Genomic DNA, 144,179 nt, shown 5'->3' on the forward strand with positions numbered 1-144,179 from the left:
TAACAGTTCTCGTCCAGATCATAAGCCAAGAAGAAGAATAGTAATGACAAAAGAGGTCAGAGTTCAAACACAGAATCTTAATTCCAAGGAATAGGCATACATTGTATCATAATATATTGTTCCTTGGTAAAATTCGTAAGTGACTCATACAATAGTTATCGTAAAAACATCTAATCTATACATTTCATATTCAAGTCCACCCAGGAGAAACAGTACAGTCTCCCGAAGTCAAGGAAAATGGCATCTATAGCATCTACCTGGGCACCTGTATCTATTGCTGTCTGGGTCTCACGCATGAACAGAGCGAGCTGGGTTTCACGCGACTGTTGTTTTCAGAACACTTGTTGGTTCCCACAGAGGAGATTTTCGGTATATAGAAACGTTATAATACGCGAGCATAAAACATACTCCAAAATTGTTCCAAAGGCCGATGCCATATATATAAACCTGAGTTGGGCCGAATAAGTGAGTGAGATTGCGCAGTAAGGAGTGGATGGGCATGAGATAATTACAGGGACAGTTTTGCGCGTCCGTTCAACGACCCTTCTTGGAAACAGGAATAATCTGTACTTTTCTCCAATCATTTAGAGCACTTCGCTCCTTTAGACACCTACGGTATACGGCTGCTAGAAGACGAGGAAGTTCTTTCGCGTAAGCAGTAAGTTCTTGGTATAAACGTATTGTATGTGTGTGTGTGTGTGTGTGTGTGTGTGTGTGTGTGTGTGTGTGTGTGTGTGTTGTGCTGAGGTATTTTAGACTTTAAAATACTGCAACATACACCCTTTACGTAACTATTTGCATAAATACTTTCGAACACTGTGCAAAAATTTAGATCTTTTGCATACTTTCGAGAACGGCCAAAATACTACACCGTAATGGGTTATTCCTCTTTAATGGTAACTAAAATACTAAGCTCTATGTTTGGAGAGGGAAGGAAGAGGAGAGGTAGACCAGGGTTTTGCAAGTGATAATAAGGACATCATGGCATTCCACACGATAGAAGAACTGTGGATCGTAACGAGATAGATAAGGGATGTGAGCTTGTGACATCCTGCCATTGCCTCTGCCATTGCCCCTCGTGGTACTAAACCTCCGTAAATATTTCTTAGTTTAGCCCCAACTCCACAGAAATTGGTGACGTATAGTATCCTTCCCACTCGAGACTGCATCTTTTCCTGGATTACCTTAATGAATCGACGCCCAGGATTTTTTCCTACACTACTGTCCATTAAAATTGCTACAGCACGAAGATGACGTACTACAGACGCGAAATTTAACCAACGGGAAGAAGAACCTGTGATATGCAAATGATTAGCTTTTCAGAGCATTCACACAAGGTTGACGCCGGTGGCGACACCTACAACGTGCTGACATGAGGAAAGTTTCCAACCGATTTCTCATACACAAACAGCAGTTGACTGGCGTTGCCTGGTGAAACGTTGTGATGCCTCGTGTAAGGAGGAGAAATGCGTACCATCACGTTTCCGACTTTGATAAAGGTCGGATTGTAGCCTATCGCGATTGCGGTTTATCGTATCGCGACATTGCTGCTCGCGTTGGTCGAGACCCAAAGACTGTTAGCGGAATATGGAATCGGTTGGTTCAGGAGGGTAATACGGAACGCCGTGCTGGGTCCCAAAGGCCTCGTATCACTAGCAGTCGAGATGACAGGCATCTTATCCGCATGGCTGTAACGGATCGTGCAGCCACGTCTCGATCCCTGAGTCAACAGATGGGGACGTTTGCAAGACAACAACCATCTGCACGAACAGTTCGACGACGTTTGCAGCAGGATGGGCAATCAGCTCGGAGACCACGGTTGCGGTTACCCTTGACGCTGCATCACAGACAGAAGCGCCTGCGATGGTGTACTAAGCGCCGAACCTGGGTGCACGAATGGCAAAACGTGATTTTTTCGGATGAATACAGGTTCTGTTTTAGCATCATAACGGTCGCATCCGTGTTTAGTGACATCGCGGTGAACGCACTTTGCAAGCGTGTATTCGTCATCGCCATACTGGCATATCATCCGGCGTGATAGTATGTGGTGCCATTGGTTACACGTCTCGGTAACCTCTTGTTCGCATTAACGGCACTTTGAAGAATGGACCTTACAATTCAGATGTGTTACGACCCGTGGCTCTACCCTTCATTCGATCCCTGCGAAACGCTACATTTGAACAGGATAATGCACGACCGCATGTTGCAGGTCCTGTACGGGCCTTTCTAGATACAGAAAATGTTCGACTGCTGCCCTGGCCTGCACATTCTCCAGATCTCTCACCAATTGAAAACGTCTGGTCAATGGTGGCCGAGCAACTGGCTCGTCATAGTACGCCAGTCACTACTCTTGATGAACTGTGGTACTGTGTTGAAGCTGCGTGAGCAGCTGTACCAGTACACGCCATCCAAGCTCTGTTTGACTAAATGTCCAGGCGTATCAAGGCCCACTGCAGACTACTGACGAAGGTCCGAGCATACGGATTGGGCTCCTAGATATTTGGCTCAAAGACTTTTTAAGCGATGAAAATGGAAATGAGCGTTTGGCGTCATTGGCCGGGAGGCCCCTGGCGGGGCAGGTCCGGCCGCCTTCTTATTACATTCGACGCCACATTGGGCGACCTGCGCCCCGGATGGGTATGAAATGATGATGAAGACAACACAACACCCAGTTCCTGAGCGGAGAAAAATCCCCGACCCAGCCGGGAATCGAACCCGGGCGCGTAGAACGGCAATCTGTCACGCTGACCACTTTTTTTTTTTTTTCGACGTAGACTCGAACTCGGGACCTTTGCCTTTCGCGGGCAAGTGCTCTACCATCATTTTTTTATTTAACAAATATAAACTGCTTCTAGCTTTTTTAAAAATATATAAGACTATGACTTTTATAAAATAAAATTTTTCTGGAAAACGTAAATAAGTGGACTTTTTTTACGTAATAGTGAAAAAAAATCCTGCTTCTGTCTTTTGGGCGTGTACCTCGCTAATCCCGTTATACCTCGCGTTGGTGTCGGGTACGTCTTCACGTGTGGTTGTGGATCCTCTCCACTGTCCTGGTCCTTTCTTGTTCTGATACTTATAGGCAATAATTACATTCTCCTACCCGGGAAACCCCAACTGGGTGGGGCATCAAGCAAGGCACTCCCTAAAAAATTTGCGTAATATGTTCGATATCTCGGATGTCTCATAAGCTGTGAGTGATGTTCTTGTAGTAAGGCCCAAAAGTTGAGCACATTCTTACTGCCGTCTCGGAAAAGATAACGCACAGTCAAACCTCGAATCCAAGTCACTGCGTTTGTCTTTGTTCGGGAATAATATGTCCTATCTGGGAGAAGTAGTATCCGTGGTGCTATTGTTTGCGGCCCCACCCGAAGGAGGAAGGCGATCATTTATTTGACCAAACACCATACGTCCGCCGAAGGACCGCATATCAGGCGATGCTCCTCTGTGTCTATAACATTGCACTGCGGACACAGTGGCTCGTCCGCCATATGAAATGCATGCAACCTGGATCGAGTCACGTATTTCCCATTTACCACCTGATACCACAGTGCGCGCGTTCCCGTATCAAGGTGTGGGTGGTGCACTGTACGCCATACCACTGACCACGTAACTGTTGGTTGGCGGCGCTCTACGGCATTATTCGGCCGTCGTCGAGTCAAGATGTGATATATATCTCGTGCCGTTGCCGTCCTGGTAGTCGGTAGTTCCATATGTACATAACTGTGTTCCACAAAAAAGGTGCCCATATGGGCAAGCGATGGTGAGATGTGAGACACCGCTACCGGAGCCGAACGAGAAGGTGGAGCGAGTTCGTCTATCAAGGTGCCCGTCAGACTTGTCTGGTGGTGTGTCCACATCTTTATCATTGTGGTTACATAAATAGCCACCGCTCGGTCGCGTACGTGGACTAGTCCAAAACCTCCACGACTACGAGGAAGGGTGAGGGTTTCGTATCCTACCTTAAAAAGCAGACCTGTGCTCACAAAATATCCTAGTGCCGCCAGGATTCGGCGGGCCAACACCACCGGCATAGGAAGAACTTGTGCCAGGTGGGGGATGCGAGAAGCTAGATAAGTGTTGGCACAGGTGACCCGTTGTATCATATCCAGTGCCCTTAACCTGTGACTTCGGACATTCGCACGAATTGTTTGCAGAAGATGTCTGTAACTCAGTGCCGCCGTGCGTCGAATGTCTGTAGTGAAGATAATTCCTAGGCATTTCATCTTGTTGATCGGCTGTAATGGTGCTACACTTCCTGTCTGGAGTCCGCTCCCGATGCTCATCGCTCCCGACTTTGGCATGTTCAGACGACTTCCCGTAGCCGTACAATACAAATTAATCCAATGCAAGGCCGCTCTTGCCCCGTCGCCTGACCGTGCTAAAAACACTAGGTCATCCGCGTATGTTCTGCATATAAACTTGTTGTGCCTTATGGTGAATCCTTGGAGTCGATTCCGGAGCCCGCAGAGCAGCGGCTCGACAGCGATGGCATACAATATCGTTGACAGCGGGCACACTTATCTGACCGATCGTGAGATGGTGATGGGCCCCACCAAGCGTCCATTGATGAGCACTTTGGATGCGACTCCGTCTAGTAGTCTCATGACGACGGTGACAAAACTTTCCGGAAACTTCATTTGCATCATCACGTCCGTGAGATAAGCATGGCTCAGCCTGTCAAATGCGCGATCGAAATCTATCGATACCAATGCACGCCGGAGACGACATGTTGATGCCAGTGCGATAACATCGCGGTAGTCGCTGAGTGCCGTTTGTATATTGCTATCTCCTCCTAGCTGGGTTTGGTCGAGTGATATCACTTGGCGTATTATGCGTTTAAAGCGTGCTGCAAGTATCGTGGTGTAGATCTTGTAGTCGCAATTAAGAAGGGTCAGTGACCGGTAGGCCTGTATCCCTGTGCCACCAGATGGTTTGTGGATGGGGATGAACATTCCTTCCACGAAGGAGGGTGGAAGGGGCACGTTTGGAGACATCAATTCGCAGTACATGGCAGTCCATCGTGGAGTCATGAGATATTTAAACGTACGATAAAACTCTAACGGAAACCCGTCGGGCCCCGGTGATTTGTGCGACGCTCCCTTATCAATCGCTTCCATTACGTCGTCAACTGTGACTTCACCTGTTAATTCCAGGTTGGCCGTCTCGTCGAGACACGCGGAGAGCACTCGTCGGACCTCATGAAAGGCTGCCTGATCGTGTTCCGCTTCTTCGTAGAGATGACCGTAGTGTTCCACAAAAGCGTTGGCAATGTCTTTTTGCGTTGTCATACGGCGACCATCTGGCAGTACGACCGTCTGTATTAAGGTTCTGTGGCTACGTTGTTTTTCTCTGATAAGGTGATACATCGACGGTGATTCTCCACGGACTCGTTCAAAGGCCCTTGCACGGATTGCGACACCCTCCAGACGGCGGCGCGTTATGGAAAGTATTTGGGCCTGTGCTCGTTTTATACAGGCACGACGCTCCTGTGAAGGTGCTTGTACAGAAAGTTCGCGGAGCATCGTGAAATAAAATTCAGTCGTGTGTCGCCTCCACATCATCTGCTCTCTTCCGTATGCAATTAACGCTCGGCGCAATGCAGGCTTAACGCATTCCAGCCACCACTGCAACGTCATCGGATATGTCGGGAGACGTCGTTCACACACGCGCCAAGTGTCTTCGATTAAGCGTCTGCACTCAGGTTCCCTGAGGTGTGCTGTATTCAGTTTCCAAACACTGTGACTCCTCCACACTTGTTGACGACTCAGGGAGACCGTGCATATATATGCTATGTGATCTGAAAAGGCGACAGGCCACAATTCCGCATCGAGGATCGCAGGTTCGAGACGACGTGTTACGTAAATGCGATCGAGACGTAGGTGTATCCACGTCTGTCGCCATGTATCGTCTCCCATGTATCAATGAGATTCATGTCCTGTATGAGGTGCCGCAGCTCCGAGCATGAAGTATAACGTGGGTGTTGATCTCTTGGTGCGAGCACGCAGTTGAAGTCGCCTCCAAATAAGACATGTTCATACCGACATAAGAATAATGTTGCAATCTCCTCTGCGTAATATCTGGATCGGTCGCGCCGTCTGTCGGACCCCGACGGTGCGTAAATGTTAACGACCCGTGCTCCCAGCACTGTGAGCGCCAGTCCTATCGCTGACGGCAGGTACACCACGTCCTCGGCTACTGTGCCGCTACGTAGAAGAATCGCTGTTCCGCTGCCGCCGTCGGTAGTAGGTGTAATGTACGTATCGTACTCATAGAGGTCGGGGAAGCTCTCAACACATACTTCCTGCAGCAGAACGATGTCGACGTCTGACGCATGCAACGTGTCTCGTAATAATTGCAATTTGACAGGCGTTCTGATCGTATTAATATTAATAGAGGCTGTTCGATATGCCTGCCGCTGTTCCTCAGTGCGTAAAGCGCACATGAACGCTTATGTTAATTTGCGTGCTGCTGCTCGGCGACCTGCTGTCTGTGCGGCAGTCTGCATCTTCTGCGTGGTTAACATCCGGTGGACGCAGCACTCGCCATTGCGGGTGCGTCGTCGGTGTGTGGGTCAGTATCGCAGTCGTCGGCCAGTTCCTGTGCTGGAGGTCCAGCTCCCGTCGTGTTTCTGCGCCCTGGCTGACCGAAGGCGGTGGGTGGAGGGACTCCTTCCGTCGGCTTTCCGTCCGGTGTGTCTGTATTCAACCCCTGTCTAGCATGATTCGCGTCGTACTGGTGTGTGGGAGGTAGAACCTCCCGTTGCGCATCCGGATGCACTGTATCGACGTTACACCCAAGTCCGTCTGACGTGGACTGCAGTAAGCAGGTATCCGACGGCGCTAGCCGTCGTATATTGTGGCGCTTCGGCGATCGTTGTTTGCGCGTGTGCGCCTCCGTATCCGAGTGCGGAAGTGACTCCCGGTGCTCAGGGACGAAAGCAGCTGTCGGCACAACCGCAGGATCAATTTCCATACCTCTTACCGATCCTTTCCGCTCGGTTAAGGGCGTCGTCGGCGCCGGAGCGACAGAAGTGTGCGTCGTTTCGTCACTGGAGGCGGTCTCTGCTGCAGTCGGTTGCCGTAACCTGTCAGGATTCTGTAGCTGGTCATTCTTCGGGATGGGATCTGTTCGAAATGCTTCCGCATACGTTAGTGTCAGCGGCGTCAACGTGGACGGAGGCTCGGGTTCGCCGTTTGGAACTTGCACTATCCTCCGCTGCATACATTCGGAACGGACGTGGCCCTCTCTTCCGCAGCCTGAGCATGTTTTGGGTTGTCCATCGTAGATGACTATAGCTCTACATCCGCCGATGAACAAGTACGAGAGTACATGTTGTGTCAGTTCTATTCTGATGGAAATTTTGAAGTTCGACCTACAAAAATTGATATTTTGTTTCTCGATTACAAATTATGAAATATGTATGTTAACATTTTTAGAAATTTAACCCTTATTGGGATGGATAGTGCGTGAAAGTTCTTTAAAGAAATCATTATTAAGGAATTACTAAAGTGTTTTTAAAGCTGCATTTATGAAAACAGTATCAGTTCTCGATTACAAGTAAATAAATATGTGTTGAATGGAAAAAATCATTGTGAAAACATTTTTAAAGCTAAATATATAAAAATTTGAATTTGGCATGTTGGTTGCAAATACAAAAATATGTGTTGCGCTGTTTTTGGAAATTCAACCCCTATGGGAGTGAAATAGAGGATAAAAGTTTTTATGGATATATTTTGAAGCTCTATCTATGAAAATTTATATTTGGCACCTCTGTTACAAATAAAAAAATAAACATTCCACTTTTTTGAAAATTCAACTCCTAAAGGGTTGAAATAGGGGGTGAAATATTTCGTGGAAATATTTTATTGTGAAAGCATTTTTAAAGATAAATCTTTGACGACTGGTATTTGGCTTATCGGTCAGGAACGAAAAAATCTGTGTTTCGCTTCCTAAGGGAATGAAATGGGGCTGGAAAGTTTTGTGAAAGCATTTTTGAAGCTAAATCTATGATTATTTGAATCTGACTTCTCAACTGGGAATAAAGAAATATTTGTTTCACTGTTTTCTGAAATGAAACTCCTAAGGAGGTGAAGCACAGGATAAGGGTTCTTATTGAAATATTTCATTATGCGAGCATTTTTGAACCCAAATCTACGAAAATTTGTATTTGGCTTCTCTGTTAGAAATTTAAAAAAATACGTATTTCACTGTTATTGAAATTCATCCCCGAAGGGGGTAAAATGGGAGATGAAAATTTTTAGTAAATATTTCGTTATCTTAAAAAAAAATTTGAAGCTAAATGTATGACAACTGGTGTTTCACTTCTCGGTTAGAGACAAAGAAATGTGTGCTGGGGTGAAAACTTCTAGGAAAATGTCACCACAAGAGCTCAGAACGCATGATTACCAAAAACTTTCAAATCCAGCTACCAGAATAGCTTTCTGATCAGAGTTACATTCGGAGAAGTCCATTTTTATATGGCCTCAATCAGCGTGAAGTGTTTAGAAGGTGTTGCTATTTGTGAACAACATAAAAATTTGATTAAAGAAAAACAAAACAGAAAACCTGTGCAGACCATACAATCTACCAGAGCAAAGCAGCGGGTGCTAAGCTAATATAGACATAAATGATCTGGCGGACAGGGGTGGACGGATGTATAGTGATGACGGTGCGGTGGTAAGGTTCAAATGGCTCTGAGCACTATGCGACTTAACTTCTGAGGTCATCAGTCGCCTAGAACTTAGAACTAATTAACCTAACTAACCTAAGGACATCACACACATCCATGCCCGAGGCAGGATTCGAACCTGCGACCGTAGCGGTCGCTCGGCTCCAGACTGTAGCGCCTAGAACCACACGGCCACTCCGGCCGGCGGTGTGGTGGTAAGGGAAGGTATCCTCCTTGAATGACGGTAGAGGTATGCAAGTTGAGTTAGACAGAGTTTCTAGCTGGTATGATGAAATGCAGAGTGTCTGACAATGTAGAAAACTAAAAGTTCATCTAGATGAGTAGGAAAAACTGTTGTGTCGGCTGCTGTGGGAGTCAGCACTGACAGCACATACACTTGCAGGTTAATAGAACTCTTTATTTCTAAAAAAGGAAAGAAACATAGCCGACCGCGGTGGTCTAGCGGTTCTAGGCGCTCAGTCCGGAACCGCGCGACCGCTACGGTCGCAGGTTCGAATCCTGCCTCGGGCATGGATGTATGTGATGTCCTTAGGTTAGTTAGGTTTAAGTAGTTCTAAGTTCTAGGGGACTCATGACCTCAGATGTTAAGTCCCATAGTGCTCAGAGCCATTTTTGAAAGAAACATAACTTCTCGTTATGAGGTGCCTTGACGTGCATCCTGTGCCTCCTACATGCAATAACATTTACGCTCTATTACTACTGGCAGAACGCAGCATAAATACCGTCGTCCTATTACTCACTGCTATGCTCTCGAAGTCTGTGACCAAAATGGCCCGACCAGCGATGGGCCGCTGGTTAAGTCAGTGTTGATGTGGGGCGCTGAACTCTGTCTTCCTGAACGTGCGCCGCTGCCCGCCCTTTCCATTGGCACACGGGTCACCACCTTCTTGATGCCGTTTCGTGGCGCTGCGCCGGTGGGTGTGCAGTCGATGCTTTAGGACCGCACAGAAACAGTCCTGTAACTTTCCAATGCAGCATTAGTAATGTGCTGTCCGACACAGTCACATTGATTAAACATCCAAGCGCGACAAGCCAGGAAGTTTCATATCAGCGCACACTCCGCTGCAGAGTGAAAATCTCATTCTGGATCCAAGCGTATTGTTGCAAAGCGATATGAAATGGTATAAGCAAGTCAGGTAGCTGGGATGGCGAATGCTCGACTTCCTTTTATTAGGAGAATTTTAGGAAACTGAGGTTCACCTGTAAAGGTGACCGTGTATAGGAGACTAGTGCAAGCCATTCTTGGGTACTACTCGTGTCTTTGGGTTCCGCACCAGGTTGTATTAAAGGAAAGCATCGAAGAACTCCTGGAGGGAACGGATGTCTGAGGCCGACTGCAGAGCTATTTTATTGCTACCAAAGTGCATTTCACCTAAAGACCATAAAGATGAGATAAATCTTGGGTCGCTCGGAGATTTACAGACATTCGTTTCTACCTTGCTCTATTTGTGAGTGGAACAGAAAAAGAGATGACTAGCAATGGTTCGTAGCACTCTCGGTCATGCGCTGTATTGTTGCTTGCGGAGTATATGTGTAGATGCAGAAAGGCAATCATTAATGCCCCTTGGTAACCAAACAACATTTGTTTGGTACATTTATCTATTTTACTCTGTTTCTGTGATAAAAGTGATATCTATACGAATATTTAACCCAGCTTTGATATTTACTTATAGTGTATCGAAATCGCACAGATCCTGGAAAGCGACGGAGATTCTGCGTAACGTCAGAACACCGTAACGCATATCCTCTAGAGGCGTAGATTTCTTGTCCAGCTAGAACCCATCAACATAACACGTACTAGGGAGCTCTTGGACCTTTCCGTAGAACAGGAAGGTGGAAGTATGAAAACAGCCAATCTACCTTTGCCGAACACCTGATAAAACATGAACATGATCCATCCAACATGGAACATGACACTACAATTATTTTTAGAGTGAACGATCGCAACAAAAAACTCTTGCCATCACAAGAAAACTTTCACATATAAAGAGCCCTTTGCCATGAAATGAAAGCAATTAATGACCAAATCAATATACGCAATAACTCCCAGATCATGTCAGCTACAAAAAGAATAACAAACAGAAATCTGAAACATAACCAGAGTATATAATTAATGAACCTTCCTTCTCCCATCTTTTTTTCTCGCTCTCTCTCTGCCTCTCTGCCCCCCCCCCCCCCCCCCCTCTCTCTCTCTCTCTCTCTGTCCCCCTCTCTTACACACACTCACACACACACACACACACACACGCACACACACACAGACACACACAAAACAAACGAAAAATATCAAACCACACACACACACACAACGCAAACAAAAGACTGAAGGTAATCACACAGCGACAGTTGGCAACTTACTCTCTGTAAACACAAAAATATAGATCACAACGCCGGAAATCGGCCAGCTGGAGCATGAGGACCGAATGAATACATCTCTAGACTATACACACGTATCGATATGGACTAAAACTCCAAAAGATAATTTAACATCACGATATTAGTGTTATAAAAGTTGTTTGTAGTCTTAAAAACAAGAGAAAAACATGACAAAATGTAACATAGTAACATATTGTAACTACTACATAATGCATTTATTACATCTATAAAAAGAAACGTGTATTACAGGCCACTGAAGATGCGTCACAAATAAAAAAATCCAAACGCATATGGCAAAAATCAAACTGCATTTCATTTAGTTGCATAGACGGAACACGCCTCCACGAATTTTGAAACAACTAAGGAACGAGGACAAACGAAAAGATGACGGGAATGGGAACACTTTGGCACTTACGTATTGACTTCGTAATTATAAAAGAATTTTGTTTGCTTCTTCCGTAGGCTATTTGCCTTACAAACAGATCCTAATAATTTTGAACTGACAGTTCTTTCTTCTCTCATGGGCTGAGACGCTATAGCGGCAATTGCCGTAAATTGTTTGATTGTAAAGGTTGGGGTTTGTTGGTGTACACCATCTGTCCAAAACGTCCGAAGACTGATTTCATTCCTGGATTAATAGCGATATCATTACAATAACTACGGTTCAGCCTGATCTACCAGCTGAAAACAATAGATGGGCATTCGACCTGTCAGTTGCGAGCAGTCACTGTTAAGTAGTGGACATAAAGCCGTTGCGTCAACGTTGTTGTGTCACAAATGGCATGGAACAACATCTCTAAATCAAGTATTCAATACATTCTCCAGCATCTCCTCAAGAACTGAAAAGTGTGTGCAACGTTTGTCGTACACACCTTGACTACGAACAAGAACAACGACTCGTGGACTCCTGCCGTGACTTGGTTGAAATGCAGACCAGCGCACAGTTCTTTTCTGGAAAAAAAAATCATGATGGGTGACTACACTTGGTGTTATAAATACGAAACAACCACAAAACGACAAAGTGCAGAAATTCACTCTTACGAAAGCTTACGCTAACTGAGCCGTGCTGCGGTTCACGTTCGTGCCGTGTAGGTTTCTACCATACCGTATCGTTTAGTTGGCATGGTTGCATTGTTTGTCTTCTCGTGTTCATTGGCGCCACACGGTTTCGTAAGCGTTCCCTGTCCGCTAGTGGCAGCAACGGTGCGTATCGATATGTAGTTCTGCTGCCCTATCTTTGGGGCGACCTCGTCCTTCTTCTGTGTGGTGTGAGAGGCGAGTTTGGTTGGGCATCCAGGAGCAGTGAGGTCCGCACAGAGCGACAACACGCCGGGAGCGCTGGCGGCGTGTATGGACTGCCGGATCGAAGGGCAGTGGTCACGAGGGTGCACGACCTCGTCGAAACCGGATGTGTTTAAGTTGAGTGCATTGCAATTGGCGTAGAGAAACCTCCACCATCTCGCGATTCTCCAGTGACTTGGGTTCGTGTTGCTGCTCGTAGTGTCGCCGAGGCAAAAAGCAGCGAGTAGAGTACCTAGGGAAGCCGGATCTGTTTAGCCTTCCTGAGCTTTTAATTACTATTTACTATTTTCAGCTTCTTATACTGTTAAGTTCAACCAGTGGTATTTTTCTGTCTTGTGGCCGCTAACGCTCCAGTTGCCTGCCCTGGGAGTTAGTATATGTAACGGCAGTGCACATTTCCTCGCCGCTGCTGTCCGGTGGGGCGTGTAAGTTTGACAGCTTCTTGATTGTAGGTCGGGTGGCTTCTTCTACCTTACAAGGGAACCTCCCCATCGCACCCCCCTCAGATTTACTTATAATTTGGCACAGTGGATAGGCCTTGAAAAACTGAACACCGATCAATCAAGAAAACAGGAAGAAGTTGTGTGGAACTATGAAAAAATAAGCAAAATATACAAACTGAGTAGTCCATGCGCAATATAGGCAACATCAAGGAGAGTACAAGCTGAAGAGCGCCGTGGTCCCGTGGTTAGCGTGAGCAAGTGCGGAGCGAGAGATCCTTGGTTCAAATCTTCTTTCGAGTGAAAAATTAATTGTCTTTATTTTCGCAAAGTTATGATCTGTCCGTTCGTTCATTGACGTCTCTGTTCACTGTAATAAGTTTAGTGTCTGTGTTTTGCAATCGCACCGCAAAACCGTGCGATTAGTAGACGAAAGGACGTGCCTCTCTAATGGGAACCGAAAACATTTGGTCGCATGGTCGTAGGTCAACAGATTCGTCCACAGGAAAACACGTCTGATATATTCTATACGACACTGGTGACGGCATGTGCGCCACATGACAGGAATATGTTATCGACCCACCTACCTTGTACGCTTGGCGGATGGGTAAAAAGATTCTTCTACCTTGCCCTATTTAGGTTTTCTTGTGGATGTGATAATCACTCCCAAAAAAGTGATGAAAATATAAGAGTTTGTCACATAAACTGCAACAAATGAATGCAATAGTTTCACAGTCGCACAGTTTTCCCTGTGCTCTGTCAAAACATATGTTTTTAACGTTTTCAAATTTTTCGTGTGTATACCGTCAAATCCTGCATATGTCCAAGCAAATCTGAGCATGTCCTGGAATTTTGGAGAGCGAAGTTGATGTGTGAGTGCCTGAACTTTGATAATTGTCTGAAAATAAAAAATTAAACTTATCGCTCGAGGGAATACTTGAACCAAGGACCTCTCGTTCCGCAGCTGCTCACGCTAACCACGGGACCACGGCACTGCTGTGCTCAAGCGGTCCTTGATGTTGCCTATCTTCCACATGGAATACTCAGTTTGTATATTTTGCTTTTTTTTTTCATAGTTCCACACAACTTCTTCCTGTTTTCTCGATTGATCTGTGTTCAGTTTTTCAAGGCCTATCCACTGTGCCAACTTATAACTAAATCTGAGGGGGGTGCGATGGGGAGGTTCCCCTGTTAGTGGTAATTATTCCTTCTTGTTACGGGCTCTCTAAGCACAGTATTTTGCGGGCGGAGCCCAGACCGAAGCTTCCGGCTTTGGTGTAATTTTACATCTTGCATTTGTTTTGTTGGATGTCAGATAGCCTCACCAAGATTATCATTAGTCGTTCGTTAGACTGCCACTAGTCCGAGTACCATCTTGTGATCTGAATGCAACTCTTGGCTGCCTTTGTCTTCGCTCGCGAAGGTGTTATTGATGTGACCTACTCAGAGGTCGATTCCTGGAGCACCGTCCGTCACTGGCCCTTGTGTTTTATTTTATTACTGTATTATTAAGTTACCATAATTTGTCTCACCTGTTTGGTGATCTGTTGTTTGTTTTTTTAATTAACTTTCGCTATGCCATTCGCCGTTTGACAGTATATTTGTTAAAAAAAATTTATAATTGCCATTTTGGGGTTAAAGGCCTTCAGTCGTGATTGTGGTTACTTGCTTTAAAATTCTAATTGCGACCACATTGGCTTGTTTTCAAAAATTATTTATTAAAATAAATGAGTGAAATTGAAAAGCAAACCAATAGTAATTGATTCGGGCCCCGTCCACAATCGTAACCCAAGCCTGCCTTCCTTAATTCCCAGGTTTCACTAACATTAACGCTTTGATGCCAGACAGACAATTAAGCCAATGTGAAGGCGCGAATTGAAAAACATCCCACAGAAGGACTTCTGACAGCTGTTCATGGATGCATAGATGTTCTGTGCGTTGTACTCAAGTGGTGGAAGACTATATAGATCACATCACGCATTAAAACCACCTTCTTAACATTTATTAGTTTTTGATTAACACAGTCTCGGAAGTTTTTGGACTGACGGGGTGGAAATGTTGTTCACCATGAGTCTCATGATGGAAGTGTAAGAGATTCACAAAGAAATGTTCTGGTGCACTTAAACAGAAATAACTTGTATTTACGCTCAATTTGTGGCTTCATCCTATCCATGACACTCAGACTGCTGTATTTCATAAATACCTGTTTCGGGTATACATTTAGTACTTTCCACTCTTCTCGTTATTCATTATGTTATGAACATATGGTTCGCACAGATTCGGAGGTATCTCAAGGCTATCTTTACTCGAGGGGTATCTGTTATGAACTCTGGAATCACTTCTCTCCCACGGCTTATTTGAGCCTAAATGACTGTTGTAGGTTCTGTTACAGTGGATACCCAATATTTTCGGGAAAGTAGTTGACACTAATTCTTGTCATCATATTAGCAACTGAGGTGACAACTCTTTATTGCAAATATGGAATCTTTGCAGTAACAACGATTTGTTTCTTTTTTAAAGAATAAAAAGAAAGTGTTTTGTTGGTTTATGTGACTCAGAATCTCGAGTGAAGCTACACGAAAGGAATTTTCACTGGCGCACTAATTTGTAAAATCCGTTCACTCTGTCAAAAATTTGACCGGTAGCGGGAAAAGGACGGTATGTTCTCGTTCTGTCGCATCACAGTTGCAAATAGTGATTGAGGTTTCATATTTTCCTCTGTATGTTGCATTACATCATCGTACCTAGTACTCTAGGAGCTTTTAACAATTTAAGGTACTTCAATATGTATAACGGATCATCGATGATAGCACTAGAAGTAGTTAACATAATTGTTTCTATGGATGTGTTTTTGAGTGTTTGATTAGTGAACATGATTTTTATATTAACTTGACACATTTCCCGAATCTAAAAAAGGAAAAGAACCGTGGAAGGCAGACTCAGTTAATCTTCACAATCTATTATAGAGCCTTTCATATCGGCGAAAGGCTAAGAAATTATTTGAACAATAAGCGATCAATGACATTTACCAGAAGACATTTAACTGATAACTAAATTCTTAATGTTCTCTCTCCATTCACAAGATCTATTCTCTTAATGCTCTTTGAGCAAGACCAAATTACAAAATCCATTGTAACTCTCCGTTAGTTTCATCTCTACCTCTGCTTCTTGCTGAACTATACACAACATCCTACATAATATAGTGTTATATTCCAAGCGCGCTATTTACCTACAATTTTCCACTCTAGCGCTCCCTTAGTTCCCAGATTGATTGGCCTATCAATTAATTAATCACACCAATTATGCTAAATGGACGCACTATGCCTCAAGTCAATTATACAATAACAGCAGTAGGTATTGCTTGGTGCCGAATGATCCTTTATAAAGTATCAGAGAGAAATGGACACCTCTAATCGATCGAAAATATGCATCGGATTTTTAAATTTTAAGAATTTATAAGAAGATATGGATATTTGAAGGTGCTTTAAGAATTCAGCATGGTCTCAGTTCTTGGACTTCGCAGAGTGATAGTATGCGGACGACGATGTAAGGACTATGTTTTGAGAACTCAGTGCATCGTTGATTAGTTTATCGGCTGTAAAAGATGCATGAAATTGTGCAACACATCATTAAGTGCCGAAGGATGTCAGTTGAGAACTGACCACATGTCTATCAATGGGGATCATTGGTCGGACACGTGAGTGACGCATCGTAAACAGCATTCGTAAGGAGCGTAATGTCAAAGCAGGGACCTGCTCGTGGAACGGGCGAGGACCGTATTACGGACGGAATGTGACGTCAACACCGAAAAACGCTATCAATATCCGCAAAGAAGTGCATGTGTTTGCCGCCATCATCGTACAAAGCAGGAAGCAAGCATGCATGCAGTGGAAAACCAAGAAAAAATAAACTTCCCGATAAAAAAAAATGGCTTGAATAATTTGCGATACCTCACGAAAATTCTCAAAGTAGCTCTTAGATCGAAAAACGATTTGCTTGTAAAATACAATGTTTTCGCGTGAAACAGGAAGAAAATAATTTTTTCAGCTCTCCTGGGGCCTCGTTTCCAGGTTCGTTGCGCAGTTTTCTCAGTATCTTTAAGTTGGCATTTCATTTTCAGTTGTGTGTTTTCATAATATAGGCATTGATTCAACACTTGTGCGTAGGTTAACTGAAGAGTTAAACTTCTAGTTCTATTCTTTAGAAATATAAAGCGTTTAAATTGTACAATTTAGAGACCATATTCACCGCAATTTTTCTCTTGTCTTGGTCCATACTGCCTCCTCCCGAAATATGGAAATCAAAACGTTTGTAGCGGAATAGATGTATTTGACAGTATCGAGGATCAAGAAGTGCTCGTAGATCTTAAGGTATACATTTTAGAATCCAGGTTTAAATGAATTATTTTGTTGTTTTGTCCCCCCCTCCCTCCCCCTCCCCACCACCTCTGATAGTTGCCTACACTAAAATTTCAGCAATAACGGTAGCGCTACATCTATACAACTGCCAGAGTTATCAAAGATTTTCGCTGGTAAATTTCGATTCGGTCGTTTCCGGACTAGGGTCCTTTAACTCAGATTGAAACATTTACGCTTCACTATCATCCCTAAAGGTGGTAACACCATCACTGAATTACCTTGTACCTTCTCTTAGCTGGAAGAAAGGTTTGCAGCTTAATTTTTTTTTTTTTTTTTTTTTTGGAAATGTGTGATATAGACAACAATCTAACACAGTACCTCTTTTTCAAGAGTGTCAGTTTATGTCCTCCATGCAAACCATGTAACATAATTTGCTTTCTGTATCTGAATAGTGATATCTTTTTTGCATCTCTCATCATAGAATGTTACACGTGAATTTTCCAGTACATGCGAACAGTAACTGTGTAACTAGCTCACCGAACAAAATAGTTATAAGCCCCTGAAAAGAGAACACTGGCAGCGCTTGAGATGGTTTAAAACTGTTGCCACTTGGTAATGTGACCCTCCACCGAAGACGTAAGTACTGTCAGTGAAGTGTCAGTGAATCCCACTCGATTGTAGAGAATCAACACACTAAGATAGGCAGACGTGGAGGCATGACAGAATGGCAGAAAGGAGTGGCATTTGGAAGCGCGCGTACAAACATTGTGAATTATGCAGTGGTGTCACTGTGTGTTGGTCAACGTGTCTACAAGAGATGACGTATCATACGCAGTGATCGTTGAATGGCATTAATTGCAAGGACAGGAGGCGAGTGTCCTTGTAAATTACGAACACTGTAAGAATTGCTGCTGCAAACGTTTTCCACTTGTTTTCCAGCGAATGTTGCGAAGAAGACCCCATACAATGGACGTTTCGAGTATCTCACAAAAATTCCTTACTCGCAGATGTACATAAACGTGCACGTCTTGAATGCGTTAAACAACACAGATACATGACAGCAGCCACATGCAGCCACGTAATTTGATCGTATGTTGTCTCATCACTAATTACGAAAGGCATCCACGTAATCCACTGAGAGGTTCAAACCACACTGTGTGGAAGATGTAGTTCAGAGTGGAGGTGGTTCTGTGACTTGGACCCACATAGCACCAGGGCGATTATTTCAACACTCGGTGACCAATTGTTGCCCTCTCTGTCATTTTCGCTATTAGTATGGCGTGGACACTCGCGTTGTACAAGAAAACAACCGTGTTCACACTGAAGCAAGTATTCATCCTGGTTTGACGAACACTCAGGCACTTTGTCACACATCGACTGCACCACTAAACCAAATGATATTAATCCCGTAGGAAACGTTTGGTACTATTGGGAACAAAGGCTGAAACAGCGACCAACGTGACAACAATTTGGTAGCTCTAAGGGATCTATTCAACAGTAAGAGGCTTCAGCTGGGCATGTCTTAGCTGAAGAAATTTGTGGACTCTCTTCCTTGCCGAATTGAAGCCATTAGAAAGGCTGCAGGTACGCGGTGTCAGCGTGGTATCTCCTGGAGTTGGTCAGTTTTTTGCTCTGCGTGTTTACTTGGTTACAGTCTGCACCCACTATTCACAGGAGGCCCCATGATTCACCAGCTACCTGGCCCTCAGCAGCTCGAGCATTCAGTTTCAGTGTCTACCACTGACCAAGATGTTTGACAGACAGTAAACAATGCACTGCAGTTCTGATAAAAAGCGAAGGATATTCAATACTTGAAGAGAGAAACTGATGAAGGAAAAATACGTATTTTTGCAAAATGTGACTTTTACTACTTCTCAATATAATCCCCACCAATATTAAAATACTTGTTCCAACTATAGACTAGTTTTTTATACTTGATGAAAAAAAACTCATTGGCTTGTTGTTTGAGCCTCCTCGTTGTTACTGAATCATTTTTCACGTATTGATTCCATGAGTGGACCAATCAATTGAAAATCCAAGTGAGACCTCTTTATTCGCACGAAGATGAGTAAAAGTTTAATTATTTACTACATATTTAGTGTAATTCTCAAGTATTGGTCATAGGCCCGTAGAGTATTCCCAAGCCATTGCTCAGCGCTTTGCGCTGCATGGCACAAGTTGAGAACTTGACAACAGCGTTGCTACTGCTGCTTCACAATGCTTTCGCAGTTATTTTATTCAGTGTTGTCATTTTATAAAATTTGTACTCACAGTATTATAAACAGTTTTACAGGATTTTTTAATATGCCAAGATTAATACTGCGTACCCCTTGCACCCCACACCCTCCGTCTTTAATTTGAGACATGACGTTCTATATTGTTTGTTATTCACCGCAAACAGTTTTATGGTCATACAACCACAGAAGATCTTATGTAAGTTACCTTAAGTCTACCAACCTTAACCAATTCCCTTCCAACCGCAGTAATCTCTATATTTTTTATTTTTATTATATATTTATGAACTTGTACTGATGATAGTAATTTATCTGCTATAAGTTGTTAAAAAAATTTATTTGTTAACAGACTATTGGCCACCGCCCCCCGCCCAAAAAAAAAAGATATAGCACACATTGTTTTTTAAAGTAATGCCTTTTGTGAAACGTTGTAAAGTTATTCCATGTTTACTGATGAAATTGTTTTATACGGCGTAACGATGAAAATTGTGGTTGTAAACAAAAACAAACTGCAGCTTGTACCATGCACCCAGCGCCGCCAGGCGGTTTAGTCCACTTGGCTTCCAGAATTTTACCTTGGTAGCAGTTTGCACTTGTCTTGTTATTGAGAATATTAACGTGATACAATGTATCTAGCGAACAATTTTACATCACTGACATAGCACTGGTGAGCTAGGAAGCAATATTCTAGTCATTGTACTATGTCACTTATCAATGGTGAAATGTATCATATTTTCGTATCTTCTGATACCAGTTTTGTGACGTATTTTGTAGCCTTTGAAAATGACGGAAAGTCGAAACGCGTGAGGTTGTTGGAAAAATAAAATTGTGGTCAAGACATAAGAGAAGATATTAAAAGTTCATCCAATGGACGCGTCGTCTCACAGCATTTTCATGCAAATCGCAGAGTGCTATCGACAGGGGATCTCAAAGTGATTCCACATTTCTAGTTTTCCAGAAGGCCTTTGTCAACGTTCCTCAAAAGAGACAGCTAAAGAAACTGAGTGCCTGTGGGGGAGTAACGGTCAGGTTGTGCGACTGTCAGAAAGGTTACATTACGTAGTGACAGATGGAAAATCATCGAGAAAAACAGAAGTGATATCTGGCGTTCCCCAAGGAAGTGTAATAGGTCGTCTTCTGTTCCTGATCTATGTAAACGATTTAGGAGATAATCTGAGGAGCCCTCCTACTTTGTTTTCACGTGATGCTGCCATTTACCGCCTGGTAAAGTGATCAGAAGATCCGAACGAACTGCAAATTGAGTTAGGCACAATATCTCTAGGGTGAGAAAAGTGGCAATTGTCTCTGAAAAAGGAAAATTGTGAGGCCATCGGCACGAGTACGAAAATAAATCAGTTAAATTTCAGTTACACGACAAGTCACACTAATTTAAAGGAATTACAATTTCGAACAAGTCAAAATGGAGGAATCATATAGATACTGCTGTGGGGAAGGCAAACCTAAGAATACGTTTTATTGGCAGAACACTTAGAGGATGCAACGGGCCTACTAAAGAGACTGCCTACATTACGCTTGTTCTTCCTCCGCTGGAGTACTGTTGTGCGGTATGGCATTCTCACCAGATAGGATTGACGGAGGAAATCGAAAAATTCCAAAGGAGGCAGTTCATTTTGTATTATCGTAAAATAGGAGAGAGAGAGTCGTAGATATGATAAACGTGTTAAGATTGCAATCACTAAAACACGGACGATTTTCGTTGCACGGAAATCTTTTCACGATATTTCAATCACCAATTTTCTCCTGACGGTGAAAAGATTTCATTGTCAACCTCCGTTAGGGAGGAATAATCATAGTAATAAAATAAGAGAAATCAGAGATCTTACAGGAAGATTTAAGTATTCGTTTTTCCCACGCACTGTTAGACAGATGAACGGTAGAGTATTCATCAGCATACATTAAAATATTCTTTGGAAAAGGGTCAGGTATTGTGTTAACTCTTCCGGGACACAGCTTGCACCTGTTTTGCTGTGATTGAGCTTGTGACTAATAACGGTATGAACTGTGCCCAAACTTACTGCAGCTGTTTTTACTGTTTGGTCAATTATAACACGCCGTATCCACGACAGACGTCGTCAGTGCAGGTTTCAAGGGAAGGAGTTGACTCTTCATCTGGCCGGTCAGTATACCGATCGTCAGTCACTGAGATTCGACAGCCTTTCTAAATGTTCTACCCGTTTATAAAATTTTCCGTGGTTCGTACAACTTTCATTATACAGTAAAAGCATTCGAGAAAAGATTTTAGCCGATTTTTGACCTTCAGAGAGAGAAAAAAAACGGATCACCGAACTAAAGTGAAAACCTCAAACGGACACACCATCTTTATATGTAATATTGAGGTTATAAACATGTGGAGTGCAGACTTTAGCCCACTAACAAAGATAGAGCACAGATTAAATTAAATCAATGATTTTGACTTCAAATTCGAGTTGCTCGTTAAATTACATTTCATTTGATATGTCGCTCGATCTGATAAAATAATTATCTCAGAAAGTTCATAATTAATATTTAATTATACAGGCTCAAATTAATTTCACCCGACGATTTGAGACAACCGTCGGCTTTCCTATCCAGCGGACTAGGGGCTCGTGGGGGTGGACGAATTTTCAGGGCCCAAATTCAATTAATTCTACAATACCGCAAGAAGGCGAATATCGGCAGGGGCTAGCCAGCCATTAGCTTCAAATTCAGGCCACAGCCACTCGCCGCAGGACACACGAGAGCTCGCCTTTTTTGCGGGATTTCCGCCACAGTAAAAGCACTACCAGCCACTGAGCTGGCGGGGTCTGACCACTACACAGGGGTGCCACGCTGGTTAAGTTGGCTAGACGCTCCTCTTCTCGTCGGCGGAAGCATACTGTGGTGTTTGCATTGTGAGGCGCTCAACTGCGCGGTTATCAGCGCCCGTACTAATTCCCAACCTTTGCTCAGTCCAGTCTCGCCACTTTCATGAATGATGATGAAATGATGAGGACAACACAAACACTCAGTCATCGCGAGTCAAGTGAAAATCCCTGATCCCCCCCGGCAGTCGAACCCAGGGAAGCGAGAACGCGACCGCGAGACCACGAACTGCGAACGAAGCATTCTGAGCTGAGGGCTCATCTGTCAACAAGAGTGACGAGAGGCGGCAAGAAAAGGCAGTTGTTACCAGTGGACTGAGTGGATCGGATGTGAACAGCTACGACGGTCGTCAGTTCGGAGCCAATTGCCATCTTGGCATCGGTCATCGAGTTTAGTAAACCGCTTTCCATTGTGGCAGTTCCACCGCGAGATGATAGTTCTATCAGTAACTGGAGTTAAAGATGTTTGCTGTTGCACTGGTTACCGTTCGGCACGCTATCGACTGACCGCTATTTAAGATGATTACTGAATAATCAACGGTCTCCGTACTTTCTCTACACGCACTCTCACATAGCTCAGGAGCTGGACCATGGTAATACAAGGCCTTACTATCGATTGAATGTAGTATTCTTAAACTGTAGCAAGAAGTGCTATGTATAAATGTAGCGTCATACTTGTAAATCAGGCTACCTCACTTTCATTTTTTGTGGTACTGGAAGTACAATATACTATGATTTTTACCGGAACAGACACATTTTCTCTGGTCTGTAGCTTCCCCTGTTGTCCTGTTCATTATTTCAATTAAAAATGAACTGAAGCCCTGCTAGAAGGAAAGAAGTTCGGTGCCAATCACAGTCGGGACAGCAGCTGACAGGTCGGTGGATGACATATCTCACCGCTTAAGGGGAAAGGGGAATTCGTCTGGTCCAGTTATCACCTGAATTAAAGTCATCAGTTATGAAGCCACAATCTCTGTCAGAGCACTCATGGCTACAAAAGAAATATTCTTTTTTTTCCGTCAGCTGTTCTCAGCTCATCCCAGTGATACCAACCTAGTCACTCCTACTACAAACTGTTTCATTCCTACATCCTTTAATGTCTTTAATTATTGAGTGTCCCACTGTGGCGGTTTTTGCGTATCATCAACATGGACAAACGCGATGAATGTGGATGATATGATACTCTACGGTATTCTGCGGTTTGAATTCACTCTGTTATTTAGCAGTTGCATTGATTTGATTTTGTAAACGATACTGACAATATTATACACATGTATAATGTATTATTCATACTACAAATTCTCCCGGATAATTATTTTGTTCAAATTGCACAAGAATTCCATCTGACGTAGTGTAAAAATGTTGACTGTAAGTTGTGTTCATATCACTAAAATTACAGATCGTACATCAGAGCTTTTATAATTTTTGTCTTCGATGGATTTAATTATTCTTAGCAAATTGATCATGAAAAGGAACCACAGAATACCAACCGCACACAAAACTGACGTATGCTACCAGAAATAATTTTCTCGGCGATTCATGCGTAGTTTAATTTTGGCCTCATACATCAGCAATCAAATCCTGTTCAACAATAAATACCATCAGCATTGTTCTTAGAAGATGCAGTCTGATTCGATTAATTTTTTGTTTTATAAATAGAGTTCAGTACCACCGGTGCACATTTATTTCTTACACATCGGAATACTGTTTGCAGTTTCAAGTAATTTAAATTTGCCGCTGTGATAAAAGTTAAGATGGCGACCAACAAAAGATAGAGGAATTCTTTTTTAATTAAGATTTTCCTTTGTTTGATAAATAATTTATCATTTAAATTGATGCCACCAATAAAAAAAATTCTTAAATTGTTTTGCAACTTAGTTTAACAAATGGTTCAAATGGCTCTGAGCACTATGGTCATCAGTCCCCTAGAACTTAGAACTACTTAAACCTAACTAACCTAAGGACATCACACACATCCATGCCCGAGGCAGGATTCGAACCTGCGACCGTAGTAGTCGCGCGGCTCCGGACTGAGCGCCTAGAACCGCTAGACCACCGTTAGTTTAACACAAAACCATGCTATTTTCAACTAGAAGTACAGACGAAGTTGCTATATAATCGCAACTAACAATGGCTGCGCTTCTTGCAGCTATGGTAAAACAATTAATACAAAATTATAATTAAAAGAGGAAGTGATTTTTCAATAATTAATCATAAATAGTGTTAACGCATTTGGCTCTATTGTTTTTTACCAGCAAATGAACATAAAAGTACAATAATTTTACATTAAATGTTTTTCATTCAACATACCTCAAATCGATTCGCGTCTTGCGTCAGCGACGTACATCAGAAGAAGACGACAAAAGGGTACAAAACAAAAGAAAAGAATGACATAGATTAACAAAGAATGTGAGACAAATATTGTCTCTGTTTAACATAATTATCATCTTTTTAAGAAATAATTACATAATTTAATGAATATTATTGAGTTACGCAATTTTCCACACGTTCATATTCCACTCGTAATAAAAAAATATGTGTCGTGGATGTTATATGTACAATATGTATACACACTACAGCAAGAAAATGATGTTTCGATCTATAAAAAAACTATTTATATACTTTGTGGTAGTCCTTAAACGTCGACTGCACACCGACCAGCGGAGCCCCGCGAAACGGCATCTAGAAGACGCTGACCCGTGCGCCAATGGGCAGAGCGGGCAGCGCAGCACTTAACTGGAAGACAGAGTTCAGCGCCCCCTGTCAACGCTGATTTAACCAGCCGCCCATTGTTGGTCGGTCCCAGCTCGTCCGCAGACTCTGAGAGCATTGGTACTGAGTAATAGGAAGACATTACTTAGCCTGCGTTCTGCGAGTAGTAATAGTGTGTAAAAATAAATGCGTGTAGGTGGCAAAGCAGGCGTAAGAAGCAAGTTACGTTATGGCTCACTTCTTTTCAGAAATAACGTGTTATATTAATCAGCACGTGGTATGTACAGATCATTTTGGACTCCTGCTACTGGGTTGGGTTGTTTTTGGGGAAGGAGACCAGACAGTGAGGTCATCGGTCTCATCGGATTAGGGAGGGAAGTCGGCCGTGCCCTTTCAGAGGAACCATCCCGGCATTTGCCTGGAGTGATTGAGGGAAATCATGGAAAACCTAAATCAGGATGGCCGGACGCGGGATTGAACCGTCGTCCTCCCGAATGCGAGTCCACCTGCTACAGGCCATCGCAACTTTTCTCGATCCTTGATTGTGTTGGTGCTGACTCCCACAGTAGCCGTTACAACACACTTACTACAGAAAAAGGCCACATCGAAAGACTTGTTGTCGTTAAGTTAGTTCACTTACTACGTTTCACCTATTAATGCCGCTGGGACACTTTTCTGCGACATTTCCACATACAGGCACAAAATATTCATTGTACAGAAACGAGTCATTGGGACAATATATAGACTACACTCTCCGGCATCATCTAAGCAACTGCTTATTAAACTAGGCGTACTAAATAAAATCTCACAATACATTCTTTCTCTTAAAAGCCTGCTGTGAAGAAAAAGTGACAATTTGAAAACTAGGCATTTTAAATAGAATTTCGTTGTACACTCATTCTCTAAAAAGTTTGCTGTGAAGATAAAGTCACAATTTGAAAATTTTTGTAACATTCATAAATATAAAACTAGGAAAAAATATTCTGCACTATGGATAGATTAGCCACACGTGGACAGAAAGAAGCAACAAATGCAATCATAAACATTTCATTCGCCAATGACACTGTAACTCTGTCAGAGATAGCAAAGGACTTGTAAGAGCAGTTGAACGGAATGGATAGTGTCTTGAAGGGAGGATATAACATGAACAGCAACAAAAGCAAAACGAGGATAGTGGAATATAGTCGAATTAAGTCGGGTGATGCTGAGGGAATTACATTAGGAAATGAGACACTTAAAGTAGTAAAGGAGTTTTCCTATTTGGGGAGCAAAATAACTGATGATGGTCGAAGTAGAGAGGATATAAAATGTAGACTGGCAATGGCAAGGAAAGCATTTCTGAAGAAGAGAAATTTGTTAACATCGAGTATAGATTTAAATGTCAGGAAGTCGTTTCTGAAAGTATTTGTATGGAGTTTAGCCATGTATGGAAGTGAAACGTGGACGATAAATAGTTTGACAAGAAGAGAATAGAAGCTTTCGAAATGTGGTGCTACGGAAGAATGCTGAAGATTAGATGGGTAGATCACGTAACTAATGAGGAAGTATTGAATAGGATTGGTGAGAAGAGAAGTTTGTGGCACAACTTGACTAGAAGAAGGGATCGGTCGGTAGGACATGTTCTGAGGCATCAAGGGATCACCTATTTAGTATTGGAGGGCAGCTTGGAGGGTAAAAATCGTAGAGGGAGACCAAGAGATGAATACACTAAGCAGATTCAGAAGGATGTAGGTTGCAGTACGTACTGGGAGATGACGAATCTTGCACAGGATAGAGTAGCATGGAGAGGTGCATCAAACCAGTCTCACGACTGAAGACCACAACAACAACAAACATTTCATCATATCTTTTAAAATAAAAGTACTAGCAGAAAATGAAAGTCTTAAAGAGGCCAGACAAACGTGTGGTTCCTGAAGAGGGGCAGCAGCCTTTTCTGTAGTCGCAGGGGCAACAGTCTCAATGATTGACTGATCTGGCCTTGTAACACTAACCAAAACGGCCTTCCTGTGCTGGTACTTCGAACGACTAAAGCAAGGGGAAACTACAGTCGTAATATTTCCCGAGGGCATGCAGCTTTACTGTATGGTTAAATGTTGATGGCGTCCTCTTGGGTAAAATGTTCCGGAGGTAAAATAGTCCCTCATTCGGATCTCCGGCCGGGGACTATTCAGGAGGAAATTGTTATCAGGAGAAATAAAACTGGCGTTCTACGGATCGGACTGTGGAATGTCAGATCCCTTTATCGGGCAGGCAGGCTAGAAAATTTAAAAAGTGAAATGGATAGGTTAAAGTTAAATATAGTGGGAATTAGTGAAGTTCGATGGCAGGAGGAACAAAACTTCCGGTCAAGTGAATACATGGTTATAAATACAAAATCAAATAGGGGTAATGCAGGAGTAGGTTTAGTAATGAATAGGAAAATAGGAATGCGGGTAAGCTACTAAAAACATCATAGTGAACGCATTATCGTGGCAAAGATAGATATGAAGCCCACGCCTACCACAGTAGTACAAGCTTATATGCCAACTAGCTCCGCAGATGACGAAGAGATTGATGAAATGCATGATGAGATAAAAGAAATTATTCAGATAGTGAATGGAGATGAAAATTTAATAGTCATGGGTGACTGGGATACGATAGTAGGAAAAGGAAGAGAAGGAAACGTAGTAGGTTGATTATGGAATGGGAGTAAGGAATGAAAAAGGAAGCCACCTAGTAGAATTTTGCACAGAGCATAACTTTACAACCTACTTGGTTCAAGAACCATAAAAGAAGGTTGTATACATGGAAGAAGCTTGGAGATACTGGAATGTCTCAGATAGATTATATAGTGGTAAGACAGAGATTCAGGAACGAGGTTTTAAACTGTAAGACTTTTCCAGGGGCAGATGTGGACTCTGACCACAATCCGTAGGTTATGAAACGAGATTAAAACTGAAGAAACTGCAAAAAGGTGGGAAATTGAGGAGCTAGGACCTGGAAAACTGAAAGAACCAGAGGATGTAGAGAGCTACAGGGAGAGCATTAGGGAACGATTGACAAGAATGGGGGAAAGAAATACGGTAGAAGAAGAATGGGTAGCTTTGAGAGGTGAAATAGTGAAGGTAGCACAGGATCAAATAGGTAAAAAGACGAGGGCTAATAAAAATCCTTGGGTAACAGAAGAGATATTGAATTTAATTGATGAAAGGAGAAAATATAAAAATGCAGTAAATGAAGCAGGCAGAAAGGAATACAAACGTCTCAAAAATGAGATAGACAGGAAGTGCAAAATGGCGAAGTAGGGATGGCTAGAGGACAAATGTAAGGGTGTAGAGGTGCATATCACTAGGGGTAAGATAGATACTGCACACAGGAAAATTAATGAGACCTTTGGAGACAAGAGAACCACTTGCATGAACATCAAGAGCTCAGATGGAAACCCAGTTCTAAGCAAAGAAGGGAAAGCAGAAAGGTGCAAGGAGTATGTAGAGGGTTTATACAAGGGCGATGTACTTGAGGACAATATTATGGAAATGGAAGAGGATGTAGATGAAGACGAAATGGGAGATACGATACTGCGTGAAGAGTTTGACAGAGCACTGAAAGACCTGAGCCGAAACAACGTCCCAGGAGTAGACAACATTCCGTTAGAACTACTGACAGCCTTGGGAGAGCCAGTCATAACAAAACTCTACCATCTGGTGAGCAAGATGTATGAGACAGGTGAAATAGCCTCAGACATCAAGAAGAGTATAATAATTCCAATCCCAAAGAAAGCAGGTGTTGACAGATGTGAAAATTACCGAACTATCAGTTTAATAAGTCACGGCTGCAAAATACTAACGCGAATTCTTTACAGACGAATGGAAAAACTGGTAGAAACCGACCTCGGGGAAGATCAGTTTCGATTCCGTAGAAATGTTGGAACACGTGAGGCAATACTGACGCTACGACTTCTCTTAGAAAGTAGATTACGGAAAGTCAAACCGACATTTCTAGCATTTGTAGCCTTAGAGAAAGCTTTTGACAATGTTGACTGGTATACTGTCTTTCAAATTCTGTAGTTGGCAGGAGTAAAATACAGGGAGCGCAAGGCTATTTACAATTTGTACAGAAACCAGATGGCAGTTATAAGAGTCGAGGGGCATGAAAGGGAAGCAATTTTTGGGAAGGGAGTGAGACAGGGTTGTAGCCTATCCCTGATGTTATTCAATCTGTATATTGAGCATCAGTAAAGGAAACGAAAGAAAAATTTGGAGTAGGAATTAAAATCCATGGAGAAGAAATAAAAACTTTGACGTTCGCCGATGACACTGTAATTCTGTCAGAGACAGCAAAGGATCTGGAAAGGAAGTGAACGGAATGGACAGTGTCTTGAAAGGAGGATATAAGATGAACATCAACAAAAGCAAAACGAGGTTAATGGAATGTAGTCGAATTAAATCAGGTGGTGCTGTGGGAATTAGCTGAGGAAATGAGACGCTTGAAGTATTAAATGAGTTTTGCTATTTGGGGAGAAAAATAACTGTTGATGTTCGAAGTAGAGAAGATATAAAAAGTAGACTGGCGATGGCAAGGAAAGTGTTTGTGAAGAACAGAAATTTTTTAACATCGAGTATAGATTTAAATGTCGGGAAGTCGTCTGAAAGTATTTGTATGGAGTGTAGCCATGTATGGAAGTGAAACGTGGACGATAAATAGTTTAGACAGGAAGAGGATAGAAGCTTTCGAAATGTGGTGCTACAGAAGAATGCTAAAGATTAGATGGGTGGATCACATATCTAATGAGGAGGTATTGAATAGAATTGGAGAGAAGAGAAATTTGTGGCAGAGCTTGGGTAGAAGAAGGGATCGGTTGGTAGGGAATATTCTGAGCCATGAAGGGATCACCAGTTTAGTATTGGAGGGCAGCGTGGAGGGTAAAAATCGTAGAGGGAGACCAAGAGATGAATACACTAAACAGATTCAGAAGGACGTAGGTTGCAGTAGGTAGTGGGAGATGAAGAATCTTGCACAGGACAGAGTAGCATGGAGAGCTGCATCAAACTAGTCTCTTGACTGAAGAGCACAACAACAATGTCTGTACGTGATTGGGTGAACTTATACCACTTTTTTATTAATGTGAAATTAAAAATACAGTTACGTAAAAGGGTAATATTTAGCCACGTTCTCACAGAGAAAGAGGTACTTTATTTGTAAGTCCACTGACATGGTCTATATTATACCACGTGTAGCGGTTGTGAGCTATGGAACTCTGACGTTTGACGAAGACGTCTTGTTATAAATTATAACATTCAAGATATATTATAATGACGAAATCATTGACATGAACTAACGGTACCCTTCTAGAGAAACACATTAATACCAGTTCCTGTAACGTTTTGTTTCATCGTGGCCTTAGACTAGACTAGAATGTCTCACGTAACGTGAGGCCTCACTGCGTTTTTCTCTTTCTCAGTTTACTTGTGCACATTTCCGTTAAAACAGCAATGACGAGTTTCTGTAGAGTCCAACTAAATGGATACCCAGTGCCTGAGAGTTGAACCAAGCCAACGACTTTGATAATGAAAGCCTGTACCTTAATCTACGCACAGACGCCATTACAGTCTGATTCTTCCTTTTTTACGTTGCGTACTGAGTGTTTAAGATGCCTCCGATGATCGTGAGTCATGCCGACTGTGAAGTACGGGCTGTAATAAGATTTCTTAGTGCTAAAAGCCTAAAAGCGATCGATATTCATCGTGAGATCTGTGCAGTTTACGGAGAAAACATTACGAGTGATGGAATGGTAAGAAAGTGGGTGAGAGCATTTAAAGATGGCCGCACAAATGTGCATGATGAACAAGGGAGTGGGCGTCCTTCCATCATTAATGAAAGTTTGGTGCAGTAAGTGGACAATAAGGTGAGAGAAAACAGACGCTTTACGATTTCCTCCTTGCGGGATGACTTTCCTAATGTTTCTCGTAGTGTTTTGTATGGCATTGTGACTGAGCACTTGAATTACCGAAAATTGTGTGCACGTTGGGTACCGAAAATGTTGACGAATGTGCACAAAACCCAACGTTTAACCATTTCATTGACTTTCGTTGAGCGGTACCACAACGACGGTGACAATTTCTTAAGCCAAATTGTTACGCGCGATGAAACATGGGTGGCCTACGTCACACCAGAATCAAAGCTACAGTCCACGGAAGTTGAGCAAGGCCATCGTTTTGCTGCAAGACAATGCCCATCCGCATGTGGCGAATCATACCAAAGATCTCAACACATCTTTTCGATGGGAAACTCTAGATCATCCTCCGTACAGCCCCGATCTTGCCCCCAGTAACTACCATCTATTCCTGCACTTGAAGAAACAACTGGGCGGTCAGTGTCCTCAAGACGATGACGAAGTCAAAACATTGGTGATGCAGTGGTTAACAAGTCAGGCGGCAGACTTCTATGTGGAGGGTATTCAAAAACTGGTACAACGTTATGACAAGTGCCTCAATATTTGACGGAAATTATGTAGAAAAGTAGATTAAGGTACAGGCTTTCATGTAAAAATAAAATTAATGAGATATCTTAGCACGTCTTTTTTATAAATTTCAAAACGGTACTTACTTAAAAAACTCGCCTCATAGATGTCCAGTACTTTCCACCCGACACTTCATTACACATTGTTCGAGTTATAACACTCACAATCTCAGTATACGCTAGTATATGAACAATTAGCTACAATAGTAAACAGTATCTTCACCATAAACAGTCTCTGTTTCAAATTATTCCATATTGTTAAAATTTCGCTTCGTCGCAAAATACGTATATACTGCCTTATCTTGCTATAGGTACCCAATGCACAGCTCACTAACCTGGAGTTCTGCCCTCTGCTTCTATGAAGAAGGTATTCAAAAACTGGTACAACATTGTGGCAAGTGCCTCAATATTGACTGATATTATGTAGAAAAGTAGATTAAGGTACAGGCTTTCATGTAAAAATAAAATTAATGAGATATCTTAGCACGTCTTTTTTTAATTTCAAAACGGTACTTACTTAAAAAACACGCCTCGTAGGTGTCCAGTACTTTCCACCCGACACTTCATTACACATTGTTCGAGTTATAACACTCACAATCTCAGTATACGCTAGTATATGAACAATTAGCTACAACAGTAAACAGTATCTTCACCATAAACAGTCTCCGTTTCAAATTATTCCATATTGTTAAAATTTCGCTTCGTCGCAAAATACGTATATGCTGCCCTATGTTGCTATAGGTACCCAATGCACAGCTCACTAACCTGGAGTTCTGGCCTCTGCAACTGAGAGCGAAAGCTTAAACAACACAAAACAATTTTATAACATGGCCAAAAGCCCAGAAAATTCCTCTGCATAATCATTCACGATGAGGCCGCAGCGCTCATCCAAGAAGCCTAACGAGCTGTGTACTTCATTTACGAGCTCGTCATAACGAATCGCAATTACAGCGTTCCGGCCAGTATTGTTAATGAACACGTACAGGCGATGTACCAACAGCGCAGCTATTAGTAGTATCGAATTCAAATCATTTTTGCATCATCGTGATTTTTGTATGAACGAATAGATTGAATTACCGTAACCCGGTGGAATTAACGCGTTATGGTGAACCCAAGCGGATTTTAAACTGATGATGAAGCGTATTAATACTTCCTAAACCGGAAATTAAAGCTCGTAAACGTTTGAAATCGTATCACATTACGCGGGCCCATATTTTTCCTCGCATTCCAGCCACGCGAATTACAAATTTACTGTCACATTTCTCATCTTGTTAGTACCTGCAGTCGAAAATGCACACTTGCTCAAGCTACAGAGTCTAGGTAAGGCTTTTTATACTTCTTATAGTCGTGCATTTCCATTCCATTTCATTCATTCACTCGCAAGTTGACTAGAAAATTGTGCTGATTTAATGATTAAGGGGATGACCACAAATCTGCATCAGTAACCAAACAAAGCATAAATACATATTCTGAAGGCTGAAGCTTTGTCGATGCAACCCATCTCTCCTGCCATTGGCTGTTCGTGTCAGTTCCACATAACTGTCACATCCTATTCACGATACCTTCCAAATCCCTCATCCTCTTCCTTTCTTTCCCTGTACTTTTCCTTCAAGAATTTTGTTGATCAAGATGTTGTGTCTGATAACATGTCCAATAAATTTTAATTTTCTGTTTTCCATTTGCTTTAATAATTTCTCTTCGTTGGCTTCACTCAAGACTTCCAAGTTGGTTTTTCTTTCTATCCAGCTCGTTCGCGTCATTTTCTGCCATATGCACATTTCAACGGCTTCAAGCCGATTCCTTTCCAGTCCATCCACAATTTAAATTTCTCTTCAGTTGAACAATGTATCCCATACAACCGAGTTTGCAAAAAATTCTCTGACATCTGCATTCTTATGTTTGCTAGTTAAAATGTTTTTCTTCGTTGCAGATGCCTGCTTTGCCAATGGTACCCTTCTCCTCACTTACATTAAGCATGTATTGTCCTCTGTGATTATGCTACAGAGATAACAAAATTGTTTCACCTGCTCAAATTCGACGTTGACAGTTTTAATAATAGTTTTAATTTTTCCCATATTTTTCAGCACTACCATTATTTTTGTTTTCTGTTTGTTCAGTTTAATTTACTTAGTTTCGTATCTGGTAGGTCTTGCAACATTCTATTCGTTTCTTATTCGGAGTCTATAAATACCACGATATCATCAGCAGATCTAATACAATGTGTTCTTTCACCATTGGTTTTTATTCCCTTTGTCTTCCCTTTCATGATCTGAACAGCTTCCTCAATGAACACTTTAAATAAAATTGGGATAGGGAATAGCCTTGTCTAACTCCTTTTCTAGTTTTGGCCTCTCCCTTTGATACTGAAACTTATTTTTTTGCTTTGGTTCTGATGTAGTTGAATAATCATTCCTCTGTTCTTCGAGAGAAGTTCTATTTTTTCATAGTTCTAAAGAATAGCTCCCAGTTCATATTGTCGAAAGCTTTTTTTTCAAAGTCAATAAAGGTAAGATACGCTCTTCTATTCATATGCATCCTTCTCTCCAAAAGCAAGCACAAAGCCAAAATAGCTTTTCTTGTTTCTTCGCCTTTTCTAAATACAAACTAATCGTCTTCAAGATATCTATTTTTCCTTTTATCCTGCTCTTCACTACATTAATGAGTCTTCTGGAGGCATAAAATAACATTGATATCGTGCTGTAATTGGTGAAATCAGCTTCCTTTCCTATTTGAAATACGGTAATAGTTCTGATTTGTGCGAAGTCTTCGCATAATTCCTATTTCGTAGCAGCCATTTAGTATTCTGAATAATTGCTCTTCCATGTTAATACCCAGATTTTTCAGTAATTCTAAAAGGAATATCATCAACACCAGTTGCTTTCCCTTCTTAGGAGCTCCAAAGGGCATGTTAAAATTGATGTCTCGTTATTATAGGATTTTGCATTTCTCTTTCACACTCACTGATGTCTCCAATTAGATTACTTTCACTCTTGAAGTCTTTTTCATAATACAGTTCATCTATGAATTATTCCCAAAGATCACGTATCTCATAACTGTCTGGCATTAAAAGTCCCTCTTTATTTTTAACTACAAGTGATTTCGTTCTAGGTTTGTACTGAAAAGTCTTCATTTTCCAATAAATCTGGCATTGTTTCCCTTTTTTTGTCTCTTCAGTCACGCTTGGGTCCATTTCTCTTTTTCTTCTCTACATTTGGTTATAACGTGATTTTTAATTCTTTTGTAGTCATTCACATTTTTTTTTCTTTCCTGGGCTTGTTCCTTCCCTTGATTGGGCTTAGTATTTCTTCTGCCACACAAATTTTTCTGGTTTCCTGTTTCTTTTTCCCTCAAACCTAATCTTTCGCTTCGGTTGTTATTCCCCTGCTCTCGTTCATCTCTTCCATTAGCTATTTTATTGGTTATTTCCCTAGAAGCCATATTTATTGCTTCTTCTTTCAGTGCTTCGATACCCATTTCGTTTCGAAAGATCTCTTGGTTCTTTTAAAAGTAATTTTGCATTTGTCTAACGCAACTGTATGGTCACTACTACGTCTGGAACTGGAAACCTGTAACATGATTTTATCTGATTCCTGTACCTTTGCTTCGTTAGTATATAATCTAACTGAAATCGTTTTTATTTGGTGCCGGTACCTTATAAGGAGAACTTCTTGTAATGTGTTTGTAATTACTATATCATTTCGACTGCAGAAATCAACGAAATTTTCACCTCTTTTATTTGTATCCGCCAAGACTAAATTTCCTACTAAACAATAAAAATACGAATTGCACATATCATCACTCAAGTAATCTCAGCGAAAACTGTTAATAAAACGAAAACTGAAATGTCTAGGCACTTGGGGGAGTGTCTTTGAATAGTAATGAAAACGTCAAAGATCCTACATTCGACACTAGTCATTTCTTAACTTTTCAATAAAAATCATCAGCAATGGGAGCCGAAGACTTCCAGCATAAGAAGTCACCCTCATTCAGCCAACGGCCTTGTCAAAGACCGTGGAGGATCGGAGAGAGATTCAGAGTATCCTTTTGTCCTTGGGATGGGAAACTGCCCCAAAAAGTGCCTGAGGATGCAAAAGTCAATGGAAACACATAATCATGTGGCCTGTAGCTGAAAACAATGTTACGATCTCTCTACGTGCAAAAGATTTCGGGTTAGTCCCCCATTCGCATCTCCGGGAGGGAACTGTCTAGGGGAGGTGATAATGACGGAAATATAGAATAACTAATGACGGAATAACATTATACGAGTCGACGCTTGAAACATTAGAAGTAAAACGTAGTAGGAAAGCTACAACATCTGAAAAGAGAAATGCTTAGCTCAATCTAGATGTAGTGCGTATCAGTGAGGTGAAATGGAAAAAAGATAAATATTTCTGGTCAGACGGATATAGGGTAATATCAACAGCAGTAGAAAATGGTATAATGGGAGTAGGATTCCTTATGAATGAGGAAGTGAGGCAGAAAGTGAGCTACTGGGAACAGTTTAGTGATGGGGTTGTTCTCATCAGATTCCACAACAAACCAACGCCAACAACGATTGTAAGGTAAACATGCCGACGTCGCAAGGAGAGGATTAAGTGACTGAGAAAGAATGAGGATGGTGGCACTGTCCTTGTATAACGGGAGCAAAGAGAGGATGTTGTTTGGTGGCCGGTACGTTCTTTCTATAATGAAAACTGCACGCAAGTATTAACTGGGTTCCTTATTAATAAGAATAAGAAAGCTACTTAACATAGTTCAGGTGTTGTGGTACAAGCTCTCTGTAATAGTCCACATTAACCACACTGGTGCTGAAGTAAAAGTCTGCTGTGTAAACTATTCCGGTCGCTATGTTCTGCCTGACTCTGAGCTAGAGGCTGAGCTAAATGCTGCTGCTACTGGTACTCCCACTGTGCTTCGACTGGATGACAGACGAACTGACTGGGTACTCTGGTCTGCGATGGCGATCTAAAGATTGGCGGCTGAGAGGGCGTTGGCGGCACGTTACTTGCGAGTGTGTATTTGCCCTCTATCGATCTTCTTGCAACATCTTTGCTGCATATGCCACGTGGAGTGACCACGCGGATTGATGCGCAATGTCATGGATTGCGCAGCCTCTCCTGCTGGAGGTTCGAGTCCTCCCTCAGACATGGGTGTGTGTGTCGTTCTTAGCATAAGTGTAAGTCTAGGGACTGACGATCTCAGCAGTATGGTTCCTTAGGAACCACATTTCAACACTTTGCCACGTGGTGTGCTGCCAACAACTTACACCAGCACAGATACGGAACAGCTAATTCAGATACTGAGTAGTAACAAGTACGCCTATAGTAATGATGAAGAGTAGACTGTACTTTAAGGGAATTTTACAGAGGAGTCTGTGTGGAAAGAAATGGGGTGTGGAAGTAACGGGCAATGATGAGATACGTTTCAAGTTCGCTAAGGATTTGGATACCACGATAATGAGTACCACACGAGACAGTTTAGTTGAAGAGTAGTGGACATACCTAAGAAGGGAAATCATAGACATTGTAGAGTCAGACATAGGTCTAAGAAAGATAACAGTGAAGAAACCCTAGGTAACAGAAGAAATACTCCATCTGGTCGACAAAAGACGTAAATACAAAAATGTTACAAAAATGGATGTATGTACGCATGTATGTATGTCCCACATCTCCTCCTAAGCCACTGGACTGAATTCAACCAGACTTGGCATTTTTTTTTTTTTTTTTGTCATGAGTCTTCTGACTGGTTTGATGCGGCCCGCCACGATTTCCTTTCCTATGCTAACCTCTTCATCTCAGAGTAGCACTTGCAACCTACGTCCTCAATTATTTGCTTGACGTATTCCAATCAATGTCTTCCTCTACAGTTTTTGCCCTCTGCAGCTCCCTCTAGTACCATGGAAGTCATTCCCTCATGTCTTAGCAGATGTCCTATCATCCTCTCCCTTCTCCTTATCAGTGTTTTCCACATATTCCTTTCCTCTCCGATTCTGCGTAGAACTTCCTCATTCCTTACCCTATCAGTCCACCTAATTTCCAACATTCGTCTATAGCACCACATCTCAAATGCTTCGATTCTCTTCTGTTCCGGTTCTCCCACAGTCCATGTTTCACTACCATACAATCCTGTACTCCAGATGTACATCCTCAGAAATTTCTTCTTCAAATTAAGGCCGGTGTTTGATATTAGTAGACTTAGCTTGGCCAGAAATGCCTTTTTTGCCATAGCGACTCTGCTTTTGATGTCCTCCTTGCTCCGTCCGTCATTGGTTATTTTACTACCTAGGTAGCAGACTTGGCGTACGTATCATTTATTGTCTGAGAATAATCTCTGTGAGGGGGGCGGGAGGTGGAGGGACAACCACCTGTATGTTCCACATCTCCTCCTAAACCACTGCTGGACCGATTTCAATCAAACTTATTACACATATCACTTACTCCCTAGAAATCATCTTGGGGGGGGGGGGGGAGGGAGGGCGGTTGGGTTAAAAGTCACTTACCTATCAAAATAGTGAGGCTATGGGTGAGAAAGCAACTTCCTGGCAGATTAAAATGTGTGCTGGACCGAGACTCGAACTCGGGGCTTTTGCCTTTCGCGCGCAGTGCTCTACCATCTGAGCTACCCAAGCACGACTCACGCCTGTCTTCACAGATTCACTTCTGCAGTATCACGTCTCCTACCTTCCAAACTTTACAAAAGCTCTCCTGTAAACCTTGCAGAACTAGCACTCCTGAAAGAAAGGATATTACAGAGACATGGCTTAGCAACAGCCTGGGGGATGTTTCCAGAATGAGATTTTCACTCTGCAGCGGAGTGTGCGCTGATATGAAACTTCCTGGCAGATTAAAACTGTGTGCCGGACCGAGACTCGAACTCGGGTCCCGAGTTCGAGTCTCGGTCTGGCAAACAGTTTTAATCTGCCAGGAAGTTTCATATCAATGCACACTCCACTGCCGTGTGAAAATCTCATTCTGGACCCATACTTGAGTTTGAGAGTGGGAGCAATTAGATATTTGCAACAAACTTTACACATAATTTCAAACCCTTACGAAACTTTTTCTCACTGACAACCTCCACAAAACGATGACAGGAAAAATGTTTGATGCTTACTATATTTTCGCTGCTTGTGCAGTACAGCGGCCACATGAAGCATGAAAATTTAATAATTCTTTACTACTAGCTGTATTCGCAACACCTTTTGCAGACGGTATTCACAATCCCATTGTCTATACTAGAAAAATTATCTCATTGTACAACACTTACCTCGTTCTACTAACTCTATACCCAACACTTTTCGCACACACTATCAACATCTGCCATTGAATGTACTTACAAAAACATATCATTGTACGTTATATAGTTCAGGAGATAGACGTAAATAGACATGCGTGAAAAACTGCCGCATTATGTATGATGTTTTAATTTATTACTTTTTTACCACTACCTCTATTTGCAACACATGTCGCAGGCAGTATGCACATACGAACGTACCTGAGCCGTGTCGGCTTGTTATATGTTCTCACATTTTTGCCTACTGGCTCGATCCATCCCTGTCTACTCATTGTGTGGCGTTTCAGTCGCCTGTTGGTTGATTCTTTGGATGTAGCATCTTGGAGCGGGTTGTTGATCACATGTGGCAGGCAGTCGGTAGCTATCAGTGAGAGAGAAATAAAAGGCACATGTGAAATACGGTGAGCTGTGTACGAAGCTCACGGGCGCACGATTGTCTAAGCGGCCGGTGGTCGGTAGAGTTGTGTTGGTTAGCGAAACTTGGGCCTAGTGTCGACGCAGCCGGTTTACCCTGGATTGAGGAGGCATGCTTGCTGATGTGGGTGTTGGAGTGCTGCTCATTTTCTGGTGTCGTCTGTTCAGCCCTTAGGACGTAAAGTACTCATTACTTGATTGACACGCGTGCTCGCGCGTTGAAGTTGCTACGGTAGACTGCCTGTGGTTCTCGATCACTCTGTCTCAAGTGTTACATTTACCTTTTGTGCCTCTGTTCGAAATTATCTGAGTCCATATCTAATGTGTTTTAAAATTTCTTTTAACTGCAATTTGTTCAGTGTCTGCTTGTCTTGTCATTCGGGCCTGAAATTAATTGTCTAATATGTTCTAGGCCACCACGTGTATCAATGGCCACTGAGATCGAAGCTGAGTCTTATTTATGTTCCTTTCCTGAGAAGTTGTTGCTTTCCTGACTGACGTACCGACTATGATTTTTTTTAAAGATATAACCACCATATGACTGTAGAACAGTTTTTATTTCTCACTCTAGATTTAGCCCTCAGGCCATTATGTAGCGTTACAAATGCAGCAGATTAAAGCACAATGAAATTACAAGTATCATACAAAGTATCAGAAAAATAGTACGGCAAGTTAAATCAATATATGGGCTGCATGATTCGTTCTCTTACTTATGTGTTATAAATCATTAGATTTGAATAGCATTGAAGTCCTCGTCAAAACATGTATCTTCAGTTACATAAGCCAAGTTTGTCAAAAATAAGTGCGAGAACTTTTGTGTAATATGCTAATTTACTGGCAATTAGAATGATTCAGTTGATATCGAAGTGGAGAAATAAATGACCAAATCACAGGTTTTTTAGCTTTGCTACATTGCGCTTAATCAGCCACTGGCATAGTTAGTTAGATAGTTACTTTCATGTTCCATGGATCATCGTCATGATGTGGGACGAGTCATTCTATATTCAAATTGCAAATTAATTTGTACTCTAAACACCATCATATATTTTTTTTCCGAAATGACAGCAAGATATAGAGATTGAGTTAGCAGTTCCTACCCACCACCTTTTATACATTACAGACATAGTAATTCTTGTATGTAATAGATGGCGCTGTCAGGGAGAAATTTTTTCAATTTATTTTCAAAATTTACCTTGCCGTCTGATAGACATTTTATACCACTGCGTAAGTGGTCAAAAATTTTTATTGCAGTGTTGTGCACCCCTTTCTGTGCTAAAGACAACCTTAATGTTGAGTAATGAATGTCATATTTCCTTCTAGTATTGTAATTATGTTCCACATTGTTCCTTTTGAACTGTAGTGGATATTTACAACATGCTTCATGAGGGAATAAATATAATGTGAAGCAGTAGTCAGAAGGCCAAACTCCTTGAACAGATGTCTACAAGATGATCGCGGGTGAGCACCACATATTATTCTTACAGTACATTTTTGAGCAATGGAGACCTTCTTTCTTAAAGATGAGTTACCCCAGAACATTATTCCATTTGATATTACTGAATGAAAATAAGCAAAATATGTCAACTTACTGATTTCTAGAAATAATTCAAAAGCCAAGATCGTTTAAATACTGTTTACTGAATAACTGGTTTCAACACACTAAAGGTGCCGTTACCGAATCTGTGAAGATATAACATGACATGTTCGAGGGCGGGATTACATGAGTTACACTGTATACATTACTATTAGTGCAGTACCACATACCTGGATGTAGATTAACATCTATAAACCATTTGGATATAACGATACTTGAGGCAGACCAGCTGATATAAAATCATTGTCACAAAAAATAAAATAAAAATAAAAAACAACTACTCTCATGGTCATTCTATTCCATAAAATATGCAAAACAGCAGCCACAAGATAAAACTATTTGGTACATGACCGCTGCTCGACTAACAACGGTCGGCATCACACTGCCCTATTCCGCACAGGTATACCTGCTGCGATTCTAGTGGTTCACAACTGGCCACTACACAGCGCTGTCCCAGCAGTACACACACAGTCCCACGGTATTTTTTATTGGTTTTTATTTTTTGTGACAATGATTTTATATCAGCTGGTCTGCCTCATGTATCATTATATCCAAATGGTTTACAAATGTTAATCTACATTCAGGTACGTGGTACTGTACTAATAGTAATGTATACAATGTAACTTATGTAAGCCCACCCTCAAACCTGTCATGTTATATCTTCATATATCCGATGATGGCACCTTAAGTGTGTTGAAACCGGTTATCCAGTAAACAGTATTTAAGCGAGCTTGGCTTTTGAATTATTTCTACAAAAGTGTGATCGCCCCACTACGCATTATGTGTTCACTGCAAAATTACTGATTTCTCTCTTCCCAAAAATTTCTATGAGTCTAAGTGCAAATGTGGCTGAACTAAGTTGTTTTAGGAGTTCAAAAAAGTCTAATCAATATGGGCACCTCAGAATTTTGAAGTCTCCACCCTATGTATTATTTCATCGCCATTTGTTACACGTATCACTGGTGCAGTACCCCTAGAGGTGCAGAACTGAATATGACGTGTCTTCGTGAAATTCAGGGTGGAACCATTTGCAAAAAACCAGCCACTGATACGTTTGAGAACTTTGTTCACCATTTCTTACATTTCTGTATGTATAGTGGAAGTGATTACAACGCTGGTGTCAACTGCAGAAAGAACTCATTCTCCTTGTTGTACATTAGATGGTAGATCATGTACATACATGAGAAATAGTAGTGGACCTAAGATTGAGCCTTGGGGAATCCCAAACGAGAGTTCTTCCCAATCATAATTATGTTCCTGGATTCTGTTGGTTGAATTACTGTTAAGTACAACTTTCTGCATTCTTTTGGTTAGATTTGAGATGATCCATTGGTTGGCTATACCATTAATCCATAAAGCTTCAGTTTATCTACGAGTGTACTACTCTGTATGATTCACACACTCAAATGCCTTCGATACGTCACAGAAAATACCTATTTTGTTATTTAATGCTTGTAATATATGGTGTGTGAACACGCAAATGGCATTCTCAGTAGAGCAACCCTTCTGAACCCAAACTGTGATTTGCCAAGGTGAGGTACTATTCTAGAATACATCACCTTCTCAAAGATCGTCATAAAGGCATCCACGTTTGCACCATGCGATCTGTGGTACGTCATGGGAAACAGTGGGACTCTTTCTTATACAAGCCGGTTACATTATCTTTGAAGTGGGCAGAGGACGCCAATGTTTACATAATATGGCGTGAAGAGCCAGCTTTGCAATGTGCATATAAGAAATGCGACTTACAACATCGTAATTAAGGCTACATAAAAGTGCAATCTTGCAAGAGAAACATTTGGTACATCGTGAATAATATTGCCTACAGCAATGGTAAGCTAACGCTAGTGGCCCAGTGTATCTTGACTCAGTTGGGCAATTAAGTTCCATAACTCCGCTGAGATTTTGCCCCTTTCAAAAAAATTTGTATTTATTGTTCTCAACATGATTACTATTGGAGTTGTTTCAGTGTTCGTTCAAGATTTGCTTGTTACCTTTTAAGACAATTAATGTGTTTGAGTAACACTGTGATTTCTTGGTTGTTACATTAACTTTTTGTTATATTTTATTGTAACGTTAACTGGTCAATCCTCATAGTAATTTTTATTGTAATATTCTTGTTGTAATACGTAAGGATGGTTGGGGCTTGAGGCCACCCTCACATTGAGTTCCTTGCCTTTGGTTCAGCATTTTCATATGTTCTATTATTATAAATGAATTATCCGTCTGCTTGTTTGCTCTCGGCTTTCCGAGCTGTCCGTAGCGTTTGGAGGCGCTGCCCCGGGGTGTTTCATGATACCCACCGGTTCATCGGCCGTAGCCTGTCCACGTCGGCTGTGTACTTGAGCGCGAGCGGCGCACCGCTTCCCGTCGCATCGTAGCCTCTGAAACGTTGCGGACCCCTTGCTTGCTATAACATCCCTCGTAAGTTGGGTTTCTATCTCGTAGCCATCGGGCGTTTAACCGGAAGTGCCCTTTATTTTAAACCATCTTACGCAGACCTGGCCGGCCATACCTGCCCCTTTCAAGTTTTCCCTGTTTAAAATTTGGTTTTAAGGTAATAGTTCTGATATTGGTGTAACCCTCAATTTGTTAAATGGTATTTTATTATTTTTCCACGTCAGTATCTTGACTGAACAAATATTGGATACTTGCGTTGAGAATTGTTCCTGTGCTCGTTGCATAAAATATTAGTACTTAATAGGCCTCAGCTCGTCCGTTATCAGGCTTGTGAAATTTCATGTTACTACACTTCTTGCATCTTATTCGTTTAAATTAACTGATTAATCACCAATTGGTTGAATTGATGGAGTAATTGCCTGAATGCCTTTCCTTAATTATTTTATACAATTTTCCGCTGAAATTTGAGCTGCTGTTAACATTTTAAATGTGTTGCTGGTGCTAATTATTGTCATTCATTGGTTGTGCTTCCTTAATTACGTTGATTGCAAGAAGCTATTAGCATTTGTATTTCATTAGTGTTTTTGATATTTATGCAATAAAAGATTGTCAGACTTTTGTAAAGTAACAAATGACTTGTGATAAATGGCCTGCACCTTTCCCATGCTTGGTTGCTCCTTTATCCTTGAGCGTCCACTGACATTTCAGTACCTACAAAAATATATCATTGTACGACACATAATTTAGTAGCTATGACGTCAAATGCTGAGGTGCGTAAGAATGCAGCATTATACATGACGTTTTAATTTATTATTTCTTTACTACTAACCCGATTCACAACACATTTCGCATGCACTGGCCACAAATGCCACTGGATGTACCTGCAGAATCATATCTTTGAGTTCAGGAGATATGTCATAAACATTCATCTGCGTGAAAGTGAAACTGCAAAGCGAAATACAGGTGAAATATTGTGGTATCACGTGTGAAAAGCCACGATGAAAAGTTCGTCCTAAGCCCTTGGAACGATTTAAACCAAATTTGGTCGACATATTAGTTACAATATGGATAGGAATACTGTGGGGATAAGAACCACCGGCCTCCGATTTGGACGAACGTGGTAACATGAAGAGAGCAGGGGGGAGGCGGAAAAGGACAGACAGCGAGGAGAAAGGAAGAGATGGGCACAGATATGGGAAAGGAGGAGATAGAGAGGGAGGAGATGAAATTGGATAGAAAGGATGGATAGGAGGTGATGAACAGAGAAAGGAAAGAGGAGGAAATAGGCAGAGATAAGGGTAGGAAGAAATAGGCAAAGAGAGGGGAGAAGGACATGAACAGAGAGAGGGGAGGGGAGGAGATGGACAGTAAAAGCAGATGGACAGAGGGGGCAGGAGCAGATTGACAGAGAGGGAAGGAGGAGATGGACAGAGAGAGGGGCAGAAGGGATGAAGGAGGAGATAAACCGGGAGAAGTAAAAAGACGAGACGGAGTGAGAGAAGGGGAAAGAGGAAATGGACTAATGACTGGAATAAATACATACCCGAGAAACGCCAGATATTCAGCTAGTACAAAAATATAAATCACTTGGAAATGAAACAGAGTGCAGGGCAGCCAGGCTGAAATGGCTGCAGGAAAATGTGAAAAAATCGAAAAAGAAATTACCGTCGGAAGGACTGATTCAGCATACAGAAAATTCAAAACAACAAACAGTAAAATTAAAAACAAGGCTGGTAGCATTAAGCGTTCAAAGAGAGATCCGCTGTCAAACGCAGAGAAAAGAGCGGATAGGTGGTAAAAGTACAGTAAAGGCCCCATGAGGGGGGCAAACTGTCTGACGACTTGATAGAAGATGAAATTGGATTCGATAAGGAAGATATAGGGGATGCAGTACTACAGTCACAATTTAGAGGAGCTCTGGAATACTTGAGATCAAATAAAGTAGACAGGATCGATAAATTTCCATCGGAATTTTTAAAAATCGTTGGGACAAATGGCAGCCAAACGACTATTGAAGTTGGTGTGTAGAATCTATGAGACTGGCGACATGTCATCAGACTACTGGAAAAACATCGAAGACAGCAAGTGCAGATATGTGAGAAAACGATCACAAAATCTGCTTAACATCTCATGAAGCCAAGCTGCTGACTAGAATAACACCTAAGAATGAAAAAAAAACATTGAGAATCTGTTAGATGACGATCAGTTAGGCTTTGGGAAATATAAAGGCACTAGAAAGGCGGTTCTTACTATTCGCCTGTAATGGAGCAAGACTGAAAAAAAGATACACTCGTAGGATTTGTTAATCTATAAAAAGCGTTCGACAATGTGAAATGGAACAAGATGTTCGAAATTTTGAGAAAACATCAGTGCGCTACAGGGAAAGATGGGTGATATACAATTTGTACAAAAACCCAGGGGAAACAATAAGAATGGAAGACCAAGAACGAATTATATGGATTTACCAAGCTGTAGGACAGGGATGCAGTCTACTGTGCAATCTAGGCATCGGAGAAGCAATGGCGGTATTGAAATTCAGGGTGAAAGGACATCAAAGACAATATTCGCTGATGACATTGCTATCCTTAGTGGAAGTGAAGCAGAATTAAGGATCTGTTAAATGGAATAAACAGTCTAACGATCACAGAATATGGCTTGAATGTAAACCGGAAGAAGATAAAAGTAATGAGAGGTAGCAGAAACGAGAACAGCGAGCAGGTTAACATCAAAGTTGGTGGTCACGAAGTAGGCGAAGTCAAAACAATACTGCTACATCGCAAGCAAAATAATGCATGACGAACGAAGCAAGGATGACACAAAAAGCGGGCTAGTACAGGCAAAGAGGGCACTAATGGCCAAAAGAAGTGTACCGGTATCAAAAATATGCGTTAGTTTCAAGAAGAAATTTCTGAGAACGTACGTTTGAAGCACTGCACTATGTGGTAGTGAATCAGGGACTGCTGGAAAACCGGAACAGAAGAAATGGTTCAAATGGCTCTGACCACTATGAGACTTAACTTCTGAGGTCATCAGTCCCCTAGAACTTAGAACTAATTAAACCTAACTAACCTAAGGACATCACACACATCCATGCCCGAGGCAGGATTCGAACCTGCGACCGTAGCGGTCGCGCGGTTCCAGACTGTAGCGCCTAGAACCGCTCGGCCACACCGTCCGGCCGGGAAGAGAATCGATGTGTCTGAGATGTGGTGCTACAGTGGAATGCTGAAAATCACATGGACTGACAAGGTAAAAAATGAGAAGGTTCTCTGCAGAAACGGCGAATTAAGGTTGTTTGTTCACCTGCATTTAAGGGGCCTATGAGCTCGCCAGTCGGTCAGTCTGGGTCTGTCTCTCGTCCACATTTGTTAGGCAGTTAGTGTCCGTCTGTCGTTCGGAGTGCTAGTATGTCTGTCGTTCGGATCAACCTTTAAAGCCGGCAAAATGAGAGTCTTTCCACTCCGCCAATATGAGAACTCAGCGAGTGGTCGCCCGGTCGGGGCTTAATTCCTGCATCTGAGTCTGCGCGTTAGGCCGCTAGTCTGCTCGAGCTTGCTCTGGTAATGGTCATTGGCGGTTGGATCGATCGGTTGGTCGGTCGCGCACTGAGACACAAGATGACTGGTCCGTCTTGAGCGTCCGCGCATCTGAGGTTGTAAGGTGTAAGGCAAATCCAACACCTTCCATGAAAACCCTGACATGATAAGCAAATCCAGTAGTATGTCACATAGCTCCGAATAAATCGTGACATTAAATTAACCAAAGTAATACGAGTAACAAGTGAGCAAATGGAATACTACAGACTAACACAAGAATGCCTAAATGCATGTCATACCTTCCCACCGTGAGACAGAGGCAGTTCCGAGGGGAGAAACCAGAAAAGAAGCCGAGAGCAGAATCGTGTTAAGCTAGAAGGCCCTACGATAAGGGACGGACACCCACGTCGCCAGCTAACCGCTAGGACCACCCCCCAGCCCATGTTAAAAGCTAGAGCCCTCCAGAAGAACAGTATAGATCTTACGATAACACTAAAAGGGCCATCCCAGCTGCAAGTTTTAGCGTGAGACTTTTTCGCGTCTCCGTTACGTCAGCACCCCCCCCCCCCCCCCCCCCCAGCCCATGTTAAAAGATACAGCCCTCCAGAAGAACAGTATAGATCTTACGATAACACTAAAAGGACCACACCAGCTGCAAGTTTTAGCGTGAGACTTTTTCACATCTCTGTTACGTTGCAAACTTTAAAAACATTGCCCCACGACGAAAAGTATAACGTTTCTCATTGTATAGACAGAATTTTTGTAGGCGGAGCTTAAGGTTAACATTGAGACCCTGATTGGTCAGATGAAAACACAGCCAGATAATTTTTTTAAACCAAGTAGCAAGGAGAAGTTAGGTGAGAGTTGCTTCAGAGACGGCGAGGTGAGCGGAGCTGTGCTGCCCGCCGGCCCCTGACGAACACCGACAAGGTAATGAACGCACGCGATGCCGCATAACACCGCATAAAGCTTCACTCACAACTGCAGAAGTCTCATCTGTTACACCCGCTTTTTGCGTAATACTAGTATCGATCGTCAATTAAAGCTCATGGTGTTCACATTTGCCACATGAAGTAAAAATCTGAAACGCGATGATTTTTCTGTTATATAGTTATTGAGAAGCCACATCAGCCACTGTAATTTACGACAAGTTAGAAAAGTAATAAAAGATAATTGAGGGTCACTGTAGACCATTTTGATAGTTTTCCCTCTTGCAAAACTTAATTTAAACCTAGATTATAGATGTGATATGGCATAGGTCATCCTTCGATCCATTGTAGAACTTGGAAACCAACTCAGGGAATATTCGTTCACATTTTTGTTGAACGCAGTTGGTTTTTATCATCCTGTATTAAAACATTTCTTTTTATCAATAGTGCAATTTATAAACAATGTTTTGTGAGTAGAATAAAATTTCCAATGGTAAACTTAACTGCTTTTTCGACGTTATTTTACCAGCTAACTAAAAATAGGAAAGCCTTGAACCCATTCCAGTAAATTTAGTTAGTATTAAGATTCTTTTACAGGGAGTGCAGTGGAGCTGACGCTGAAATCATTAAGTATTTGGTTATATCATCGCTAGTCTCACTGAACTCTTCTGAACTCTACGCGTGGTCTGGCATCTCCTTGCCAGCAACAGGTCCCAGGTTCAAACTAGTCAATTCCCTAAAAAACACGCTCAGAGCGTCGTTGCGCGAAAGTGGTAGGGAGACACAATATAGGACAAACAGACACCATGCAGAATGTTAGAAAATGGCGACCCTGCCAGGATGGTAAAATACCATGATTGAAGGTCAACCACATGCCTAACTAGGTCAGAAAAATATCCTGTTAAAAAATTTTCCTAATAAAAAAAATTTTTTTTTTAACGCATAAATAGTTGAAAACAGTAGCTGCAGCGATAGATAGTGAGACATTCTAGCAGAGACAATAGCACAATTAAGTTATGAACTTTAAAAATTGTTAGAATTAAGTTTTCTCCTCAATGCAAGCGCACAGGTGGCGGATACATCGTTGACAAGTTGGTTCTGACCCAACAAGTAAGTGAATGGATTGTCAGTCTTGGGTATAATAAGTGTCAAGTCGTGTGAACAAAAAGTTTATGAAACGCGTGAGATCGTATGAGCGCATGTTGACTCGAAGTAGGGCTCGTTAATTGCTTTTAAAACAGAAAATAAGGGACTCGGAAAGATTAGCAATAGCAAATCGAGACCTTGACCGAATTGAGGTAGAGACCCAGCATGAAAATGGACAGAGAATAGAGGAGAGTACAACAGACGAAGTTGTATCGAGAGAAATAGGACATATAGCGCACCATAACGAGGATAATGTACGTCAAGGGATAGAAAACGTAAGTCAGCATACGACAGAGGAGCAGGAAAGTAGAGAGACGGTCGATGAGGATTCTAACTTGCGTCTTGAATACGTAGAACCCATAGTACATGTAATCAGAGCTCCCTCACCACAGAGTACAAGGAATGCGAGCAGAAACGTGTCACACTACAATTCAATGCAATCGGTTGCGAACCAACACTTGGGCGAAAACACAGAGCGTAGGAAGTCGGAAGAAAACGCAATAGCACCTACCAATCTGGCAGAATTATTACAACAAATTACGGAAACCATGACAAGGCAAAATAAAGACATAGCGAACCAAATTCAAATTCTGAATGCAGAAACCAGGAGCAAATGCTTGGGATTAAAGAACAAAACAAAACAAAAAGTTCAGTTGCACCTAAGTCATATTGAAGACGAGGCAAAAGAATCTCGAGAAGTGATAGGAAACTTAATAACAGGTCACAATCAATTGCGAAGGTGCAAGCGGACGTACAAACATTGCGTAATGACATTCAAGACGAGATCAAAACATTACGTAACAGCACCCAGGGAGAAGTCAAGAAACTAGAGAAACAGATAAACGAAATTACTAGACAAGCAGCAGGTACAGCGCGTGAAGTTGTTGAAAACCGTGTGTTACACAAACGTGTCACAAAAGCAGCACTGAAAAGATATGATAACCGCATAGTCAAAACAGAAGCGCAAACGAAGTGACCATTTCAGAAATTGCGAACAGAGTTGTTGCAAACCATTGAAGAGCGTAGTGAACAGGATCGAACAAGCACATAGTCTGCAACCACATCCGTATCTGTAACAGCACCGGAAAAACATGCAATTAACGAAGATATTACGTATTTGCGATTCCAAACACAAGCGGAAAGTAACATACGTGAAATCAGACAGCCTGCACAGCAACAAACAAGTTTCGAAATTCTTGATGAACAAACGTCATCACAAACACATGCGGAACCACAAATGTATGTTTCAAGACAGTTTTGATCGTGCAATGAAGCAGCAAGGTTAGCCAGACAAGATACCGAACCAATACCTGACAATGGAAAGCCAGGTCGCGAAGAGTACAGTGCAATACATTCAGCTACACGTTCATAGCCGATGGAAGAAAATTATTGCGTACCACTCCAACGATACTACGCAAGGGTAGGCGAAAGTTACAGTGGACAATATCCAATGGATCTACCACAACCTGAAAGGACGACGGGAGAAATGATCAGAAACAAAAGTGGCGAAGAATCGCGAATTTCCTATGGAACTATGACGAAGTACGACAACGATCATTTCCCCACAGTCAGAAAATTTCAACACTTTCGAGAAGGAAACTCATTACATCCACCAATTTTTATTGATCAATTCCGAGTAGGATTACCAGAACATTGGACGCTAGCACACAAATTAGACTTTATATGTGCACACATGTCAGGAACAGTCGCAGAAACCATGCAGAATGTTGCAGCGACATGCCGATCGTACGACGATTTCAGAGAAAAGTTTCTCTCACGATATTGGTCCAGCGAAGCACAGAACAGAGTGAAGTACGAATTATTACAGAACCCATATTTTGAAAATTCAGGAGAGAAGAGTCCTGTGAAATTTTTCGAATTAGTGGCAAAGAAAAATCAAAGCTTAGATGTACCATACAGTGACGGAGAGTTGATTAAATTATGCGCGATGAAGCTACCATTGAAATACCAGCAATCATTAGTAGGTCGCGGAGGCAATGACGTCGAAGCATTTAAAGGTATTCTAAGGGAACTAGACTTCATATTTTCGGAAGATGACGCAAGAAAAAGACGAAGCGCACGTGAAAACGAAAGCAAAAAGCAGTGGAATCCACAAGACACAGTACGAAGAAACAATAATTACGAACCATGTGATAACTTCGCATCAAGAAACGACAATAGATTTCAACAAAGAACCGGTTATGGATTTAGAAGAGAATATGGCAATAACTATAATTCACCCAGGAACGCCAACAACTATTACAGAGGGAATAACGACAACCGGAACGGGTACTGGAGAACCAATAGACCGACAAATTGTCAACAAAGAAACCACTATCAACAATCTGAACAAGAAAAGAGAATATAGATAGAAGAGGTGGAGGTAAGACCACCAAACCCTGATAAACGTTCGAATTGACAGCTAAGCGTCCATGCCAAAGAGACTGACGCACCGACCCAGGACAATTGCAGCACCTTGAACAGAGAAGTAAAAATCTTATCACTAGAAGAGAAGAAGGAAGAAACAAATCAGCAGGGACCAGATGAAAACGAAGACAAGAAAATAACAATATCGTGTTGGGACGAAATTAATTGGGAGAATACTGACGAGGAAGATGAATTACCAGAGACATGCACAACGAATGTAGGAGGAAAGGACGAAGTAATGAGTATTGCAGAGCTATTTGAGATGGAAACCAGGGAAAGCGAATTCAATGAGGATAATGCGCAGTCGACAGAAGTTGAAAATAAGTTACGAGTGGGCACACAACCCAACGTATATAATGAAGGAAGTTATGAAGCGATAATTAGAGCATTTAGATGCGATTATGTGGAAGTAGCGACGAAGAAGGAGAAGATAGACGAGGATGAGGAAAAAGTAGAGGATGTTGAAGAAAGCGTAAATGAAGGAAGAAATAGAGAAGAGGAAATAAAAGAGAGAGAAGTAGCAGTCGAAGCTTATCCTACAGAAAGTTCGAATTCACAAGGGAAATTTCTAAAAAGACTCATGTATGTTTCAGTGGAGGATTCGTTGATGCAAGAAGAAGAAGAACAGAACCAACCCTTTCAAATTCAACCAATTGTGAAGGCCATGGTAAAGCATATCCCAGTCAATATTGTAATTGATAGCGGAAATGAACTGACTGCGATCTCAGAAAATTTATTCATGCAGTGTAAAGCCAATGAGGAATTGCCAGTTCTGAAAACACGTAAGATTAGAGTAAGAGGTCCTATCAGAAACAATGCTGCGGAAGTTACGAGACAAACAAGGTTAACTCTTTCGTGTCAAGGTCAAAATATCGAAGCCAACTTCGTGATTATACCTAAACTAACTGTAGATTTGATTACAGGTGCAGATTTTTTAAATGAGAGACGAGCAATAATAGATATGGGGAAAGGTAGCGTAACATTCGGGAATGTCACACTTCTCTTTGCGCAAAAGCTAAAATTAGAAGAAATACCAGTTATAAACAAACAAATAAGAATGACGCGAGATAAAAAGGATGAAGAATTAGAATGGTATGCACAAAAGGAGGAATCGCCTCAACTGATGTTAGAAGTCCATAAAGAAATCGACGAAAAATTGCAAGAAGTTCAAGGTATTTCGGAACACAGCAAAAGAGAATTAGAGGGTATTTTACGAGATAAAGCAAAGATATTTTTACCTAAGACTGGCAGTATTAAACACTTTCAGTACAAGTTTGAAGTATAACAGCACAAACCATTTAGAGTGCCACCCTATACAATCCCATTAAGCTACAGGAATAAAGTATTCCAGGAGATATCTAAAATGTTAGATGACGATATTATTGAACCAGCTACCTCCACATATAACAGCCTGCTCCATATTGTACAAAAAGGAGATGGGAGCATCAGGTTAGTGCTTGATTCCAGACAGATCAACACAATCATAATCACTGAGACAGATCGCCCAGAAAAATTAGAGGAATTGATACAAAACTTCCACGCTGCTAAGATATTTTCATCAATTGATTTACGGAGTAGTTTCTGGCAAATAGAATTGGCCCCAGAATGTAGAAAATTTACAGCATTTATCGTATTCGGTAGATGTTGCCAGTTTAAACGATTGCCATTTGGTTTAAACATATCATCAGCAGCGTTTATTAGGGGATTTAATACTATACTCAGTCCTGAAATTTTACAAAAAATTACTTGTTATGTTGATGATGTGATTATAGCAGAACCCTCTTGGGAACATCACAACGACACATTAAATCAGTTTTTACAGCTCATGAAAGAGCATGGGGTCACAGTAAATATAACAAATTCCAAATTTGGAAGGCGAGAGGTCAAATTTCTAGGACACATAATTTCAGAGAAAGGGGTAATGCCCGACCCAGAAAAACTAACGGCAATCAAAGAATTCTGTACTCCATATAATAAGAAAACTCTCAGAGGATTTCTAGGTCTCACCGGATTCTATAAAAAATTTATTTGGATCGACTCTCTAACAACACCACGCCTATGTGCATTGACTGGAAAAAACACGCCATGGGCATGGGATCAACAAGCCAATGAAGAATTTTTAAAAGTGAAAAACGCACTAACAACAGCACCGATTTTTGCACATCCTGATCTAACACAAAATTTTTGTATGGCCACTGATAGCGCGAAAACAGGTTTAGGAGTTGTTTTATTCCAAGAATACGAACAGGCAGGGCTAAGATCATATAGAACAATTGCATTTGCCAGTCGGGTACTCACAAAAAGCGAGTAAAACTATTCAGTCACGGAGCTGGAAGCATTGGCCATTGTATGAGGCTTCCAACATTTTCGATACTTCCTATTCGGAAGAAAAACAAAAGTATACACTGACCACAAAGCAATAGAATTTTTGTTATCCGACAAACTAACTCATGGGAGGTTAGCCAGATGGATGTTAATACTACAAGAATTTGACTTCACTATTACACACATACCAGGACCAGCGAATGTATTAGCAGATGCTTTATCACGATGTCCACAGGGTGCATCCAATATCATAGGTTTGGAAGCAGCAGAAGACCAGTTTACAACGTACTATATGAAACAAGTACCTTTCGAAAACTACATTACGACAGCATTGAAAAACATAGGCAAAAAACAGGACAAGGATCCCGAAATACTAGGAATCAAACACAAGTGGAGAAGTAAGGATTTTCCAGACATTCGACAGCACTATCTCGTAAAAAACAATGTTTTATTTTTTAGACGAAATGTTGCAACGAATGAATGGTTAATTTATATCCCAGATGAACTAATTAATAAGTACATATGGTATACACATTTAAGTAATGGCCACTTTGGACCAAAGAAATGCTTTTTAAAAATAAAGCAAACAAGCCATTTTCCTAATATGGAAAGACGAATTAGAACAGTATTAGTCAAATGCAAAAAACGTATGAGGGCTTAACACGTCACTTTCCAAACCAAACCACCTATGTTTCCAATAATCCCTAAAAGATTAAAACAAATAGCTGCAACAGATTTGATGGGGCCCTTCCCACGCACAAAAAATGGATATATTTTCATATTTGTCGTTTTGGAACTTACTTCTAAATATGTTACCTTGACACCATTAAAATGGGCAATGGGTCTTACTATAAGTAAAGCATTTAAACAAGATTTTCTCAGACAAGTAGGTCGAGTGGAACGAATAATTTCGGATAATGGCCCACAATACAAATCAGTGCAATGGCAGAACACGTTAAAACAACACAAAATAAAACCCATCGACATATCTAAGTACAAACCTAGCGTAAATCCAGCAGAACGATCTATGAAGGACATAGGCACTTCATGCCGATTATATGCAGGCAAAAGACACAACACTTGGGATATATACCTTAAAGATTTTCAAGAAGTAATAAATGAAATGCCACATAGCACTACGCTACTACCTCCAGTTACTGTGCTTAAAAATATTGAACCCCCAAACATAACCAGAGGAAATGTTAAATTTCCTATTGTACCACATAGACAGCACAAACAAGTCATAGCAACAGCACTCTCCAACATCAGAAAGGCAGCCGTTAAAAGAAAAGAAAGAGGAGATAGAACAGCAATTAAAAGAACATTCTCAGTAGGCCAGAAAGTATTTGTAAAAACACACCATCTCTCCAGCAAACAGAAACACAAAATACATAAGTTTTACGCTGCACACAAAGGACCTGTCATAATTAGCCGAATTGCTCATGGTAACACTGTGGAATTAATGAACCCAAAAACAGGCAAAACCTTAGGACTTCACCATGTGAGCCATATCAAAAAGTTTGAAGATTAATTTTATTACTGGTAAATAATCAGCACAATATTTCAAGATTATGTTGCAGATAAGATCGTCAGGAGAAAGAAGAATGAAGAGAGAGGAAGGTGGGAAAAAGAAAGTAGTTTCAATAAAAACAAAAACAAAAATAACACCAATAGTACCATAGATTAAGGTGAAGGGATAAAGTGTAGATAGTCTAACAGCATGAAATACTAAAATGCTATACACCACGACACTACACAAAAATAAAAAACGAATTTGAGGATTCTTGTAGACGCTAAGACTCAAAATATCTTAGAATTGTAACATGGAAAGGGCGCCAAAATTTGTAAAGCTTTTAAGAAGGCGTAAAACAATGTAGGTACTAGACATATGTTAGATGATTATAAGTAAAACTTTTAGTAAGAACCATTGTAAAAACTCCAGCAAGGACGAGATGCAATGACCCACAAGTTGCAATGCGAGAAGTATCAAGAAAGGAAAGGACGTAAATAGCAAGACATGATTCCTACAAGGCAGAAGCATCGAGAGAAGGGAAAGGACAGCAAGACCAACAGAAGGCCCTTGTAGCCGAAGTGGGCAATAAATAAATATTCTGCCAAGTTGAAACACAGGGTGGTGGAACCCTCCTGGGACAGAACACAGAACCACACAGTGACGGAACCCTGCAGAGACACGACAAGACACCGAACGCCTGAAGGGTCTCCGAACACCCTGACTCAGCGGAGCAAGCAAAAAACGGCCTGACGAGAAGACCACTTGGGCAAGCCACCACTGGCAAAAAAATATGTGTAAAAGTCACACTACTGCTATTAAACAGCACGCTGATGCACGAAACTGAAGAAAACTTCTACAAAGTAAAAATGACACGCCCAAACTATTTATCAATCTGTTACTAAGAGGAGAACTTCAAAGCGACTAATTATCAATAAATATTTGCATATCCTGCCCAGAGAAGAACCAAGAAGCAAGTAAGAAGCAGAGAAAAAGCAGGAAGAACGGAAGTTAAAGATTCGCAAGATTGAGACCAAGAAAGAAGATGGGTGAAGAATAGACGACATACCTTCCCAAATCCCTATCCTATTGTAAACTAGTCGTCTGCGAAGTATTACAACGAAAAACGACCGCTTTCAGCGACACATAACGATGACTTTCATGCATACAAAGCCAGTAAACCACAAGATTCTGCACTCACAGCTCCATTCCATTATGGGACCTCCACAACACCAACACACACTTGCAAAGCCAACAAGGAATGATGAACGAAGCCGTACATCAAATACTTGCCCACATCCATCTCGCTCAAGTCCATCACCTTCGCACAAAAAACATTCATCAACCTCATGCTTAAACACTCATAGGATTGTGTGAATGTGTGAAATAAAATTATATGATGTAGGAATTGTGCAAAAGAAACGTGTGAAAAACTAAATAAGTTAAGCACACCAGACAGCTAATAAACTACAAAATAACAGTCATTGACTATGGACTTAAGTAAAAAATAGACTATCGATAAAAATAAGTCATTAGTTCTGAAATGGACAGTATATAAAGAACAAAAGTAAGGCATAATAAACACTAAAATTATATGCCACTTATTTTCTCCTCATAACAATAAAAGAATAACCATATTTTACTTATTTTCTCCTTATAAAAACAAAGAATAAAAAATTATCTTGTTGGATTTTTTCCTTTTTTTTTTAACATTTGTAACATTTGTTAGGATAATGTCTCAATACTTGTGTATGTATATTTCTTTGTCAAAGCAATTCTTGGAAATAATTCTTATTTGTTAGTGTAACAATGTTGAAATGAGTGTCTAGAAACAAAAGCATTTTACTTGTGCATGGTATTTAGAAAATGTGTTAGGAATAGATTTTACTTAATTACTACATTTATAAAAACAATATTTCTAAGAAAATCGATATGAAAGATCTTTCGATAACAAAGTTCTTAAAAAACAAACTTCACAATTAAATAAAGAAAGAAAATAATTGAAAAATAATAATTATAATAGAATAAAAATATTTTTCCCTTGTCAATATAAACATATTTTTGATAATAATGTGGAACAATATGAAAATATAAATTAGTAATACAAACTAGCTTAGAACAGAATAACGTGGCTGAACAGTAGGCAACAAAATTTAGATAACGGAATAATTTTTGACTGGCTTAGACAATGATTCAATCACTTCAGTGCAAAAATTAAGTTCGAAGGGTGATGATATGTAAGGTGTCAGGCAAATCCAACACCTTCCATGAAAACCCTGACATGATAAGCAAATCCAGTAGTATGTCACATAGCTCCAAATAAATCGTGACATTAAAATCACCAAAGTAATACGAGTAATGAGTGAGCAAATGGAATACTACAGACTAACACATGAATGTCTAAATGCATGTCATACCTTCCCATCGTGAGACAGACGCAGTTCCGAGGGGAGAAACGAGAAAAGAAGCCGAGAGCAGAACCGTGTTAAGCTAGAAGGCCCTACGATAAGGGACGGACACCCACGTCGCCAGCTAACCGCTAGGACCACCCCCCCAGCCCATGTTAAAAGCTAGAGCCCTCCAGAAGAACAGTATAGCTCTCACAATAACACTAAAAGGGCCACCCCAGCCGCAAGTTTTAGCGTGAGACTTTTTCATGTCTCTGTTACGTCAGGACCCCCCCCCCCCCAGCCCATGTTAAAAGATAGAGCCCTCCAGAAGAACAGTATAGATCTTACGATAACACTAAAAGGACCACACCAGCTGCAAGTTTTAGCATGAGACTTTTTCACATCTCTGTTACGTTGCAAACTTTATAAACATTGCCCCACGACGAAAAGTATAACGTTTCTCATTGTATAGACAGAATTTTTGTAGGCGGAGCTTAAGGTTAACATTGAGACCCTGATTGGTCAGATGAAAACACAGCCAGATAATTTTTTTAAACCAAGTAGTAAGGAGAAGTTAGGTGAGAGTTGCTTCAGAGACAGCGAGGTGAGCGGAGCTGTGCTGCCCGCCGGCCCCTGACGAACACCGACAAGGTAATGAACGCACGCGATGCCGCATAACACCGCATAAAGCTTCACTCACAACTGCAGAAGTCTCATCTGTTACACCCCCTTTTTGCGTAATACTAGTATCGATCGTCAATTAAAGCTCATGGTGTTCACATTTGCCACATGAAGGAAAAATCTGAAACGCGATGATTTTTCTGTTATATAGTTATTGAGAAGCCACATCAGCCACTGTAATTTACGACAAGTTAGAAAAGTAATTAAAGTTAATTGAGGGTCACTGTAGACCATTTTGATAGTTTTCTCTCTTGCAAAACTTTATTTAAACCTAGATTATAGATGTGATATGGCATAGGTTATCCTTCGATCCATTGTAGAACTTGGAAACCAACTCAGGGAATATTCGTTCACATTTTTGTTGAACGCAGTTGGTTTTTATCATCCTGTATTAAAAGATTTCCTTTTATCAATAGTGCAATTTATAAACAATGTTTGACTGCTACGGTTGCAGGTTCGAATTCTGCCTCGGGCATGGATATGTGTGATGTCTTTAGGTTAGTTAGGTTTAAGTAGTTCTAAGTTCTAGGGGACTGATGACCACAGATGTTAAGTCCCATAGTGCTCAGAGGCATAAACAATGTTTTTTGAGCAGAATAAAATTTCCAACGGTAAACTTAACTGCTTTTTCGACGTTATGTTACCAGCTAACTAAAAATAGGAAAGACTTGAACCCCTTCCACTAAATTTAGTTAGTATTAAGATTCTTTTACAGGGAGTGCAGTGGAGCTGACGCTGAAATCATTAAGTATTTGGTTATATCATCGCTAGTCTCACTGAACTCTTCTGAACTCTACATGTCACGCGTGGTCTGGCATCTCCTTGCCAGCAACAGGTCCCAGGTTCAAACTAGTCAATTCCCTAAAAAACACGCTCAGAGCGTCGTTGCGCGAAAGTGGTAGGGAGACACGATATAGAACAAACAGACACCACGCAGAATGTTAGAAGATCGCCACGTGAGTCCAGTGGACCGCAGCGTATAGCGAGAGGTAGTGGCTCAAAAATGGCTGGTTCAAATGGCTCTGAGCACTATGGGACTCAACTGCTGTGGTCATAAGTCCCCTAGAACTTAGAACTACTTAAACCTAACTAACCTAAGGACAGCACACAACACCCAGCCATCACGAGGTAGAGAAAATCCCTGACCCCGCCGGGAATCGAACACGGGAACCCGGGCGTGGGAAGCGAGAACGCCACCGCACGACCACGAGATGCGGGCAGCTAGTGACTTCGCGGTCGACATGAGAGCAATACGAGTCAACCCACGACATCAGTCTGGCCGGTGCGAGCTGCAACACCGTGACAAGGGAGATCAGCGCGCCTTACCGCGTCTGTTGAAGCGGCTGACAGCGGACGGTTCGGGAGAGCGATTTGGGGGTACTGCGCCAGGTCTTCTCGAGAAATCGCAGTTTATTAGAAGTTAAGTGATTGGTGAAATGGTGTTTGATTTACTCTTGTTAAATTCTACTTGTTTTCTTGGTGAGGTCACAAGCCGTTTTGCTTTGGGATCGTCCCACCCTCCTTCTCCATTTCCCCACCCGTGGGAAGGTGGTTGTTTATAAATTGGATGGTCCGTTTCTCCCTTGTGTAGTAGGGGCGGGTTAGAGCTACCTGCAGTTCGAGTTGTTCGGTAATCTCCCTATCAATCTACCGTACGTTAGTTGCTGCTTCTGTCATGTTTGTCGGATTTGGTGTGTTAGCGAATTTATTGCTTGGAGTTTAATGGCCTAATACCTGAAATATGTTTTGATCTTTGGAAACTTTGATATTATTGCCTATGATCTTGAGAGGTGGTATCTGTGTACTGTACAGCATCTTAACTATTGTTTGGCCAACCTTGCAGAATTTTATATAAAATTGCATTTCATGGGCTTTCATTTAAATGATCATTTTAGTATATAAAGTTGCCCCACTTTCACCGTAAGACTTTTCTTAGAAGTTAAAATAACGTTGCACCTTCGGTGGCAAGGTTAATATTTTAATGGTTAGTGTTTTGTACCATTTCCATCCCTCCTACGGGGAGGTGCATAGTTTTGTGCGTGTGTAAATTGTTAAAACTCGTAGTTTAAAGTTATCTGGTGTGTTGCAGATTTGCACCGGTGTAGTCTTTCAGAGGCTGTTGTGAGCTGTCGTAACTACGGCCGTGTCAAAAGGGAGCAGCAAGGTTCTCTGCCCGAAAGCTCATACAGTCAAAACTTGTTTCTTTCTGTCTCTGAATAAATTGTAACTTTGATATTTAGAGGGTGCTTTATGATTATAATTTTAAATCCGTTTCTTTTAAAAAATGCTTTTAGGCACTATTAAAGTGAATAAAATTCCCATTTGTTGAAAGTAATTTGGTTATGATTTCATCAGTTACTTCCTGGCAACTACTTGCATGCTTACATAGTGTGATTAAATGTGTTAATGTTCTTGATGAATCGCTAGTAAATAAAATAAATTCTTAAGAATATTCTGTGAAAATAAATCACGGTTCAGACAGAATGATAGAACATGTGTTAAGGCTTCAGAGAAAAATCTCCGTGGAGGCAGCTGTGTGGGATAAACGCCGTAGTGGAAGACAGAGATTGGAATATATCCAGGAAATAATTGAGGTTGTAAGGTACAAGTGGTGCATGAAATGTTGAGGTTGATGCAGGAGAGAAATTCGTGGCTCCCCGCATCAAACCAGTGAGAACACTGACGAATGAAAACAAAGATATATTTCAGTAAGTCACCAGTGTTTCCACTGTGGCTGCCTATTCCACAACTCACCTCTTCGATTTCACATTTACATAATCACTTGCACTAATGCGATGGGCTATCTTTAAGGCCGTGTCTTTCAGTGGCTGCCGATCTCAGTTCTCTCCATCCTACAAACACTTTACTTGTAAAAGTAGCAAAACGCGGGTTGAATGCCTCTTCATGACTTTCTTGAACATCCCCGATATTGTGGCTGATGTATCGCTCAAAATGCGTCAGGTCGAGTCGTTTCTCAGTGCTACTTTGGAATCCGCCGTATTTAATGCCTGGCAACGATTACCCATTGTACCTTTGTAGAACCACAGTCCCACAACATGTGTTCCAGAATGTAGACATTGCCACATGCTGTGTTTTGATTTTATACAGTCATAATCATATGAGAAGGCCTGTTAGGCAGTTTGTCCGCTATACAGGGCTATTACAAATGATTGAAGCGATTTCATAAATTCACTGTAGCTCCATTCATTGACATATGGTCACAACACACTACAGATACGTAGAAAAACTCATAAAGTTTTGTTCGGCTGAAGCCGCACTTCGGGTTTCTGCCGCCAGAGCGCTCGAGAGCGCAGTGAGACAAAATGGCGACAGGAGCCGAGAAAGCGTATGTCGTGCTTGAAATGCACTCACATCAGTCAGTCATAACAGTGCAACGACTCTTCAGGACGAAGTTCAACAAAGATCCACCAACTGCTAACTCCATTCGGCGATGGTATGCGCAGTTTAAAGCTTCTGGATGCCTCTGTAAGGGGCAATCAACGGGTCGGCCTGCAGTGAGCGAAGAAACGGTTAAAGGCGTGCGGGCAAGTTTTACGCATAGTGATGTGAAAGATTCAGTGTTTAAACCTCCTCTACCAAGAAACGTGCCAGAACTGCGAGCTCGCATCAACAGTGCTTTCAAACTCATTGATGGGGACATGCTGCGCCGAGTGTGGGAGCAACTTGATTATCAGCTTGATGTCTGCCGAATCACTAAAGGGGCACATATCGAACATTTGTGAATGCCTAAAAAAACTTTTTGAGTTTTTGTATGTGTGTGCAAGGCATTGTGAAAATATCTCAAATAATAAAGTTATTGGTGAGCTGTGAAATCGCTTCAATCATTTGTAATAACCCTCTACATACAAAGAAATTAATTTCTCAGTCTCTCCCTGATGCTATGGAGAAATTCGCATGTTCTCCCATTTGTGTCGTCTGAAGTGTCCAGTTAATTTTTCCTAAATTGTAAAATTAAATAGTAATTCTTTTGTATCGGTGTTGGTTCTAAGTACCCTACACACTTGCGTTTAATCACCTTTCTTTGACCAATGCAGGCCTGTTTTGCAGAAATAATGTCCTTACACTTACCGGAAATATAACATTTTGGGTCGTATAGTAGGTGCCTGTTAATCGTAGAAGCGCACCCCGTTACCGTGTATCAGGTAATTAGGCGATCTGATCATAAATGCAGCTACCATGAGAAGAAAACTAATTATATCTACAAAGGTATTCTTGAAGAATTTTTAAGTGTAGCAGTGATGCTATATATGTACAATTGGGTTTTATCCGTAATTACACTACTGGCCATTAAAATTGCTACACCAAGAAGAATTGCAGATGATAAACGAGTATTCATTGGACAAATACATTATTCTAGAACTGACATGTGATTACATTTTCACGCGATTTCGGTGCATAGATCCTGAGAAATCAGTACCCAGAACAACCACCTCTGGCCGTAATAACGGCCTTGATACGCCTGGGCATTGCGTCAAACGGAGCTTGGATGGCGTGTACAGGTGCAGCTGCCCATGCAGCTTCAACACTATACCACAGTTCATCAAGAGTAGTGACTGGCGTATTGTGACGAGCCAGTTGCTTGGCCACCATTGACCAGACGTTTTCAATTGGTGAGAGATCTGGAGAATGTGCTGGCCAGGGCAGCAGTCGAACATTTTGTGTGTCCAGGACCTGCAAGATGCGGCCGTGCATTATCCTGCTGAAAAATAGGGTTTCACAGGGATCGAATGAAGGGTAGAGCCACGGGTCGTAACACATCTGAAATGTAACGCCCGTTGTTGAAAGTGCCGTCAATGCGAACAAGAGGTGACCGAGACGTGTAACCAATGGCATCCCACACCGTCACGCCAGGTGATACGCCGGTATGGCAATGACGAATATACGCTTCCAATGTGCGTTCACCGCGATGTCGCCAAACACGGATGCGAGCATCATGATTCTGTAAACAGAACCTGGAATCATCCGAAAAAATGACTTTTGCAATTCGTGCACCCAGGTTCGTCGTTGAGTACACCATCGCAGGCGCTCCTGTCTGTGAAGCAGCGTCAAGGGTAACCGCAGCCATGGTCTCCGAGCTGATAGTCCATGCTGCTGCAAACGTCGTCGAACTGTTCGTGCAGATGGTTGTTGTCTTGCAAACGTCCTCATCTGTTGACTCAGGGATTGAGACGTGTCTCCACGATCTGTTACAGCCATGCAGATAAGATGCCTTTCATCTGGACTGCTAGTGACACGAGGCCTTTGGGATCCAGCACGTCGTTCCGTATTACCCTCCTGAACCCGCCGATTCCATTTTCTGCTAACAGTCATTAGATCTCGACTAACGCGAGCAGCAATGTCGCGATATGATAAACCGCAATCGCGATAGGCTATAATCCGACCTTTATCAAAGTCGGAAACGTGATGGTACGCATTTCTCCTCCTTACACGAGGCATCACAAGAACGTTTCACCAGGCAACGCCTGTCGACTGCTGTTTGTGTGTGGGAAATCAGCTGGAAACTTTCCTCATGTCATCACGTTGTAGCCGTTTTCATTTACGAGTTAGAGCAAGCAAATATTCATCTTTAAAAAAACTGTATATGTGGAGTGCAGTGCAAAGTCTGAGCAAACCGAGACAAATAAAAATGTGGTGTGAAGGTCTGAGGTAAATGCCCCTTGGCCTTAAACATCATTAGAGACCAGTACAGTTTCGTAGAAAACTGGTACCGAATAAGATGGCGCGGCGTTTGAGGCGCAGGAGTCAGTACTGACACAATCCCTCTCTGGGAATTCTGATTATCCTGTGATTTCCCTAAATCACGTGGTATGTATGCCAGAATATTACTTTAAACGAAGCTCTGAACTACTTTTTTCCTCGTAGCCGGCTCTTGGCTTTGCCTAAGAGCGAGTTAGAGCTTAGCGTAGCGGACAGATGGAACTTCATAAGCGTGGGCAGCGCTGCGCACAAAGGCAGGCGACTGCTTGATTTCCCTAACGGCATCTGGTGCTCACGGCGGTTCCAAACGCATGGACGACTTTCGAAAGTGTTGCTATGCAGCTACAGAATATTTACTACATGGACAGATATTAAAACTGAAGCTAGTGTACTGCCGTAATGAAAGAGGAAAACAGATTGTGCATCTCGACGTCGTGAGTTCAATGCAGCACTGCACGACGCTATGTGAACTCCAGTTTTTAGCAGAACACAAGGATCGCGAAAACCAATGAAATAATGCTACTGGTAAGCCACATTCTGTCACATTCGTAGATAATGCCAAATTACCCAGACTGAAAAAAAATCGTAACACCATGAAGGAGTTGTGCGACATAAACGAAAGTTGGTAGGCGTCTTTCTACTTATGAAAGATATTGTTTTTTTCCAGTTTCGCATCAGCCTTATGAAAGTGGTGGTAATAGCGTCACTATGAGGACGCAAATCAGGTTGCCTTAAACACGGCCTGTAACGCCCGTGGGCGTCAACTACCTTTCAGATTGGACGTCATGCGTTGATGTTAGTCAGGAATGCCTTTAAGACGACAAAGATGCTATTATCAGTACCTCACTGAATACGATCGACCTCGCGTGACAGGGCTACGAGAAGCTGCATATTCCTTCTGCGATACTGCAGAGAGACTAGGCAGGAATGTAGCCATTGTACGAGGGTCACTCCAAAAGAAATGCACACTATTTTTGTAAAAATACAGTTTCCATTTTTCATTTCTGAAAGTTTTAAGTTTGTAGATACATCCTTCCCGCTTGTTTTCAAACTTAGTTCAACCTGTTCCCAAGAGTGACGCCGTCACAGCATGTCATAGAATTCCTGTGCTATGAAAACGAGACAATGGGAAACATCCACAAGAGGTTGAAGAAGGTATATGGAGATGCTGCTGTCGGTGGACAAGCAGGTTACATGATGAAAGCGAGTACGGCAATATTGAGGACTGTCCTCGCAGTGGCAGGCCTCGTACTGCACACACTCCAGACAATGTGCAGAGAGTTAACGAATTGGTGACTGCTGACAGACGCATCACAGTGAACTAACTGTCACGCTACGTTGGGATAGGGGAAGGAAGTGTTCACAGAATATTGAAAGCGTTGGCGTTAAAAAAGATTTGAGCCAAGTGGGTTCCCAGGATGTTGACAGTGTCTCACAAAGAAACAAGAAAAACGGTATGCAGCGAACTTTTCGAACAGTACGAGAATGGTGGAAATGAATTTCTTGGAAGAATTATGACAGTTGATGAAACATGGCTCCATCATTTTTCACCAGAGACGAAGAGGCAATCAATGGGTGGCATCATGCAAATTCACCCAAGGAAAAAAAAATTCAAAACCACACCTTCTGCTGGAAAAGTTATGGCTCAGTGTTCTTCGATTCCGAAGGACTCTTGCTTGTGGACATCATGCCAAGTGGAACCACAGTACATTCTGATGCATATGTGACGACACTGAAGAAACTTCAAGCTCGACTGAGTCGTGTTCGACCACATCGGCAAAAGCAGGATGTTTTGCTGTTGCACGACAATGCACGGCCACATGTCAGTCAAAAAACCATGGAAACGATCACAAAACTCGGATGGACAACACTGAAACACCCGCCTTACAGTCCTGACCTGGCTCCATGTGACTATCATCTATCTCTTTGGGAAACTGAAAGACTCTCTTCGTAGAACAAGGTTTGAAAATGATAACTCCCTTTTTCACGCTGCCAAACAGTGGCTCCAATAGGTTGGTCCAGAATTTTACCCTGCGGGTATACAGGCGCTGGTTCCAACATGGCGTAAGGCAGTTGAGAGGGATGGAAATTATGTGGAGAAATGAAAATTTTGTTCCTAAAGGATGTATCTAAACACTGTAAAAGTTTCAAACATTTGGAGTAAAATATGGATAAAAAAAAACATAGTTTGCATTTCTTTTGGAGTGACCTTCGTATATGACTGCTGGCAGCGGTGGTCACGAGAATATAAAGTCGCAAGAATACCGGCTCCGGACGGCTACGTGGTACTACGGAGAGGTAAGACCATCGTATTCGGTATAAGGCTCTGGCGTATCGTACTGCATTTACAGCAGCTGTTTGAGCAGCGGTGACACAAGGAACTGTTGTAAATCGGTTACCTCAAGGGCAGCTTCGAACCAGTCGCCCTGTAGCGTGCGTTTCATTGCCCCCAAACCACCACCATTTGTGAGTTCATTGGTGGTTAGAGAGACTTCACTGGAAGGTAGGGTGGACGTCTATTGTGTTTCCTACACCTGGAGTCATTATCTTAAGTGCGATTTCATGTGACATCAGGAGCACTCTCGTGGTTATACCACGCACGCTGACTGAAGATTTATAAGTCGATCGAGTGACTCGGCCTGTTGTGCTGCCATTCATTAACATCATTCCAGGAGGTGTCGTCCAATAGGATAACGCTCGCCCACACACCACTGTTGTAACCCGACATGTCCTACTTCGCGTCGACATGTTCCCTTTGTCTGCTCGATCACCACGTTTGTCTCCAATCGAGCTCGTATCTTAGAAGAAAGATTAAGGAAAGGTAAACCTACATTTCTAGCATTTGTAGACTTAGCTTCTGACGATGTTGACTGGAATACTCTCTTTCAAATTCGGAAGGTGGCAGGGGTAAAATACAGGGAGCGAAAGGCTATTTACAATTTGTACAGAAACGAGATGGCAGTTCTAAGGGTCGAGGGGCATGAAAGGGAAGCAGTGGTTGGGAAGGGAGTGAGACAGGGTTGTAGCCTCTCCCCGATGTTGTTCAATCTGTGTATTGAGCAAGCAGTAAAGGAAACAAAAGAAAAATTTGGCGTAGGAATTAAAATCCATGGAGAAGAAATAAAAACTTTGAGGTTCGCCGATGACATTGTAATTCTGTCAGAGACAGCAAAGGTCCTGGAAGAGCAGCTGAACGGAATGAAGAGTGTCTTGAAAGGAGGATATAAGATGAACATCAACAAAAGCAAAACGAGGATAATGGAATGTAGTCGAATTAAGTCGGCTGATGCTGAGGGAATTAGATTAGGAAATGGGACACTTAAAGTAGTAAACGAGTTTTGCTATTTGGGGAGCAAACTAACTGATTATGGTCGAAGTAGAGAGGATATAAAATGTAGACTGGCAATGGCAAGGAAAGTGTTTCTGAAGAAGAGAAATTTGTTTACATCGAGTATAGATTTAAGTGTCAGGAAGTCGTTTCTGAAGGTAGCCATGTATGGAAGTGAAACATGGACGATACATAGTTTGGACAAGAAGAGAATAGAAGCTTTCGAAATGTGGTGCTACAGAAGAATGCTGAAGATTAGATGGGTAGATCACATAACTAATGAGGAGGTATTGAATAGAATTGGGGAGAAGAGTAGTTTGTGGCACAACTTGACAAGAAGAAGGGACGTGTTCTGAGGCATCAAGGGATCACAAATTTAGCATTGGAGGGCAGCGTGGAGGGTAAAAATCGTAGAGGGAGACCAAGAGATGAATACACTAAGCAGATTCAGAAGGATGTAGGTTGCAGTAAGTACTGGGAGATGAAGAAGCTTGCACAAGATAGTGTAGCATGGAGGGCTGCATCAAACCAGTCTCAGCACTGAAGACCACAACAACAATAACAACATGGGACATCCCCAGATGACAACTCCAGTGTCATCCACAAATAGCATCAATCGTCCCTTTATTGACCGTCCAAGTGCAATAGCCATGGAACTTCATCCCAAAAACTGATATCCAGCATCTGAACAACACAATGCAAGTACGTTTGCATTCTTGCATTCAGCATTTTTGCGACTACGCCGGTTATTAATGTACCAGTATTTCACATTTGCAACGGCTTATCTCGCGCTCACATTAAGCTGTGATCTTCCAAAGTTACAGTTTTAAATACGTTTACAAGATAATGTATTCCCGAAATTTCAGTACTCTGCACTATTTATACTTCAGTGTTGCGATTTTTTTCCATCAGTGTATTTTAAGAAATGCAGTAATCAGTCATTACATAAAAAAGTGGCTGATTGCTGTATTTCCCAAAACAATATAATCCACAATCACGGAGCCCAACAGCCAGAAATATAGATACATTATTGTTAACACGTTAAACTTGAATGGAACTATATATCAAAAACATACTAACATAGTTTATCTGGAATTTAACGGAATCAATACCACCCATTTAAACTGATCAGAACAAAATGTACTCCACAACCACATATCTCAAGACGTCACCATGTGTTAGCTTGTGTCTTTACCCTTGTCGTATATACAGGGAGGTCCATTGATCGTGACCGGGCCCAATATCTCACGAAATAAGCGTCAAACGAAAAAACTACGAAGAACGAAACTTGCTAGCTTGAAGGGGGAAACAAGATGCCGCTATGGTTGGTCTGCTAGATGGCGCTGGCATAGGTCAAACGGATATCAATTGCGGTTTTTTCTTTTTTTAAATAGGAACCCCTATTTTCATTAGATATTCGTGTAGTACGTAAAGAAATATGAATGTTTTAGTTGGAGCACTTTTTTCGCTTTGTGATAGATGGCGCTGTAATAGTCACAAACATATCGCTCACAATTTTAGACGAACAGTTGGTAACAGGTAGGTTTTCGAAATTAAAATACAGAGCGTAGGTACGTTTACACATTTTATTTCGGTTGTTCCAATGTGATACATGTACCTTAGTGAACTTATCATTTCTGAGAACGCATGCTGTTACAGCGTCATTACCTGTAAATACCACATCATAAAATAAAGGCTCAAAATTATGTCCGACAATCTCACTGCATTTGACAATACGTGTAACGACATTCCTCCCAACAGCGAGTAGTTCGCCTTCCGTAATGTTCGCACAAGCATTGACAATGCTCTGACGCATGTTGTCAGGCGTTGTCAGTGTATCACGATAGCAAATATCCTTCAAATTTACCCACAGAAAGAAATCCGGGGACGTCAGATCCCGTGAACGTGCGGGCCATGGTATGGTGCTTCGACAACCAATCCACCTGTCATGAAATATGCTGTTCAATACCGCTTCAACCGCACGCGAGCTATGTTGGAAGTACATCGCCATTCTGTCATGCAGTGAAACATCTTGTAGTAACATCGGAAGAACATTACGTAGGAAATCAGCATACATTGCACCATTTAGATTGCCATCGATAAAATGGGGACCAATTATCCTTCCTCCCATAATGTCGCACCATACATTAACCTGCCAAGGTCGTTGATGTTCCACTTGTCGAAGCCATCGTGGATTTCCCATTGCCCAGTAGTGCATATTATGCCGGTTTACGTTACCGCTGTTGGTGAATGACGCTTCGTTGCTAAATACAACGCGTGCAAAAAATCTGTCATCTTCCCGTAATTTCTCTTGTGGCCAGTGGCAGAACTGTACGCGACGTTCAAAGTCGTCGACCTGCAATTCCTAGTGCATAGAAATATGGTACGGGTGCAGTCGCTGTTGATGCAGCATTCTCAACACCGACTTTTTTGAGATTCCAGATTCTCACGCAATTTGTCTGCTACTGATGTGCGGATTAGCCGCGACAGCAGCTAAAACAGCTACTGGGGCATCATGATTTGTTGCAGGTCGTGGTTGACGTTTCACATGTGGCTGAACACTTCCTGTTTTCTTAAATAACGTGACTACCGGCGAACGATCCGGACACTTGGATGATGTCGTCCAGGATACCGAGCAGCATACATAGCACACGCCCCTTGGGCATTTTGACCACAATAGCCATACATCAACACGATATCGACCGTTTCCGCAATTGGTAAACGGTCCATTTTAACACGGGTAATGTATCACGAAGCAAATACCGTCCGCACTGGCGGAATGTTACGTGATACCACGTACTTATACGTTTGTGACTATTACAGCGCCATCTATCACAAAGCGAAAACAGTGGTCCAACTAAAACGTTCATATTTCCTTACGTACCACACGAATATGTAATAAAAAATGGGTGTTCCTATTTTTAAAAAACGTAGTTGATATCCGTTTGACCTATGGGAGCGCCATCTAGCGGGCCAACCATAGCTCCATCTGGTTTCCACCTTCAAGCTAGACGAGTTTCGTTCTTTGTAGTTTTTTCGTTTGACGCTTATTTCGTGAGATACTTGGCCCGGTCACTATCAATGGACCACCCTGTATATATATATATATATATATATATATATATATATATATATATATATATATATATATATATATATTTCTATGCCAAATTAAAAATTAAGTAGTAGGCAAGTTTATGTAGAAAGACGACCAACTACATCGCACACCAGTTATGTCGCCCATAATCGATTTGGTTTGTATTACATAAAAATCAAGAGCACCATGTAAACAAGCAGCATACTGCACTATACCTTAATGTGACAATCTTGTATATGCATAAATATTTACTTGTATATTTTTGTAATATAGGTTCTGCATGGTGGCAATATATTGTATTTTTGTTAATGTGTAATGTGATATTTATATTAAAATGCTTTTTAAGATCGGAAATGGACAGTCGGGGCGAGAGGGGTGGGGCGCTTATTTCAATATTTTCAGTTGTAAGGAAAAGAATGTATTTCTAACCATGGTTATTTTTAACATAACTTTATTAAAAGTCGTGGAAATGACGAGCTGGTTCTGGTTTTCGAAGCGTTAAATAAGTGGCGCTATTGTGCCTCGTGGTCTTTTGCTCGTAGTATTTTTAGTCTCCAGACGGTTGTGGGCGGTCTGTCGGTTCACACGGAATCTGGGTTGTTTTTGCCAGGAACTGAGTTAGTTCCTGGGTGGCTCTCCTGCCGCACGTTTTCAGCACTTTGAAATTTTTACGGGTGACAGAGCTTGTGCAGCGCGGGGGACGATTTCACACCGCTTTCGAGTGGTGTGTGCTTTCGAAACTGGAGTGCTTTAACGTCGCGCATGTGTTAGTTTATTTTATGCTCAACTTTAGCGGACACTGAAGCAGCACCACTGATGACCTTTTACAGTCAGGTTGTGTATTTTCGTTTTCTTTCACGGTGGCTGATTTAACTACGGAATCTGCCAAATATTATTTCCTGTTTCACGCAATCTTAACAGCGTTTTTTTTGTTTGTTTTTTTGTTAATTTAACATTTCAGCTTCAAGTAGAAACTCATAAGCATTAATAATTTTATATACCACTATCGTATTTTATTTTGTGTTATTGTTCAAAATACAATAGACAATACTCAGCTTATATCGCCACTGTGTTCACTACATTATTTAGTGGTTTTTTTTTACACTAAATTTCCCATTTTATTTAACTTGTAATATTCTTTCTTAATTACTCAACATATGTTACGTGTTGTGTGTTTAATCGGTGGTTGCCTGACAAAACCTGTTATAGATGGCTGGGACTGTTGTTAGAGTAGAACAAAAGCGGTGGACTACCCACCTCTATGGCTGTACAGTAACCGTCTGTCATCACGTTAGTTCATTCACCCGGACTCCATCAAATCCTATCACCAACCGAGAATACTGACGCGAAGCGTCACGATTAGTATTCTCATCTGGCGAAGGGTTCGGCTGACACTGAAGCGACTTTCAACTTTAGTCTACCTTTGGAAAATGGACTGTTTTGTGGAAACACAGTGCCTGATTTTGATTAGATAACACAGAAAAACTAAATCGGAAATACCAGATGAGGTTTTGGTACCAGGTGCTTCCATATGTTACCTACTGTTTTTGAGTACTCCAAAAATGGTTCAAATTGCTCTGAGCACTATGGGACTTAACATCTGAGGTCATCAGTCCCTTAGAACTTAGAACTACTTAAACCTATCTAACCTAAGGATATTACACACATCCATCCCCGAGACAGGACTCGAACCTGCGACCATAGCGGTCGTGCGGTTCCGGACTGTAGCGCCTAGAAGCGCTCGGCCACACCGGCCAGCTTTGAGTACTCCCCCAGTCTGTATAGTTTGGGAATTTCCGTGTATACAACACAATGTGACACAGAATAATATACACGGTGTTCGAGGTATGTCGTTGTGGTCTTAGAATACCGGTTTGAAGTAGCTCTCCATACTACTCTATCCTGCGCAACCCTCTTCATCTCCAAACAACTATTACAACTTACATCCTTCTGAATCTGTTTAGTGTATTCATCTCTTGGTCTCACTTTACGATTTTTAACCCCACCCCCTCTCCAGTACTACACTGGTGATACCTTGATGTCTCACAATATGTCCTGTCAACCGATCGCTTCTTATAGTCTGTATTTTACCCCTGCTACCTTCACAATTTCAAAAAGGTTATGGCACTCATCATTTTCTAAATCTTTTTCTAAGTCTACAAATGCTATAAAACTAGGCTTCTGTTTCCTTAATCTGTCTTCCAAGATAAGTCGTAGGGTCACTGTAGCCTCGCGTGTTCCTACATTTCTCCGTAATCCAAACTGATCTTCCCTGAGGTCGGCTTCGACCAGGTTATCTATTCTTCTGTAACGACTTGATGTCAGTATTTTGCAACCATGACTTATTAAACTGATAATACGGTAATATTCACACATTTCAGCACCTGCTTTCTTTGGAATTGGAATTATTATATTCTCCTTGAAATCTGAGGGTATTTCCCTTGTTTCGTACATCTTGCACAGCAAATGAAAGACTTTTGTCACGGTTGGCTCTCGCAAAGCTATGAATAGTTTTGACGGAATGTCGTCTACTCCCGGAGTCTTGTTTCGACTTCGAAATGGACTACGCCTGTCAGTATAGACTTTCCACTTTGCTTTCACGCGTCCACACTTCTATACTTGAATTACTGCCCAGGGGAATATAAACATCAATAGTTTACTCGTGGCACGAATACTTGGAGGTACTTTACAACCTAAAAGCATACTGCTCACAATATCCGTAATTATAAGTCTTAAAATGAAGCAAATACTGATTTAATGTTATTCAGTATACTGTCCTCAGTCACTAACAGAAATATCTGCACTAAAACAGTTGACAGCGTCTATAGGTTTTCCCACACTTTTTGGGTGAAGATCACGAGAAGAGCTTTCCTATACAAAGATCTGGCATGTGTGATATGCGAATGTTGTGGCTAGACGTCGCATACGGTACGAGTTAGGCATGATGTCTGTACAGTTTCCTACACATGTTTACTGAACACAGCAGCTCATCTTGATTTACCCAACTTTGGACGCGGAATGATAATCGCTGCAACAGGCATGGGTCATAGCATATTGGAGATTACACAGTTCTGAGGTAACAGTTTTTAAGGTGAATCTTCAATATCGCAGACACGATGTTTCCACACAGGTAAACCGACGCGCAGGCTTACAAGCGTTTGATGTCGCGTCGGTAGGGAAATCCGGGACGATCGACGGTCGACTTTGAAATCACGATCAGTTTAGATGTGGACCGTCAGGGTCCCACTTCTGTCAGGACGGTACCGAGACAAAAGCACTGAACAGGCTTCAGCAAGTAACAGCCGACATTACCTCACTGACTACCCATGACTTTTGGACACATGGCAATAAAAAAATTACACCCTCAATTATTTGTTGAATGTATTCCTCTGTCTTCATCTACAGATTTTACCCTCTACAGCTCCCTCTAGTACCGCAGAAGTTATTCCGTGACGTCTTAATAGATGTCCTGTCATCCTCTCCCTTCCATATGTTCCTTCATTCGACGATTCTCCCGAGAACCTACTCATTTCTTACCTCGTAGGTCCACCTAATTTTTAACATCCTTCAGTCGCACCACATCTGAAATTTTTAAACTCCATTTTGTTTCGGTTTCCCCAAAATCCATGTTTCACTAACATACAGTGCTGTGCTACAAACGTAAAGTCACAGAAATTTCTTCCTCAAATGAAGGTCTATTTTTAATACTAAAATATTTCTCTTGGCCAGGAATGCCCTTTTTACTAGTGCTAGTCTGCTTTTTATGTTCTCCTTGCTCCGTCGTCATGGGTTATTTTGCTGCCATCAATTCTGATGTTAAGTTTCGAGCTGTTCTCGTTTATGCTACTTCTCGTTACTTTCGTCTTTCGTCGGTTTACTCTCAGTCCATATTCTGGACTCATTAGACTGTTCATTCCATTCAGCAGACCCTGTAACCGTTCTTCACTTTCACTGAGGATAGTAATGTCATCAGCGAATCTTATCATTGACATCGTTTCACCTTGACTTTTAATTCCAGTCTTGAACCTTGCTTCTATTTGCGTCATTTCTCCATTAATGTACAGATTGAACACTTCGTTCTCGACCTTCGGGCCTCATTGTTCCTTCTTGGTTCTTGTACCCAATGGATATTATTTGCCTTTCTCTACGGCTTATCCCTATTGTTATCAGAATTTCGAACATCTTCCATCATTTCAGGTTGTCCAACTTTTTTCCAGGTGGACAAAACCTACGAACATGTCTTGAGTTTCCTTCAATCTTGCTTCAATTATCAACCGGTATGTCAAATCTATTTTGATGCAGGTGGCACCTATGGTCTTATTGCACAGCCCATCTACAGAAAGAGAGAAAGGTCAGTGCACAAGGTGAGATGGAGAAGGTCACCGACGCATTACACACGTGAAGTCCAACATCTGGTCATCTCTGCGTTACGATGCCGAACGTGAGTAGTACCTGACAGATGCAGTCCAGGAAATGGACGTATTCTGCCAAGATTCTGTAATGGTCTGGGGAGGCATCAGTATTGACAACGATAATGATCTTGTCGTTGCACAACGTCGCCTTACCGCCAGGCACTCGTCCAACAGGTCCAGTTGGACCATGTGGCGGCTGTTGCGTATGTCGGTGGTCCTGAATTCCTTCTTATACATGAAATGCGCCAACATGAATGACTAGCGAATCCTGGACGTTGAAATAATGGAACGGCCAATGGTGATCCCAACATAAACCCCATCGAACGTGTGTGGGACACGCTTGATAGACGTGTTCGTAGCCGTCCTCTTCCACCACAGATTCCCGAAGCCCTCTCGACAGCTCTCATTGAACGATGGGAATGTATACCATGGGGTGACCTATATATATACTCATAAAGAGCTTTCCACGAATGTGTCAGGCGGTGATAAACGCTCACGGAGGACATAACTTTATTGTTGCTCTCAGAGTCCAATGAAAAGTACCAATGAAGATGGGATGAATGTTTCCACTTTGCTTTCGACATCTGTAGGACATTCCAGTTCTCGTTATGTGAATGAACGAGGATGTAATGTTTTATTGTGCACTAAATTTGTGAAAGATAGTCCGCCCCCGTTACCTGAGTGGTCAGTGTGGCGGAATGTCACGCCAAGGGGCCCGGGTTCGATTTCTGGCTGGGGCTTGAGATTTTTCTCCGCTCAGGGACTGAGTGTTGTGTTGTCCTCATCATCATTTCATCCCCATCTCCGACTCGCAAGTCGCCCAATGTGGCGTCGAATGCAATAAGTACTTGCCTTCGGCGGCCGAACTTCCCCGAATGGGGGAATCCCGGCAAACCATGCCTTATGCTCAGTTCCATTTTGTGAAAGATAAAAGTATAATTTGGTAATATACCCAGTCCTCAATTATTGATTGCTCAATTAAATACGGCAGACGTCCGAAGTCATCTTCTCCTACTTCTTTTGAACAGTGTATAATGTTCTTTATAGAGCAACTGTATTCCACCTCAGCCACCAGATTCATCTCTGCGTAATCTTCTGATTCGAAGTAAGGCAAAAAGATAAAACAGTCATCAACTCGAAGGTTGTTTTGTACAGTACTTTATTAGTTCAAATGGCCCTGAGCACTATGGGACTTAACATCTGAAGTCCTCAGTCCCCTAGAAGTTAGAACTAATTAAACCTAACTAACCTAAGGACATCACACACATCCATGCCCAAGGCAGGATTCGAGCCTGCGACCGTAGCGGTCGCGCGGTTTCAGACTGAAGCTCCTAGCACCGCTCGGCCACAAACAACATTTTTTCATACACAAAGGATTGGCAGATATGATAGATGCGATACGTGACAGAATAAAATATAGTATCGGCTGAGAATTGAACTCCGGACGTTTGCGGTTGTAGTCTGGCACGTATATACTTACATTTTTTTGTTTTTCTTATAAAAGTATTTATTTTCTTTTACTGCTCCCAATACACATTTTAACCATTTAAAAGTTACAAACGTCCAATGTGCTCTTTGTCGTAAGTATTAATTGAACAAATGAATGTCTCTTAGAAATATGTTCATACTATGCAATATAATCGAGTGCGCCACAAGAGAAACTGTCACAAGCACATCAGTAATTCTACTGCCTAGCAAACTGGGTCCCTGCCTAGCAAACTAGGTCCCTTCAGCGCATTAACTGCACAAATGGTTTAAATGAATTTGTTGGTCATCCCACCTTGAACATCAATAATAGTATTTCAAAATCAACTTTTAACACCTGCAGAAATGCCCAGTCACTGACAGATTTCTTCAAATGAGGCTGATAGTTGGGCCTACACACACTAATGTTTATGCAGCCAGTCGTCTTACTATCAGTTCCGTAATGGGTTTTATGTTCCTGTACGGAAACTGAACAGTAGAAACAAGCATAATGTCCTGTATGATATGACACTGGCGTCAATAGAACTTCACATTTAAGCCTAGTAATTTAGAATTGGTCATAAATTTACGGTGAGAAGTTTACTATTTGCCTAAAAGCTCGAAAACCGGTAAATAGTAATCTTTAGCAAAATACATGATGATTTTGAAAGGAATAATGGACTAACGAACCGTCGATTTGACTTCTTGATGCCGCAACTTTGTGACGCTCAGGGTAAATGACAAGGATGTGTGAAGATGTCGGTCACTAGAAAGACGTTAATTTCTCAAAACTGCTGTTGCTTCATGGTAGCTGCCCAATTAGAGAACACAGAATAACACTTGGTACGTGCAGATGATAGAAAGTTGAAAAAAATGGAAAAATGTATGATACAGACATCACTAGGAATAAAGATAATTATATTATATCTAATATAGTGATTTGTGTTAGAATGTATTTGACACAGAGGTTAGAGTGCAGTTTGAGTAGCGTAGGATGTGTGCGAAGATGATGGGATTAGGAGACAGACTGGAAAAGATGTAGCAGAATATGAGGACTGGATGTACGAAATGGTTCAAAATGCCTCTGAGCACTATGGAACTTAACTGCTGAGGTCATCAGTCCCCTATAACATAGAACTATTTAAACCTAACTAACCTAAAGACATCACACACATCCATGCCCGAGGCACGATTCGAACCTACGACCGTAGCAGCAGCGCGGTTCCGGACTGAAGCGCCTAGAACCACTCGGCCACAGCGTCCGACTCAACTGGATGCACACCATCTGATCAAAAGTATCAGGACACTTATTAATGGACATCAATAAGGGCCGTGGTCACAATTCTGGTCTAGGAAAGCTCCAATTATACTGGGGAAACTTCCTGTAAAGTGTCTGAATGTCTGCGAACGAATGGCCGACGTCCTTCCTCCAGAGCCGAAACCAGAGAAAGTGGTGACGTTAGATGCTATGGTATATAACGAAGTCGTTCTAACTCGTCTCAAAGGTGCTCCAATGAATTCAAGTTGGGGCTTTTACTAAAGAAAACTCTGCAAACAGCCGTATGTTTTCAGAAGTTGTTATTTTATTTACACGAGCAGTTTCGGCATCTCCTTAATTCCATCTTCAGGCCGTTATGCACTCCGTGTACACAGAATCAGCTACAGCGACGCATGCATAACCGGAGCCATCAATACCTGGATTCTGTAAATGTTTTGTGGAGTGCGTACTTCGAAGACGTAACTGGAGCCCTCAGCGCCTGGATTCAGTCAATTTTTTGCGGAGTTTGTACTTCGAGACATTGATGGCTGTGGGTATGTATGCATCGATGGGTCTTATCCTCAATGCATGGAGTGCATAGCGTCCTGAAGATAGTATTAGTGAGATGATAAAATTGGTTGTGTAAGCAAAATAACTTCTGAAAAGATACAGCTGTTTGGTAATTTTTCTTTGGTAAATATCTGACCCCCCGCTGTCCAGCATTAACGATGGATCAACAGGGGTATTGGTAGGCTGGTCATTTCAGGAATGATACTGTCCACAAACCACTGCCTCAGAGTAGCTTTTTCATGATAGGATGCAAGACATGCTGATACAAAGAATCATGGTCTCCAAACTGTTCCTCTACTGTACGCCATACGCAATGCTGTAAAATATATCCATATACTTCTGCATTTAGTATATTCTTCAGCGCAACGAGGGGATCACGTCCAAACCAATACCGTAACTCTACCGCCTATGTACTTCTCTGCTGGCACCACACATTATGTCAAGTAACGTTCCCCAGCCAGTAGCCATACCCAAACCTTTCGACTGGAATGCCAAGTGGTATATCGTGACTCATCACTCTAAATCACTGGTTTACACTCATTCACTGTGCAGTTAATTCGCTCTTTACATCACCTCTAGCGTCGGTTAGCACTGACACGGAAATGTATGACTTATGACGAGCTACCAGATCATTGCACCCCACTCTTATTGTCTCCCTACGCACAGTCACTGTGCTAACTTGACTGCTGGTAGCACTTTGGAACTCACGAATAATTCCTTCCGCTGATTTCATCTGATTTTTTACATTCATCCTCCGTAATGCTCGACAGTCCATATCCTTTTAAACCGACGGGTCTGCCTCTCGTAACATCTAATGGTCAGTTCCGTATTACTTAGACGTGTCCAGATGAAACATCCTGGCAGATTAAAACAGTGTGCCGGACCGAGACTCGAACTCGGGTCCTCTGCCTTTCGCGAGCAAGTGCTCTACCATCTGAGCTACCCAAGCAAGTCTCACGACCCGCCCCCACAGCTTCAATTCTGCTAGTACCTCATCTCCTACATTCCAAACTTCACATAAGCTCTTCTGCGAACCTTGCAGAACTAGCACTCCTGCCAGGAAGTTTCATATCAGCGCACACTCCGCTGCAGAGTGAAAGTCTCATTATGTCCAGATGTGTTTGATCAGACAGTGTAAGAGCAGCGTGGTTTGAGGCGCCATGTCACGGATTGCGCGGCCCCTCCCGCCGGAGTTCCGAGTCCCCCCTCGGGCATGGGTGTATGTGTTGCTCTTAGCATAAGTTAGTTTAAGTAGTGTGTAAGTCTAGGGACCGATGACCTCAGCAATTTGGTCCCTTAGGAATTCAACACAATTTTTTTGCAAGAGAAAAACAAGTGGATGTTATCTGTGTCGTTTGCAAGCTGTGAAGTAAATATGTAGGCATTCTAACAGGCAGATAAAAGAGACATTTGATGGTCTAGTAAAGGATACATGCCCCACGTAATGACAACTCAGGGTGTATTAGACTATATTCGATGACTTCCGAGCGCTTCAAAGAAGCGACACATTTTTCAAGAGAAGCGAATCTACAGCATACTTAAAAAATATGATAATGTCGTAAATTGCCCTTTTATAAATAATACAAATATTGAAAATTAATTTTCTTCATTTGCTAAACCTGACAAAGATTGGTTATGAGAATATATTGACAGTGATCAGGTTCAACTGTTATCTACTACTATCTTCAGATCACGGTCGCAGTATCTGAATCTCCATAAAAAGGAATCTTCCGATATGAAGGAGGCTGTAAATCGCATCTCAAGCAGCTGTTTAAAAAAATAGTGAGAGTCGTCAGGTATAATAAAGAAGAAAATACGATTTTTCGAACTTGTTCTCAACTAATTACATTTTATGTCGCGTTTCACAAAGGTAACCGACATGGTTATAGAGAAAATAAAATTTTCCCATTTCTTTGTGAGAGCTGTGTCGTTGACCATTGTACTCTAATCCCAAATGAACCCCTGTCGTTCAAAAACAGATGAATCGCTCCCACGCAGTTTCGACTTCGTGGAGAACCAATGTAAGTTTTCGATGACAGAAAACATCTTCATAACTTATATTATTCAGGAATTCAAAGACTGTCATTAGCCCAAAACACGGATTGATTTGCTTCCAACGTCACAAAATATTTTACTAATAGCCTACGTAATAAACTGTTCGAGGTGCATCCATGAATTTACATTGTCAACTTCATTAGGTAATTCATATTTATTGATCATCTGCCTTGATATATTACTCCTATGGTTAACAGCATTGAAGGCGATATTATACACGAGAAGTAGGCTCTCCATCCAGTCACTCAAATCCACAAATGACTGAAACGAATCCAGCATAGCGAATGTGCTATTTCCGATATTGAACAAATCCGTTGCAATTTGTACACCTATTCGAAACACACAAGACTTCGTAGTGCTCAGTCTGTATGACTGAAGCAAAGAAGGACTGAGTCAGCAGATATGAAAGTCAAAACAACCAGAATTGAAAATAAAAGCAAGGGCGGTAAAATTAAGACTGCAATGGAAATTCCACTGCTATATTCAGAGCAGACAGCGGATAGGTGGAAAGAGTACATTGGAGGCCTCTGTGAGAGGGGTGGGAGGGGTGAGTGGAGGGGGGGGGGGGGAATTATAGGAAGACGCGAAGGAAGAAGAAACAGGAGTCGACAGGGATGAAATAGGGGATCCAGTCATAGAATTGGAATTCAAAAGAGCTTTGGACGACTTAAGACCGAATAAGACATAAGGGACAGATACCATTCCATTGGAATTTCTAAAATCATTGGCGGAAGTGGCCACATAACGACTATTTGTGTTGGTGTGTAGAATCTATGACATTGGCGATACACCATCAGACTCTCGCAGAAACATCATCCACACAATTCCGAAGATAGCAAGAGACGACCAGTGCGAGAATCATGACAGCTCATGCATAGAAGTTGCTCAAAAGAGTAAAGTACAGAAGAACGGAAAAGAAACCTGTGGGGCTGTTAGATAACGATCAGTTTGGCTTCAGGAAAGGTGGCTCAAATGGCTTGGTTCAAATGGCTCTGAGCACCATGGGACTTAACTTCTGAGGTCATCTGTCCCCTAGAACTTAGAACTACTTAAACCTAACTAACCTAAGAACATCGCACACATCCATGCCCGAGGCAGGATTCGAACCTGCGACCGTAGCGTTCACGCGGTTCCAAACTGAAGAGCTTAGAACCGCACGGCCACACTGGCCGGCTTCAGGAAAGGTAACGGCGTTTCTGACATTACGGTTCATAACTGAAGACAGACTGAAGGAAACTCAAGACATCTTCGTACGATTTGTCCTCCTGGAAAAAGCGTCCGGCGATATCAAATGGTGGAAGATGTTAGAAATTCTGAGAACAATTGCCCTAACCCGCCAGATCGCCGACCTGCCGCCAACTGAAAATGTGTGGGATATGGTGAAAGGACCGATGCATTGCTGTGACCCATGGCCAATCACCATAGATGAACTTTGAAACCAGGTGAATGCAGCATGGATGGATATACACAGGGCGCCGTTCGCGCCTTATATACGTCGATGCCATCACGCATGGAACAAGTTATTGGGGCCCATGGCGGACCCTGTGCCTACTAGCCAACAGGGCACATGATGAACCGAGGTGACTGAAATGCTAATCATTTCTGCAGAACATACTAATGTTCATGTCGTGTAAATATTAACGCCCTGTCTCTAGTCGTTGAAGGTATTCTGTCCTTTTTTTCTGAACATGAGTGTACAGGAACCGAGAAGGAACAACGAGGCCAGAAGACCCAGAATGAAGTGCTAGAATTAAAAAAGAGTGTAAGACAGGGTTATTGTCTTTCACCCCTATTATTCAATCTATACGTCGAACAGAAATGACGGAAATAATAGAAAGGTTCATGAGTGGGATTGAAATCCAAGGTGAAAGGCTATTAGTGTTAGGATTCACTGATGATATTGCTGTCCTCAGTGAAAGTGAAGAAGAATTACAGAATCTGCTGACTGGAGCACCCAGTCTAATGATTGCAGAATATGGACTGAGCGTACATCGAAGAAAGGCAAAAGTAATGATAAATCGCAAAAAATGTGTACAGCGAGAATGGTAAGATTAGAATTGGGGATCACGAAGAAAAGGAATTCTGCTACGTAAGCCGCAAAATAACACATGATGGAAGGATCAATGGCGACATAAAAAGCAGACTAGCACTGGCAAAGAACAGTCCTGGCCAAAAGAAGTCTATTAGCATCAATCACGGGCCTTAATTTGAGAAATAAGTATCTGAGAATGTACGTTTGGAGCGCAGCATATTATGTTAGTGAAATACGAACAGAGGGAAAACCGGATCAGAAGAATATCGAAGCATATGAGGTGTGATGCTAAGGCGAAGTTGAAAATTGGATGGACTGATGAAGTAAGTAATGAGGTTTTCCACAGAATAAGCGAGGAAAGGAATATATGGAAAACATTGACGAGAAGGGTCAGGATGATAGGGCATCTGTTAAGACTTCAGGGAATGACTTCCATGGCACTAGAGGCAGCTGTAGTGGGTGAAAATCGTAGAGGAAGACAGAGATTGGAATACATTCAGCAAATTATTGAGGACGTAAGTTGCAAGGGCTATTTTGAGGAAAGTAAGTAATGAGGTTTTCCACAGAATAAGCGAGGAAAGGAATATATGGAAAACATTGACAAGAAGGGTCAGGATGATAGGGCATCTGTTAAGACTTCAGGGAATGACTTCCATGGCACTAGAGGCAGCTGTAGTGGGTGAAAATCGTAGAGAAAGACAGAGATTGGAATACATTCAGCAAATTATTGAGGACATAAGTTGCAAGGGCTATTTTGAGCTGAGAAAGTTGTCACGGAGAGGAATTCGTGGCGGCCTGTATCAAACAATTCAGAGGACTGTTGACCCAAAGAATAGGAGAATAAGAAGAATTCTAAGCCAATTGTGGACACCTTAGCCACCAATTCTATGTCTTCTTTATATCATCAAATACCAAAATACAGTACCACAAATTAAGCCACTTTTCTGAGTGAAGACCTAGTTCAAGCTTCCTCAAAAGAAAATACACTGCGCAGCAAGGTTCAAATCCTTCAGGCGCCATCCTGGTGGCCAATTAAAGTAAATATTTTACTTCAAAAGACCACTGGATCGACAGCCTACTCAAATCTGATATAGTAGTCGGACAACCTCAACATTCATTGCTGGTGGTTCCACCGTCTCCAAAGCCGACAAGGTGAGATCACTGTGGGTCGTGCAAATTAAGATCCATCGGAACGCTGTTGTCCACCAATTACGCTTGCCAGAAACCACTATGCAAGCCGTTCGTCGTTGTAACGTGTCTCAGAAGATCGCCTACTTCACTGGTGGAGGAAAATGTCCCCTCGCTGGCGCCCTCTTTCCAGAACATCTCAGACTGAGTGCCACTGTCCGATCCAGCGGACTATAGCACCGCGATAGTGTGTTGCCGTTTATACAGCAAAGAAACCTGAATGGCAAAAAAGAGGAAAAAGACCAGTCCTGCGTGATGTATTCTATTTATACGAAACGCACCTCCCGAGCGAAAATGTCCCTCTATTCAAATACAGCCCGCTCGCGTCCGCCCAGATCCTTTTCCTTCACCTTCCCCTGAAGACGCTCCTCCCTTTCAGGCTGATATCAACTCCCTTCGCAAAGACACTATTTCTCCTCTGTCTGTTTATTTTCTCATATGATACTAACCGAATGCGATGTACAATACCGAAACTAAATAATTTTTTCGGAAAGAAGGGAAAATGTAAATCTCTGTGTTTGTGTTTCAACCTTCCATATGTAGGTTTCTTCTGTGACAGTCACATTATTATTTCAAAGAGATAGTGTGATGCGTTCCGACGCCTGTGGCGGCACGCTTACTTTTTTTTTCCTTAAAAAAGTCCACTCGGCTTGCGCCGATCTTCTCGCCTTCTGCAGCACTCATACCTTTCCTGTTAGAAAACTCTCCTGGAGAACCTTTAGTAGACCAGTAGACACGTATCGAAAGTGTGGCGTTCGCTGTGTTATTCAGTGGTTCGATATCTAACTAATTTGTAAATGAAAATGATAATGTTATTTCATTACAGTGAGTAATTACAAAATAATTTTTTCTCCTGTCTAAAGATTTGGTCAAGTTCCTAAAGAAATCCAAGTTAACGATGTGTTAATGTGTTGTCTCTAAGTTGTGTAAATGTCACTAAATCACAGTTCATACAACAGATTCTATACAACTGTTGATTATGATGGAAACAGTTATCTTCAGCAAAATGATCATTAAAACCACCGAATATCAGCCGCGCACAACACTGAAGTATGTTACCTGAAACAATATTCTTCGCAACTCGTGCGTAATTAATTACGGCTCCATACATCTGCAAGAAAAGTTTGTTAAATGGCTCGTGCTAAGAACACTGTTTTTAAAGAACCAATCTGATTCGAACTATTTTCATTAAAATGAGTTCGGGACCACCGGCGCACATTTATTTTTACACATTTTTATTACCTCCGGCATTTATGTCTGCAGAGTTGCGTAATTTGAATTTGCCGCTGAGATAATTGTTAAGATGGCGGCAGACAATTGACAAAGACTTTCTATTGTTAGAACAAATTACCTTTTAACAGGATAAGTATCTGAAATGCTTTTTAAACTTTACTTTTATATTGTACACTATTTAGACTAATTTTCATCAAGCAAACCTTTGATACTTTCGTAAGAAACACAGATAAAAATGCGATACAAATCGCTATCATCAATGGCTGCGCTCCTTGCAGCGGAAAGAAATAATTAATTCGGATAATGGTTATTGAGAGAGGAATTAATGTTACAAATAATTATTTATAACAATAATGAACTCTATTCTCAAGTAATAATTAACAAATAATTACAATTTCTTAACAGACCTCAGTTTGATATGCGTCTTGCGTCCGCAACCTGCAAAAGATATTAAACGAAAGAAAGTTTTTTTTTAGTGAAACAACTTTGATGTACAGGGTGTTTCAAAAAGATTCGCCTGACTTTGTAAGCCAATAATTACGAAACATCGGAGGTGCGGCTAGGAGATATGTGTTGTTTGAGTGGATGCAGTCTAGAGTTTCAGAAAACGGTCGTTAGGTGTCAGTCAATGCGTCTTCACAGTTTGTTGTCAGCCAGAAGTAAGATGGCAACCGCTCAACAGAATGCGTTTTGTGTGCTGCAGTTTGCAAAGAGTGAATCAGTGATTTCGGTCCAGCTTTCTTTTCGTCGGCGTTTCGACATTGATCCACCTGCATCCAAAAACATTCGTTGTTAGTATAGCCAATTTGAAGAGACAGGGTGCTTGTGCAAAATTAAGGATCCGGGTCGCACTTTTGATGACTTGGTGTATAGAATTCGGTGGAGTCCACGAAAGAATACTCGCCGTGCAAGTAGAGAACTGGCAATGCCTCATACGACTGTCTGGCGAGTTTTAAGGCGTCGTTTGGTCTATAAACCATACAGACTACAATTAGTGCGAGCTCGTTGTGTTAGTAATAAAAGGAAACGGGTTGATTTAAGCAATGCTCTGCGAGGACATAGAAGACGATACATTTTTACAACGGTTAATTTTCAGTGATGAAGCATCATTTTATGTTAGCGGGAAAGTTAACTGTCGTAAGATACAACTATGAGACTCAAGAACTCTCATGATATTTCTGAGCGCGAAAGAGACTCACCTAAAATGAGCATTTTTGTGGCATTTCACGTCAAAAAGTGTACAATTTTTAATGACTGGAATGAGCTCTCTTCAAATGCTGTAGGATTGGCTATTTAATACAACTTCAGGAGATCTCTGATGAATTCATTTTCCAACAGGATCGAACTCCACCACACTGCCACAGCAACGTACATCAGTTTCTCAATGGCACTCTGGCCCATTCCAGTCTGAAATTAAATATCAACATTCACACGAAATCACAGTCACTCATAATACGTACTACTCGAAAGTTACAAACGGATGTTCTGTATTTTTCGAACGTGTGCTCAAATATTGAATAAATCGATCACTTCAGATGTTTAGTTCTCAGTTACGGCTTGCATAATATGGCATGCGAATTTTAGTTATTCATTAAGTCAAAGTTTGCACAGAAAATCTAGAATCAGCAGGTCCATCTCGATCACTCGTCCACTATTGCTAAACTCCACTGTTACATTTAACTCATAATTCCAAAAAATTACAACCACTTTCCAGAGCTGCTAGTACACCTTACGGAACATTGTAATGGCTGAGTATCGAATACATTAATTTACATTCTTATGATTGTCTGAGAAACATCGTAATCCATTGATTATTAAACATCGCTTATCCCAAGTTTCTGCTATGAACCAGTCACAACGTGATATCTTTCAGGGCGATTTATTGAACGAACAAATTTAAAAAACCGCAAATACGAGGTGCATTCAAGTTCTAAGGCCTCCGATTTTTTTTCTCTGGACTGGAAAGAGATAGAAACATGTGCATTGTTTTAAAATGAGGCCGCGTTCATTGTCAATACATCCCAGAGATGGCAGCACCGTATGGCAGATGGACTTTTACCGCCAGCGGCGAGAATGAGAACTGTTTTAAATACTTAAAATGGCGACGTTTTCCTTACGTGAACAGCGTGTCCATAGCTCGTGGTCGTGCGGTAGCATTCTCGCTTCCCACGCCAGGGTTCCCGGGTTCGATTCCCGGCGGGGTCAGGGATTTTCTCTGCCTCGTGATGACTGGGTGTTGTGTGCTGTCCTTAGGTTAGTTAGTTTTAAGTAGTTTTAAGTTCTAGGGGACTGATGACCATAGATGTTAAGTCCCATAGTGCTCAGAGCCATTTGAACCATTTTTGAACAGCGTGCAATCATTCGTTTTCTGAATTTGCGTGGTGTGAAACCAATTGAAATTCATCGACAGTTGAAAGAGACATGTGGTGATGGAGTTATGGATGTGTCGAAAGTGCGTTCGTGGGTGCGACAGTTTAATGAAGGCAGAACATCGTGTGACAACAAACCGAAACAACCTCGAGCTCACACAAGGTGGAGAGAATTGTTTTGGGGGATCACCGAATGACTGTTGAACAGATTGCCTCCAGAGTTGGCATTTCTGTGGGTTCTGTGCACACAATCCTGCATGACGACCTGAAAATGCGAAAAGTGTCATCCAGGTGGGTGCGACGAATGCTGACAGACGACCACATGGCTGCCCATGTGGCATGTTGCCAAGCAATGTTGGCGCACAACGACAGCATGAATGGGACTTCCTTTTCGTCGGTTGTGACAATGGATGAGACGTGGATGCCATTTTTCAATCCTGAAACAAAGGGCCAGTCAGCTCAATGGAAGCACACAGATTCACCGCCACCAAAAAAATTTCGGGTAACCGCCAGTGCTGAAAAAATGGTGTCCATGTTGTGGGACAGCGAGGGCGTAATCCTTACCCATTGCGTTCCAAAGGGCACTACGGTAACAGGTGCATCCTACAAAAATGTTTTGAAGAACAAATTTCTTCCTGCACTGCAACAAAAACGTCCGGGAAGGGCTGTGCGTGTGCTGTTTCACCAAGACAACGCACCCGCACATCGAGCTAACGTTATGCAACAGTTTCTTCATGATAACAACTTTGACGTGATTCCTCATGCTCCCTACTCACCTGACCTGGCTCCTCGTGACTTTTGGCTTTTTCCAACAATGAAAGACACTCTCCGTGGCCGCACATTCACCAGCCGTGCTGCTATTGCCTCAGCGATTTTCCAGTGGTGAAAACAGACTGCTAAAGAAGCCTTCACCGCTGCCATGTAATCATGGCGTCAGCGTTATGAAAAATGTGTACGTCTGCAAGGCGATTACGTCGAGAAGTAACGCCAGTTTCATCGATTTCGGGTGAGTAGTTAATTACAAAAAAAATCGGAGGCCTTAGAACTTGAATGCACCTCGTATTACACAAGTTGAGGGGGAGAATTAAAATTACTCCAATAAATATAATAGTAATTTGAATTTTCAATCATATGTATACAAATTGTCGAATTATACATTACTAATTTCCCCTGAGAATATGATTTACTCATTCAGTACACTGACAATTCCCACGCTACCATTTACTCAGATGGTTGGCTGATTTATCGAAGGGAACCAAACATCGAGGTCATCGGTCTCAACGGATTAGGGAGGTATGGGGAAGGAAGTCTGCCGTGCCCTTTCAAAGAGACCGTCCCGGCATTTTCCTGAAACGATGTAGGGAAATCACGGAAAACCTAAATCAGGATGGCCGGAAACGAGTTTCAACCGTCGTTGTCCCGAATGTGAGTGCAGTGTGCTAACCACAGCGCCACCTCGCTCGGTGATTTACTCGGTTAATAGACAACAGTATTCATTTATCACATTACTTCACAGACGCCTTCATTCACACTGATAACTAATCATATTAAATTATCATAATTAATAAAAAATTATATTCACAGAAGATAAGATTTTCTTTGCATAATATATTGTTTTGGCAGCTTAGGATTGAATAGTCTATAAGATAGCTGCATCGTTCGGTTGTGGCTGTAACTCTACACTGTGTGCTCACACTAATGTGACCACCTGTCGAAAGCCTGAATATGATACGCGAGGACAGGTCCATACTTGTGTTGATCAGTTGTCTCTTCCGGAATGACGAGATCACCTAGACAACGCCACGAAAACATTACCCAGACCATAATGCTCCCTCCGGCAATGACCCTTCCTACGATTGTTGCTGGGTTCTTGCCATCGCACGTTTCACTCCATACACGTCAACAGCCATCTGTCTTATAGACTATACAACGTGACTCATCTGAAAAGGCGTTAGCTATGAGTAATTCCAGGGCTCGTCAGGAGAAAATGTTGTGTCTCACTGCTACCTAGTCCACAAAGATTTGTTTCGTATCCGTGTGACAAAAACCACTCTTCGCACCAGATTTAGAGGAGGTCTTGTAGCACGTAATCCCTGTCCATGGAGCCTATTTGTGTTGACACCTATACTCCTGCAGTTGTTTGGACGCATAGCATTGTGTTAGGATTTCTGCTTGCTGTTTTAAGTACACTACTGGCCATTAAAATTGCTACAACAAGAAGAAACGCAGATGATAAACGGGTATTCAATGCACAAATATATTATACTAGAACTGACATGTGATTACATATTCACGCAATTTGGGTGCATAGATCCTGAGAAATCAGTACCCAGAACAACCACCTCTGGCCGTAATAACGGCCTTGATAGGCCTGGGCATTGAGTCAAACAGAGCTTGGATGGTGTGTACAGGTACAGCTGCCAGTGCAGCTTCAACAAGATACCGCAGTTCACCAAGAGTAGTGACTGGCGTACTGTCACGAGTCAGTTGCTCGGCCACCATTGACCAGACGTTTTCAGTTGGTGAGAGATCTGGAGAATGTGCTGGCCAGGGCAGCAGTCGAACGTTTTCTGTATCCAGAAAAGCCCGTACAGGACCTGCAACATGCGGTCGTGCATTATCCTGCTGAAATGTAGGGTTTCGCAGGGATCGATTTAAGGGTAGAGCCACGGGTCATTAACACATCTGAAATGTAACGTCCACTGTTCAAAGTGCCGTCAATGCGAAGAAGAGGTGACCGAGACGTGTAACCAATGGCACCCCACACCATCACGCCGGGTGATACGCCAGTATGGCGATGACGAATACACGTTTCCAATGTGCGTTCATCGCGATGTCGCCAAACACGGATGCGACCATCATAATGCTGTAAACAGAACCTGGATTCATCCGAAAAAATGGCGTCTTGCCATTCGTGCACCCAGGTTCGTCCTTGAGTACATCGCTGGTGCTCCTGTCTGTGATGCAGCGACGAGGGTAGCTGCAGCCATGGTCTCCGAGCTGATAGCCCATACTGCTGCAAACGTCGTCGAACTGTTCGTGCAGATGGTTGATGTCTTGCAAACGTCCGCATCTGTTGACTCAGGGATTGAGACGTGGCTGCACGATCCGTTACAGCCATGCTGATAAAATGCCTGTCATCTCGACTGCTAGTGACACGAGGCCGTTGGGTCCAGCACGGCGTCCCGTATTACCCTCCTGAACCCACCGATTCCATATTCTGCTAACAGTCATTGGATCTCGGCCAACGCGAGCACCAATGTCGCGATACGATAAACCGCAATCGCGATAGGCTACAGTCGACCTTTACCAAAGTCGGAAACATGATGGTACGCATTTCTCCTCCCTACACGAGGCATCACAACAACGTTTCACCAGGCAACGCCGGTCAACTGCTGTTTGTGTATGAGAAATCGGTTGGAAACTTTCCTCGTGTCAGCACGTTGTAGGTGTCGCCACCTGTGGCAATCTTGTGTGAATGCTCTGAAAAGCTAATCATTTGCATATCACAGCATCTTCTTCCTGTCGGTTAAATTTCGCGTCTGTAGTACATCTTCGTGGTACAGCAATTTTAATGGCCAGTAGTGTAGATACCGGTCTCCCGCACCAGTTGCTTCTCGTCCACGGCCATTTCTGTGACGATCCTCAACTGAACCTGTCACCAGAAACTTTATCTAGATTCTACAGACATCACTTTGACTCACAACGACTTTCGCTGCGATGTCCACCTATCTCAATCCTTGCCCCATTAGAGTGCCTGTACGGAGCCTCCGACCATACGTTATTGTTCTCCGATCCATCCTGAAGCAATACAACTCTCGTAACAACACACAGCACAAGTACCTCAATGTTTACAAGTGACACGTTCGCCGTGACTGTTCCCTCATAGTAGAAATATGGACTGTTTCAGTTGAAAGGGTCCTGTATTCCCCTTTCATTTTCACTTTATCTGCTTTCCAGTGCACTTTGCATCCTACAGAACAATTCCGGTGTTTTCGTTGCTAATCTTCGTACCAGAGAAGACTGAGCTATGATTCAATCTAACTGTAGCCTATTTCTTCTATTTCTTTCTACGATTTGCAAGCATCATACGGTTGTTATGTTGGTTCTTTTCTGACTTCTAAATGCGTCTATAACGGCATTATAAGTATTCCATGGTTTTGTATGTAACCCAACTCACAACTATGATTCCATTAAATGTTTATCCCTTGTTCTCCTATTCCAAAACTCTCTGGCATGCGTGACTGAATGAATGTGGGTGTGTTTCATTTTGCTGTTCAGTGGTTTTGTCTGCTGCAGAGTATCAGCGGTAGTCTTACAGAATGGCCAGCTCTTATAGTTTTCAGGTAGGCAAAGAGGTTTGTTCCCTTTGTGTGAAAGTTAGACTACTGGTGTTAGGTTGGTGGCGGAAGCCTCGTCTCTGATTTTTCCTGGCCACGGGGTTGTGTGTGAGAAATTTTAGTGTGAGATGGTCAGTCTGCTTCCAGCTCTCCAAGGGTCTGCAGCCGAGGCCTCTTCGAAGAAGGGTGAGTTGATTTAACGGCGTGGCGCTTTGTCTCATAGCGAGAGGGGAGCTTTTCGTAATACAGTCTCAGTGAACTTACATCTTGCACAGCTTTTGGCCTCGCGTTTTGTCTTATAAAGATTGTTTTGCTGGATCGCAGCAAGGAATGCAAGGCTTCTGCAGACTTTCAGTTTGATTCCTAATGCAGATTTTGTTCACTAAGAAGAACGTAGCACAAAGGTGTTGCTTATGTTGAAGCGATCTCAAGTCGGAAGTGTGGATGTTTTTGTGCCTGCGACTGTGTGTGCATACGTTCTAATCTTTTCCGAATCTTGATAATTTTTGCCTCTTTGTGAATTTTCTTTGTTTCATGTCCGTTGGAAACCATCCACGTGGCTTAATATTAGAGTTTGTTGGCCTTCTGCTAATTCCCTTAGTCTATTCAACTGTGTCCTCTGTAAAATCTTAATTGTTCGCAGCTGTGTGGTTTAATATTGCTAAAATATGGCCACAGTACGTAGAAATTGTGTTTCCGCGAACCACGTGGCCACACGAGTTAACTGTGAGCCTAGCTTTCCTGTGGCAACCTGTCTCTGTCCAAGGGTTTACTTATTGCTCTGATTTTGGAATATTAAATAGGTCCTGTCCGGATTATTTAATTGTATTTGTGGTTTGTGATTTCATGTTAAGCGTTTAAGCGTGGCCCTCGTTGAGGCGGTTACTCCAAACCGAGGTTCAACTTTAAATACACCCGTCATATTCAGATTTCCTCTTTTATTTCATCATTTCTCAACACAGTGGAACAAACCTCCTAGCTTTGTTGCATGTTGGTGTTGAGGCCGTCCTTACTATTTTTTGGGTGAATGTGAGTCCGAACGCGAATATTAAATCTTTCCCCTCCCCCTCTAATTACAACCGCGATTCTAAATTAAGAGGTTCTGTTGTGAATCGTATAGCGCTTCACAAGCAATCGTGCGTTGTTACCAGGCAACAGTAGTTCTATAGATGTCTTATACCAATGTCTTACGAATTAAAAAATTTTGTTTCAAGTCTTGTCTAGTGTACCGATGTTACGTCCTTTACCGACGCCACTTACCTTGTAGTTTCCTTGTTAGCCCATCCATAGCGTTTCCATGCCCATAGGTCCAATAATTGGTGTTCCCTTTCTATTTAAAACAAATTCTTTGGAATAGATCTTGTTTTGAGGAATGTTGCTGTAAGCTGCTCTTATTCACAATGTTCACACACTTTTTAGTTTATTTTAATATTTGATTCGTGTGAACAATCCCTGTATCATACGAGGCGTGTTTTTTTAAGTAAGAACCCTTTTGAAATTAAAAAAAGACATGCTAAGATATCTCAGTAATTTTATTTTTACATAAAAGCCTGTACCTTAATCTACGCGCTGACGCCATTACAGTCTGATTCTTCCTTGCTTGCGTAGTGTACTGAGTGTTTAAGATCCCTCCGATAATCGTGAGTCACGCCGACTGTGAAGTACGGGCTGTTATAAGATTGCTTAGTGCTAAAGGCCTAAAAGCGATCGATATTCATCGTGAGATCTGTGCAGTTTACGGAGAAAACATTATGAGTGATGGAATGGTAAGAAAGTGGGTGAGAGCATTTAAAGATGGCCGCACAAATGTGCATGATGAGGAACGGAGTGGGAGTCCTTCGGTCGTTAATGAAAATCTGGTGGAGGAAGTGGACAACAAGGTGAAAGAAAACAGACGCTTTACTATTTCCTCCTTGCGGGATGACTTTCCTAATGTTTCTCGTAGTGTTTTGTGTGGCATTGTGACCGAGCACTTGAATTACCGAAAATTGTGTGCACGTTGGGTACCGAAAATGTTGATGGATGTGCACAAAACCAAACGTTTAGACAGGGCATTGACTTTCCTTGAGCGGTACCACAACGACGGTGATGATTTATTAAGCCAAATTGTTACGGGCGATGAAACATAGGTGGCCTATGTCACACCAGAATCAAAGCAACAGTCCATGGTAGTTGAGCAAGGGCATTGTTTTGCTGCAAGACAATGCCCGTCCGCATGTGGCGAATGAGACCAAAGATCTCATCACATCTTTTCGATGGGCAACTCTAGATCATCCTCCATACAGCCCCGATCTTGCGCCCAGTGACTACTATCTGTTCCTGCACTTGAAGAAACACCTGGGCGGTCAGCGTCTTCAAGACGATGACGAAGTCAAAACAGTGGCGAAGCAGTGGTTAACAAGTCAGGCGGGAGACTTCTATGAAGAAGGTATTCAAAAACTGGTACAACATTGTGGCAAGTGCCTCACTATTGACTGAAATTATGTAGAAAAGTAGATTAAGGTATAGGCTTTCATGTAAAAATAAAATTATTGAGTTATCTTAGCACGTCTTTTTTTAATTTCAAAACGGTACTTAATTAAGAAACACGCCTCGTATTAATAATTACATCCCATTTTTTATGAGTGACATTACAATGAATGTTCTTTTATTAGATTTTCTTATGACTAGATTAATTAATTTTCCAACTCAGTCGAACCTCTTGTTTGTCGTGTGGCGGCCGAATCTTTTACTTTGATTTGAAACGTCCCCTTAGAAAAATTATAAATGACTGTGCTTAAACTGACACACAATTTTTTTAGCGCAACGCAATCTGACTTTTAATAATCCATAAAAAAGAATGGCCCTGACTAACAATAACCTATACCTTTCATGAATCACTTATCTCACAAAAATCTTCGTTACTCAAACTACTCAAACAGCGAGCGCCAATACTGCCAGCTAAATAAAAGATTCAAACTACTGAATGCACTAACTACTGACAGGCATAGTTAGCAAATGAAAGATTTTGATAAAGAACAAACAATGTATTTACCTTAACAGTGTTCAAAAGTCATAATATATATCAGTTCATGACATCTAGTCTTACAAATTTACTGTCTCTGATGGACACACGTCCAGATCATCCACTCTCAAAACTCCGCCATCTCTCCCCCCACATCCACCACTGCTGGCGGCTCACCTCCAACTGCGCAACGTTACGCGCTGTTAACAGCCAATTGCGCAACACTACAATAGCAAACAACAATGCAAACCAGCCACAGACTGCACACAGCACAGCCAGTGATTTTCATACAGAGCGCTACGTGGCGTTTCCAACATAAAAACCTAAATAGCCTACTTACAGATTTTAATGTCAGATAGCACTTCCTTTGAGTGTGGGTCTTTTAGACATCAGGATATAGCTCAGGGCTCCACTCATTTCATAAACACCACTTAAGTTCACGTCACTTGCACAGTTATAATTACACTGCAAAGAAACCCTCTTATTGATATCAGAACGTATTTCTGGATCACACCATTAAGGTTTTGGTGATAAGCAAGGGGAAGGGGGAGGAGGTAATACATATTTACTAAAAGGTGGGGAGATACCTGTAATACATAATTATCCTCCATCACGCACCATAACGTGACTTGAAGAGTGTAAATGCGGGTGGAGGGACTGAGAGGGGGAGGGAGGATAATCACGTGAGTGTAAGTATTTGAAATGCGTTTGCCTATTTCGCCCACCTGCGTAGTGCGATTAAGTCATCGGAGACGCCTTATAGTACCGCGAGGGCTGCCCGCCTCCTGCCTCTGGCGCCACATCGCCACGTCCATGCTCGCAGAGAGCAACCACGTGTGGGATACGGCCGAGGGCTTGGCGCGCAGCCCACGGTATCCGCGATGCGGCGGAGCCGCAGATCAAAGGCGGCTTCCGCCTCTCGGAGACCCGACCGCCGCCGCCGCCGCCGCCCCCGCTGCCGCCTCCGCTGCTGAGATCTGGCGGCGGTCCCGTGGGACGGCGACGCCGCGTCGCGCTGTTGCCAACTTTTCCGTACGCCCACTCTCTTCAGGGGTCGCCAGGTATCGGACCTGACCGCTTGTCCGTGCTGCTGCGTCACTTTTTCTTGTCGAAGCTTTCGCGTTTTTTCTTTTTCTATCTTCCGTTCGAGCATTCTACACTTTCCCTCACTTTACCGATCTGTAACTGTTCACATTCGTAGGATTCGTCGATAGAAGAAGCTTTCTGCTAGGTAAAATCCTTAAGATATTTCAAGTTCTCACAAAAACAGGTATGACCAATAGCGAAAGACGGGCAATATAGAGTATGCACAACAACGAAGAGAGAAGAATAAGAATGGAAGTCAAAAAACACTCGGATTAAAAAGATTGTAAAACAGACAAGATAAATATAAGGCCTAGTAGAAATCCTTGGCTGTCACAGAGATACTGAATTTCCTTGATAAAAGGAGGCAATATAAAAATACAGCAAATGAAGTGGGTAAAACGGAATACAAATGTGTAAAGAATGAGTTTGCCAGGAAGTCCAAATTGGCTAAACAAGAATGGCTAGAAGACAAATATATATATTGCATGGGGGCTTAATTAAATATAAGATTGAAAATGATTTTTCTTTTTTTTAGTATGTCCGATTACGCAGTGTCTCTTAATCGGTTGGCCCTGACTAGAATTATTACGCAATCTGACTGCAACAAACAATGTAAGAAAATTTTCGTAAACACAGTTAATTAATTAAGTCCCCAGCAACTATAAAACCTACAAAATCCAAGCACAAATGTAACTGTTCTGTATGTGGGAGTGTGACTCAACGTCCACATCTGGCACGGTTCTTTCCAACAAGACAAGAATTTTTAAATACCAACTATACTGAGGTGACAAAAGAAAATTAGAAAAACTATAATTACGCAAGAAAACCAGAATTACACTCTAATGCAAGAACACAAACCAGATGCTTTGTTGACTGAACCTGTAGTGATGCATTATTTCAGATACACAATTAATAAAAGAACATTGTAGTTTTTACCTTCATATATATTGACGAAATGCACTCATTACAATAACATCTGCTATCTCTCCCATCAAATAACTGCATAAAACATGGAACAACACTCTTTACTACCACATCTCACTCCGACTTCACGACAAGCAGTGCCCACTAGCACATCTCGGTACGAACTCTTAACACATACTGCCCTCTACGAGCTCCCTACTAGCACTGACTGCTATGAACTCTCAACACGCACTGACTTCTACGATCTCTCTACTAGCACTGACTGCTATGAACTCTCGACAACCACTGCCTGCTACGAACTCTTAACACGCACTGTGGAGGCGGCTTAATAGTACTCTTTGGCGCAATCTCTGGCGCAGTGGCACAGTGTAGCCACCTTTCATATGCCCCTCCTCCACAGGCCAGAATTTGATGGTATTTTTGCCAGCATTGGTGGTGAAAATACCACCAAATTCGTCCAGAAAAATACAGACAAAAATAAAAGATAATATTAATACCTAAATATCACATAATTAGTTAAAAATTTTGGCTTTGCACTGACCTTTCACTAACCTAACATATGAAATACAGTAAGCAATACAACTTCTTTTCATACATGTGACTTTACATAATAGTTCACACAATATACAAAAACTCAGTTTATACAAATGTTCACATAAAATGCTTTCAATGATTAGTTTATACAAAAAAGAACACCAACAGGTAACATCTTTTCAGTAAAAGCAGTCCATCAGTTGCACCCAGTAAAGTTCAGCAGGTACACCCAGCAACAAGTCACATTAGTTCAGTAGAAGCAATCCATCAGATGCACCCAGCAATGTTAAGCAGGTGCAGACGCCAACAAGTGACTTCATTTCAGTAAAAGCAGTTCACCAGTTGCACCCAGCAATGTTGAGAGCAGGTGCAGACACCAACAAGTGACACCATTTCAGTAGGAGTAGTCCATCAGTTGCACCCAGCAATGTTGAGCAGGTGCAGACAGCAACAAGTGACATCATTTCAGTAGAAGCAGTCCATCAGAGGCACCCAGCAATGTTGAGTAGGTGCAGACAGCAACAAGTGACTTCATTTCAGTAAAAACAGTTCACCAGTTGCACCCAGTAATGTTGAGAGCAGGTGCAGACACCAACAAGTGATACCATTTCAGTAAAAACAGTCCATCTGTGGCACCCAGCAATGTTGAGTAGGTGCAGACAGCAACAAGTGACTTCATTTCAGTAGAAACAGTCCATCAGTTGCACCCAGCAATGTTGAGCAGGTGCAGACACCAACAAGTGACATTATTTCAGTAGAAGCAGTCCATCAGTTGCACCCAGCAATGTTAAGCAGGTACACCCAGCAACAAGTGACATTATTTCAGTAGAAGCAGTTCCATCTGTGGTACCCAAGTAAAGTTGCAGAGGTACACACAGCAACAAGTCACATTAGTTCAGTAGAAGCAGTTCATCAGTGGCACCCAGCAATGTTGAGTAGGTGCAGACACCAACAAGTGACATCATTTCAGTAGAAGCAGTCCATCAGAGGCACCCAGCAATGTTGAGCAGGTGCAGACACCAAAAAGTCACATTTCTCAGCAGAAGCAGTTCCACAAAATTCACTAACACTGATCACACTGTTCATCAGAGTTTATGAGCAGAAATTAAACATGTCCTAGTGGCACCAATCATGAAGGAAAGGTACAAGTAACAGTCCATAATTTTTTTTTACAATCACTGATCACACAGTTCATCAGCAGAAATTGAACATGACTAAATGTCACACATCATGTTGAAAAAGTGCAGGTAACAGTTCAGAATATTTATCTTCACTAATCAGACAGTCCAGGCATGAACAATAGTTTGAATACACATACAGTGCTTTTACACTAACATACAAATCATAACAAACACACAAATGATGTCAGATAATTGTCCTATTAACTATTACAATACACAAATACCAGTAAACCTATAATATTTATGAGTGTCAGTGCAAGCCACTACCAACAAATAAAATAATATTTAGGGGATAGGTGGTTAGGATTAGTAAAGGAAAACACACAGAACACACTCACTCATCTCTTATCCACATTAAGTACTACTGTGTAACTGAATAGTGTTAACTGTGTAAATGCAATTCTGTCAAAATCTGATGTTCATCATGTGTATCAAGTAGTAGTGGCAGCAATGTATAACAGTCAATAATAGTTAGTCAACGTCATAGTCATCATGTCAAGACCAATGTTTGCCAAGCCAGATCAAAATGTACTGTTGTTGAACAACTGTCAGTGAGCCAAGATATGCAATTACTTCCTTTCTCCAAAAAAAAGTATATACTGCTTAGTGATTTAACAAAGTGTGTGTATAGACTATCTTCCTTCTATTTTAGTGTTCTAGTCTGCTATCTTCATCCTCCCTGTTCCATAAGACCAACAAAAAAAAAAATATGCTCCTCACTTACTTTACCTCTTATACACCAAAACTCCAACAATCATCAGCTTCACACAATCTCAATAATACCTTAATAATACCTCTTCAATACGTCTTATCATCAATATCATTTACCTTACCTCTTGTCCACGAAAACTCCAATAATCATCTACTTCTTATACTCTCAATACCTCAATAATACGTCGCTACATATAAACCTCAGCACCAATATCATTTCACTTCCATAACAACTCTTTCCTCTAGTCAGTCTCCTTGAACAAGTACAGATAAAATCCTAATGCAAACCTCATCATCCCATACAATCCGAAGACACATTGTCAACACACAACCTCTGTGTAATCCATCTGACCCAAATTTTCTACTCATTATAAATTATAAGATACATTTTGGTTCCTTGTCCATCATTAAATAAAAGAAATGCATACCTGACCTCTAACAGACTTAGTTCGAATAACTCTCAGTAATTAAGTACGATTACGGAGTGTGAATGATCGTAATATTTCACAGTGTGTACACCACTTCAAGAATTATGGCAAACAGAAGCAAACATGTGGAGTATTTCTTGTGTCAAGTGTCACTTCCTATTTCAATTGCTCACGAAAAATGCAGTGTAATAACTGTCAATGGTCTAAAGCTAGTTTTGGTATGTCATGTCGTTAGCTTCATTCCTATTAGCATAAATTTATACAGCTTCCATAAAACCTCAGCTCATGTGACTTCAACGAAGTTCTTTGTACCAATGTCGTTCGTCGAATTATAGCAGTTAATTTTCTTATCTTAAAAATGTAAGGCACTGAGCGTAAGCAAAACAAGCAATAGCGAGTAAATATACCAGTAGAGAACACAATGTCAACAAGTGGATGCAGCTCAAATCCTACAACGAGGCTCTGCCAAGTGAACAATCTATAATTAATACCATAGTGTGACCTAAACTCTATGTTTGTACACCTTATATCAGCATTTCTATATACCAAATTAAAGAGCAGTTATGGCAACAAAACAGAAATGTGTAAATATGTAATCCATACAAAAAGCAGCAAACATATATCTTACGTAATAAACAGTCATTAGCATCATATCAGCCTAAGCAAATAAATGTTCATATGTCATCTTAATAAGTAAACATGAAGGCGCAAGCAGATAAATCACAAAGTATAACTTACATACCTAACCACATCAGCACAATAAATCAGGTTACAATTATAATTTAAATAAATAAGCACAGCAGGCACATAATTAAAAAAATGACATCAGTGAAAAAGCAGTGCAGCCAAGCGATGCATAATATATACAAGTCACAACCCAGTTCATTAATAATCATTGTCAAAATCAGTTAACGTACGCAAGCACGTCGCTTCACAAGTAATTTCATAGAACATGAAATTAGCACAAAGTATGAATCACGTAATCGCGAGCAGCAAATTACGTCTAAAGTACGTACCTAAGTGGAAATATGTTACCTGAAAAATGAACTCAATTAATAGTTACCTTTTTTTAGTTTATTACTTTCTTCTTCGAAATTACATTCTTCCTGAAATTTTCTCGATAGCAAGTCGTCTTAACGTCGGAGACACACAGAATTTACCTGAAGTTCTTAAATATTTTATACAACCGTATCCTGCAAAATACTGAATGTTAATAACAAAATTCATCAAGTCACTATAGCTTTATACTGAATTTAGTCGGAGAAATTAGACTGTGTGTTTGTTTACGGCTGTCAGTGCATTCGCACTGAGCGCTCGATCAGCTGTAGGCGCGTGACGTAGGAAGCTATTGTTCGCGGTCAACGACTGCCTTGTGCGGCGCGCAGACTTCACTGTTGCTTTGAGTATGTGCCGCCGCCAAAACACAGCGCGGTATCCTTGTATTCTCTGCATGTTTACATGTAGCTCTTAGTTTCTCTAGAGTATGTCATTCCACAAAAATTTTTCAAAAGTATATCATTCCACAAAAATTTTGAAAACTACGAACCTCACGTTTTGTGGTAGGAACAGCATAATTACGAATAGCGTCTAATTTTTCTGGATCAGGGAGAATACCTTCTGTAGAAATAATGTGACCGAGAAATTTCACCTGAGAACGACCAAATTCAGATTTTTCTAAGTTCACTGTAATGCCAACTCTTGCAAAAATACCTAATAATGAGTCCAAAATTTTGTTATGCTCACTCCAAGAATGTTTAGCAATGAGAATGTCGTCAACATATGAAGTAATATTGTCACCAAGATAAACAGAAAAAATTCATTTAAACTACAAATGACTGCTGCAGAAAATATAGTAAGTCCAAACAGTAATTCTCGACATCTCATTTAGGTAAATAGTCAAATCCGGTTATTGTTTATCTACTGTCTAGATAGATTGATAGTCGAAGAGTTGGTTTGACAGATGCAAAGAATAGTAAAAGAGTAGGCAGCGGTACAGAAAACTAAAAGAGAAATAGCACCACTACAGCTCGGGGCCCTATGCTCGCTACGGCACATATTCACTTAGAGTAGTGAATCCCCTGAGGACATTAATAACTGCACATAATTTCAAGTTTGTGACTTAATGGCAACTTTGGCGGAAGTGCGTACGTAAATTGATCTAACCATGCACATGGATGGATGTCATTCTTAGAATTTCGGAAGATCTTAAATTTCCGGACAGTCAAAAAGTGTTTATAATCAAAGTTTTCGCCTCGTGGCGACAAAGACCTACCGCGTCTGTCCCAGTCCGAATGTCGATTATTGTCAAGTTCACGCGCCTGGCGCTCTCTTGTTGCTTCTCGTAAATGAAATAAATTACTTTCTTCACATCCTTCTGCTAAACTAACACTTGTCAATTTATCTGAGATCTCTTCGACTCTTTCCGATGAGTCACTTAATTGTTCTTTCACTTTATTTACGTCTTCTGTAAATGTCGCGACTCGGGTTTCGGTGTTGTCAATTTTAGTAGTTAAGTGTTCACACTGTTGCGTTAAGTTATTTATTCTGTCATTTGGTACGGATTCCTCGATTCTTTCAATTATTTCTTCCTTGTCTTGTGCACGTTGTAAATTTAACTCTGAAAATTTCTGTACTATCACGCGATCTCTTTCTTCCCGTTCTCTGTCCTGTTCCTCTTGTCTGATTTCTGTTGAAATTAAACCTTTATTGTGAGAATTAAAAATCGGTTGTACTTCTTCTCTAATTTCTTTCTTTGATTCATCATTCGTATTTTTGAAACCTGTCCCTCTTCGTGAGCGTAACCATGTTGTCATTGCTTCTATCTGTGATCCCATTGTTTCCATTCGTGTTACCATTGTTCCCATTTGTGATCCCAGATTTAATATTGCACTCATCAACTGCCCCATGGTAACTGTTTCAAATTATTTTCGCCCCTAACATTTCCCGCAAAACCAGTTTCCTTCGTCATAGCTGTAAAGCTATCTGTGTTCGATACTCTTTCAGAATCTTCTGTCGTTAATCTCAGATTCTGTGAATTTTCCGATTGAGAAAAATTTTGAAATGGTTCCGGACTATTTTCCCGACTTATCACATTGTTTTCCACCTCATTATCCATCATACTGTTTTCCTCTGTTGGCGAGTTCGCCATGTCAACAATTTCGTTATTCTCACTATTCATCATTTTTGCCTTTTTCATTGATCGCGTAATCATTTACAAAATATACGAAAGATTCGTCACTGTTCGAAAATCACACACAATGACTCCTTATCTCCAACAATACTATTCACACTAGATGTTTCCTTCAGACACGATTGATCGGACAATTGAAATAATTGCACTAATTTGTCAAACGCGTATACAAGGCAATAAAATTAAATTTTGAAAAATACCATTAGAAGAATGCCAATTACCAAATCTACACATGCAATATAACCTACAATTACTAAACTACAAATTGCTACAACAATACTACAGTCTACAATTTTCACAATCAGAAGAATCCAAGGGACGATCCGAAGCAGCGGTCGCCACGTGCATGGGGGCTTAATTAAATATATTTTGAAAATACTTTTAATTTTAGTATGTCCGATTACGCAATGTCTCTTAATCGGTTGGCCCTGACTAGAATTATTACGCAATCTGACTGCAACAAACAATGTAAGAAAATTTTCGTAAACACAGTTAATTAATTAAGTCCCCAGCAACTATAAAACCTACAAAATCCAAGCACAAATGTAACTGTTCTGTATGTGGGAGTGTGACTCAACGTCCACATCTGGCACGGTTCTTTCCAACAAGACAAGAATTTTTAAATACCAACTATACTGTGGTGACAAAAGAAAATTAGAAAAACTATAATTACGCAAGAAAACCAGAATTACACTCTAATGCAAGAACACAAACCAGATGCTTTGTTGACTGAACCTGTAGTGATGCATTATTTCAGATACACAATTAATAAAAGAACATTGTAGTTTTTACCTTCATATATATTGACGAAATGCACTCATTACAATAACATCTGCTATCTCTCCCATCAAATAACTGCATAAAACATGGAACAACACTCTTTACTACCACATCTCACTCCGACTTCACGACAAGCAGTGCCCACTAGCACATCTCGGTACGAACTCTTAACACATACTGCCCTCTACGAGCTCCCTACTAGCACTGACTGCTATGAACTCTCAACACGCACTGACTTCTACGATCTCTCTACTAGCACTGACTGCTATGAACTCTCGACAACCACTGCCTGCTACGAACTCTTAACACGCACTGTGGAGGCGGCTTAATAGTACTCTTTGGCGCAATCTCTGGCGCAGTGGCACAGTGTAGCCACCTTTCAATATCCACAGAAGCATGTATAACTAGGGGAAAGATAGATGCCACCGGTAGGAAAATTAAGATGACATTTGTAGGAAAGCATCTGTATCAGTATCAGGAACTCAGAAGGAGAATCAGTATTAAGCACAGACAAGAAGTGTGGAAGGGAAATGCACTTGAAGGCAGTATTACAGAAAGAGAAGAGGACATAGAAGACTATGAACTGGGGGATATGATACCACTAGAACAGTTCGACAGAGCACTGAACTACCAAAGTCGAAACAAGGCCTCCAGACAGTCCCTCAGAATACTGATAACCTTGGAAGAGCTTGTAATAACAAAACAATTCCGCCCGGTATGCAAAACGTATGAGACAGACGAAATACCTTCGGAGTTCAAAAAACATGTAACAATTCCAAACAAAGTAGGTGCAGACAGCTATGTACGCTATCGAACTATCAGTTTAATTAGTCATGATTGCAAGTTATTCACAGAAGAATGAAAAAACTGGTAGAAGTTGAACTCGGTGAAAATTTTGGATTCCGGGAAACGTAGGAACACAAGAGGCAATATGGACCATAATACTTTTCTTAGAACACAGATTAAGGACATGAAAACCTACGTTTGTAGGTTTTATAGGTTTGGAGAAAGCTTTTAACAGTGTCGCCTTGCATGTACTCTTTGTAATACTGAAGGTAGCAAAGGTAAACTAGAGGGAACGAAAAATTATACACAGTTTGTAGAGAAACCAGATGGCTGTTATGAGAGTCGAAGGGAAACAGTGATTTAGAAGGGAGTGAGACAGGGACGGCCTATCCCGGATGTTATTCAATCTGTACATTGAGAAAGCGCAAAGGAAACGAATTTAAAATTTGGAGGAGAAATTAAAGCCTTTAAGTTTGATGATGACATTGTGATTCTATCAGGGACAGCAAAGGAAGTGGAAGAGCGGTTGAACGAAACGGACAGGAGGATGTAAGGTAAACATCAAGCAAGGCAAAACAAGGATAATGGAATGTAGCCATACTAAATAATTAGGTTATGAAGTGAGACACTAAAAGTAGATGGGTTTTGTTATTTGAGCAGTAAAATAACTGATGATAGCTGAAGTAGAGAGGATGTAAAATGTAGACTGACAATTGCAAGAAAAGAGTTTCTGAATAAGAGAAATTTGTTAACATCGAATATAGATTTAAGTGTTAAGAACTCTTTTCTGAAGGTATTTGTGTGGAATGTAGCCCTGTATGGAAGTGAAACTTAGATGATAAACAGCACAGACAAGAAAAAAATGGAAGTTTTGGGGCGTGTTGCTACAACAGAATTCTGAAGATTGGCTGGGTAGATAAGATAACAATGAGTGTGGTACGGATTAAAATTAGGTAGAAAAAAAAATTGTAGCATAGCTTGACTAAAAGAAGGGATTGATCAGTAGGATACATTCTGAGACATCAAGGGATCACCAGTTTAGTATTGTAGAGAAGTTTGGTGTGGGGGGCGAGGGCTAAAATCGTAGAGGAGGACCAACAGATGAATACAGTAAGTACATTCAGAAGGATATAGGTATCAGTAGTTATTGGGGGATGAAGGCACTCGCACGGGACACAGTAGCATGGGGAGTCTTCGGACTGAAGACTTGGTGGTAGAGTGATTGTTGGTTGTTGAGCGTTCTGACTCCACATGAGCCAAACCTGTTCTACCCACCGCCATGTTATCCTCTGACAATTGTGTCCCTGAATGCGGTATGGTGCTGTATGTTACCAGCACACCGTTCTCCCGGTCGTTGCCGGGTTTATTGAACTTGGAAGTGCTACTGATTGGTCGAGTAGCTCCTCAGCTGACCTCACGAGGCTGAATGCACCCCGTTCCAGTCATTCCACAAAGGAAGAAACCCTGTCAGTAACGGGAATAGAAGCTGGGTCCTTCACATGGCAGCCTGCCACGCTGACCGCTCAGCTATGGAAACGAACACTTGGTGATACAACTAACAGCTATTTGCATCCACGTAGTTAATCTTGATGTACAACTCAATTTGTTGTACGCAGTTTATATTTCCAGTTACGATAATGACTCAGCACTGCACAAAGTGTGCAACACTTACTGACTTCCAAAAGTTTAACACAGCATAAAAAACGTGAAACAGTGTTACTAAAGCTCGTGTTCAAAGATTCTCCGTTGGAATAAAAATTTTTGTTGGGTAACACTCGCATTTTTTAAAATTGCAATTGATCTTGAATACATACACGGATTTGAATCCATCCGGTATTTCTTGGCAAGGAAATCACATTTAACAAGTTTATTCTTGCTTATTACGTGATGCTACGAACCAGACATCAAGAGTCAACAGATTTGTGGCTTCACTTTATGAAATGCTAAGTTATGTGGTCGTTCTGAGGAGCCAGTGAGCCGGCCGCAGTGGCCGAGCGGTTCTAGGCTCTTCAGTCTGGAACCGCGAGACCGCCACGGTCGTAGGTTCGAATCCTGCCTCGGGCATGGATGTGTGTGATGTTCTTAGGTTAATTAGATTTAAGTAGTTCTAAGTTCTAGGGGACTGATGACCTCAGATGTTAAGTCCCATAGTGCTCAGAGCCATTTGAGCCATTTGGAGCCAGTGAGGGGCGGTGGTTTGCGAGGGATTCTGTTAGGAGTCTGTGTGTGTGTGTGTGTGTGTGTGTGTGTGTGTGTGTGTGTGTCTCGCTGCCTAGCTGTGAAAGTGTGTGTGGTGTGAGGAAGTGAGAAAGACAGACAGAGAGAGAGATGGTAAGAAGATGTGCAATTACGACTGGGGGAAATGTCATTTGAACCCTCGCTTTAGAGATAGCATATGCCATTTTTTAATAATGAATGTGATTGTTGGAAAACTGGAAATTTGTGGTAAGCTCTTATGGGACCAAACTGCTGAGGTCATCGGTCCCTAAGCTTACGCTGCTTAATCTAACTTAAACTAATTTACGCTAAGGACAACACACACACCCATTCCCGAGGGAGGACTCGAACCTCCGACGGGGGGAGCAGCGCCGAGCGTGACAAGGCGCCTCAGACCAAATCCATATTTATGTGTATACCATAATTCAAGAGCAGTTTCGAAAATATGACTATTGTCCGATGAACGTGTTTGCTCCAGCGGAAAACCTCTAAACATGAGCTCTTTCGTTTTAAACCCTGCAAAGCACGTGGGAGCATCTGAGCGTGACATAGTTCGTGTATTGTTGAGCAGCTACCATAACTGGAAAGCATATGATAATTCGTGTACCAAGATTAAACGCATAGGTCCAAGTAACTGTAAGCAGTACCATCAGCTCGACATTATACAGGGTGTTAATTTATACAGAGGTAACCTTCATCGTGAAGGAGTAAATAACTCACAGAAATGTTTGATACAGTACTGAATGCAGTATATCTTCAAGTTTTATTCCCGCCTAACAGTTCCCGACAAATGACATGCGAAAATGATTTGCTCCAGCAGTCACCATGGAGTCGTGTAACGGTACAGAGTGTGCGCAGTGTTGTTTATGGTTTCATGAATCCAAATCCGCTACTACAGTTCAGAGACAATTCAGGACTAAACGTCGCAAGCCACCACCTAAAAGACAAACTGTTATTAATTGGTGCAATCGTTTCACCGACACTGGCTGTGTATCACATAGGACATCGGGTCAAGGTCGGCCACCACTCTGGAATTCTCATTCGCACATGCCACCTAGTGGGAACGTCGGGAACTAACAGTGTTAGGCCGGCATGAAGCTTGAAAATATACCGCAGTCAGTGCTCTATCAAACATTTCTGTAAGTTATTTACATTTTTTACGTTTAAAGGTTAATTTTGTATAACCAATGCAAATTATTCATTACTCTTCGCCATATTCACTGCTTACTTGTTCCGATTTTTTCTGTGTTGCTATAGCCAGCCACTCGTCGACCACCATGACGCTAAAAACAAACAATAGGAACTGCGTACTATCTGAGAAAGAGTCGCAGGGAGACTGAAACCGATGATGGTAAAATAAACAAACTGTGCGGTCACAAAAGGCGACTGGTTGCAATTGTTTCTGATAACCGTCATCCATCACAGTCATAATATTCCACATTCATAAAGGATAAACGTTCAAATGGTTCAAATGGCTCTGAGCACTATGGGACTTAACAGCTATGGTCATCAGTCCCCTAGAACTTAGAACTACTTAAACCTAGCTAACCTAAGGACGTCACACAACACCCAGTCATCACGAGGCAGAGAAAATCCCTGACCCCGCCGGGAATCGAAACCGGGAAAGGATAAACGGTTTAGATATTGTAGAGTTAGGCAAAGTTTTCAAAGTAAAGCACAGGTTACTGTTGTTCAACTGCAAAACTAAATTAAGTGAAAGTCAAAGCATTAAAAACGTGTAACAAACATTAGACACAACTTTTGCAGTTTCCAATTTTACCCCATATTAAGAGAAGAGAACAAGGTAGGCTGACGAGGCATGGTTAGTACTTAAATATAATAACAATAGCGAATAGACCAAAAACAGACGTCATGAAATTAAATGTAGAAAGTGAAAAAGGCAAAATTAGCAGATATCACACAAGCAGATATGCAAAGGGAAATTTTTCAACGTGAGTTTGAACAGTAGCAAGCTGACCAGGAATAGAACACTAAGGACGGCACCAAAGTGACAGAATGAAACGAAAAAAGCTCATAGAGAAAGAACGAAGAAAAATGGTCATAGAGGATGTCCAGCAAACGGTTACAAGTATTTTGTACAGTCCTCTATGGGCTCATTCGTATTTCAAAAAATTACTGCTGCAAAGTGCCGGCTACTTACATTCCATGCAAGATTAGAACTCAGATCGGTGATGCATGCAGGACGGTACAGACAGAAAACAAGAGCAATAATATGAATTACTCTTCTTGCAGTGAAATGAACGTTTACTGATACTTCTGGACGTATCAGAGTTGTGTGATCGCGATCCTGCTCCAGCTCCTAGCTTCCTTTTGTTGTTATTATTATTACTTCACTTCTTTGATGTAAATCCTGAAGCAGATATTTAAACTATCTTTATACACAAAACAAACACCTCATAAAATTTTGCATCACCCCGGTTCCCAGAACTTCTGAAGAGAGATATTGTATCACAGACGCAGTGCCTTTGAGTGTTGAGAAATGCCACTAAACCCACCCAAAGATTTAAACAACCATGCCCCTACTAGATGGAGGGGGTCCAACAGCCGATCAGTTCCAGTCATTCCACCAGGAAAGAGGCACACGGCTCGCGTTGTCTGTAGTTCAACCATGCCTAGACGGTCAACACCGCGGTTCGATCGTGTCCACATTGTTACTTCGTGCCAGGAAGGGCTCTCAACAAGGGAAGTGTCCAGGCGTCTCGGCGGTAACCAAAGCGATGTTGTTCGGACATGGAGGAGATACAGAGAGACAGGAACTGTCGATGACATGCCTCGCTCAGGCCGCCCAAGGGCTACTACTGCAGTGGATGACCGCTACCAACGGATTACGGCTCGGACGAACCCTGACAGCTACTCCACCATGTTGTATAATGCTTTTCGTGCAGCCACAGGACGTCGTGTTACGACTCAAACTGTGAGCAGTAGGCTGCATGATGCACAACTTCACTCCTGACGCCCATGGCGAGATCCATCTTTGCAGTCACGACACCATGCAGCGCGGTACAGATAGGCCCAACAACATGCCGAATGCACCGCTCAGAATTGACATCAGGTTCTGTTCACTGATGAGTGTCGCATATGCCTTCAACCAGACAATGATCGGAGACGTGTTTGGAGGCAACTCTGTCAGGCTGAACGCCTTAGACACACTGTCGACAGCATATTGGCGAGGCATTCGTCTTCATGGACGACAATTTGCGCCACCACCATACACATCTTACGAATTATTTCCTTCAGGATAGCGATATCGCTCGACTAGAGTGGCCAGCATGATCTCCAGACATGAACCCTATCGATCGTGCCTGGGATAGATTGTAAAGGGCTGTTTATGGACGACGTGACCCACCAACCACTCTGAGGGAACAACACCAAATCGCCTTCAAGGAGTGGGACAATCTGGACCAACAGTGCCTTGATGAACATGTGAATAGTATGCCACGACGAATACAATGCTAGAGGACGTGCTACTGGGCTTAGAGGTACCGGTGTGTACAGCAACCTGGACCAACACCTCTGAAGGTCTCGCGGTATGGTGGTACAACATGCAATGTGTGGTTTTTCATGGGCATTAAAAAGGGCGAAAATGATGCTTTTGTTGATCTCTATTCCAATTTTCCGTACAGGTTCCGGAACTCTCGGCACCGAAGTGATGAAAACTTTTTTTTTGATTTGCATAAAAAGTTGCTAAATATATGGCCCACTATTTTTCCTATAGATCCAAACGTGTTTCAACATGGTTGCGGCTCCCTCAGTGGATTTTCTTGATTTGAATCTGTAAAACTTGAACTTGTTTTAAGTGATAATTAATCTAGGAAAATTATGCCTAAAACTCTTTCTGTCTGTTGTCGTCTTTAGCGTAATTTTTATTACAGGGTTGACCACCTCACATTGTCAGGTACCGAGAAAATGCTTTTCATCTGTTACTAAATTACGTTCATTTGATTTTAGTTGGCGAGTTAACTCATCAATTTACACCCAAACGTAATTTGGTTGTGCTAAAATACTTCGTGGCTGTATTTGTGATTGTTTACATTTAGTTCTCGAAAATCTTTTCTCGCCTGCATTCTCTTGAGCTATTGTGAAGCACACACAAATTCTACATCTGGTCTAGAACTTCGTTTGAAAAAACACAAATCAAACTTGCCAAAACACAGTGTGAACGTCTTTGTTGTTGTGTGTCCAGTCTCACTTGTTCATAAGTGAGTGTAACGCAGAATTTTAGTTTTGTTTACCTTCTCCCTTCCTCCTCTCTTCCTTTTTCAGTCTGTTTCTTTGAAATTGTTCAAATGGCTCTGAGCACTATGCGACTTAACATCTGAGGTCATCAGTCGCCTAGAACTTAGAACTAATTAAACCTAACTAACCTAAGGACATCACATACATCCGTGCCCGAGGCAGGATTCGAACCTGCGACCGTAGCGGTCGCTCGGCTCCAGACTGTAGCGCCTAGAACCGCACGGCCACTCCGGCCGGCCTCTGTTTCTCTCTCTCTCTCTCTCTCTCTCTCTCTCTCTGTGTATGTGTGTGTGTGTGTGTGTGTGTGTGTGTGTGTGTGTGTGCGTTTGTGTGTGTCTAGTTGTTTGTGTCGTTGAGTTCCTTTACTGAGTTAATGTTCCTCTGCATATTGTAGTGTAGTCGTTTATAATGTTGCAACAAACTCACTTGTTAACATGTGAACGGCAACTGGGGCTGACACACACGACATTACACTGTGTCTTGACACGTTTCATCGACGTTATTTACAAACGTTATTTCTACAAAATATGTAATGTAGCGTTATAGATGAGGCATCACTTATCCATTCAGTTTTACAGATGCAAATAAAGAAAATCGACTTAGGATAACACAATGATGCTGAAATATATTTGGGCTTCTATGAAAAAAACACTGTTTTACATAACAGACGGACGTTATACCCAGTAACTTTTATCTGCAAACACGTCCTGTGCAAGAGTAATAAAACCTAATGATGAATATATAAGATAGCAAGATAAAAGTGTATCAGTGCACATTTTAATTTTGAATAAAATTTTCAGTGATTATTTCCCAAAACTTTCATCGTCATTCACATAGATGTCAAGCTTTAAAAAAAATTATCTGGGTGTAGATATGCAGAGTTTCTAAGTTTGAAATTAGTAAGTGTTTCTACTCGGACTGTTCTGCTAAATACCTGCTATGTCTACAAAGAACGACACCTTATCCAATAAGAGTACAAAATTGTTATTATCTGAATCCCAACCTCGCGAATGTCAGTTACACTTTCGCTGTAAGAGGTCAATGTAAATCTTAAGAGAACGTCACAGAATATTGAATTACTGCATCAGAGGCAAAAATGACACCTTCAGTCTCCCCGACGTCACTGTGTTTTCACGGAACCGTAATAATCTTTTAATGTTATTTAGTTACGCAGCAAGCTTTCTAATCTGAACGCTGTTAAGGGAGTTTTCTGATTTTAACCTTCCAGTTCCGACAGACGTCGCCCAACGGCAGATAGCATTAGTCAAATTTTACTGTTGCTTTGGAAGCAACAGCGTTGCGATGCTGCCCTGTCGCCTTTCTTTCCTTGCCTCTTCTTTTTCTTTCTTTTTTTTCCGACTAACAGCCAAGTTCCTAACGACGTTACAATTTCCCACTCGCCTCGAGCGGCATCCTGCAGCCATTACGAAACACGCTTTCTCTCTGATTCAGTTATTGGCTTTGGAACGGGAGCTGAGAATGTAGTTATCGAAGTCAAATTATGGTATCTGTGAAGAAAGCAACAGCGTCTCTAGACGGAAATGTTAAGCTTTTCTGTCACCTATTACAGCAAAGCGTTACGTAGCCTGCCCAAGTGTCCAATGGGAAATACTTGTGTGAAACTGTTCTTGCAATATTATACACGCAGAGAGCTGGAAAATGTGTAGGACGCTTGGTAATTTATGTGTTACGTAGTAGCAGATATTAGTGCCCATGCCACCAGGAACGCAAACTTAATTTTATATAGAAACGAAAATAACGTCATATGTGCCCCACGGAAGCGTAATAGGACCTCTAACGTTCTCAATACCTATAAATTATTTATTAGAAAAGATCATAGGCATTATCAGATTGTTCGCTGACAATGATATTTTTAACTAGAAGGTATCTTAGTTGGATGATGATAAGGAAATGCAGAATGACTCTGACTAAGTTTTTCTTGGTCACATCAATGACAGCTCTCTGTAAATGTAGATATATGTAAGCGAATACCTATAACAACAAGAAATAGCCCAATCACATACGACTACACGGTTAGTGGCGAGCATCTCCAGACGTCATATCGTACAAGAATTTACAGAAATTACTAAGAAGCTGTATGAAATGGGACGATGATGAACAATCATTATTAGGGAAGGCTGTTGTTGTTGTTGTTGTTGTGGTCTTCAGTCCTGACATTCGTTTGATGCAGCTCTCCATGCTACTCTATCCTGTGCAAACTTCTTCATCTCTCAGTACCTACTGCAGCCTACATCCATCTGAATCTGCTTAGTGTATTCATCTCTTGGTCTCCCTCTACAATTTTTACCCTCCACGCTGCCCTCCAATACTAAATTGGTGATACCTCTATATCTCAGAACACGTCCTACCAACCGATCCCTTCTTCTAGTCAGGTTGTGCCACAAGCTCCTCTTCTCCCCAACGCTAGTGGAAGACAAATTTGTTGGAAGAGTTCTGGGAGAATATATGCATATGTTAAGTAAATTACATGCAAGACACTGGTGTGAGCAACTCTAGAGTACTGTTGCAGCATTTGGAGGCCATTATCAAATACACATGACAAAAAAAAAACATCGAATTCAGAAGTGTGCAGTTAGAATCATAAGAGATCGTTTTAGCCCATCGAAAACGTAGCAGATGTGATCGCGAATTTAAATGGGAATTCTTGGAAGAAAGGCTGTGGAATACTTTATGCTGCCATCATCGTATATATATCATGTATGGATTATAAGAAAAAAGACTGACTTAGCTCCTCACATCACAGTTTCACACGAAGAAACGCTCAATTATATATTCGGAACTATGTATATGCAACGATGCATCACAGAAACCAGTGATCGAGACACCCACGTGATCATAAAGGCATACACAAACAAAAATTTCTGACTCTCTACAGAGGGTGTACTATAGTAACTATCACACGGTATTTCAGAGAGGTTACGTTTCTGCTGAAGTTATTGCTCAGAAGATTGATTTGGTGCAGCTCTGTAATCTCGTATATGCTTTTTTAGCCTTAACATACATGCATAGCTACTGCATACCACATCCAGTTTGACCTATAGCAGTCAGTCTTCATTCTCCCTCCCCAGTTTTTATCAATCAGGCTTCCATTCATACCAAATTATCTGTTCCTTGATACTTCATGATATCTTACCCTTTACGCAAACCTCTTTTCTCTCAGATTCGATTTGAAAGCTCTTCAAACTAAATCTACCCATCGAACAATCAGCATTCTTCAGCAACATCACTTTATGGAAGCTACTTTAATACGTGTAAAATCCAAACTAGGGACCACAAAGTAAATGAAGTTGAGAAACTCTGCCACCCTGGAAGCAAAATAACACATTGCGAACGAAGCAAGGAGGACTCGAAATCCAGGTTAGCACAGGCAAATAGGGCATTCCTGGCCAAGAGTATTTAATTACTAGTGTCCAACATCCGCCTTAATTTGAGTAAGAAATTTCTGACGGTGTCCATTTAGAACACAGCTGTATGGCAGTAAAACGTGGACTGTAGAGAAACCATAAAAGAAGTGACTTGGAACATTTGAGATGTGGTGTTAGTGAAGGATGCTGTTAATTAGTCTTCACTGACGCAATAAGGAATGAGAAGGTTCTCCATAGAATCTGCTAGAAAAAAAGGAACATACGGATACCACAGAATAGTAGGACATGTGTTAAGACGTTACGGATTAGTTTCCGTGACACTATTGGGAGGTGTGGAGGGTGAAAACTGTAAGTGAAGACAGAGACTGGAATATACCCAACAAACAGCTGATAATGTAGGGCTTTAGTGGTGCTAATGCAGCCAGCCTTTTGAATAAGTATTCCATTTAACCCATATCTGAAAGGCTCAATCCTTCTGTTACAAACAAATGTGAATCTAGGATTTGGCTTTGGATGAGGATCACAGTATTAACCCAACCCCCCCCCCCCACCCCCCCCCCCAATCCAAATATAACTTGCCATCAGCCTCACTTCTATCGAGCCACATATGTCGAAGATTCTAAAAGTAACAACGATATTTTATTATTATAATTATTGTACTAAAACGTTCTATATATATATATATATATATACATATATATATATATATATATATATATATATATATATATGTTTAAATCATTGCTTAGCGTATCACTGAAATATAGCTTCCAAGAAATTGCAATTCAGTTAAGTATATTATCTTGTGGGGCTGCATTTGGATGAACCGAGTTTTAGGCTTGGCGTTATTCGAGCATAGGCTTATTTTACAATAACCTTTATTTAACAACATACATATTAACACAAAAGCACAATTACATCAATAGAAATGAGTGGCTGCTAATAAGAAATCAACAGTATTTTGCCCAGAAAGAGTTCTTATCTAAATATGAGCGTGCCACAATAATAAATAACAAAATGAGAAACTCATCTAAGCAAATACAATGTGTACAACCCTAATCTGATTCAGCCCCTGTGACACACAAGCAGGCACAAACCAAGACTAACAAAATATAAATTACAATATTTACTCTCACCTTACAGGGTATTGTAATCTGACAAAGATAGTAACACAGTATAACGGATGAATGAAATCTCACAGGAACTACCTCTACAATAAAGAACCTCCATCAGCTACTACTGCTACCTAATCTGCGAACAACAAACGTCAACGGACAGTTCACAGAACTTATAGTTCAGTGCAATAGTTGAACGCATCTTCAGCATGATTACAGAACACAATACAGAACTCACTCCTGTACATGAATGGTCATGCTCTCAGAGTGAAAATGAAACAAAATACTTAACACATATTCTAGCACCCTCACAGCCATACCATACTATATTGCACTTGTAACAAATGTGCTATGTTCAAATACATACATACACACCAGCCGCTGGCTGCCTTCAGTATGCTCAATACCCTCTGTACGAGAAAACCAATCTGTTTGTCAGATATCCAGCAATGACTGAGGACAACAAAAGCATATTCCTAGCACTCCTAGCATTCCTAGCACCTGTAAACTACAGCAACAATATATCTCCACAGTTCCCTATCTCTAGACACCGGGAAAAGACACCATCCATCTCCAGTTAGGTGATGTACTTGACAGACTGGCAACACTTTGCATTGACTGCTACGACTCTAAAGGCACATTCCTGAGTGAATCTTGCATCTCGTTTGATGGCCATCAACCAATTCGGACTGGTCTGTTCACGTAAGGCCTGTGATGGCAAACTGGGCTCACCACAGCACTTCAGCACTTCCAAAACAAGTCCAGACAGCATCCCACACCAAACCTTGGGCCACCTCCTGAATCATCTGGCTTCTCATGATGCCTAAAGTTGTAGTCGTTGCATCTCCCATCATGCTGATCAACACATCCAGACCCAACCCAACGATAGAGCCAACAACCAACTCACACTGGTCTGCTTCACCTGCGACCTGTGACAATAACTTGGGCTCACCACGCCTTTCCCAAAACAAGTCTGGACAGCATCCTACATCAGGCCTGGAGACACCCCTGAATCAGCCACCATTAGCCACCAGGGCTTCTTTCAGTGCCTAAAGCTGTATTCGTTGCATCTCCCAATCTTACTGACCAACACATCCAAGCCCAGCCCACCAATACAGCCACTAACAAATTCGCACTGCTCTGTTTCACCTGTGGCCTGTGGTGACAACTTGGGCTCAACATGCCACCCCAAAACAGATCTGGACAGCTTCCCACACTAGATCTGCAGCCACCCCCTGAGTCGTCCTCCGCGATTAGCCCAGCGGTTACTGCTAGCGCCTAAAGTTGTCGCCGCATCTCCCCATCATACTGACCAACACATCCAGGACAAGCCCACTGATATGTCTACTAACAAATTCGCACCGGTCTGCTTCATCTGTGGCCTTTGGCGACAATTTAAGCTCACCACGCCACTCCCAAAATAAGTCTGGACAGCATCCCACAGATGGCCTGGAGCCACTCCCTGAGTCGTCCGCCATTACCCACTGTGACTTCTGCCAGTGCCCAAAGTTGTACCAATATGGACAACCTCGTCAACTGTGCCATTCTGTGGCACAATGTGCCGTAGCCTCGCCAGCTGTTTCCACTGGGATTGCAGCGCTGGCCTCCAGATGATGTTTTCACTAGCACTCAGCGCAACTGTCTAACCTTCCCCAAGCCACTACGCACTAACATGTGTTGAAGCGGCACGGCTGCCACTCAAACGCGGCCAATCGTGTCCTATGGCCAAACTACGAGTGCCACCGCAGTACTGCCATGGTCGGCTGGCAGAAAAGAACTCTAACACGCTGCAAAATCCAATTTCGGGGCACAATCTGAAGAGAGCAAGTCCAAATATTTTTGTAAGTAAATACATGTATCACACAATTGTTTTACGAATTATAATAACCCAAATTTTCACAGCTTTGACAATCCCATAATTTATGCGATATAAAATATAAGTATGCACTGACAGTTATGAATCTTTCTTTTAGCTGTATCTGATAGAGGTTTGTTGGGGGGGGGGGGGGGGAGGGGGGGTTGTTTTAAGGGAGTAGACCAGACAGCGAGGTCATCGGTCTCATCGGATTAGCAAAGGACGGGGAAGGAAGTCGGCCGTGCCCTTTCAAAGGAACCACCCCGGTATTTGCCTGGAACGATTTAGGGAAATCACGGAAAACCTAAATCAGGATGGCCGGACGCGGGATTGAACCGTCGTCCTCCCGAATGCGAGTCCAGTGTGCTAACCACTACGCCACCTCGCTCGGTACAGGTTTGTAGACTACACGTATATGTGGGGGGCACTGTTGTGTCTTTCTGTCGTTTCCACTTACGTTCTCGAAAATCCGTCCATCCGTTATTTTTCTTAGTGAATCATCTTTTCCCTTCCGTCTTGCCTCCCCCCTCACTGTAATTTCCTGGTTCCAATTGTGGTCTCACTAACTGTCAGATTTACTGTTGGCGGTCGCTCGGTGACGAGCATCTTTTCGCGGTTGGTAACCCTCAGGAACGAAACTGAAAAGTACCCTGTGTTAAAATAAGTGTGTATGATTTTAAAATTTCTTCCTATTATCGAAATTCTTGGTCCTCACTGCACAATATTCTTCGTAAGTTTGTTAAAAAATTTGGTAATTAATAGTTGTAAAGATCATAACGCTTTCAGTAAACTGTAGTTCAGCAGGGTTACTTGACCCCCCCCCCCCCCCCGTGACATCGCCCATCCCCTTGGATCAGTGCATAGTTATAAAGACAGGAATACATGCTGTCAGCGACTTTTTTGAATATTACTCATGATGATTTTTTTCCTCTCTGCTTCAGTGATAAAATCCAACTTTATTTCTAATAATTATAGTTCTTAACATAGGCAGTGTCCAGTAAACGAGTTAACTTAATGATCCATTGATTTATCTGTCCATGTTTCTTGTGGACGCTAAACCGTTGTTAATTTCTGTAGCTATGCACGATACTTCCATAGCACAAAATGTTTCTACATACAAGTTACAATGAGTGCATTTTAATTGGTAGTAATCTAGTTTTATCAGCTCAATGCAAAATATTACATTTGTTTGTCTGATGGCTGCCTGCTTATTGCGATCTGTGGAGAGGCTCTCCACACACTGAACGCGTCGGTAACAAAATTATTAGTCGAGAGTATTGGACCAATACAGCATTTTAAAGAGCCATTCAGAACAGCGACAAGTAGGTATCTATAAACTTCATTACTGACTAACTCGCTACGGTATCAAAAACGTTATGTTTATTCATAACCGCAACTCTGACTCCGTTTGATACAAAACTAATGATTTCCATGTTTTTACAGATAGATGTTCAATCGTGGGAGTTAATATACTACTACAGCTCTTGAATAACTTTCCGTATGTGTGATCTCGTTAATATAAAAAAATACTTAGTTATTTCTGTCATTGTAGTAGGATATTTTCACCAGTTTTGCTCCATCTTCGTCGCTTCCAGTACCAACATTGTTCCATGTTACGTCAAACAAGAGTAAAATATTAATTCAGTAACGCACCAGAAGCCAACTCCCCCCCCCCCCCCCCCCCCCCCCCCCCACAGCCCTCGCCCACATCTAACTAGCTCAGTAAGAAGAGTTTAGTGTCTCATCGAGAAGGTCATTAAAGTTTCTACACTGGCTCAGTGGAAGGAGGGTGAAGAAAAGAATTGGCTTCACCTTACACTAACTAAACAGTAGCATATGACTTGACCCGATTTAGGTAAAGCGCATAAAATGTGAGAATATTCAGAGAAGGTTTTGAACTCTTTCCTGCATAATACGAGTAATTATATATTGTTTGTGAAGCGCTGACATTGTCAAGGAGGAGGTCAGGTCTTAGTGTAATTTATTAAATAAATTTTTTTTGTGATGTAGAAACCTTTTACTGCCTACACCGCAGTTTTCAGTACACAATTAAAACACGATTAGTAGTTTCGGTTGTCTTCTACGACCATCTTCAGAGCGTTCAAAATGTGAAAGATCGGCGAACATGCATTGAAAAGCATCGTCGTTAGCAGTAGTCGTGCAGTGGCGTGTTTTCGTATCGTAGGCCAACAAGACTATCACAGTTTCTATGTAGGAAATCAGGGGCAAGTCATGGGCATATGATTCAATTTTTACTACTGTCATCCTGCGAGATTATTATTTACGAACTGGCTCTCACACGATGACGTTTTTCACTACATACTGTCATAGTCTTGTTGGCCCATAATACAAATGCATGTCGGCATAACTATAGCCAATAAAGCGGTTTCTCAATGCCTTTTCCACCTCCTTTCCAATATTGTACGAAGTGAAGATGGTTGTAGAAAACAACTGAAACTATTCACCATGTTTTAACTGTATACTGAAAATTGCGGTGTGCGCATTAAAACCTTTTTTACATTAAAATTTTTTATTTAAGAAATTCGGTATTATATTCAAGTGTCTTACCATTCCAACATTTGACATTATACACAAAAAAAGGGGTTCTTTCCACTAAATCTGGTATTTCGAGAGGAGATATTTTGGGCACTGTGATCAAGCAGTAGATTTAGCGCGGTGCTTGCACTAGAACAGTTAAAAAACACTCTGATAATGTATGCCAATACAGGGAGCGAAAGGCTATTTACAATTTGTGCAGAAACCAGATGGCAGTTATAAGAGTCGAGGGGCATGAAAGGGAAGCAGTGGTTGGGAAAGGAGTGAGACAGGGTTGTAGCCTCTCCCCGATGTTATTCAATCTGTATATTGAGCAAGCAGTAAAGGAAACAAAAGAAAAATTCGGAGTAGGTATTAAAATTCATGGAGAAGAAGTAAAAACTTTGAGGTTCGCCGATGACATTGTAATTCTGTCAGAGACAGCAAAGGACTTGGAAGAGCTGTTGAACGGAATTGACAGTGTCTTGAAAGGAGGATATAAGATGAACATCAACAAAAGCAAAACGAGGATAATGGAATGTAGTCAAATTAAATCGGGTCATGCTGAGGGGATTAGATTAGGAAATGAGACACTTAAAGTAGTAAAGGAGTTTTGCTATTTAGGGAGCAAAATAACTGATGATGGTCGAAGTAGAGAGGATATAAAATGTAGACTGGCAATGGCAAAGAAATCGTTTCTGAAGAAGAGAAATTTGTTAACATCGAGTATAGATTTAAGTGTCAGGAAGTCGTTTCTGAAAGTATTTGTATGGAGTGTAGCCATGTTTGGAAGTGAACCAAGGACGATAACCAGTTTGGACAAGAAGAGAATAGAAGCTTTCGAAATGTGGTGCTACAGAAGAATGCTGAAGATAAGGTGGGTAGATCACGTAACTAATGAGGAGGTATTGAATAGGATTGGGGAGAAGAGAAGTTTGTGGCATAACTTGACTAGAAGAAGGGATCGGTTGGTAGGACATGTTTTGAGGCATCAAGGGATCACAAATTTAGTATTGGAGGGCAGCGTGGAGGGTAAAATTCGTAGAGGGAGACCAAGAGATCAATACACTAAGCAGCAGATTCAGAAGGATGTAGGTTGCAGTGGGTACTGGGAGATGAAGAAGCTTGCATAGGATAGAGTAGCATGGAGAGCTGCATCAAACCAGTCTCAGGACTGAAGACCACAACAACAACAATGTATGCCAGTAAAATTCGTAGTAACGTTACACAGTTTTACACCATGATGCATTCCTATATATGGATAAATTGATTAAAATGATAAAGAATTGCACATGCAGTAAATACAGGATCTTCATGATGTTTACGGTTTCAGAGAGGGTACGACTATGAGGTTGAAAATGTGCAACCTTCTTTGATGGGATTTTGTCCTACGAGGGCTTCTCCCCTGGCCCACACTGATTGCCACCACCATGCAGCAGCACTGGTCAGTCGCTGATGTAGTACGGGTTATTCATCGTCTTTTACTGTCCCTGTTAATACATATCGGTAAATAGGTATGGCACTAGGCTAATTTTTACCCGCTCTGTCAAAGGTACACGTAAAATTTCGCTTTAAAAATCATGTTGTTTGTAACAGGAAGCAAACCGACACTTTCCGTCGACACTGGGAGTTGCATGAAAGACATGTTGAGCAGTGATTGTTTCGGCTGTCTCCAGCTACACAATGTGAAATCCAAACTGAATATATCTGCCAGAATACCAGAGAAAATATGCCTTACGTCTCTTACGATCAAAAGTATCCGGACACCTGGCTCAAAATGAATTACAAATTCTTGGCACCCTCCATCGGTAATGCTGGAATTCAATATGGTACTGGCCCATCCTTAGCCCTCATGACAGCTTCCACTCTCGCAGGCATACGTTCAATCAGGTGCTAGAAGGTTTCTTGGGGAATGGCAGCCCATTCTTCACGGAGTGCTGCACTGAGGAGAGGTATCGATGTTGGTCGGTGAGGCCTGGCACGAAGTCGGTGCTCCAAAACATCCCAAAGGTGTCCTATAGGATTCAGGTCAGGACTCTGTGCAGGCCAGTCCATTACATGGATGTTATTGTCGTGTAACCACTCCGCCACCGGCCGTGCATTATGAACGGTGCTCGATCATGTTGAAAGATGCAATCGTCATTCGAGAATTGCTCTTCAACAGTGGGGAGCAAGAAGGTGCTTAAATCATTAACGTAGACCTGTGCTGTGATAGTGCCAAACAAAACAACAAGTGGTGCAAGCCCCCTCCATGAAAAACACGACCACGCCGTAACACCATCGCCTCCGAATTTTACTGTTGGCACCACACACGCTGGCAGATGACGATCACTGGGCATTCGCCGTACCCACACCCTGCCATCGGATAGTCACATTATGTATGGTGATTCGTCACTCCACACATCGTTTTTCCACTGTTCAATCGTCCAATGTTTACTCTCCTTACACCAGGCGAGGCGTCGTTTGGCATTTACCGGCGTGATGTGTTGCTTATGAGCAGCTGCGACCATGAAATACAAGTTTTCTCACCTCCCGCCTAACTGTCATAGTACTCACAGTGGATCCTGATGCAGTTTGGAATTCCTGTGTGATGGTCTGGATAGATGTCTATTATACATTACGACCCTCTTCAACTGTCGGCGGTCTCTGTCAGTCAACAGACACAGGTCATGCTGTACGCTTTTGTGCTGTACGTGTCCCTTCACTTTTCCACTTGAATTTCACATCGGAAACAGTGTACCTAGGGATATTTAGGAGTGTGGAAATCTCGCGTACAGACGTATGACACAAGTGACACCCAGTCACCTGACCACGTTTGAAGTCCGTGAGTTGTGCGGAGCGACCCGCTCTCTCACGATGTCTAATGACTACTGAGGTCGCTGATGTGGAGTACCTGGCAGTAGGTGGCAGCACAATGTACCTAATATGAAAAACGTATGCTTTTGAGGGTGTCCTGATACTTTTGATCACATAGTGTATATAAAGCCGGAAAAAAGCAGGGAAAGCTTGAGAGGTTCCATGCCCTCTTTTACATGTCGCCTCTCATTTTCATCTATTTGAAAGGTCTCTGTTGGATTCCTTTCATGTTTAATTTCTTAAATCTGTTGTCATTTATGGAATAAATTCCTCTTCTAAATTTACTGTGGCGTTTCTGACTATCTGGGAGGAGACTGAGTAGTGGAACGTGTTACTTTTACACATAAACAAGAACGATCTGTCACACTACTACACTTTAAAACACAGTTTATATGTAATTCATGTCACACAGTCTCATACGGAACCTGCATCAGCTTTCTTTTATATACTGTATATGATAAGATAGTCATCCCCCTTCCCTTCTGTGTGAGAGGATGAATGATCAAATGTGTTTGTAGTTGCATGCTTGAGGGTAGCAGACAAGGCTGTCTGCCAGAGAACAGTAGGACCAACGTCGGAACAGGTAGCTACGCTTTCTTAAAGCAAAGAGGTTTCTATCCTTAGTATGATTCTGTCCGTCCGTTGTCATGTTGGTATGGGAAGCTGCCCCTCTGGCCACTTCCGATTGTCTTTGTGACCCACCCTCAGGAAGCACGCTCGGCAGTAGGCAGTTGCAGTGTGGCCGTGGCGAGCGTCTGAAGTGGTAAGATCTCCGGCTAAGCGCGTGTCTGTTAAGCCCGTAGGACAATGGATTTCTTAAGTTCAGCCTAACTGAAAATTTAATCACCCTTATTTCGGGTTTAGGTCTAAAATATCCGATGTTATCTTAAATTGCAGCGCAGTATTATTCTCGTGTGAAGTTCAGATTAGTTTCCGGTAGTTGCTTTGTTACTACTTTGTGAGTAAAGTGGAACTACGTGTTGATCAGTAACTCTAACTAAGATCAATCTTAAATGCGAATGCTTGTGTGATTATAACGTCTCGTCTTGACTATATTTTCAATATAGCAACTTTTCTTTATGTTCAACCCACGTGGAGTGTACTTTGCGAGACCAGTACCACGTGCTTATATAACTGTTTGACCCATCAGGTTAATAATAAGACGTTAGTAACCAGTTCAAGGTTTTTCTTTTGTCAATTGCTTTTCGATCGAATTTATTTTAATTATCAAAATTACTGTGGAGTTATACGCTTTCTGTAAACCAAGTTGACCACGTGGAGCATGTGGTGTAATCATCAAAGTAGCCTTCAGCTATTCCTTTTGGGAAGATTGTACAAAGAGTTAATATGAATTTAGTATACCAGTGTGTGGTAATTACATGACGGACAGAATTGTGTTACGAACGTAATTTCTTTGGGTGAAAACTGAATCTGTTGGTTGTGGTTAATTTCTCCTTGCTTATGTTTCAACGTTCTTTGGGTGTTGTTTTGTGAATGCAGGGTTGTATGCAGTCTCCCAATCTTGGCTCCATATTGATGTGTTCCGTAAGATTAAATCTCACATTTTTACAATCCTTAAACAAGGCACCAGCTCAGTTATAACTCACGTATAATATGCTGAAATTTCAATGAACAATTTTAAATAAATTTCCAAATATAAACTGATTTCTTTCTTTTTATTTAAATTCTCCTTTTTATATATAGATATATTACCGGTTGTTGTATGACTGTAAAAGATTATAATCAATGTTAGTCTGTTTGGGAATTTGGTAAACTTAGACTAGATACCTGATGAAACAGTTGCTTAGTAATACAAGATTAACCTCCCCAGACAGCTCACAGCTTTTAACCCGCTTTTATTCTACTATTAGCACCCGATTTCAGCATAGCAAATTCATGTAGCAATATTACAAATTGTATCAATGTTCTATGTCGTTGCACCGTAGTAACAGATCGAATAAGGTTATTGTAATGAGAGTATTTGTACTGAGAGCTCAAAAAAATACTTTTCACTTGATTCCTAAACATGTTGTTTTACTAACGTGGGTGGCCTGGACGAGGCGAGCATCGTAGGATGCGGCACAGTGTGTTTCCGGTTGGGAGCTGCACTTCCCTGAATTCTGAGGGGTTTGTACAATAGGCTTAAGCGCCTGGCGGAACGACTGACGTCGGTCGGGTTCGCCTGTTGTATGTATGCCTGGCGAAACGACCTGCGAGACGTCTGAGTGTAACCGCAGTTTATGTGTTTACCGTTCCGGCGCGTCCGGAACGAAGATTCCTGACACCGACCGATTGCATTGTCCTCATGATTCTGAGAATACTTGTGGACTGTGCCCTGCTGGGTGCGACTGTTTGGCACCAGATGGCCGGTGGTCTAGGCAGGTTGTTTTCATAGCCGGTCAAACGGCAAGTTGAGTGCCCTCATCTGAATAGCAGAGGCATGATTAGTCAACTTAAACTGGGGCTAGTTGACGTCAGAAAGCCTGCTCGAAATTGGAGGGAACGGTCGCTATTGGCGCGAATGATGTTCTGAGACAGTGTGGGGAGGAATTTTGGAATCAGCACTGAATGCTGATTCGCGGTTTGAGTTGAGCAATGCTGGCTTCGTTCTTGCATCGCATCACAGTGGATCTGATCTTCGTCGGAGTCGGACGGTCTTGCGACTTGGTCGCTCTTTTTCGGAATAACTTAGAATTCTCGGATAACCTTCGAGGCCAGGGGTTGACACAGAGTTGCTGTACGGCAGAAGTCGGCGACTACATCATCAGAACGCTGCCTACCGACGACTTGCTGCAGATTTCAGTACTGGTACAGTATTTTGCGGCTCCGGCATTGTAGGACCTTATCAATTTCGTACTGGATCCCTCAGCAGCAGGCTCGCTCGCTTTGCTACAAGTCCACCTTGCTTGTTTCTCCACGTGATCCCATTTGAGCTCTCAGAACTAATTGCGATACTGCTATACTGTCGGGAGATTAATATTTGATTCGTTAGGACTTCCAGTCATTATCGTCAATCTATTGCATCACAGAGAGTAGGAGCACCTTGTTCTCGAGCCAGCTCTTATTCTCATAATATTTCAGTATACCCTATCCTTTAACCTACCCTGTGTGTCGACAATCATGTACATTTCTGTTCTGATATATAATAAATCTCATTGTGATATTTAATCCGCATATCATTTCGCAGATATAGGCAGAATACCATTTCCTGTTGCTTATGATGATAAAGTTCTGTTTTTTTGGGGAGATAACGATTTTATTATTTTGTGTCACCGTTGTGCGCATAATTAATTAGCTGGTAGATAAGGAGGGGGTCGAGTGCATGTCTCGTTCTCATGCAAAATTCGTCTGAATTAAAGAGGTACAGACTCTTCTCCACCCCGGCACCTCGCAAGCTCACAGCCAGATGGCTCAGTGAGGTGCAAACGTGTGAAGCAAGCAGTCAGCCAGGTCACAGAGATGCATGCTTGCTTCCTACTGCCAACTGAGCGAGTGTGGGCAGGATGGTCCTTTTTGGAGAACTGCCAAACAAGTTAGATGTGCTGGGTAAGTTGTGCAACGGTGCTGGTGTCAGTCGTCACGTGGACATTCTCACACGCATAGTCGAGGTTCTGGACCTCAGCACAGACGCCCCCCAGGATCGTCGTATTGCAAGGCCAGACATGGTAGATAATGCAACTACCACACCACAGGTAAGAGGGCCGAGGTGTGTCAACACGAACTGTTGTGCACCGATTATTAGAGTGGGACTACGGGCACGCACAACTCTGGCCTCTCTTCCACTCACACCACAACATCGGTGTGCACGGCTCTACAGGTCCTGTCAGAGGATCACTGGGAAAATGTAATGTTCCTCTGTGGTCATCAGCAATTAAAGCAGATTCTGCCTGCACGCAAGTTGGGGTTGGTTGGGTTGTTTTGTGGGAAGAGACCAAACTGCGATGTCATCGGTCTCGTCGGTTCAGGGTAGGACGGGGAAGGAAGTCGGCCGTGCCCTTTCAAAGGAACCATCCCGGCATTTGCCTGAAGCGATTTAGGGAAATCGCGGAAAACCTAAATCAGGATGGCCGGACGCGGGATTGAACCGTCTTCCTCCAGAATGCTGCTCGCAAGTGATGGCGTTTGCGTGTAAGACATAGACCGGTTGAGCTCTGTCTCACAGAGTGCATCCGTCCGAGGCCCACTGGCCCCACCCCAAGGCCTTATGGTCTGGGGTGCGACAAGTTACGTCTCTCGTTCACTTTTGGTGTTTCTGGAGAGGATGCTAACCAGCACTCGGCACATGCAGAATGCTGTTAGAGCCATTATTTTGCCATTCTTGCAACAGGAAGGTGATGTGATGCTCCAAGAGGATAATGTTCGCCCCCACACATTGCCCCTGAAACTCAACGTGCTCTGCAAGAGATGCAGCGACTTGCCTGGTGAGCACGATCTGAAGGATTGTCTCCAGTGAAGAACATGTGGGATACGGTGGGACGAGGAGTGACTCCTGCTGCTTGTCAACCGTGATCAGATCGAGTAGGCGTGGCATAATGTGTCCCAGGACAGTATTCGTCATCTGTACGGCCGACCGGATGTCAGAGTCAGGGCCCGTATTGCCGCCCATGCAGGCTACACTACCAATTAATAAGGGTGTTTCAGCATGGGTCAATACCTGGCACCTCAGAGCCACTTGTGCTACTGATCTGTAAATATAATCTCTTCCTGTACAAATTTTTTACCAGCTAGATATGTGCACATGCACGCACACACACACAAAAACACACACACACACACACACACATATATATATATATATATATATATATATATATATATATGATGATCCATTGATCGTGACCGGACCAAATATCTCACGAAATAAGCATCAAACGAAAAAACTACAAAGAACAAAACTCGTCTAGCTTGAAGAGGCAAACCAGATGGCACTATGGTTGTCCCGCTAGATGGCGCCGCCATAGGTCAAACGGATATCAACTGCGTTTTTTTAAATAGGGACCCCCATTTTGTATTACATATTCGTGTAGTACGTAAAGAAATATCAATGTTTTAGTTGGACCACTTCTTTCGCTTTGTGACAGATGGCGCTGTAATACTCACAAACGTATAAGTACGTGGTATCACGTAACATTCCGCCAGTACGGACGGTATTTGCATCGTGATACATTACCCGTGTTAAAATGAACCGTTTTCCAATTGCGGAAAAGGTCGATATCGTGTTGAAGTATGGCTGTTGTGATCAAAATGTCCAACGGGCGTGTGCTATGTATGCTGCTCGGTATCCTGGACGACATCATCCAAGTGTCCGGACCGTTCGCCGGATAATTACGTTATTTAAGGAAACAGGAAGTGTTCAGCCACATGTGAAACGTCAACCACGACCTGCAACAAATGATGATGCCCCAGTAGGTGTTTTAGCTGCTGTTACGGCTAATCCGTACATCAGCGGCAGACAAATTGCGCCAGAATCGGGAATCTCAAAACGGCGGTGTTGAGAATACTACATCAACATCGATTCCACCCCACCCGTACCATATTTCTGCACCAGGAATTGCATGGCGACGACTTTGAACGTCGTGTATAGTTCTGCCACTGGGCACAAGAGAAATTACGGGACGATGACAGATTTTTTGCACGCGTTCTATTTAGCGACGAATCGTCATTCACCAACAGCGGCAACGTAAACCGGTATAATATGCACTATTGGGCAACGGAAAATCCACGATGGCTGCGACAAGTGGAACATCAGCGATCTTGGTGGGGCATTATGGGAGGAAGGATAATTTCCCCCTTTTTATCGATAGCAATCTAAATGGTGCAATGCATATTGATTTCCTACTAATGTTCTACTGATGTTACTACAAGATGTTTCACTGCATGACAGAATGACGATGTACTTCCATCATGATGGATGTCCGGCGCATAGCTCGCGTGCGGTTGAAGCGGTACTGAATAGCATATTTCATGACAGGTGGATTGGTCGTCGAAGCCTGACAACATGCGTCAGCGCTTTGTCAATGCACGTGCGAACGTTACAGAAGGCGAACTACTCGCTGTTGAGAGGAATGTCGTTAAACGTATTGCCAAATGCACTGAGATTGACGGACATCATTTTGAGCATTTATTGCATTAATGTGGTATTTACAGGTAATCACGCTGTAACAGCATGCGTTCTCACAAATGATAAGTTCACAAAGGTACATGTATCACATTGAAACAACCGAAATAAAATGTTCAAACGTACCTACGTTCTGCATTTTAATTTAAAAAACCTACCTGTTACCAACTGTTCGTCTAAAATTGTGAGCTATATGTTTTTGACTATTAAAGCACCATCTATCAGAAAGCGGAGAAAGTGGTCCAACTAAAACGATCATATTTCTTTACGTACTACACGAATATGTAATAAAAAAATGGGGGTTCCTATTTTTAAAGACGCAGTTGATATCCTTTTGACCCATGGGAGCTCCATCTAGCGGGCCAACCATAGCACCAACTGGTTTCCCCCTAGTTCACATTCTCAGGCAGTGTACGTTAGACTATTTGGTTTAATGAACATATGATTATGCAAACTTTCAACTATATTGAGTCGAAGATTGATCTAGTAATTAATTTCAAAATGGTTCAAATGGCTCTAAGCACTATGGGACTTAACATCTGAGGTCATCAGTCCCCTATACTTAGAACTACTTAAACCTAACTAACCTAAGGATATCACGCACGTACATGCCCGAGGCAGGATTGGAACCTGCGACCGTAGCAACAGCGCTGTTCCGGACTGAAGCGCCTAGAACCGTTCGGCCACGGGGGGCGGCAGTATCTAATTTACTAATTATTAAAATAGCTATGAATCGAAATCATCAATAATTGAAAAATGATGCGGGTAATGTATGACCATCAAGCGCCAATAAATAGAGCCTGGGAAGACGCGTTATTTAAACTTGTAACTTGTATTCACATCTGTTTATTTAATTGATTCTCTATTGTTCTAAATAAAAAGCAGTTGTGTGCGTGGCCGGCCGTGGTGGCCGTGCGGTTCTAGGCGCTTCAGTCCGGAACCGCGTGACTGCTACGGTCGCAGGTTCGAATCCTGCCTCGGGCATGGATGTGTGTGATGTGCTTAGGTTAGTTAGGTTTAAGTAGTTCTAAGTTGTAGGGGACTGATGACCTCAGATGTTAAGTCCCATAGTGCTCAGAGCCATTTGAACCATTTGAGTTGTGTGCGTTACTTACGTTTTAATTAATAATTCCGATCCTACTGCATTTATATTATCATGTCAAGTCGGAAAGCAACCGAAACAGAAAGACGATTCTTTTGACATAAGAAGAATGAAGGGGGAAACTTGGTAAGTGACAATTCTTACTTTTTCTGAAGGCAAAATTTATAGTCTAATGATTCAGAATACTTCAACTTTCCTTATTTTTGTTTAAGAGGGTAACGTATATTCCAGAGGGACATTACTGCAGAAATAGGATGTAGTTAGTACAGAGGAAAGGTATGACAATTCCATAACATATTACGGATAGTTATTAGATTTCAAAAATAAAAATAGCTTGTTGGTCACGACATAATAGTCACAGGATCTTTGTGGACACTTTTTTCTCATTCATTACGCGTTTCGGGCTCTGCCCATCTTCAGATGTGTTGGTAAAAAATGTATTTTGTTACAATCTCGTAAAATTACATACGTGTATAAATGGAGCCCCTGCAGTAAAGCACCATATAGCAACAAGACAATGAAGAGGTAATAATACCCTTTGATACAAAGTTGTCAAGTAACGTCTAAAGCGACATAAGTTTTCCAATTCTGCACAGCAAAATGAGATTTCAACTAAACATGTGAGCTACTAACAGCCGAGTGATGTGGCTGGCAGCCGTTCTCTTGAGCAGGAACGCCCGCTGTCTGGAATTGTAAAACTCATCTCGCTTTTGACGTTCCTTGACAACTATGCCAAAATTGTTTTTTTCACTGCGTATCAAAGGGTATGTACTACGTCTTAAATGTCTTATTGCTATTTAATGTTTTACTATAGGGGCTCCATTTGTATACGTGTATAATTTTGCAAGATTGTAACAAATACATACGTCAACAGGTAATGTGAAGGTGGGCAGCGTCCGAAATGCGTCAAGAGTAAAAGAAGGGTCTAGAAACACCCTATGACTATTATTTCGCGACCAACCAGCTATTTTAAAGCCATTTTTTATTTTGTGATTACAATGGTCGCAACCTCTACCACGACTTTCAGCCGGGTCTACGATACTAGATTTCAAACACTTACCACTTATTTAATAATTTAAAAAATATTATCTAATGTAATCTTACAACAATACATTATTAAATATTATTCTGTCCCTTTTCAATGGTTAGGAGTAATGTAGAAGACGTTCGGAACACACTTTCCTTCAACTACACTGTTGTTTTCTATTTACATAAATGATCTTTTGGTTAGGGTGGATAGCAATGTGCGGGTGTTTGCTGATGATGCTGTGGTGTACGGGAAGGTGCCGTCGTTGAGTGATTGTAGGAGGATACAAGATGACTTGGACAGGATTTGTGATTGGTGTAAAGAATGGCAGCTAACTCTAAATATAGGTAAATGTAAATTAATGCAGATGAATAGGATAAAGAATCCTGTAATGTTTGAATACTCCACTGATAGTGTAGCGCTTGATACAGTCACGTCGATTAAATATTTGGGCGTAACATTGCAGAGCGATATGAAGTGGGACAAGCATGTAATGGCAGTTGTGGGGAGGGCGGATAGTCGTCTTCGGTTCATTGGTAGAATTTTGGGAAGATGTGGTTCATCTGTAAAGGAGACCGCTTATAAAACACTAATATGACCTATTCTTGAGTACTTCTCCAGCGTTTGCGATCCCTATCAGGTCAGATTGAGGGAGGACATAGAAGTAATTCAGAGGCGGGCTGCTAGATTTATTACTGGTAGGTTTGATCATCACGCGAGTGTTATGGAAATGCTTCAGGAACTCGGGTGGGAGTTTCTAGAGCAGGGATTCACAACCTTTTCAGCTGGCGGACCCCTTCTTCAGTCGAAAATCCATGGCGGACCCCTAGTCAGTCAAAAGCATAATAACTTTAAATTTCAGAGCGAAACCCATACGAACCTTCTTAATGCAAGTCCCATGTTCCCATGACCCCCCCCCCCCCCCCCCCGAAGTATCAATAGTCTTTGGTTTAGAGATGAATGAAAACAACTTGAAATTAATGATCCAATTTGATTCCCACCGTATCCAGACACTTACTAGTGGATTTACTCCCTTTGTTCAACACACTACAGCCTGATTAAAATTACTTGGTAATTGAAATTTCTCACGATGGAGCTGTTTTCCTCCAAGAGCAAACAACGTCAGATCCAAACCGTTCGCTGTTGACAAGCTGCCGCTTATGGTCTGTTCACTTCCACTATTTGGCTACTGTTGTATAAGGAGCATGCATATTTCGTAACAGTCGTGTGTGTGTGTGATTTTTCGTGAGTGTGCGTGTGTGTGTGTGTGTGTGTGTGTGTGTGTGTGTGTGTGTCTGTGTGTGTGTGTCGGTGATTTTTCGTGAAATCCGAAGAAAAATGTTCAAATGTATATAAATTCTTCCTTTGGTCGTCCTCCCTCCTCATTTCAACTGGAAACTTCCCTTGTTGTGAAGGCGATGGAGAAACTGCACCCTTCTTCAATGATCCTGACTTCAGCCACCGATCAATTTTAGAATTAATAAACTGGTCAAAAATTGACTTATGAAATAGGTAGTGCACTGACAAAGCTAGTTTAACATTTAATGATGCCTGGGTCGACAAAGCGAGCGCTGTGATTGGTCGACAAAGCTCTCTCCGCGCATGCGTAAAAGGTTTCAGCGCATCTAGCGCCGTGAGCCGGCGCACAAACGACCCCCGTATTGTTGCGAAACAGTCGATCAGAGAAGCCGCATTCTCCGGCACTAAACTGTGTATATGTTCCACTTAGGAACCGCAAAGGCTGCTTGGGGATACGACCTGAAGTAAAAGCACACATATTTTTCACACGAAAAAAAGTGATGAATTTGATTTTCACATTTTTATTCAATAATTTTACTCATCGTTTTATACGAGTTGGTGAAAGGTGGCCGCGGACCCCCTAGAAAGAGCTGGCGGACCCCTAAAGGGTCCGCGGACCACAGGTTGGGAAGCCCTGCTCTAGAGGAAAGGAGGCGTTCTTTTCGTGAATCGCTACTGAGGAAATTTAGAGAACCAGCACTTGATGCTGACTGCAGTACAATTTTACTGCCGCCAACCTACATTTCGCGGAAAGACTACAAAGATAAGATAAGAGAGATTAGGGATCGTACGGAGGCATATAGGCAGTCATTTTTCCCTCGTTCTGTTTGGGAGTGGAACAGGGAGAGAAGATGCTAGTTGAGGTACAAGGTACCCTCCGCCACGCACCGTATGGAGAGTTGCCGAGTATGTATGTAGATGTTGATCTTTTCAAGTCCCACAGATCTTTGTATTTCTCAGTGGACATTGTAAGATCATCTCTATGATAGAATTTCATTTCAATGGCTGCTTCACAGCCTGTGCCATCTGAATCCTTGCTATCAACTCCAGCTTTTCTGAACTGCACAGGTGGGAACTCTCTCTGCAACCCACCTGCCCTCAACCTTCGTTAGTCATTGTTCCTTAGCCACCTATTCCCTTCCCTGTTCCCATTTCCGCACTGCACAGCCTTCTGTTCTACCAACACACCAACAGTCTTTTCACTTCTGTCCTTTCGCCACTATGAACCCTCCCCTTGCCCTACATTCAACCTCCCGACTACACGTACCTGCCCTACCTCCTCTCCACCAGGGCCCTGTATGCTCCCACAAGCAGCACTTTAGCGCCTCCCATTCCTATGCTGCTATCCCTCCTCCTTCTAGTCCCCTCCTTAAACCGCACTACACAGATTGCTTCTCCCATCACACGCAGCTGCTCGCAGTCTGACCTCGGCAGCCAGAGAGAGTGGTCATGTGCATGAGAGCTGCACGTGTACGTGTGTTTGTGTGTGTGTGTGTGTGTGTGTGTGTGTGTGTGTGTGTGTGTGTGTGTGTAGTCTAATTCACAAGAAGGCTTTTTGGTGTGTGTGTAGTCTAATTCACAAGAAGGCTTTTTGGCCGAAAGGTTACTTAACGCTCAAGCAGTTGCGCCGATTTTCATAACATGAGTGGGTGCATGGTATACTTGACACACACGTAAATAATAGCCGTGTTAACGTTACCAACGTAAACATCTATGAGCAAAACCACAATTTTATCTAAGTTTAATGAAACAACGATTAAATAAACTCATATTATATGAGTTAAATCACTCTTTAATTTAATAATAACAAAGTAAACTTCCATTGTATAACAATATTGTCGCATATAAGTGTTACCCCACAGTAATTACTCACTGAGCGCATTAAACAGCAGACTTGCATCAGACCCCAACCAAGTGCATATTCTATTATTAATTACACCACTGGCCATGAAAATTTCTGTACCACGAAGATGACGTTCTACAGACGCGAAATTTAACCGACAGGAAGAAGATGCTGTGATATGCAAATGATTAGCTTTTCAGGGCATTCACACAAGGTTGGCGCCGGTGGCGACACCTACAGCGTGCTGACATCAGGAAACTTTCCAACCGATTTTTTATACACAAACAGCAGTTGACCGGCGTTGCCTGGTGAAACGTTGTTGTGATGCCTCATGTAAGGAGGAGAAATGCGTACCATCACGTTTCCGACTTTGATAAAGGTCGGATTGTAGCCTATCGCGATTGCGGTTTATCGTATCGCGACATTGCTGCTCGCGTTGGTCCAGATTCAATGACTGTTAGCAGAATATGGAATCGGTGGGTTCAGGAGGGTATTACGGAACGCCGTGCTGGATCCCAGCGGCCTCGTATCACTAGCAGTCGACATGACAGGCATCTTATCCGCATGGCTGTAACGGATCGTGCACCCACGTCTCGGTCCCTGAGTCAACAGATGCGGACGTTTGCAAGACAACAACCATCTGTACGAATAGTTCGACGACGTTTGCAGCAGCATGGACTATCAGCTCGGAGACCATGGCAGCAGTTACCCTTGCCGCTGTATCACAGACAGGAGCGCCTGCGATGGTGTACTCATCAACGAACCTGGGTGCACGAATGGCAAAACGTCATTTTTTCGGATGAATCTAGGTTCTGTTTACAGCATCATGATGGTCGCATCCGTGTTTGGCGACATCGCTGTAAACGCACAATTGGAAGCGTGTATTCGTCATCGCCATACTGGCGTATCATCGGCGTGATGGTATGGGGTGCCATTTGTTACACGTCTCGGTCACCTCTTGTTCGCATTGACGACACTTTGAACAGAGGACGTTACATTTCAGATGTGTTACGACCCGTGGCTCTACCCTTCATTTGATCCCTGCGAAACCCTACATTTTAGCAGGATAATGCACGACCGCATGTTTCTGGTCCTGTACGGGCCTTTCTGTATACAGAAAACGTTCGACTGCTGCCCTGGGCAGCACATTCTCCAGATCTCTCACCAATTGAAAACGTCTGGCCAATGGTGGCCGAGCAACTGGATCGTCACAATACGCCAGTCACTACTCTTGATGAACTGTGGTATCGTGTTGAAGGTGCATGAGCAGCTGTACCTGTACACGCCATCCAAGCTCTGTTTGACTCAATGCCCAGGCGTATCAAGGCCGTTATTACGGCCAGAGGTGATTATTCTGGGTACTGATTTCTCAGGATCTATGCACCCAAATTTCGTGAAAATGTAATCACGTTTCAGTTCTAGTATAATATATTTGTCCAATGAATTCCCGTTTATCATCTGCATTTCTTCTTGGTGTAGCAATTTTGATGGCCAGTAGTGTATCTTGTAGATAACTGTCTCATTATGAGACTGTGCTGCTAGTTCGGAATCTATGACATTTTCTTGCATCAATCATAAATTTATTCTCACCCATCTCGCTTTTTATTTTATATTACTGCAGCTCTCTTGGAAGTATGACAACACAATTTATCATTGTGTCAGCTGAAGCAATAATAAAGAAATAGATATTGGCTCTTAATTATAAAACAACAATGGAACAATCATCCTGTGGTGCAGTTCTTCTTGTTGTCTCCATGCTTGCTAAGAAAATGGGATGAGAAGTTCCGCCTTATGCAAGACACCTTTTTTTCTTTTGTTTCACCCATACATGTTTCAGCACTTTTGTGCTATCATCAGTGGGTTCTATTTTTATTTTTAACTGTAAATTTGTTGTTAACATATTAACATTTTCGTCGTTTACAACATTATGTAAAAGTTGCATTTATAACTTAATTGGCGAAAAGTAACATACCTTACATTATGTTATTGTCCTCTTGTTTTGGTAGCTGTTGTGCTACACAATATACACCATGTCATCTGCAAACAGCAAAACGTAATTTATTTTCTATTTGTTATGTATTTACGAACGGAAATAAGACTGTATCACGTTTTCTTTCTGTAACTTACAGTTTTGAAGTTGTGGTACGTTTTCCTGTTTTGTTGGCGAAGTAAATAGGCTTACTTCTTTGCCTGTGTTCGCGTGGCAATGCAGTTTTTCGATTACTCCAAACATAGGTGAAGTTTTCGCTACCATTACGTGTTGTTGTGGCTGTGTGGTGTTCATTTGTTTCGTAGCGTGTTCTGCTGGGTGAGGCGCGCGAGTTTGAATTGTATTTGGTGTTAGTGGTGTGTGGTTTATGTGAGTTTGCGAGTGTGTGCTGAGTACTGGGGCAGAGAGAGAGTGAGAGAGAGAGAGAGAGAGAGAGAGAGAGAGAGAGAGAGAGAGAGAGAGAGACTGAAAGAATGAAAGAAAAGAGAGAGGATTTGTGTATGTGTGTTTTACTTGCATAGTTCTTCTATTGTGGCGAAGAGAGTTTTGTTGCACAGTGATGTATATTCATTGAGTACTTTCTTTCCTTGGGCTATTGATTTTTGGATGTGGTAGTTTTCTTCTATAGTTAATTTTTGGTATAGGCTGCTGCTAGTTTTTAGGATGTAAAGGTCAGTTTCAATGTTTGTTGGGTGGTGGTTGTGTGCTACCAGGTGGTCTGCAAATGTTGAGTGTGTGCTATTGCGGGACAGTGGTTCATCTGTTAAGCAAATTATACGTAGATGACATAATTTGCTTAATAGATGAACCACTGTCCCGTATAAAAGAACTTCATGATAACATAAACTCCATCCACCCACAAATACAATTCACCATAGAAACACAAACAGATGAAAAACTTAATTTCTTAGATCTCAGTATACACAAGAGAAACAACAAAGATGAATTCACAATCTACAGAAAACCCACTCTCACCAGCACCATTATTCATAACCAATCCAATCACCCCATAACCCACAAAGAAGCCAGCTTCAGATATTTACTTCACAGGCTGAACAAAATACCCATGAATAAGCATGACTACACACAAGAGCTGAACACAATACAACAAATTGCACAGGAAAATGGATATGACGCAAAGAGAGTAAAGAAAATAAACCACAAAATACAAAAACAAATAGCACATAACCATGAAACACACACACATACAAACACAACTCATCACAAAACAAATCAGCAGACAGTAAGCAACAAATGGCACATAATGACTTACAACAACAAAGTCACACACAGGGTGGGTAATATACTAAAGAAACAAGGACTCAACATAGCATACAGAACCAACAACACAATACAGAGCAGACTCGGAAGAATTACCACCAACACTGACAAATACAGCCAGTCTGGCATCTACCAACTTACTTGCAACTGCTGTCAATCTGTATATGTGGGCCAGACATGCAGGACCTTCAGAACCAGATATAATGAACACCTCAGAGCACTGAAAAGCAATAGCACACACTCAACATTTGCAGACCACCTGGTAGCACACAACCACCACCCAACAAACATTGAAACTGACCTCCACATCCTAAAAACTAGCAGCAGCCTATACCAAAAATTAACTATAGAAGAAAACTACCACATCCAAAAATCAATAGCCCAAGGAAAGAAAGTACTCAATAAATATACATCACTGTGCAACAAAACTCTCTTCGCCACAATAGAAGAACTATGCAAGTAAAACACACATACACAAATCCTCTCTCTTTTCTTTCATTCTTTCAGTCTCTCTCTCTCTCTCTCTCTCTCTCTCTCTCTCTCACTCTCTCTCTGCCCCAGTACTCAGCACACACTCGCAAACTCACATAAACCACACACCACTAACACCAAATACAATTCAAACTCGCGCGCCTCACCCAGCAGAACACGCTACGAAACAAATGAACACCACACAGCCACAACAACACGTAATGGCAGCGAAAACTCCGCCTATGTTTTGAGTAATCGAAAAACTGCATTGCCACGCGAACACAGGCAAAGAAGTAAGCCTATTTACTTCGCCAACAAAACAGGAAAACGTACCAAAACTTCAAAACTGTAAGTTACAGAAAGAAAACGTGATACAGTCTTATTTCCGTTCGTAAATACATAACAAATAGAAAATAAATTACGTTTTGCTGTTTGCAGATGACATGTTGTATATTGTGTAGCATAACAGCTACTAAAACAAGAGGACAATAACATAATGTAAGGTATGTTACTTTTCGCCAATTAAGTTATAAATGCAACTTTTACATAATGTTGTAAACGACGCAAATGTTAATATGTTAACAACCAATTTACAGTTAAAAATAAAAACAGAACCCACTGATGACAGCACAAAAGTGCTGAACCATGTATGGGTGAAACAAAAGAAAAAAGGTGTCTTGCATAAGGCGGAACTTCTCATCCCAACAATGGAACAGTACAAGCCAATGATATTTGTGGCCGGCGCACTTTATGCATAGGCGCACCCGCTCGAGGGTTAACACTCCTTTCGTTATGCCTGTCTGCAACTCAGCATTTCCACTATATGCTGAATAGAAATCTATCCTTTTCACAATATTGTCATTATTCCATCCTGGATTTTCACAGTCAGAATAACTTAATTCAAATAGTTAAAATACTTAAAAATATAGAAACTCACTTCGGAAACGAAAAAGCTTCAGCATACTGTTGTAAATGAACCACTGTACCTTCATATCGAGCGGAAGGGTAGGTTGACCCCGTCCTCTTTGAAACTGATAACTCATCTTTACTTTCCAGGAATAGGTAACGCAGCTTGCTGATAGCCTCCATCTCATCTGCTTCTAAACCAATCCAGTGCCGTATTATTTCGAGTAACTTCCAGGTCTCTTATAGGCCTGACTTGCAAGGGGAGTTTCTTCTTGTAGATTGTATTATCTGAATGCACTGTCTGTCCTCTGATTGTATCTGGCCGCTCCTCAACATCAATGACAACAAATGATGAATTATGCGTGCGCAAATTCGTGTGGCGTTTTGTGTTCCTGAATTTGATGAGTCATATCAACATGGACGGTAAATAGTTTGGACAAGAAGAGAATAGAAGCTTTTGAAATGTGGTGCTACAGAAGAATGCTGAAGATTAGATGGGTAGATCACATAACTAATGAGGAAGTATTGAATAGGATTGGGGAGAAGAGAAGTTTGTGGCACAACTTGACCAGAAGAAGGGATCGGTTGGCAGGACATGTTCTGAGGCATCAAGGGATCACCAATTTAGTATTGGAGGGCAGCGTGGAGGGTAAAAATCGTAGAGGGAGACCAAGAGATGAATACACTAAGCAGATTCAGAAGGATGTAGGTTGCAGTAGGTACTGGGAGATGAAGAAGCTTGCACAGGATAGAGTAGCATGGAGAGCTGCATCAAACCAGTCTCAGGACTGAAGACCACAACAACAACATCAATACTTTTATCATATTCGAGGTACGAACGACGACTTTAGGGAAGGATCACCTATATAAAGTACAGTCTTTCTTCTATACTGACTAGACTGTGAAAGAATCTGAACACCAAGGAAGTCTCGTTTTGCTCTCTGCAGTAGTCACAAAATATCTCCAGATGCCTGACTTCTGGATTTAGAAAGTTGTACACCAAATGATGAAGGAACGGTGAAACTCCATCTATTGCTTTTCGGTCTGTGCTCTTTAGATACATACAAAACTAATTATGCAGTGTTTTCAAAACATAAATATTGTAAATAGAAACGGACAACTGTCGTTTATAACTAGCTTCATTTGTATTTACATTTGGACAAGAGAAATTTTTAGTTTATTCCATGATTATTGCAATCTTAGATGGATTCTTTTAACATTCCTTCTTTGTGTTTTTCTTCCTGTTGTGAGGTGTCAGTTGAGCTGTATAGCATAGCCCTGAGATGCTATGATTCCAATCGCTGACGACATACGGGGAGCAGAACTTTCCCGTAAGATCATACAAATATAAGAAAACAATGTCATGCATCAGAAACTTCGAATTGAAGGAAAATTGCCAGGGGTTGTTCAGTTAAGCATGAAGTGAAATCTACTATTGCCACATGAAAGCAAATCATGAAACCATATCGTAGATACAGCCAATGATACTAAAATGATTAGTGGTTTATAGATAGAACCCACAAAAATAAGTACGAACACCATTATAATCGCCAAAGTGTGTGACGTAACAACTAGATGGCTGTGAATGGAAACTTTCAATTAAATCTCGATGAAAGTTAACTAGCCTTGTGTCCCCCTTTGTTCAGTGATTGCATCACAGGCTCATTATTAGCACTTCCACGCGGTGTGAATATGGAAGATGATGGCAGTAATTGCTTGACCTCTGTACTGAGTTCTAATGCGCAGACATTCTTTTGCACGGCACCTCACCAGCAAGACTACTCATCGACCTCCCAGCAACACGTCAGTTCTCTTCCGTCACCTGGCACAAAGTGTTTTCTTACGTAACTCCTCGGAACTTGGCTGCTTCTCCCAGTGTAGGAATCTTTCCGACAAACTGCAGAAGATCTTATGAGTTCCACCCGATTACAATTTGTAAATAAACTTAAGAAACTCTTGCTCTCGAGGGTTTTGCCATGGCTAACCAGTGATGGTTAGCCATGAGAATTCAACTTCAAGAAGAATATAATAATTCCAATCCCAAAGAAAGCAGGTGTTGACAGATGTGAAAATTACCGAACCATCAGTTTAATAAGCCACAGCTGAAAAGTACTAACACGAATTCTTTACAGACGAATGGAAAAACTAGTAGAAGCCGACCTCGGGGAAGATCAGTTTGGATTCCGTAGAAATACTGGAACACGTGAGGCAATACTGACCTTACGACATATCTTAGAAGAAAGATTAAGGAAAGGCAAACCTACGTTTCTAGCATTTGTAGACTTAGAGAAAGCTTTTGACAATGTTGACTGGAATACTCTGTTTCAAATTCTAAAGGTGGCAGGGGTAAAATACAGGGAGCGAAAGGCTATTTACAACTTGTACAGAAACCAGATGGCAGTTATAAGAGTTGAGGGACATGAAAGGGAAGCAGTGGTTGGGAAGGGAGTAAGACAGGGTTGTAGCCTCTCCCCGATGTTATTCAATCTGTATATTGAGCAAGCAGTAAAGGAAACAAAAGAAAAATTTGGAGTAGGTATTAAAATCCATGGAGAAGAAATAAAAACTTTGAGGTTCGCCGATGACATTGTAATTCTGTCATAGACAGCAAAGGACTTGGAAGAGCAGTTGAACGGAATGGATGGTGTCTTGAAGGGAGGATATAAGATGAACATCAACAAAAGCAAAACGAGGATAATGGAATGTAGTCGAGTTAAGTCGGGTGATGCTGAGGGTATTAGATTAGGAAATGAGACACTTAAAGTAGTAAAGGAGTTTTGCTATTTGGGGAGCAAAATAACTGATGATGGACGAAGTAGAGAGGATATAAGATGTAGACTGGCAATGGCAAGGAAAGCGTTTCTGAAGAAGAGAAATTTGTTAACATCGAGTATAGATTTAAGTGTCAGGAAGTTATTTCTGAAAGTATTTGTATGGAGTGTAGCCATGTATGGAAGTGAAACATGGACGGTAAATAGTTTGGACAAGAAGAGAATAGAAGCTTTCCAAATGTGGTGCTACAGAAGAATGCTGAAGATTAGATGGGTAGATCACATAACTAATGATGAAGTATTGAATAGGATTGGGGAGAAGAGAAGTTTGTGGCACAACTTGACCAGAAGAAGGGATCGGTTGGTAGGACATGTTCTGAGGCATCAAGGGATCGTCAATTTAGTATTGCGGGGCAGCGTGGAGGGTAAAAATCATAGGGGGAGACCAAGAGATGAATACACTAAGCAGATTCAGAAGTATGTAGGTTGCAGTAGGTACTGGGAGATGAAGAAGCTTGCACAGGATAGAGTAGCATGGAGAGCTGCATCAAACCAGTCTCAGGACTGAAGACCACAACAACAACAAACCAGTGATGGCACAAATTCTCCCTCTCCATGACAGGGTTCTAACCCCAGCCATTCACAAGTCTTACACATAGATATGCACAGGAAAGCGTGCCTTCTTCAAAAGTAATTGTTGTGAGCCAACCAGAATCATTAGGATTTTAAATGCACGTTCGTTAGTGACATGACCGCAGGGAAATGACCAGTCTCACAATTCGACCATTTTAGCGGTGACACCATCTTCACATGTTATCTTTACAAAAGGAATTCTTCAGGTGTCTAGCACATGGCACATAGGCTGATCTAAGTCACCTGCAATACTGAGATGGGAAGGAGCGAATTCTGTGTGTCATACCTGCTTAGGCATCAGCTTTCAGCTCCGAACACGTTTTTAAGCCTCTACAGCCCTTTTAAGTAAGCATCCATCTTGTCGGAGCCAGCTAGAAAGCGATCACCAGGCTACAGAAAATACCAGCTCCTGCTCCCCCTCACTATAATAAAAGGAAAGAAAAGCAGAAGTATTTCACTAAGTATTCGTTGGCAGCAGTGAATAACGTCTGCGGTTCTGATGCAGCATTAAAGGATCGACGATACTGACTGTTTGGATGTGCGTAGTAAGCTATAAAATATGTTTTGTGACAGTCTGACTGTAGACTGCCACACCACTGTCACAGAACACTTTTTGCTTGCAACATGCAATTCATGGGCTGTTTTTTTCGAGCGAAGGTCAGAATGAAGCAATACTTTCTTTTCAGGAGATCATACGGAAGGCAATTCCTTTTCTCAATTTTTTCTTGGCCAGGTACTCATCACAGGAACCACAAGTATCAGACCGCGAATAACCTAAACCTACATTGAAATCTGAATTGAATATGACGCAGTATGTTTCATATGATACATTATTATCTTTATACTTCTTCGTGAACGTACTGAACATTTTTTTATATTCGAAGACTCAGGTAGGCAGATTTTTTTTTCTGTCTTTGTCAAACTGTAGTGGCTGCTAGGATCCTTAAATGAGCTAATATGACCCCTTGTTACGTCACACGTTTCACCTGTTAAAGCCTGTGGGCATTTTCTTTGTTTTCCTCAGCCGTCTCAAAGAAATTGGTCCCTACCTTCTTTATTCATATTACTTTGACTCAACACAGTGCTAGATCGAACTTCCTTCATAAACTCCACAACTCAAACTAAAATGGTCAAATTAAACACAACAGTTAGTGTGGCAACAATCACAATATAGCTATAACAAACCAACATCATTAAATTCTCCCATTGTATTCCTTGGACTTGTCAGAATATTCCACTGTTTTGCATGGACTCTTAAGATTTTTTCGATGTACAGGTTTTCAAGATGTTGAAATGTCTTTCCACTTCTCAGATTATTGCCCACTTCTGGAAAACCACCTAAAACTAAGTTGGCTGCATTATTAAATTATGAAAAAATCAGACTGTATGCAATTTTTGACTTATCAGGTTTCTCCTCTGGGCTCTTCATGGGTAATTACTGTTAAATCTGAACGGTTGTTGTTTAACCATCCTACCACTAGGGTCATAATCACATTGGAAACATACTGTAGCGTTGCTCTTGGGGGGTGAAAAGAAAAAGAATTGGTTTTTTTTTTAATGTCGAAAAAGTGAATATTTTGGTGGGCCACTTGGCAACAGAATCAGGGATTGATTACACTATTATAATAACATACGTTGAGCATTAAATACCTGAATAAGAGCAGCATTTTGATTTATTTGAGATCGTTCGGAAGAAACATTATCATTTCTGTTCATTTTTATAGTCGTGATGTAGTCATAGCCGGAACAGCACTAAGGGACCAGAGGATTTGTAGACTTTAAAAGAAATTCATCACTACACAATTTTAAAAAAAGAATTGATTCCAAAATAATAGGAAAATAGGAAAACGATAATGTTCCTTCTGCCTCATGCTGCGTTCGACCCATTAGCGTGATCGTAATTTCTGGTGATGAACTAACACAAAATAATTACCGGTATCATTCAAGTAAATGAGGAAATGGAAATCATCAAGGTTAATTTACTAAAATAAGCACACTTATCTTTAACACACTTTTTTTAATGCTATGAACCTTTTCATGCTATATTAGATTAGATTAGATTAGATTAGATTTACTTTCATTCCAATTGATCCGTAGTGAGGAGGTCCTCCTGGATGTGGAACATGTCAGAAAAACAACAATACATGACAAATATTTACAACTAAAACAAATAAAGTAATGTACCATTCCACAGGTCCCAAGTGGAATGATCGTCATTTTTAATGAACACTAAGAGTCATTTTACAAATACTAATGCACTGAATTTAAAATAAAAAACGTTTTTTTATTTATTTATAAGGTAATAAACATGTAATACAACTACTGTAATACTTATTTACAATGAACACATTACTGCACTGAAATGGTGCAGAAGTTAGATTATACTTACACACACACACACACACACACACACACACACACACACAAATTTTCAGTGAACACATTACTGCACTGAAATTGTGCAGAAGTTATGTTGTACTTATATACAAATCAGTTGGTTTTACTAAGAAATTCATCAATGGAGTAGAAGGAGTTGGCCACCAATAAATCCTTTAGGCTTCTCTTAAACTGAATTTCATTGGTTGTTAAGCTTTTTATGGCTGCTGGCAAGTTATTGAAAATGTGTGTTCCTGAATAATGCACACCTTTTTGTACAAGACTAAGTGACTTTAAATTCTTGTGAAGATTATTCTTATTTCTAGTATTGATTCCGT

The sequence above is a fragment of the Schistocerca serialis genome, chromosome 5 (assembly GCF_023864345.2).
Source record: "Schistocerca serialis cubense isolate TAMUIC-IGC-003099 chromosome 5, iqSchSeri2.2, whole genome shotgun sequence".
NCBI lineage: Eukaryota > Metazoa > Arthropoda > Insecta > Orthoptera > Acrididae > Schistocerca > Schistocerca serialis.